Consider the following 129,317-nt stretch of genomic DNA (forward strand, 5'->3'; position numbering starts at 1 on the left):
TCTGGTTCCGAAGAGATTCAGCACGGTCCGGTTCTGTGTGGATTATAGAAAAGTCAATGCAGTGTCTAAATTTGATGCATACCCAATGCTGAATTGATGAATTGCTCAATCGGTTAGGTTCGGCTCGCTTTTATTTGACACTGTATTTGACAAAGAGATATTGGCAGATCCCCTTAACTCCCATGTCCCCTGATAAAAACTGCATTTTACACCATTCGGCTTACACCAATTTGTCACCCTTTCAGTTTGTTTGGGGCCCAGGTTACTTTCAGCAGCTCATGGACAGAAACCTCAGACTGCACGCTGCTTATGCCGCTGCCTATCTAGATGAAATAATTTACAGTAATGATTGGTAGCGGCACCTGCTGCATCTGAGGGCTGTCTTTAAGTCATTGAGATGGGTGGGTTTCACGGCAAACTCTAAGAAGTGTGCAATTGGATGGGTGGATTACAGTATCTGGGCTTCCACTTCGGTCATGGACAGGTGCAGCCCCAAATTGATAAGACCACAGCGATTGCAGCCTGCCCAAGACCTAAGACCAACAAGGACGTAAAATAGTTCCTGGGGCTGGCTGGCTATTACCATAGGTTTGTGCCTAACTATTCTACTGTCATCAGCCCACTGTTTGATCTTACTAAAAACGTGGCACCAGATCCGGTCCAGTGAATTGAGCCGTGTCAGCGGGCGTTCACGTGGGTGAAAGCTGCGCTTTGTGGTGGGCCGTTATAGCTTTCTCCTGACATCTCTCTCACTTTTGTGTTACAGACCTACACATCGGACAGGGGGTTGGGAGCTGTTTTGTCCCAGGAGGTCGAGGGGGAGCATCAGCCAAAAACTCTCATTGAGAGAGTTGAGGTACGGCACCATTGAGAAGGAATGTTTTGCCATCAAGTGGGAGATCCTTACCCTTTGGTATTACCTCCTGGGATGGGCCTTCACCCTCTGTTCTGACCATGCCCCTCTCCAGTGGCTCCATCGCATGAAGGATCCCAATGAGCACATCACCCATTGGTATCTAGCTCTTCAGCTATCTAAGTTCGAGGTGGTCCACAGACCGGGGGTGTAGATGTTGCCTCGGTGCACTAATGAGTACACGTCTATGAGTGTCGATTCGCCCCAATACTAAAGAAATTATTAGTCAAATTATTCTAAGAAATTATAAGTCAAAACATGCAGATAACCTTAGTGGTGAAATGTGGTCATTTTAAAATCAACTACTGAAAGAGTTTTGATTTATTCCTTTAAATATATTTTTAATGCAACCACATTGTATTTTAACATCCTGTCTCTGTGATCACTAAAATGTGTTGATTTGGCCTCTCCACAGAGCTGCTGAGAAGTTACTGAGGAGGGGAGCAAAAAAGGATTAAATGCTCTCAAGAGCAATGCAAATGAGACATTTGATAAGAGGGAAGGGGTGATTTTGACAACGCCCTGTCAGCAGGGTTTGACAGACAACATGGCTGCAAAGGGAGAATTTGCAGATCTAGCATGCTGTTAGTCTTCTGTGTAAGCGTAAATCTGAGGGATCCGATAGAATGAATTTATTATTCCACTAATACTTTGTGAGTTCACACACCAAAAATTTGTCCAAGGTAACATTGTTTTTAAACCTGTTCCTTTGTTTCAAATAATTCTGCTTCAGAACATACATGGAGTATGTGTTATGTCCATCAGTATTCCTCCAGCTTTTGTATATATGAAAATGAGGGATTAGAAATGCACACCCACTTACACAAAAAAATTCTGCTGTAGCCTCCCTATGATGTCACTCTCTCAGCCATTGTCTCCCCCTTTTAAAACAATTTCTGCAAAATATGCTTCTGGAAAAAAAAAAAAAAACACAAAATGCTGACACCTTGAAAACTCATCAGCTGCATTATGATCTTCATTCTAAATCTGGTTCTTTCTTTAAATCTAACATCTTGTAAATTAATATTTAAATTAAAGTGAGTCATTAAAAAATAGAAGGGTGTGGCCAAATTGAGGGCTACAGATGAGATTTCAAAGTAGGTATAGCGCAGACCAGAGATCTCCAAATGGGGGCAGACTCTCCAAACGAGGGTGGAGTAACTCCAGAAGGGGGTGGGTTCAGTCCAAAGGGGGGGTATGACTTTCACTCTCAGTTAGGGAAAGGGTTAGGTAAGGGGGTCCCGCCCCTTTGTGGAGCTCTGCCTACTGCTATAGCCTTCTCAAAGTAGATATAGGTGCAGGCCAAAGATCTCTAAATTCGGCAGGGTCTCCAAAAGAGGGCGTGGTTACTTTAAATGGGGGTTGTGCTAACTTCAAAAGGGGGTGTCACTTCCACTCACGTTTAGGGAAAGGGTTAGGTTAAGGGCTCCCTATATCTTTGCTAGATGTATGGAGCTCCCACAGAATTTTGGAGCTATGCCTGCTGCTATATACTTATATACAAGATTTCCAAATAGACACAGCTGCAGGCCAGAGACCCCCAAATGGAGGCGCACTCTCCAAAAGAGGGCGGTGTAACTCCAGAAGGGGGTGGGGTTAGTCCAAAAGTGGGTTGTGCCAACTCCAAAGGGGGCTTTACTTCCACTCATGATTAAGTTACGGTAAAAGTGTTAGATTAGGGGCTCCATATATCTTTGCTGATGGTTTGCTCCCACCCCTTTTTGGAGCTCTGCCTGCAGCTATATCCTTCTTGAGATCTCTGGCACTCTGCGGTACTAAAGTGAAAACAAAGAGGTGGCCTACAGCAAAGAGTTCAGCAAAAACACCCAGCTGACAGATTGCTACAATATGTAAACACATGATTTTTGACTAAGAGATAGGGGAATTCATTCTCAGCATGGATGTGTCCTCACCCACCATCTTTGGTGGGCCTACTTTACACAGATAATTTGGCAGAGCTCTAAAATATATCAAACAATTATTATCATATGGTAACTTGACAATCCTTGAAAACAAACCCCCATTTATACAATAAAACCTCACACATTCGGTCTGTATCATCAGATCAGTATACAATCCTGGGCAACACCAAGAGGCCCATTAAATACTGGAAATCCAAAGTACTCCCATTAACAGTATATACAATGTATACAGTAATAGACTGAAGGTCCATTTTAAACAAGTAGCAAAGGTCACAATTCTAGTAATACATTAATGTTAAATCCTTAAGTACTAGTTAACCACAAAATTAAAATGGCAGATGCAATTTGCATCCTGGTGCAACAAAGGTAGCTGCTATTTACACCCCTAATTAAATACTAACAGTATATTTGCAACACTATATGTTCATTCATTTATTGAGAGTCCCAAATACGATACACAAACCCCCTACCCCTAAACCCAACCGTAACCTTACATTACAAAAACCATAGTATCACCATGGTATTTTGTAGCAAAATCATAGTAACCACAAAATTAAACATGTTTATATAGACACCATATTACTGTGGTAACACCATTGTTAATCGCATCAAATAAATGATTTAAAAAAAAACATACAACAATATTACAATGGATGTTTAATATTGTTAATGCCTTATGTAATTAACAATCATTATAAATGTTTATTGCTCCACAAGCTCTTTATTAAAGCATTTGTAAAAATTAGTTTAAATGTAATTATTGCCTGTATTAATATTTATCCAAAATAAAGGAATTACCATGTTAATGCTTTTGTTTGTGTTGTGGCTTATTTTTAAAGGATAAAAATAAAACATTAATCCACGAGAATATGAAAATATTAACCCACGAGAACATGGGTTTATATTAGAAGTATATTAGAAATATTAACCCATGAGAACATATGAGATAAAATTAACCCAGCATTCATGTAAAATGAACCACCTTTAAAACGAACATTCAAACTTGCTGGATTGGATTAGCCCAACGTGTGTTCTGTCCCATTTTTAAACAGTGGCTGAGCATAAAACAACCCAATTTAGGTTGTTTTTAACCCAGCATGTTTTAGAGTATGGTTCCTACAATATTACTATTGTAAAACTACCTTTATATTCATTCTTATGTATTATTATAAGTAGCACTTAAAGAAAATATTAAGAGAGGAGACGGATGCAGAAACTAATCCAGGTCAAATGTTGCTCCGGTGTTATGCCCATGCCACTGAAGCGACACTTACAACGATGTTTGTCGTAAATTTCTGTTTCCAGTAGACTATTGGGGTGCAAATAGCCACGCTTTGTGGCGGGTGTTATTTACACAAGGGTGCGAATAGTCACTCCAAAATAAAATTCTGTCATCATTTACACAACCCTTTATTGTTCCAAACCTGAATGACATTATGTTGTCCATGGAACACAAAAGGAGATGTGAGGAAGTGTGTCAGTCTCAGTCACCATTCACTTTCACTGCATCTGTTTTCCATCTGATGAAAGTGAATGACGACAGAGGCTGCACACATGTCCTTTTGTGTTCCACAGAAAAACTTATTAAAAGTCAAATGGGTTTGGAAGAACCTGGGTGACAAAACAATGGCAGAATTTTCATTTAATGGTAAACTACCCCTTTAAGCATTACTATAACAATGGGCTATATACATTTGTTATATAAAACCATATGTATCACTACACGCACTTGCCTTAAAAAGATTGTTTGCACCACAAATGGCATTTAGTAATACTCAAGGGTATAACACTCAATGAGCAAGTGAAGCGGCAGAGATACTGTAAGAGTGGCATAATTCGAGACAAGACTTTATGCGATCACTAAAGTCCCAAAAGGACTTATTATAATTAATCTGGCCAGGGAACAAAAGGCTGTATTGAATAATAAAAAATTAATTTTTTATTAAAATAAAATAGAAGGGAACAGAGTATTAAATTACTAAAAGATTTGCTTGAGGGTTGAGTTACATTGAAATCTGAAGAAACAGACTTTGCTTCGAGACTCTTACTTTATTCAACTGAATACAGATAATGGAAAATGCATTACTTATTTGGAAATGTGAAGCCTAACAAGTGTAGCAGTTTAAGAGCAAAGCAGAAGAAGCACTTGCATAAGTATTTTCTGTTTCACTGAGCAATCTAAAAGCATACGTGTTGTCTGGTAAAACAAAATGTACACAGCTGTTGTGCAAAATATTGCAGTAATGCACTCAAACCACTTAAATCGATGCACTTTTAAATGCCACATCAAATTGATGGTCAAACAAATTATGCTGCTTTTATAGTAATACAAAAAGAGCTAAATGAACAAATATGAACAGACAGACAGAGAAACTTTACAAGCATGTGAATCGAATTCCACACGGTTCCATTTTGCTTTCATAAGGAGAGCCGTCAAGGAAAATCATCATGTAATCAATGAGAGCAAATACTTGATGTTGTGGAAGTGATGCGACTCCCTTTCCAATAGAATGAATGGACTCAAATAGCGTCCAATCAGAAACGAGCTCAGGCGGTATATAAAAACCTCACAAAGCTGCTTATATCTGAACACCATCATCAGTCTTTGTGTGGGTTCTGGTGGCCTTTAAAAAGGATTAATTCCAGTTTCCCCAAAGAAAGACAGTGCAAGGTAGGATTTTTAATCGCATTTATATTTGAAATTAGTAAAACGAGCGTTTACTGTATTTCATTCGAAAAAATATTACACGTCATGACGCTGGCAAATCCATTATAATCTGTAAATGTCATTGACTATCTAATACGTAACATTAACGCATTTATATTCATACTCTATCGGGTATTTACGCTTGGAAGACATGCAATGCGCAGTAAATGCTAACTATACGTATCTAAATGTATTTGAATTATTTAAACATTGGACCCAATATTGATGGCAAAATAGTTATGGCATTAAATGATTATTTGCCGAAAAGACGCGGATACGTACATGACAATGTGTTTATGTCCCAAACATCTGCAACGACCTTGTAGTCATCCTCATTCACCTACAAGGTCTTCGCATATTGTTTTGTAGTACTGCGCATTACGCATTTGAACGCTACAAAGATTAATCCATTATTCTCATCCAGTAGGCTAACTTTTGTGATGCACAAAGCGTTACATAACATGCCAACTCTGCTGGCATTTGAACGCGTATTATAATGAAGCGTCATTTATTGAACGCGCACGAGACATTCCATCATATTTCCAGCCTGCGTGACATTTGACGACGAATATCGACTTCTCTTGAGGACATTTGTCATCTGACCCTGGCCGTTTATTGTAGTTACTGTTCGAAGTTAGTATAAATGCTAAATATGCATTCCTCTGAATGTTTGTTGCAGAAAATACGCTTTAATACCGTTACGTCATAATTAATGCAGCTGAAGGGTTGGCTTTGTCCTTGAACCTGAAACGGATTTGGATGAATTCACATTTAACATAGCCTTGTTTATAATATTTCCACTAGGTAAACGCAATCATGCCTTTCGGTAACACTCACAATCTGCTGAAGATGAACTACTCCGCGGAACAGGAGTACCCCGACCTCAGCCATCACAACAACCACATGGCGAAGGTGCTGACGCTGGAGATGTACGACAATCTTCGGGACAAACAAACGCCCAGCGGATTTACCGTGGATGACGTCATTCAAACCGGGATTGATAATCCAGGTAATAATAAAAATTTTTTTAAAAAAAAGTATTTAATCACTAACTCACTCTCATGCCATCCCAGATGTGTATGACTTCCTTCTGCTGAACACAAACGAAGATTTTTTAGAAGAATATTTCCGCTCTGTAGGTTCAGACAATGCAAGTGAATGGTGACCAAAACATTGATGGTAAAAAAGCACATAAAGGCATCATAAAGTAATCCATATGACTCCAGTGGCTTAATCCATGTCTTCTGGAGTAATTTAATCAGATTGTATGAGAATAGACCAAAATGTTTTTTTATTTTTTTTTACTGTACATTTTGCCATTGTAGTCTCTAGGCACGATCACGATTTCAAGCTTGATTACACTTCCTAGAGCTTGATGTGTACAGAGCTCTAGATGGCATTAGAGATTGAAATCATGATCCATGAAAAAAGGTTGGGGGGGGATAACTTTTGTTGCCTTTTTTAGTTTTTGGAGATTCATAGTTCTTGCTACCATTCAATGCTGCTTGCTCATGCCCGCTACTGTAATCCTGATGGTTGGTGCATTCCATGCACTTTAATAAAGGCTTAATTTGCTCATCTGCATAATGTGTGGAAACCATTCAGATTTGTATATTTTGTAAAGCAAAACAAAGGGCACTTTGTGTCCGGATGAATCTCATGATTACTGGTTGACCAACCATGTGATTAACATGATATCTGGCTATATTAAGATGTTGCCATTGTTAATCTCCTTGCATTTTGAGTCCTCCCGAAAACAATGCCATGCCCAAAAATTTGTAGTTGAAATTGAGATTTATGCCAAGATGTATTAACGTATACTTGTCTTTTGTATTCCAGGGCACCCCTTCATCATGACCGTGGGCTGTGTTGCTGGAGATGAAGAGACATATGAAGTGTTCAAAGAGCTTCTTGACCCTGTTATTGAGGACCGCCATGGTGGATATAAACCCACAGACAAACACAAGACTGACCTGAACCCAGACAACCTCCAGGTACATAGTACCTTTCAGTGTGTTGTATCTAATTGGCATCAACATTTAGGTAGTCTGCTGTTAATTGCTAATGTTTTAATAGGGCGGAGATGACCTTGACCCCAACTACGTTCTGAGCTCCAGAGTGCGAACTGGCAGGAGCATCCGCGGCTTCTGCCTCCCTCCCCACTGCAGCCGTGGAGAGAGACGGGGCATTGAAAACTTGTCTCTTGAAGGTGAGCTAATCTACTGATTTGTTTCCAAAGAATGCACATTTGGTTCACAATCCTCACACAATGATCCATTCAAGATAATGGAAAAGAAACTGATCAGGGATCCAAGCGCCCATTCTGCAGTAATGCAGTTTTGTTTTGATGTCTTGTACAGTATGACCTGGTGTTGTGTAGTCATTAAGTTGCTTTGTGTTAAGTAAGTCTATTCTTTGTGTCTTGCAGCTTTGGGATCCCTTGATGGTGACCTTAAAGGAACGTACTATGCCCTCAAGGACATGACTGAGGAGCAGCAGCAGCAGCTGATTGATGACCACTTCTTGTTTGATAAGCCTGTGTCCCCACTGCTGCTGGCTTCTGGGATGGCTCGTGATTGGCCAGATGCCAGAGGGATCTGGTGAGTGAGTTGTTGGGCTAATCTCTCTTTTATTAAGAATATTTGATCCATTTGGGTGTGTTAACACTTCAACTATATAAAATGGATTAATTTGGTGTAATAAAGTTATAGTTAACCCAAAGTTCTCAATTGTTCTCACCCTCATGCCATCCAAGATCTGTAGGACCGTCTTCTGCAAAAAACAAAACACATTTTTTAAAGGAGGATCTCCGCTCTGTATGTGTTCACAATGCTCAAAAAGCACAAAGGCAGCATGAAATTAATCCTTAAGACTCCAGTGGTTTAATCCATGTTTCCAGAAGTTTTCTAATCAATTTTGGGTGAGAACCGACCAAAATGTAGCACTTTTCCCCCCTTAATACATTTTAACATCAGCAGACTCCTTGGTGATCATGATTTCAAGCTCAATTAGACATCTTGCACTCCGTGCCAGCATCATGCACTAGGAAGTATAATCGAGCTTGGAATCATGATTGTGTCTAGAGACCGCAATGGCAAGATATATAATGAAAAAGGAGTTCCATTTTGGTCCGTTCTCACTCAACTGAAAGGATTGCTTGAAGACATGGATTAAACCACTGGACTTTATGGATTACTTATTATGCTGTTTTTATGTGCTTATTGGACCTTCATTGATTTGGTCACCATTAATTTGCGTTGTATGGACCCACAGAGCTGATATATTCTTTTGCATAAAACAAAGATTATTAAAGGAAAGTCCTACACATCTAGGAAGGCATGAGGGGTGTTAACAGTTTGACCATGTAATGTGGAACTTGCAAAAATAGTAGTGTTTGTATAATTTTTTTTTTTTATATAATGCTTTTAAGGCATAATGACAATAAGACATTCCTGGTCTGGGTGAATGAGGAAGACCATCTTCGTGTCATCTCCATGCAGAAGGGTGGCAATATGAAGGAAGTCTTCAATCGCTTCTGCACAGGCCTCACAAAGGTTGGTTTTGTTGAAACTCGACACTAAATTCAGAACTATCAGTGGCTCCAGTGTCTCATTTTAAATCCTTATGCTTTTGTCTTCCAGATTGAGGCTTTGTTTAAAGAGAAGGGCCATGAGTTCATGTGGAATGAGCACTTGGGCTACATTCTAACTTGCCCCTCCAACCTAGGCACTGGGTTGCGTGGCGGTGTTCATGTCAAACTTCCCAACCTCAGCAAGCACGAGAAGTTCGGCGAGATCCTCAAACGACTGAGGCTCCAAAAGCGTGGAACAGGTAGGTTCATTTTAATTTGTGAATATGCATCTGATCCGCAAGATTTTAATGTACTTATTGGACATGAGTCATGAACTCTTATTAACCTTGCTCTGTTTCTCCAGGTGGAGTAGACACTGCTGCAGTAGGTGGTGTCTTTGACATCTCCAATGCAGACCGTCTAGGCTTCTCTGAGGTCGAGTTGGTTCAGATGGTGGTGGATGGAGTTAAGCTTCTTGTAGATATGGAGAAATGTCTGGAGGCAGGCCAGCCCATTGACGATCTTATGCCTGAGCAGAAGTGAATACTTCATGACTCCTAATTTAACTCCTCCCCTTCCTCCAGTACCAATAATCTTAACTACATCAAGGAATATACTCCACCCAAACAGTAGTGGCACTAAAGTTAGCCGAGTCTTCCATCAGTGTGAAGGATTTTGTATCGCAAACATCCTGCAATGTTGAAGATGGATCTTAACACCTGAAATAAAATCTCTTTGGCCCATGGAAGTTCCTGTGTGCATGTTTTTGCTTGCCTAATGTTCTTGAATGTTTTTTTTTTTTATGCATCTAGTTGGCAAAAAATTTAACCGTTGATTTTAAAGCAAAATGATGACGTGGACTGGCTCTCACAAAATGCTAGGTGTTTTGTGCAGTGTCTTGAGTATCAATTGTGGTGCCTATAACATACTTTAGTAGCTATAAATCCTCTTTGACCTTAAAAGGCTGTTTTATAAAAAGGGAACCATGTCAAATACATTACCGGTATGCTTGTCAGCATCCAAAAAACTAGATAGACTTTGATCCCTGTAAAACTGGAAGCCCTTTTTGGGTAAGTCTGGGCTTTTTGTGCTGAATATCAGCAGTTGCTTTAAGGACAGCGCGATCAAGGTCTTATACTTGGTCTTATTCTCCCCCCTTGTGGTCATGCTAGGTTCTACAGCTAGATTTACTTCACTCTCACAACACTGCCAGCGACATCGCGCGCGACAGCGACTCCATACCATTCATTTTTAATGCGAGCACAGCGACTTCCGGCGACACGAGCTGTCGCGACCGTTGGCGCTAGATGTGGGCGGGTCCAGCGACGCGACAAAGTTGAGAAAAGTTCAACTTTGGAGCGACTAACGGAAGCGACAGCCAATAAGAGAGACGACGAGCTCACGTGATCCTTCTCTCTCTCTCTCAGCTCCTGCAGTAACGGAAAGATGGATGAAAGGCTAATTCTTGCAGTTAGAAATTTCCCAGTGCTCTATGATATGTCTCTTCCCACGTACAAGGACATTTTTAAGAAAAATACTGCGTGGAAAGGTGTATCTGAGATCGCGGGGATTTTATGGACCCAGGCAGACCGCCATTTGCATTTTCGCCGGAGATAAACAGCCGCTATGGCAAACAGCACGCCTTGTTTCTCATTCATGTTTGATATAAAGCATTTTATGTACTGATTCCATTTAGATTTAGTCTTTTCCCTCCAAAATGTTTGTTGTTAGTGGCAAGAAAAGAGATTCGCTGTCAACAGCAATGGAATGACATCCGTGAATGTGATTTATAAACGTTACTAGGCAACCAGTAGTGGGAACACCCACCAGCGACTTCACCGCCAGCCACCAGCGACCTGCAGCGATAAAGTCGCTGGCAGTGTGTATGCAGCTTTACTCCATTTGCTTTTACATTTGAATGACTCTGATTTTGATATCTAATAATACATACCCACAAACGATCAGTTTCACCATGGAGGGAAGAAGGTCAGTAGCAGAGTTGCAAATCGTTTCGAGAATTGTAAGAGCAAGATGCTTTGCTCCACTTTTATTAATTGATTGTGAAAATTGGGCAATGTCAGTATCAGTGTCTTAGTCAGCGAAGCACTTTACAATGATCAACTAATCATGTAAAAAAATTATGCTTACTGTTGTTTAATATCGGGGGGTAGATATGGAAATTAAGAAATGTAGAATTAAAATCAACTTTAATTTCGCATTTCCCAAACCATTTATTTTTTATATTCTATTATTTGTATATCCTCACACATTTAACTAATTTAATATTTTTATGCACATTGTGTATTTATTATTTTTGCAGGTTTTGTCCTCCATATGCTATCATAACATTCTATTAAATTAAATATAATAATAATCTACATAAATACACGGTTGGGAGGCTTAGTTTTAAAATGTATTCCACTATAGATTACAGAAAATATACTGTAAAATGTCATTTGTAAAGCGTTTCGTTAGATTACTCAAGGTCAGTAATGTACTCTAAATACTTTGGATTACTACTTCAGCACTGGTAGATTTTTTTTTCACTTGTTTTGACGATTAAAAACTCCAGTACAGTAAGACCAAATACACGTTAAAAATACATTCTCTGAAAAACCTAAATATCTTATGCAGTGTTGTTTCTAAAACAAGATAAATCAAATTGATCACGTTTTAAGGATTTTTTTCACAAATGTCGAAGGTCTTAGACAGGAAGAAATATGAGCTAACATGCATAATCTTGATAAAAATATGATGAATGTAAAATGGCAAGAAATAGCATTTTAGCTTAGCATAATACGTTCATTTGACAATTGTTCATATGACAATTTACACAAGGTTTATTTCTATATCTGCTGCACCAAACTTCTCTGTCTGCTCGCATGAATTGAAGCATTTCACTACCGTTCAAACTCTCCTCAGATGCATTATATATAAATGTTTCCAACTGAATAGATGAAATCTAAAAAGTAATCTCTTCAGTAATCAAAATTCTCTTAAAAGTAACTATTCTGATTACCAACTATTTAAATTGTAACTAGTGGTATCCAGCTACTATTATTTTGTATTTTAAATATGTAATCCCGTTACAGGTTTTCCATTACTCCCCGACCCTGTATGGGACTATACAGAAAAATATTATTTTACTGATTATTTAGACCATTGTGCCTGACAATGACAAAATATTTTCAATCATTTTGACTTAGGACTAAAAATGGACAAGAAATTAAACTGGATTCAAGTAAGTCTAAACCATTACAGAGAACCGATCTTTCTCCTCTTGAGGTATACTAGCCTTACAGGTCTATGTCACGCTGGAAACTGAATCTTTGTGCTAAATGCAAATCTGTGGCTAACAGAGACAGGTTCAAGCATCACAATTAAATCCCATTTAATTTTGTAATATCTGTGAGCTGCCTGGATTCTGCATAACGGTACACTTTATTTATAGGTGTAATCTTTACACCTTAAAACTATTTAAAGATATTACATCCTTCTTATTTAAGGTGTATTCTTAACAATTTCAAGTCATAAAATGTTTTTAAATAGGAAGATTCAATACATACCTGCCAATAAAGACCTTAATGTGCCTAAAGACAGCTGGAATGACTAAAAATAAATAAAACATCCCCTTTGAAATGCGACGTTAAAATAGATTGCAATAGTTATTTTAAGGGAGATTCAGATGTGTTACACATAATACCACACCTAATCCCAGATGTGTATGACTTTCTTCGGTTGTACACAAAGTTTTTTAGAAGAATATTTCAGCTCTGTAGGTCCATACAATGCAATTGAATGGTGTCTAGGACTTTGAATGTCCATAAAGCACATAAAGGAAGCATAAAAGAAATCCTTACGACTCCAGTGGTTAAATCCGTATCTTCAGAACAGAAGGGATATGATAAGTGTGGGTGAGAAGCAGATCAGGAGTGATTTTTCACTCTAAATCTTTTTTCTTCCTTGTTTTTGGCAATGCACATTCTTTGTGCATTTTTGGATAAACTATCCCTGTAAATAGTTCAAATATAAATGAAAAAGACAGAAATGTACACAGATCGGAGTATAAACAGGGGACATCATTTCTTGCTAGGAGTCATTTGTTTTTATTGTGCACATGTATAGAACACAAGGTGTGAGTTGCTGTATTTCCTCAAGTCCACACGGACAGTTAGTCTAACAGCATTGAGTCAAGCATGTTTATTCACTCATCCTCATCACAGTATTCACAGGGTTAAACTTCACAATAAAGCTCTTTACTGCCTCACTGGCAGAATATACAAATCACTAATGACTAAAAACAGGAGTGGAGTAGAATGGGCTGGCATAATATAAAATAACATTTAAAAAAAGTGTAAAATATAGTAAATACGCTTTCAAGCCCGATCATGGACTGCTAGTGGAGAAAAACTTTGTATTGATATCATTTCAAGGGCTGCACTTTGTCAGACCACTGCTGTCCAGCTAAACAACAAAATGACAAGAATGTGGTGTCAGTCCATGTAGGCTAAATACTGAATGATTTTATAATGATTCTCAGTGGTTTGACACACCAGCTTGTCTTCTCACTATTCAACTCACAATCTCAATCTCTCTTTGCACACTTCACACACTCTCATTTAAAACACTCTTCTGCACACAGAATGCATTCCACACTTCTGTAAATTTAAATCACACTCATAACATATGTAAATTCCTTTCCAAACATACAAACTCAATCACATGCATAGGTCAGACTAATAGTTCTATGCAAACTATGTATATTTTTGTTCTTATCTGGAAAAACATTTATGGATGAGCTATAAAATTAATATGCACACACACTGCAGCAAGTCCATTGTACACCACATCTCTCTCACTCATTCAGTCCATAGCATAGAATTTTCGCCCTGACAATGAGCACTGAAAGACTGCCTGCTCTTGTCCTCTCAGCGAAGCATAATGTGTATGTCATGCCAAAAAAAAACTCAAGCTTACAAACACAAAGGAAATCTCTTGTCAAAGTGGTTAGTGCTTTGATCCCCAATGTGTGATGTACAGCTATGATGCATTTTACAAGTTACAAGAAACCTGGGATGTGGAGTGGAGGGGGATACATTGAGGCCTGGAAGCAGAGAAGATGGGGGCAGACCTAGAAACCTGAGGCTGTTTGTTTGGCCTTATTTGTGTTGATCGGAGAGTGTGTGTTTGTGTGTAGCACAGTTGATTGTGAGGGTTCAGGGTTTAGCAGCTTCACCCCTTCTATAGTCAAAGTGGCACATAGAGGTGACGGGTTGAGGCTCTACACCCCAAGACATCAATCCAGTCAATCACCCAGGAAAGGGGCGTGGCCAAGATGAGGCTTACGCCAGAGATCTCTGACGTGGTTTTATTCTGGGGTACAACTACAGAGAAACAGACAAGCACAGATTTACCATAACTGAGATGTATAACTCAATATAATAACAATATAATCTCTCAATGAATAAGTATACAACAGAACATTAATGTTCTTTCAGTTCCAATAACTATGTTTACATGCACTTTAAAAGTTCAATTTCTGTCAGACCTTTTTCAAGTATCATATAAAAGCTTTAGTTTAACTAAAATTGTACCAGTCCTTTTTTAATAAAGTTAGACTAACAGACATAGAAAATGTAGCTCAGCTTCAACAAGTATGTTTACATGTTAATAGGATCAAAATTGACATGATCTGAAAGTCAGCAGTGGTGCTCTCCTTCAAATATTTGATTAGGCATTGTGTCATGTATACTTTTGTATAAGTGGCTCAGCTATGCAAAAACTCAATGTAGCTTGATTATAAATGTGCATGTAAATTTATTGAATGAAGAAACACTTTAACCCTTTAAGTTCTGAAGGTATTTTTAAATATTATGAGACCCTTAGCCAAAGAAACTTTAGCCCAAAATTTAATTTTTTCCTGTTTAACTGATTTGACATTATATATCTCTGGCTGTAAATACGGTATGTATTATATTTTGTTTCCAATCATGTCTCCTGTAACAGAGTAAAACATTTTTGTTGATACGACAAAGCAATCAAAAGTTATAGCATTACAAAAATAATTTATCCTAGTGTCAAAAAATGTCTCCAAGTGTACAAAAGCCTCTCCAAACAAATAAAACATAATAATTGTACATAATAACTAATTACACAACAATCAGTTAAGGTATACTCTCTCTCCAAAGCATGCATGTTTGAATAACAAGATCTCATTCAGGTCCATTCAGTGTACTTTGAGTCATCATTGAGTCTGCCTCATGTAATTGTCACCATCTCATGCAATTGTGGTCATATGTAATCAGAGTGAACGATCCTCTCTGCCCATATTTGGATGACTTCCACCTCTGGTTGCAGCGATCTGAACCCTAATATGATTGGTGTAGCATTTGATGACTGCGGACAATGTACTACATAATTTCCGATGAAGTAATCTGATACAGGAAAGCTAACGTTTTTTTTAGCCAGATAGCAAATTATGTGGTGCTTGCACATGGTGCTTCGTGTGGATTATCTAATGATCTATGATCCCATTACGTTGTGTGTGGGCTCGTTTTAACAGGAATCCCATCCTCTAATTAATGATATATTTTATGTTCTGTTTATTTTTCATGAAGTTATAAGCAAAAATGTGACACATAAGCAACACCTATTCATGTATATCAAAGACATGTATTTGTTTTTTGTTTCTTAAAACCATGGCAACTTCTAAGGATATTTTCATGCCGAAAACCAGGTTCAAATCGTAGAATGAAAAAAATATTTACGATCCATTTTTACAAAAGATTGAAAAATTACCTTTTAATTATGACTTGTAATTGTATTTGGCTATTATTCACTATATTTTTGTCTGTGAGTAAAACAAATAGGCTGATTGTATTCTACCCTTTAACTCTTTCCCCGCCAGCGTTTTTAAAAAAAAGTTGCCAGCCACCGCCAGGGTTTTTGACGATTTTCGCTAAACTTTAATGGCCCGCAGAATATTTTCTTCCATGAATATATGAAGATGAATATATGAAGATGCTATATATCACAATAAAGATCTGAGCCTCTGCTTTTAGGCAAAAAAAAAAAACAATTTTATTTTATCTTCATTTGTTCTTTTTTTATTGCGACTTGAACAGAGGTTGGTTTTGTCAAAAAACAACATTTCAGACAAAAAGCTGAGAAAAAGGCATGTTTATGTCTGATATTTTGAGCTTCTCAATACTCCACTTCTTCATGTTTGAGACGATCGCAGTCTGTTTCTTTGATCAAAGAGTTGCGTACTCTTTCAAAACATGTGCAGAGGTCTTCCTTACCGTATAACACCTAAAACACGGAAACCCGGAAAATTCCGTGTTTGGCGGGAAAGCGTTTTTTCATAAAACACGGAAAATTCCGTGTTTGGCAGGGAAAGAGTTAAGAGCTTTCCAAGGACAGATGACACATGGCTATTTGACACTTCTGATTTGTCTGCAATGTTCAAATCACTTGTTCAGTTTGGTAGACCTGCAAACTCAGTACAGTTGAAAAAGTTGACATAGCGTTTTATGAATTTGTGAAACAATTTAGTATGAGATACATACAAAAACAGAAGAAATCAGGATGGGGGCAAATACTTTTTAACAGCACAGTATTTTGTTAGTCAAGACTGTCGTTTTTAATAGTTTAATAATTATTTTCTTTCTCCAGTGACTGCCAGTGTGCAAAGCAGTGCTTAAATTGTTAAAATGTTACACCACAAAATGCAATGAAAAAAAAAAGGACTGATATAACTCATGTGTGGACCTACCCCTAGCAGGTTACGTGGCACATAGCCCTCTTTGTCGTTGAGTTTGCTCCACCACCACTCAGTCTCAGTATCGTCTTTCTTGCGAAGGATGGTAATGGCATCACCCTCGTGAAAGGAAAGCTCGTCTTGACTCTGAGCCTCATACTCCCACAGAGCGTACACAACTCCCTTATTCATTACACCCAACTTCTCTTGCACACCTATACACGCACACAGAGAGAGAACTCTTAGTAAGGCTTATAAACTTAAATTTATAATTTTATAAGATGAATAAATGTAAATCCCTTCAACTTTCTAAAAGCTTTATTATTTTCCTAAAAACAATAAAACTGCAGTCCCATATAGGAGAAGAAAGAGGGCACTCTCACCATAGAGGAACTGTGAGCACTGTATGTAGCCCTCCTCCATCTCCTCACATTTGTCTGCTGCTGTCTCCACATCACTGATGGTGGTGGCAAAAATGGCTGCACCTGACTCCACTAACTGCTTACACAGGTGCACACTGTTACAGGAAGCAGCACAATGCAAGGGTGTCCTATAAACACAGAAAGAGACAAACACACCTCAAGTGATTCTGCAACTATTAGGTTGAACTGATCAGTTACTTTCACAGTAGGGTTGCAATGGTATGAGATTTTCACGGTATGATAACAGTCTCAGAAAATATCACGGTATCACGGTATAACACAATTACTATTATCAGTGAAAACAGAAGGGTTATTTTATTTATCTATTTATTTTTGAGCAAACACTTTATTATAATTGAAACTAGAAAAAATAAGAAAGCTAACAAAATAAAAATAGACATGATAAACAAAATCGCTTGTAACTATAACATGTTATATAACTAAAGCATGTTAGCATAGCATGTTAAATTAACTACTAAATGAAAAATAACATCAGCTGTGCGAGCTTTTAAAGTAATGTCCTATGATTATTAACAGTTAATATATACTGTAGACACACGACAGCACAGTCAGACTGCTCCTGCCTGTACCTTGAACTCCGCGCTTATCAACTGGTTTTGCTTCAGGACAGATTTCACATTGAAATCAAGTGTCAACCTGACGTAGATTAAACATAACCTGTATTTAATGTATCCTGGGTTGCATTTCCTTTTATGTTGTATAGTTTTGTTCATGGTTTTCCAGTACAAGGACATGCATCAAGTGACATTATTTTTGTTGTTGATGTCAAAATCTACAGGAAGTTGTCTCTCCCACTTTTAAAAATTGAAGAGCATATTTACTTATATGGGCCCATTATTATCCCGTTTGTTACCTAATATTAAATATTTATACACGTATTACACAGAAGGAAAGGCTCCTCATTACCATGGTTAAGTCAGTGTGCTAGTCTAAAATAATAGTAATAATAATAATAAATGATTGTATTTATGAAAAATCTTGAAACTTTAACTACAACTGCCACTGTTGATATAAAATGAGGTCTAATAGATTCTACCTTTAGATTATTTCATATGAAACTATAAGATTTTGTCAAAATATAAAAGTTACTTTTACTCATGTAAAATCCTGAAACATAACTGAAATTTGTAAAGGTGATGGTGTGTAATTTTAATAGCATAGTGTTGCTCTTTTCCTCCTCTGTGCTGTTTGGCATGTCAGGGCTGCTACTGTTTGAGAGGTTCGAATTGACAAACTCTGTAACACTTTAAACTAGAAAAGTCTCGCTAGAACTGAAATTGGTCACAGTTTTGATGTCTGCGCTCCACAATATCGAGGGAAGCCCAGTTGTTGAACGCGTGCGCCAGAGAGAAGAGCAGATCATTAGCGCGAGCTCTTTACACTCGCGAAAGTGCAGATGATTATCATTAAATCTGCGTCGGCAGTCCGAAATAGTCGATCACTTGGGCGGCCACCGAAATATCTTCAATGGGAGAAGTTACCATGACATTGTTATTTCCCTGCTGTCCATGACCCAGTCCGAATAGACCAGTTGAGAAACACTGCTTTAACTCACACACTCATGTCAGACCCCCTCCCCTCGCTTCTCTCTGACATCTGCAGCGTGTGTGTGTGTGCGCAAGTTGACGAGTCTGACAGACAGTCGAGAAGGAAAGGAGATGCGCACGTGCATGGGAGAATCTCCGTCCTGTTGCATTTTTTTCTCAATACCGTAGATAAGCAAATCTACATGGTATGATAACCGTCAATTTTCAAACCGTGCTATACCGTGAAACCGGTATATCGCTGCAACCCTATTTGACAGTGACTGACAACATGAGTCTCTTTGAATCTCTGACCCAACAAATCTCAATGCCAAAGTCTCCTCACCAGCCATCACTGTCTGCTGCATTTACATTTACACCAAAGTCCAGCAAGAACTTGATAATGTGGTGGTGTCCTGCACACACTGCGTTATGGAGGGGCGTGATGCCCTCATCATTTGCGGTGCTGGGATTGTCAACCTACAGGATGAGAAGAATGAAACAAGTTAAATTGGTTATCAAAAATGGGTCTTGTGAATCTGTGTGGAAGACTATTCTGTTGACTATGTAAGAGGTTTTCTAGCATAAAGTGAAATGAAGTGTGTGCATGTGTCAATATGTATACCTCATAGATTATCCTTTGTACTAGGTCAAACTCTCCCTCTAGTGAGGCATCCAGTAACAGGGCGAGAGGGTTGAACTTCACTCTAAGGCCATGACCTGTCCGCTCTGAGTTTGGCTTCTTCAGGTTAGTGCGTTTGCCCTGTTCAGGAAATGGACCATTAGATCCATGAAACTACAAATTATCACAAATATATGATGACGACTAGGATAGATTGGATAGAACACCCAAAAATGAAAATTTAAACCCTCATGTTTAAAAGCCTAAATGTGAAAATCTCTTGTTTTGGTGCCTGGGTGAATAGCAAGCTGTTACTATGGATATTGACTGTGTCAACTGCTGTTACTATGGACTGTGACTATATTTTTTTATGGAGTCTGTTATTTCTTTGATTCTTTATGGTGGGGTTTACCAGATCATCACTGATCCTCCACCTGGTAGTATAATGGTTAGACAGAGACCTGGAAAGGCCTTCTAGCCACAGTTTCTCACACCCACTGTGAAATTTGGTGGAGGATTGGTGATGATCTGGGGGTGCTTCAGCAAGGCTGGTATCAGGCAGATTTGTCAAGGTTATCCTGGAAGAAAACTTGCTTCCTTCTGCTCTGACAATGTTCCCCATACCACACAGCGAGGTCAATCAAGGTGTTGATGGAGGACCACCAGATCAAGACCCTGTCATGCAGACCTGAACCCCATTGAAAACCTCTGGAATGTGATCAAGAGGAAGACATATGGCCACAAGCCATCAAACAAAGCAGAGCTTGAATTTTGTGGCATGACGTCACCCAACAGCAATGTGAAAGATTGGTAGAGAGCATGTCAAGATGCATGAAAGCTGTGATTGAAAATTTTTGGTTTTGAAAACACATACCTATAAAATAGTAAATCCAGAAAAACTGATAATTTTGCAGTGGTCTCTTAACTTTTTCCATAGCCATCCATCCATCCATCTATATATATATATATATATATATATATATATATATATATATATACGTGTGTGTGTGACCCTAATCTGGTTAAAATATTGGTTTTAAAAAGCTGAATTTGGTTATTACTTATATATATAAAGCAATGCAACAGAGCCAGCTCTCAATCATTTCAAAATAAGAGTTCCTGGTAGTCCCATGTAACAATTATTTTTTATTTCTATTTGTTATTGGGATTTTGGTTGAACAATAAGCTACATCTTTGTATTTATTCATTTTGGACTCACAGTAATGAAAGACTAAGAAACTTTTTAAAACATTCTATAAATCAATTTTAAAAACGATCTGCAGATTAATCGATGATCAACCCTTTCCACCACCTTAATTATCGGTATCTTCAAAATCTACTATCGGCGAACCTCTAGTTTTTAACAGTAAGGTGAAGGGTTTTAATCAGTAGGAGACCTACCATGGGCAGGGAAGAGGGAGAGGTGTCTGCTTCCTCAGGTGTACTGGCCTCAGCTACTGGGCTCGGCAAGGTGTCTGAAGGTTCAGCAAGATTATTGTTACTGTCTTCTGAGGGTTCTGGTGCTGGAGGTGTTAGCATCTCTGCCACTTGCTGCTGGGGATCATTATCATTGGCATCACCTTGCGGGATAATGCCATCAGCACCTCCAGAGGGTAATGCTTGTGTTTCTGAGGGCGGATTCCCATTGTCTGTATCAAAGAGCATTTCACCTCCTGCTACGGAGGGCTGATAGAATGGAGTCACTCCTCCACCTCCACTCACACCTCCCATTCCTCCCTCCATTCCTCCAGCCAGAGTGTTGAAACGCTGATATAGAAGCTTCTGGATGTTGGGCCCATTGGGGCCCTCTGGTTCAGTAATAGAGCCTCGTTTTTTAAGTGGTCGAGGAGCGTTGGCAAGTTTCTTGCGCAAGACCTCCAGATCAGCATCGCTCTGATAGCGCATAGGTGAGTGCACCATGGGTGTGAGCTTAGTAGGACTGAGAGGTCGTGGGATGTGGTCCACATTGGTTGGGGGTGGCTCGGGGACACCTATGGTTAGACCATCAAGATCCAGCTCACCATCCACCATGTCTCCAGGACCCTGCAGGGCAGGGAAGGCTCCAGTGCCTCCAAGGGATAAGGGTGAAGGGGGTGTGGAGCAGGGGGGCAGAACTGGCTTACCGTATACTGCAAAAAGAAAGAATAAAAAAAATTCTCAAATAACACACACAAAAACAAAAATAAAATAAACCACATCTACAAAGTAAACAGATCTCTTTTAAACTGAAAACTGGCTGCAAAAGTAAGCAGTATTTTGTTGAATAATGAAAATAAAGGTAAAGTGCATAATTGTTTTCTGTTAAAATAATCCCATCTTAGCGTAATATGCAGAGACAACTACAAGTAACCCTTTAAATGTTGATTCCCCTGACAAGTTTAAACACTGTGGCACTACCAAAACATTGCGGTTTATTTGACCATCCAGACCAGTAACATTAGCTAAACCAATGGTGTGAGTTTAAAGTGGGACTATTATTATTCAGTCTGGTTTCGAAAGTAAAAATCTAATTGATTGTTTCCATAGACAAATTCATTTTCAACGATAACTTATAAACGTTTTAGACCGACCAAACTTGAGCTCCGAGGTTGCTCATCGATTGTATATCCTTACTTGAAGTCACCCGTCTATATTATTTAAACTTCATTGAAATCATGTTTGACAGCGGAATTTATGGTAAACAAATACATTACCCATGGGGAGAGAAAAACTCCCCAACAGAGAACCACGGCCAATCAAGCCCAAGAAACTTCCTTTGGAGCGACCGCCCACTCATGTGAAGCAATGTGAATGACATAATCGAGTCGGTGTCTCTTCACGCTTAAACTATTTATCTTAAATATATTGTTTCTATACTTATAATAAACAACCTAAAATCAATAGTTTTACATATTCTCATCTATTTTAATTCAATTACATAATTCGCAATGCTTCATTGGATTGTAGTTGTGCCCTATTGAAAGACGGTAAGTACACAGCCTTTTAGCTTTGTTTTTATGTCTGATATTCAAATACCTTTTTGGCTTCAAAATGAAGTTTGTGATGTTGTGATACTTCAGAACTAATTGGTTTGGTTCATGGCTTACAACTCTTTTATAAAGGATTTTCTATGGGAAAAATTTATGGGAAAAAAATTCCAGAACCCAGACAGCTGAATAAGTGGGCAGGAACTATTGCTCTCTATAGCAAACAGTTGAAGTGTTCGGAACACTATTTGTCATTACAGTCATTATTTTTGCAATTCTGCAAATAATGCTAGTGGCACAGAAATAACATACTTCATCTTCAAAAAACTGTTTTGCTTCTGCAGTGTACCTGCTTTGACTGCTGACTTGTTGTTCATAGTGTAACTCTTGGGGGCTGCCTGTTGTAGGTACATGTGGTAAATGGAGCTTGAGTTCATGGTGGCTGGGCCTTTCCTGGGTGACTGTGGTCTAGAGCCCTTATCTGCGATGAACGGCCTCACCGCTACAGCCAGAGGAGGGTCTGGTCTCTCCCCTGGGGGGAAAAAGGGTGGACTGGGCTGGAAAGTGGGGCTGGGGGGAACTGAGATGCGCTGCTGGATCTGCTGAGAGGATGACCCGGAGGGTGCAGGGGGAACACGGGGCCAGGCCGGCAGTGGTGGTGGTGGGTTGTTGGGTAGGCTGGGCACAGGCCGGAGAGGAACGTCTTTGCGGTGATTTAAAGAGCTGGTGGAACCAGAGTTGGCAGATGAGAGCAGGTGGTTGCTGGTATGGGCTCCATATGGGGGAGGCTGGGGCTTACTAGGAGGAGGAGCTGAGCCAGATTTATTGGAGTCCTGAACCTAAAGGAAACATACAGTGGAAAAATGGCAAAAAGCAAAAGGCAAATTAATTACAATAGGCCTTATGCTGAAAAACGAAAAACAAGTCTTACTTACACTCAGTTCAAAGGGATAATTTACGAAAGAATGGTTTACATACCATTTGCTCGTGAATAAGGAGCTATTGTTTTACAATGTAAGCAAAAAGGTTTATGATGGAAAATAAATAGAGAGCAATTTATTTGTGTTTGTGTCACTTAGACATACCTTATCTGAGGGACTGCTGGCAGGTGATGCTGTTTTAATGGTTGTGTCTGCTACAGACTCCTTCCAGTCAGTTGGCTTGACTGATGTGCTGCACTTGTTGAGGGTGGGCCAACTGGCATCATTAGCTAAAGAGGCACAGAGGAAGCATTACCACAAGGTCAGACATGACAGAACACCTCACATGTACAATTTATTAGGGCAGAAAGATTAATTGCATTGCTAATATATTAGATGGAGAGTGCAGAGTTAAATGTATGGTTGAGCTTATAAATGACTGATCAAGATGTCAAGGTAGTTTCTTGAGTTATGAGTCATGAAGTACACTCACTGAGCACTTTATTTGAAACAGCTGTACACCTAATTATTCATGTTATTATCGAATCATGTTAATCCTCAAGTGTCTGCCAAATACATAAATGTAAATGTAATCAGCCAATCGTGTGGGAGCAGTGCAATACATAAAATCATGGAGATATGGGTCAGGCGCTTCAGTTTATGTTCACAACAACTATCAGAATGGGGAAAAATGTGATCTTAGTGATTTCAACAAGCAAAAGCCACACTGGGTTCCACTTCTGTCAGCCAAGAACAGAAAGCTTAGGCTGCAGTGGGCCCAGCCTCACCAAAACTGGACAGTTTAAGACTGGAAAAACGTAGCCAGGTTTCATGAATCTGGATTTCTACCAAGGCACACAGATGGTACGGTCAGAATTTGGTGCCAACAGCATGAATCTATGGACCCAACCTGCCTAGTGTCAACAGTCCAGGCTGGTGGCACTGGTGTAATGGTGTGGGGAATGTTTTCTTGGCACACTTTGGGCCTGTTAATACCAATCAATCATTGCTTGAATTCCACAGTCTATTTCAGTATTGTTGCTGGCCATGTGCATCTCTTAATGGCAACAATTTACCCATCTTCTAATGGCTACGTCCATAATGAAAATGCACCATGTCACAAAGCAAAAATCATCTCAAATTGGTTTAAAAAACATGACAATGTGTTCACTTTTCTTCAGTGGCCTTCCAAGTCACTGGATCTGAATCCAATAGAACACATTTGGTATGTGGTAGAACAGGGAGATTTGCAACATGACTGTGCAGCTGACTGCAGAAACTGCATGATGCAATCATGTCCTCATAGACCAGAATCTCAAAGGATTTTTCCAACATCTTGTGGAATCCATGCCACAAAGAACTGAGAGCAAAGGAAGGCCCTACCCAGTATTATTATAGTGTTCCTAATAAAGTGCTCAGTGTAGATCACTAGCGTAAGTAAATTAAGTTTACTTGGTAGAATAGGGAGTTGGGTTTGATTAATTTACAAAAGCTGAACAGATTTCCTCAAATTTCAATATGTTGCTGCTCTGAAACGTTTTTTCTGAAGACGGGTAAATGCACAATATCATAAATGGCTCAAGAGCTAGACAGCCAAACTATTTAAAACCTCAGGCCAAACAAGTAAAAGTTAAATAAAAAAATACATTAAAAAAGCACAGTTTTAGTTTAGTAAGAGCCACCACTCATCAGACTTTTGTAATAAATTGTAATTCTATCATCTGCAATGAGTGTATATTAAGTGTCACATCAATAGTTAGATTATCTATGTTAGAGAATGAATAAATGGGACCAGCTCAATTCAGTGAGTTTAAATATAATGATAAAGTCCTGCTGAAGAATTTGGACTAATGTATGGACCAGGGACAAGGAGGTCGAGAGCCCAGTGAACCTTATCAGGGTAGTTTCTAATCCCTGCACACACACACACATACATTAACGCTTACTCCACACAATCAACCATCTCCCACAATCTACCTCAATCACATTCTGTTTCTTATTTGTCATTTGCACACACAATCCTATACACACATACTCCAAAATACAGGATCAGCAGCTTTTGACTTATTTTGCACAGCAGTAAAGAGCAACTCAAAGAGGTAGAATTTAACTGGCCAGGTTTAGCTCAAGTAGGGATCTAAAGTATCATTAAAGTATTGCTGCCTGTAAAAACCCTATAATTTTGACTGCTGTCTTAAGCCAAATTCTCTGTGGAATATTGCCCCTCTCTGCTTTTTAAAAGTAGATGATAACTACTTTATCAGAATCCCCCAGAATCCTGCATAGCTCTCCTCCATTTGTAAAATACAAAGGCATTGGAGAGAATTTCATCCAATAGATAAAATGTGTGAAAACATCTATATGGCTGTAACAAATCACAGGGATTCTGTCAGACTGCTTTGATCCTGCTCACTACACTGATTAAGGTTCAGAGGCCGTTCCTCCTGCCCTTAATCAGACACCTTCCCACTCACGAGAGGCGCCGTCCAACCCTGCCGTAGAGCAGGTGACTGGGGGTGGAGCCCCAGGGCTTGGCCGGGGCTCTGAAGGGGCTGGAGCAATCGGGTCCACTATGATGTCTAAATCAGAGACCTTCCATGGTCCGGGAGGCTTTCTCACTCCATCTAATCCCCACCCCCCCACACACAAATATGACAACAGCAAGGTACAGGGACAGCAAAGAGAAAAGAAAGAGACACACACACATATGCACAGCACAGAGCAGAAATAACACAAGAGGTTAGAAGGGAAGAAAAAGAGAAATCAACTTTATAAACAAACAGTAAATAAAGAGAAAACCCACAACAGGAAGTAAGAGGGAAACAAACATTGTCTTTAAAGAAGTAACAAAACACTTAAAGGGAGTTCACCCAAAAATGAAAATTCTCTCATCATTTACTCGCCTGCATGCCATCTAAGATGTGTATGACTTTCTTCTGCGAACACAAAGATTTTCTAAATAATTTTTCAACTTTGTAGGTCCACACAATGCAAGTGAATGGTGAACAAAACGTTGAAGCTCAAGAAATGACATAAAGGCAGCATAAATGAAATCCATATGACTCCAGTGTTTTAATCTTCTGAAGTGATCAGTTTTGGGTGAGAACAGACTAAATTATTTCTCAGCAGTCTCCTTGACAATCATGGATTAAAGGTCTATTACACTTCTTAGTGCCATCTAGCGGTCTGCGCATGCATCATGCACTAGGAAGTGTAATTGAGCTTGAAATCATGACTGTGACAAGAGACTACAATGGCAAGATGTACAATGAAAAAGGAGTTATATTTTAGTTTGTTCTTGTCCAAAATCGATTGGATCACTTCAGAAGCCATGGATTAAACCACTGGAGTCATTTGGATTACTTTTATCCTATATTTAAGTGCCTATTGGACCTTCAAAGTCTTGGTCATCATTCATTTGCATTGTATGGACCTACAGAGCTGAGATATTCTGCTAAAAATCTTTATTTGTGTTCAGCAGAAGAATAGTAGTCATACACATCTGGGATGGCATGAGGTTGAGCAAATTCTGAGAGAATTTACATTTTGGGTGAATTATTCTAAACTTTACTGCTCACAGGTACTGCTGTGGTTGGTCGCTTAACTTGTCAAAGTGGGTGGTTCATGGCCAATATAAACTGCAAAGTGGACCAGACTTTATGCTGATAATTAAAAGTTTGGCTTCGCGAGACCAATGAAGACCTAAAGATAGCATAAAAATGTTGCTACAACACTCCCTCTATTGGGTATAGAGCTATAACAGCAACACTATCTCAAGCTAAATACAGACCATCATTGATCAAAATTAATCAAAGCAGCTTCATATTCCATCCAACGTGGGTAAAGTGTTTTCAAACTGCATTTTCAAACTGATCAACAATGCAAGACAAAGAACGGAATTATAAATGGGCAGGGGTACCATTTATTTGGTACAATGTCTTTTCAAATAAATGTTCCAAATAAATAGAGTTATCATGCAGAAACATCAGTGTTTAAGGACTGACCTGATTTGGACCAGGGGTGGTTGGCTGGGGTGTTGACCCCCAGTGACTGAGGTTTGAGGGGTTCAGGGGGCACTACATAACCCTCCTGTCTCCCTGGCACTGGGACCTGGATGTAGGGTCCCACGGCAGCCACACGGCCGGTATTTCCGGGAGCTGGCTGTGGAGAGGGAGGACCATTTACTCTATTCAGCTGATGGATGGGGAAAAAGGAAAGAGAGGAAAAGGATAATAAAATAAAATATTATGAGCTTAAGATTTATTTTAGCAGAAATGATGATTTGTACCTTTCACTAGGTCCAGATTTAGACTAATATATACCCAATGGAGAATTTGTGTCACATATTTCAATGTTGAGGTGTCGGAGTGATTTCTGACCGAGCTTGCTAAACAATTCAATCTAAAAAGTGTGAGTGAGTGATGCAATCCTGGCCTTACAGGAAGGTTCTCTTTTTGACGTGCCTCAGCTTTTCTCTTGTACAGTCGATCTCGGAGTTCATTAATACGCTTGTCCATCAGTGTCACTTCCATGTTCCTCTTATTCAACAGCTCCTTCTGCTGCTGCAATTTACTGTTCTGCTCCTGATTCAGCTTGTTACGAATCTGACGGGGGGGAAAACACACCCGCAAATTAGCGATTAATGTAATATATAAACAAATTGAACTCACAGCACAGCACTCGGACACAAACAGGAAAGGAACACAGTCTAATTAACGATCATGAACTGTATATGACATATATAACTAAATATTTGACTATGAAATAACAAAAATAGAGAATTGATGTTGTAATCTACAACAAAATGCATCAAACAGCACTATGAAACAGGATGGTTAAGTTTCAGTATAACATTTAAAAAAATATTTTATAATATACCAAATAGTTAGTTCTGGCCCTGAATGCTGATTGGTCAGTATAGCATTCCAGATGTGTTAAAATCCACAATGCAGTAACAGCTATGATGCAAAAAACTGTATCAATGTACAACACCCTTAGCTGATCATTATTTTTGATGCATTGCAAAATTCAGTGAAACATAATGTTGCTTAGTAAATTCAAGTTTCAAAGCAAGTTTATATCCTTAATATTTTTATTATGTAGTATTTTTTTTTTTTATTAGGTTTTATAAAAGTAATTAGGCACTTGAAGCCATGCTATATTGTATTAGGCTATGCGTCATGCCTAATAACACTTTTAAGCCATGACTACATTGACAATATTGCATCGTCTTTTGTACCTTATTGCTTAAAGGATTTGTTCACCCAAAAATGAAAATTCTCTCATGAATTACTTACCTTTAAACCATCCCAGATGTGTATGACTTCTTCCTTCTTCAGTAGAACCAAAGTGAATATTTTTCTAATCACATTTCAACTCTGTTTGTCCATATAATGCAAGTAAACGTTTTACAGTCCAAAAGGCATATTTAGGCAGCAAAAAAGTAATCCACACCACTCCAGTCAATCTATGAATCTATTAATCTATAGATTGGTGTAAGAAACAAATCGATAATTAAATGTTTTATCTTTAAAAGCTGCTTCTGGCCAGCGCTGGATTGCTGTTTGAAATGACCTAACTCTCATGTGGCATTTGTTCCTCTGTTGTAAACAAAGCATGCTTCTGACTTCTCGCGTGAATGCGCCACTGCTCTTACGTCACATGATGCATTGACTGCTGGCAGGAAGCGATTTTTTAAAGTTAATAAAGTTTTAATTAGCGATTTCTTTTTAACCTATCGGTTTGTTTCTGAAGACATTAATAGATTGATTGGAGTCATGTGGATTACTTTTATACTGCCTAAATATGCCTTTTGGGCTGTCAAGCAGCCAGCAGCCTGATGACAACCCTTCAATTGCATCATAAAAATCTTCATTTCAGTTCTGCTGAAGAAGACATAAATATCTGGGATGGTTTAAAGAAAATCATGAGGATTTTCATTTTTGTGTGAACGAACCCTTTAATTAAAAGTAATAAATCAATACAAGTTAAGCTCAATCGACAGCATTAATGGCACACTGTTAATACCACAAAAATAAATTGACTTGCCCAACCTTTTCTTTAAAAACAAAACAAAATTCTGGGTTCCTGTGAGGCACTTACAATAGGGCCAATCCGTAAATGTTAAAAATACTCACTGTTTTAAAAGTATGGCAACAAAAACGTACAAAAAGTGTTAAAATGATTTTAGTGAGATAAAATTGCTTTCCAACATTTCCAGTGTAATGTTATATCCAGTTTTACATCTGCATTGAAATGACGTAATGCTAGAAGAACGGTGATCCTGGTAAGCGATGATTTAAACAACTTAATCGCTGAAATATATAATAATTTTAACTGAAGAGTTAATGTAGGTGCTTTTATAAAATATTTAGCTTCACATTTCTGCCTTTAAACTCTTCAAAAATATGCCCCATTCACTTCCATTGTAAGTGCCTCACTGTAACCTTCGAAATTATTTTCTTTTGTTATCAATATTATGCCAAAAATGCTGTTGATTGAGATTAACTTTTAATTTTAAGGAATATTCCTTAAAATGATGATCTTCTTGTTTTCAGATTATGCGAGTTCAATGTGTGTACCTGCAGTTCCTGGTAGAGTTTGCGAAGCTCCAGCGCAGCGGTTCCAGAAACCTGACCACCGAGAGTTTGCAGGCCATTCAGTTTGCCTCTCCTCAGGTCCTCCAGCTGCTGGCTGAGCTGATCCACCCGCAGCACGGCAGACTGCAGCTCTGTCTGCTTCTCCTGGAACAGCCCGCTTATGTGCTCAATCTCTGCAGCTAACAGACAAGAGCAGAGTTATACACATGCCAACTTGCATGCAAACAGAGACTTACATGAGCGAACATATTTACTCCATCACTATATGATTATTATTTAATGATCAATGAAAATATAATGCATAGCCTAAATGCGATCAAGGCATGAACAGTTAATCATCCTAAATGCGATCACGGCATGAACAGTTAACTGGAGCTTGAAGTTAGAGAGAGGTTTCACACATCATGGTATGAAAAAATCTATTTATCGATCAAGATATTTACTCTTAAAAAAAGACTACATGTGAACACCAGACTTGACTGAAGACTGGACAATCTTACCTGGAGTTGTGCGCGTGTGTGTGCGCGCGCGCGCGCGCGTGTGTGTGTGAGAGAAAGTGACTTATGGTAATGGGCTAATCTGCAAGATCATTACAATTCACAGGCTGTATCAGAACTACTCCTGACCTTATGACATGTGCATTTATGTGTGAGGCTAAGTTCTCACAATCACATACATTAACTCTTTCCCCGCCAAACACGGAATTTTCCGTGTTTTATGAAAAAACGCTTCCCCGCCAAACACGGAATTTTCCGGGTTTCCGTGTTTTAGGTGTTATACGGTAAGGAAGACCTCTGCGCATGTTTTGAAAGAGTACGCAACTCTTTGATCAAAGAAACAGACTGCGATCGTCTCAAACATGAAGAAGTGGAGTATTGAGAAGCTCAAAATATCAGACATAAACATGCCTTTTTTATCAGCTTTTTGTCTGAAATGTTGTTTTTTGACAAAACCTACCTCTGTTCAAGTCGCAATAAAAAAAGAACAAATGAAGATAAAATAAAATGGTTTTTTTTGTGTGCCTAAAAGCAGAGGCTCAGATCTTTATTGTGATATATAGCATCTTCATATATTCATGGAAGAAAATATTCTGCGGGCCATTAAAATTTAGCGAAAATCGTCAAAAACCCTGGCGGTGGCTGGCAACTTTTTTTTTAAAACACTGGCGGGGAAAAGGAATATTCCAGGTTCAATAAAAGTTAAGCTCAATGACAGCATTTGCGGCATAATGTATATTACCAAAAAAAAAGTATTTTGACTGGTCTCTCCTTTTCTTTAAAAAAAAAAACAAAAAAAACAAAGAAAAAATCAAGGATACAATGAGACTTACAATGGAAGATAATGGGGCCAGTTTTTGAGGGTTAAAAAAAGGCAGAAATGTGAAGCTTATAATTTTATAAAAGTACTTAAATTCTTCAGTAATTACTTGTTTATTAATTGAGCTGTAAAGTTGTTTAAATTGTAATTTTTATGGTTTTAGGGTTTATGGCACCATGTCATTAAATAGTAATCAATACCATGTCACGGTAATTAATATTATGCAACAAGTTTATTGTGTTTAACTTGTACTGAACCTGTAATATTCCTTTAAGCAAGCTGGCTTAACACAACAGTGCAAAAGGTCAACCAGCAATTTATCTACTTGCTAAATGCAATCTACCAACTCAGATTAATGCTGTATTTAGAGTTGAAGCTTCTGTGCCACTACCATCACCAAATGTAGCCTGCTGAGTCTCAGGCTAAAGGTCAATGATTAAGCAAGTACATACACAGATTCCCGTTGATGACTTTGCTATAGTCCACTTGGCCCCTCATTGCACGGATCTTCTTGAGTTTGGCTTCCTGACTTTCCACCCTCTCCTTCAGACTCTGCAGTTTCTCAGTCTCAGACACAGCCTGCTGTTGCCTCCGTTCCTGTTGCTTCAGATAGCGCAAGCGTTGCTCCTGCAGAGAGTGTGTGTGTATATATATATATATATATATATATATATATATATATATATATTTATATTACAATGCAAAACTAAGATAAAACTAGGGAAAACAACAAGCTTTAACTGCACAAATAAAAGTGTACATTGAAACACGCAACAACCTTCATAGAAAGGCTTTAATTCCACCGGATTCCCAGATAATCTTACTGGGCTCATGTATGAAGAGTGTAATGCCTGTGTGGTCATTGCTGTTACAGTGGAGCAGGGCCTGTTTAAGCCTGGGGCGGAGTGCATTCAGGATACCACTACAAGATTCTATCATTACATCAGAGCAGCACTTAACAAGACAGACAACCTAATGATTTACTGTCAGTGTCAAGCATGCAGACATGTAAGTTTGCCATCAAGAGCAATAGCTATACTTATGGAAAAAGGGAGTTACAAATGTTGCTTACAGTGCTGATATATTGAGAAAATGGAACTGAATCTACAGCGACATGGTAAAAGCAATCATATTTTACCTGAGTTGAGAGTTTGCAGTCGGAATTGAATGTGATAAAAAAAAAAGACTGGGTACTGCGAAATAACAGTAAGACAACACATCTTTCTATTGCGTTGTCTTGGTTGGCTCCATTAAAAAACAAAAATACGACATAGCTAGTGGAACAAATGACAGCAGCTGGTTATTTTAAGCCAAACAATATGTATATGTGGGAGTTTGACTAACTGAAAAAAAAAAATAGTCTCCACATAGGTTGCATATTCATTGCAATGGGCATTAAATCTCTTAAACTCTCGACCTCCACAATATGAATCAGCTGAAAGACTGTTGCAATCTGCTTTGTTACATCATTGTGAAGCTGCGTTCTTGAACTCCACATGAAAAGTGCTTGCAGACAGAAATGTCTCATTTTTCGTTTTGGTGATAGTTAAAACTTGACATGTGCTTCTGTGGTAATCAAAATGCGGCTTTAAATAAAAAATACTTGATTTCTGTCACAAGTTCCATCCAGGATTCACGATTAAGAAAAATTTATTAGTTAAACTTTTTAAATTAACCACATGCATTAACGTGTTAATTTTGACAGCTCTAGTAATCACTGAATGGTTGCTAATATGACAACATGTAGCAAAAAGCTACACATTTGCAACAGAGTTGTTTGTAATAAATAATATTTTAAATTCAATTAAAAAACTTTAGTATAAATTAAAGGGATAGTTCACCCATTTGCTCACCCTCATGACGTCCCACATTTATATGACTTACTTTCTTCAGCAGAACACATTTGAAGAAAAATAGAAAAATATCTCAGCTCAGTAGGTCCTTATAATGGATATGGATGGTAACACGGTTTGTGATGCTCCAAAAAGCACAGACAATCAGCATTAACACCATCCATATGACTCCAGTGGTTAATTGAATGTCTTGAAGCGATTTGATTGCTTTTGGTGTGAAAAAGAGCTATTATAGTACTTTTTAACTATAAATAATTGCTTTCCGTTAAGCAGCGTTATGCATGTTCACAAGAGGGCTGAGGTCACGTGGTCTCTCCTGTGATGTATTGGCATTGGCATGTTCACACAAGAAGTACTCAGAAGCACTGTTTACAACTGAGTAGGAGGAACGCTGTACAGAGCGAATGGCATAAACAAATTGAAGCAAATTTAAACAAAGATGTCATAAGATTTTGATTTAAGAGGAGAAGAGAAGATACAAGTTTTTGCACATCCATATTTATCTGCTGCAATGAATGGAATGTTGCCATGCCATCGCTGGAAAGACCTCGGGACCTCAGCCCTCTCGTGAACGTGCATACTGCTGCTTACCGCACGTGATAATTTATAGCTATAAAGTACTTCAATATTTATCTTTTTCGCAACCAAAACGATCTTATCGCTTTATTTTTTTTCCATCCGTTTTTTCCCCAATTTGGAATGCCCAATTTCCAATGTGCTCCAAGTCCTCGTGGTGGCGTAGTGACTCGCCTCAATCCGGGTGGTGGAGGACAAATCTCATCTGCCTCAGAGAACTTCAACCCGCGCATCTCATCACATGGCTTGTTGACGCTTTACCGCGGAGACATAGCATGTTTGGAGCCTTCACACCAACCACTGTGGCATCCACACACACAACTCACCATGTGCCATCGGAGAGCTAACCACATAATAGCGATCACGAGGAGGTTACCCCGTGTGACTCTACCTTCCCTAGCAACCGGACCAATTTGGTTGCTTAGGAGACCTGGCTAGAGTCACTCAGCACACCCTGGGATTCGAGCTTGGTTATGAGACATTCATTTAACCACTGGAGTCATATGGGTGATGTTAATGCTGATTGTCTGTGCTTTTTGGAGCATCAAAAATCATGTTACAATCCACATTCATTATAAAGACCTACTGAGTGGAGATACATTTCTATTTTTCTTCAAATGTGTTCTTCTGAAGAAAGGAAGTCACATACATGTGGGATGTCATGAGGGTGAGCAAATGATGAGAGAATTGACATTTTTAGGTGAACTATCCCTTTTAATCGTACAAACAATAATATATTCCCAAAATAGTAAACACTAAATCATGGGGTTTCTTTTTCGTAATTTCTCTCTCAATCTGCAGGAAACACAAACACATCCAATCAATGTCTCTCTGAGTGAAAAAACTAAAAATAGCACATGGTGGACTTTCAATGACTGGAGGCTCAGTGTCATCACAGCACATTGAGTAACAGCAATACAAACAAGCCTGAGATCAGTGCTCTCGTCATACACTAAAAACCTAGAGTGTGAGTGAGACTGATCTTGGAACAGGTGTCTGCAAGCAGATTCCGGATTCCACACTTCATTCCATGTTGAATGAGGAAACAAAGCTATTTAGCTACTGCGAATGAGAAATGCCTGCCACGGCATACAGAGCATGCCAGTGTTGTTTGCTACATAATTGCCGTTGTGACTGTGAGGTTCGGTTTCCCGCCTCAGCCTGCGGTTCCCTTGACTAACATCCCTATAACGGTTAGAACAGACTACTGTAATGACCAATACATGGCACTGAGGAAAACACAGAGATGAGGTCAGTTACTTAAAATATTTAATGACACTATTGTAATTGAACAAGACCAATAAAGAGCTTCAAAACAAAGTCTGAGATTTAGCTGACAAGCTGTTGCATTTTGAGTAATTACACTTAAATATACAAACACTTAAATTGGGCTTAAAATATTAAAACAAAAACTATAAATGATCACTATAAAAAAAAAACAGACAGCCAGAGTAATTCCATATTCTGTCCTATTATCTCTAAGAAAATCTGGTTCTAGCCAAGATAAAGATAAATATATATATATGTGTATATATAAATATATTATATATACATATATATAACATATATAAAAAATGTGGTTCTAGCCAAGATAAAGATATATATATAAAATCTTTTTGCCAATAGTTGGTAAACACCACCATACTGTCAAAATAAATGTTCATAAATGCAACAACAGCAAAATATTTATGCTAAACATCCACAAAAGCAACAAAATCACTGGAACACTCCTTAGAACAGTGTATTATTCATGTTTGTTTCAACAGAACATTTTCACTGCAATATACGCATGAAAAATTTGCCTCTGGTTTACACACAAATAAAGATCAGAAAAAAGATCACATCAAAGGGCACATCTGAGGGTGTTACCTTAGCGACGAGCATCTGTTGCTGGGCCTCAATTTGCTGTTGCTGACGAGTGGCCATCTCTTGCAGCTCAGAGAGAGTGAGCTCCACGTGAGGGTTTCCCACCTACACAAGGAGAAAAAAGAGAGGGAGGGAGAGAGGGGAGAGAGAGAGAGAGAGAGAGAGAGAGAGAGAAAGGAGGGGTAGTTAGACAAAACAAAGAGGGACATATGCGCACAAACAAGGATACAAAATGACAGGTTTGATTCAATGGCCAAATAATTTTTTTTTGCCATTTTTTGTTGATAGACAAAGTAGTAGAGAGACGACCCATGGGAATACAAGGCAAGACTCAAACCCGGGTCTCTTATGAACATCACAGCTCAATGTGTCAGAGTGCTCGCAATTAGAGATGCACTGATCTATCGCTGACTGATAATAATTATATATATTTTTTTTTTAAAAAAGTCAATGATCAGGGCCGAATTATTTCCTGTCAAAAGGTGGCTGAAAAATGCATTAGACAATTAGTTTTCAACTTGTGCTGTGTGTGAAAGATGTCTCTTGTGTGGAATAACTTTGAGTTGGGTGACAATCAATCACAGCAAAAATTAATTTGTAAGCTTTGCACTGTTAGAATTTCACAAGATGGAACTACCACTAAAACTTAACATAACTAATTTGAGTACTCTCCTTCAAGCTCGACACAGCACGGAATATATTTGTTAAAGCAAAAGCACAGGCTAAAAAGGAACAAAATTCATTCAGAACTAAATTGATGTTATTAACAATTTTAAGTGAGTTAAGAGCATTAAAAAAAAATTAAGAAATCTTTAGAATTCTGATAACGTGAGTTAAAAATGTTAATAAAAAATAAAATATATATGCAGATTATAAATTGCAATTAATCACATACAGTATATAACAAATGGCTGAGAAAGACCCTCAAATAATAATAAATAATATATATTGTAAAAACAATAATTCAGATAATTAAAATGCATAACATTATTGTGGCAGACGAGTACAGCATTGATAAGACAATACAAAAAGTGACATTAGGGCAATATATTGTTTACTTCCATATTATTAAAATTAACGTGCCACTGTACACCTGTGTCAGACAGATGCTTTGAGCATCTTACTGTGGTTGCGTCACGTAATAGACACAGCATTTTTATGTTGCCGTGTTAAGTAAAACCTAGTTTGAAATTTAGGGGAAAAAAACGTGATTCCTCCATTTGGAATTGGACTCGGTCCAGCTGTATTGGTACGCAAGAACGCATTCTCATCTTGTGCTGTCAATAGTGTCAAGCAAGCCTGAGTTTGGTTTCTCTGTACAGCTGCACGTTGCCTAAACAGCTGGAGTTTTGCATACTGCCCCCTGCAGAAAGCATGTGGTACTTCAAGCTTGAAATGCTCCAATGGTAAGAATCTTCCATATTATGGTCTGGGGATACGATTAATTTGCTATTTTTTATAGAATTAAATCGCACTGATTTAACGTGTTAAATTGACAGTCCTAGTAATTAACTATCAGTGATTTGAAATAAGGTACCATTAAAATGCAAAACCACTAAACTATTGGTAGAAGCATTGGTATATATTTTTCTAAATTGGATATCAGTATTGGCACAGAATTTTTTATCACTGCATCCCTACTCACAATCACCACAAGGCCACCACTTAATCAAGGCATATAACCCTTAAATATGTGGATATATACCATAGTCTATTCACAGCATCCCAAACTGTCCTGTAACCACAATGGAGGGAGCAACAGGACAACCATTTTTTCAGTGGCAAGAGAACAGATGTTGATTGTCTGAGTAAATTGTCAACCCACTCATACATTTTACTTGAAATTCAACAGTTAGCCTCTTGAACTCATCAGTAGCTGTGTATCACTTGTGTGACTATGCACTTTATTAGGAACACCTGTACACCTACTTATTTATGTGATTATCTAATCAGCCAATGATGTGGCAGCAGTGCAATACATAAAATTACAAATATGGGTCAGGAGCTTCAGTGAATGTTCACATCAACCATCAGATTGGGGGAAAATGTGAGCTTGGACATTTGCTTCACCTCATTAAGGTGATACAGAAAAAAATAGATTGTGAGAAAGAGAGATAGAACTATGTATCTGCAGGGCTTAGAATAGTGAGAGCTGAGTGTGAAATGACCTCAGGCTGAGTAAACACTCACAGCTTAATTATAGCATGAGCGCTAATACTAGACCTGATTTCACGTCTAACTGAAAGGGTTTAAAAGCAAGCCTGTGTGTCTGAGATATATCCCAGAATCCCACAATGTCACTGCATTCTGGGTGATAAGAGCAAGCTGTCTGTCAATGTCGCTGTCGCTAGGGTATCGCCATGGCAGCAAGGCAAATCTGCTGTGTAGCAAAGATTAAAGGCACCAAAATATAGATGGCAATTGCCATTATAGACTGTCATTTAGAGAAATTAAGCATAACTGTGGTCGATTTAAGGCTCACAGTACATGATGTAACACTAAACATAAAATGCAGAGTTATGAAACACACTCACTGAACACTTTATTAGGAACCAGATCTATTGTATCCAGATCCAAATCCAGATTCATCAAAACAGGCTACATTTTTCCAGTCTTCAACTGTCCAGTTTTGGTGAAGCTGTGCCCACTACAGCACTAAGCTTTCTGTTCTTGTCTGACAGAAGTTGAACCCAACGTGGTCTTCTGCTATTGTAGCCCATTTGGCTCAAGGTTCAACATGTTGTGCATTCTGAGATGCTATTCTGCTCACTTCAATTGTACAGAGTGGTTATCGAAGTTATTGTAGCCTTTCTGTCAGCTCGAACCAGTCTGGCCATTTTCCGTTTAACTCTCTGCCTTACAAGGCATTTCTGTTCACAGAACTGCCACTCACTGGAAGTTTTCTGCTTTTGGCACCATTCGGATTAAACTCTAGAGACTGTTGTGCATGAAAATTCCAGGAGATCAACAGTTACTGAAATACTCAAACCAGCCCGTCTGGCACCAACAATCATGCCACTGTTGTAATTACAGAGATCACATTTTTCCCCATTCTGATGGTTGATGTAAATATTAACTGTAAAAATTTGTAATTTTAAGTATTGCACTGCTGCCACATGATTGGCTGATAAGATAATCACATAAATAAGTAGATGTAGAGGTGTTCCTGATAAAGTGCTCAGTGAGTGTATAGTCACACATTTACATTTACATTTATGCATTTGGCAGACACTTTTATCCAAAGCGACTTACAGAGCCCTTGTTACAGGGACAATCCCCCCGGAGCAACCTGGAGTTAAGTGCCTTGCTCAAGGACACAATGGTGGTGGCTGTGGAGATCGAACCAGTAACCTTCTGATTACCAGTTTACCAGTTATGTGCTTTAGACCACTACACCACCACCACTCACACAAGTGATACACAGCAACTGATGATGAAATTTATGAGTGGGTTGACAATTTACTCAAAGACAATCAACATCTGTTCTGTAGTGAGCAGAGATGACTTGACTAAAAAAAAATAAAAAATAAGAACATAATGGGAATGACAGACTAAGCTTCACTCTTATCCTTGTGTTTTTCTTTCTTCTTCTTGAATATCTTATTAGATCATTAATCTGTGGGTTCTGCTGATATACTGAGATAAAGCGTCACTCTAATCCTTGAAGAACACCATTAACAATCTGGTTTGTGCCATTTAAAAGTTCCCCTCGAAATTCAAATATTTTATTGTTTGTGCCAATATAGCAATGATTCCATTTCCTAAAAAGCCACCACCACTCTGCTTTGTGTCTGGGCTGTCCTCAGTGTAACCCATACAAGTGCACTCATCGCAAAGAAGAAAAAAGTTGAAGCTGGGTCAGCCATTAAGGTTATGTAAGGACTAGGGCATCACAGTCATTTCAGTTGGAGTCAAATTAGATCATTTAAATAGGCAATAGTCTGATCTCAAAGATTTTTGCAAGAAGACATTTCATGTCTCCTTACATGTATCGTGGCAGTTCCATGGTGAAATGTCTACTGAGTTGCAATAAAAACAAGTAATATTTTCTCCCAAACAGTTGAAATTAAGGTTAATGCTCTATCGAGTTTTAAATCAACAAAACCTTATAATTAACCATGTCTCTACCAAATATCCTAAACCTCAACCTAACTGGTAGTGTCGTAAAAAGCAAATGTGAGATGAAAAATGCAACTGCTGAAGCATCCATGTCACTTTGTGGTTCTTCTATTACACTTTGTTGACTCCTTTGCATCACAAGTGCAACGCAGTTGAGCTACTGACTGCACTCGAACAAGCTTACAAGCACTACAGAATTGTTTTGAAGTCATAAGATATCATCATGTGAGGAACAGGGCAAAAGAAATGTGTTTAAGAACTTATAATCTGCCATTTTAATCCTGATTTGTTTTAAAGGTAATAAAAGTCTGCAAAAATGGCAAAAATGTTGCTATGAGACCAGGAATATTTTAACTACTCAAGATTACAGAAAAAAATACAATGTAAACAAACATGGCAAAACCGCGGACAATCCACAAACTCTAACACGTATTGTTTGTGAACTTGTGCATATTTTTGTATTTTGAGGATTTAATGTAAAATACAAATTATCTTTTGATCTTTATATTTATGAGAAATGGTTACGGGTTGCCTTATTTGAACAATCTATGAGCTAGACAATCTCTGTCAACACGGTGTCCTTCAGCAAGACACTTACACCAGTTTATTCCAGGGAGACTTTAGCCTTATTCAGACATTTTATGGATGTTTTCCAGACACATGTCTGTAAAGTAATTATTACTGCGGTCTTCTGTATTGTTTACCATTGATTCACAATGGATAAGTGGTGTCCAAGATGGATGTGGCTACAACATTTACTCACTGTTGTCACACGTAACTGAACTATTAAAAAATGTATAATGTGCTGATTATGCAAATCATAAAAGATTACGTGCATGTGTACTTTTCTAATATTAGGGCTAGGGTTCGTCTTACATTTTCTGGCATCTTCTCTTGACCAACATCCACTTCAGAAACTCTGAGAATTTAAGAAACAGCAATATTTAAAGAGCACAAGGGCTGGAAAGTGCAGCTTTACAGGCTTTTTACCAACTTGTCAATTCGCATGGGATAAATATTACCAGGTGATATTTTTACATTACTGACATGACCAATTCACACAAAATTAAAATTACAGAGAAGCCCTGGTAATTAAATTACCCTACGTCCCCCTGTAAAAACTAATCCTGTACAAATATGGATTTTGCCTCTTCCATGATGCATCAATGAAGTGTTCAATGACAATCTATCAGCATCAATACTAACATTAACATGCCTGAGCACACAAATATACATTTGAAAGGTATTTGCGTAATACTTGGAGTGTGGTATTGCCAGGTCACCTACAGCCGTTGGCTAAGTCTATTCTTGCCAAGTTAACACCATGATTCATTTCAGTAATTAATGTTTAGTGTTTTTCCACTGTGTTGTGATGGATTAAAATAGGTCCGTTCACATTTCTTACTCCATCAACACTTCTCACAATTTCTTCTTTCTCTTGATTTAGATTGCTGTTCAGAAACAAGAATCCAAAAGAAAAGTCAGTCAGCAGCCCATTCATCAAAGGTTTAATAAACAGTACATATATAGCTGAGAAGATAAGTTTGCATTCCATTGTCTCATAAATGTTCACCCCCTTTCATAATTTATACAAATATAAGAGATAATTATAATTTTTTTATTTAGTACTGCTCTTCAGATTCTACATTACAGATACACTGCCGTTCAAAAGTTTGAGGTCACTTACTCATTCTTTATTATCATTTTTTCTTCACATTTTAGAATAATAATGAATTCATCAAAACTATGGAATAACAGATAACAGAAATGAAATTATGGGAATTATGTTGTGACAAAAAAAAATCCAAAATCAATAAAACATTTGATATTTTAGGATCTTCAAAGCTGTCACCCTTTGCTTAGAATTTGCAGAAACTTACTCTTGGCATTTTCTCAACCAACTTCTTGAGGTATCACCCTGGGATGCTTATTAAACAGTATTGAAGGGGTTCCAATCTATGCTGTTCACCTATTGGCTGCTTTTCTTTATTATTTTATTATTCAGTGCATCCATTTCAAAAACTTTTTTTATTTTCATTAAAATTGTAGTTTTTTTAATGAAATAAATTAATATGTTGGCACAATTATATTTTTGTCTACAAAACTAATTTCAACCATTTAAGCATACAACAAGATGGGGTCAAGTGACCCTAAACTTTTGAAAGGCAGTGTATTTAAATAATATAGTAAGCATATACAGTGGTAGTGTGTTGTCTTCTTGAGCATCAATGAATGTTTACACCTTGTGCAATAGTTGTGTACAAGTCCCTCAATTGTCCCAAGTGTCAAAAGCTTGATTTTATATATATATATATAAATATAATCACGCTATTCTCTGCGGCATCCATGCATAACTCACCACCCGCCCCACAGAGAGCGAGAACCACAAATTATAGCAACCACGAGGAGGATACCCTGTGTGACTCCGCCCTCCCTAGAAACCGGCTGGAGTTACTCAGCACACCCTGGATCCGAAATTGCGACTTCAGGGATGGTTGTCAGCATCAATAGCTGAGCTACCCAGGCCCCCACAATAAGGGACTTTTAATTATAAAGAAACGCCAAATACAAATGGGACTCTTATTTTGAAATGTCTGCACTCCCAGTTGTGAGCTCACAGATGGCTGAGTCGCTGAGAAAGGAATCGGATTCAAACTGCTAACCTGAGCTCCTGAGTTCAAACCCTCAGTTCTTTACTGGTGCTTCATGAAAAATATCCAGTTCAAAAGAGTAATTTGTTCATGACTACTTCGTGCTGGGTTTGTTGTTGCGTGTAGAGCAGCGAGTTCATCAGAAACAGAATGAGAGAAAAGTGGCGCAAGACACTGGTTGTGTATGTTCAAAAATATATTCAATAACTCACAAGATCATATCTGACGAAACTGCATATGAACGCACACAACCCGACTGTCGCCAGTGGCCACTAAATTTTAAATTATTGTCGCAATCAATTATTTTTGGTTGCATTTGCGAAAAAAACTATATCATTATCAACAGTTGATCTTTAGAGATCACTTGTCATAAATTTCCGATATGGCTTATGATTGTGAAATGCTCTCACAAGCCTGTGCGTGCTTGAAGAAAATACAACAGTGCCACGTTTTCACTCTGAGGGACACAGATATGGGAATCGGAAGGGATTTAACGATTCCGTAATGATTCCAGTAATTCATTAAGTACCTTTTTTATATATATAATTATTTGGAAATGAGAAATTCTACAATTCTTTTGTATTTACTACCATCTACAGTCTGTTACCAAATGATGGTATCATTTCAGATTTCTACAGAACACATATAACAAATCAGAAATAAATGTTATACAATTCTCATAAAAGGTGTGTCTTAGGCTGTAGATTCAAAAGAGCTGGCTTACATTTACATTTATGCATTTGGCAGACGCTTTTATCCAAAGCGACTTACACTGCACTTGTTACAGGGACAATCCCCCGGCATAACCTGGAGTTAAGTGCCTTGCTCAAGGACCCAACAGTGGCATCTTGGTGGTGCTGGGGCTTGAACCCCCAACCTTCTGGTCAGTAACCCTGAGCCTCAACCACTGAGCCACCACCACTGCCCCGTGGGATTGAGATGTACTGGAAACACAACTGATTCCAGTATTCTTTTTAAGAATGGAACCGGTTCTGAACAAGAACCAGTTCTCAGTTCCCAACCCTACATGCAGCGCATGCATTTAAATGGTAAATTATTTGCACTTACATAGTGCTTTTTTAACCCAAGCGGATTTCAAATGCTTTACACTGCGACTCATTTACATACACACACACACACACACACACACTAATGATGGCAGAGCTGCTATGCAAGGCGCTAGCCTGCCATTGGGAGCAACTTGGGGTTCAGTGTCTTGCCAAAGGACACTTCGGCATGTGGAGTCATGTGGGCCAGGAATCGAACGGCTAACCCTGCGATTAGTGGCCAACCCGCTCTACCACCTGAGCCACAGCCATTTTAATTAACATTTATTTAATTCAATCATATTCTTTTGAAGTTTGATAATCACATTAGGTCATATCACGATTCCTATCTTTCCGCTCAAATATTTCAGACCTCTTTAAATAAAAATTAAGACTTTTGTTGTATCATTTAAGATATTTAAGACTTTTTAAGGATCCACAGGAACCCTGATATATATACACACACACGATATATATAAACACACTATATATATATATATATATATATAAGTAAGATCAAATGTGCAAATTAAATATGCATATAACTATACAGAAACCATGCCGCAAACATACCAATCCCAGATGAGCTCTTAAAGGTATTCTGTATTTGTATTTTTCCATATGTAGGGAACCTTTGGCTACCTACACTTGCTTGTTGGTTTCTCCACGTTTAAATTCTCATGAGCAACTGTGTATCATTACATAACTGATTTTGATTTCCAGTACTTACAAAATAATAAGACAAACAAATGTTGAAGAAATATCAAAACGCTTGAACAGGTTATGTAACTGGAAGTGTGCTTCCCAATCAAAATCAGATAGATGTTGCGTTGTGAAATACAAAACCATTTCATTCCACTACTGATGAGTGATGCTCCAAAAAATAAACAAAAAGGATTGTGTCTGGAGTACGAGGCCCAATCAGGTCTGGATAAAACAAATAATTTCAAATCAGCATGAGCTACCGCTTTGAGACTAAAACGGGCTTGCCAGATCCACTAGCAATATTACAATCACTGGCATAGACAATTTGTTGTGCCTCTACTTCAAATTTGTCTCAAGACACCACCGTTCTAATGATCATCAACTTCTACCTCTGTTAGAAGTGCTAATTTATTTTGTTTCAAAAAGTAATTACAGTTTGTTGGGACTTCAATAACAGTTTCTCTTCTCAGTAAATATATTTATGACACAAGTGATATGGTATGGCTCATGCACCCCTGGAACAAACATCAGGCAACAACAACTAGAAAATAGGCATGATACCAACATTTAACAAATGTTTAAACCTTCACAATTTGCCTTAACCTTGTTATAAAAGAGAGACTATGATTTATCAGTGTAACTGAAAGGTCTATGTTATTTTGCACATACATCAAATCAAACGAAGAGCCAAGTTCAACTTCAAAACTTTGCTTTGTAACATTAAGTTAAAGTTCTGGCAACTTTGCTTTATAACACCAAAATGTAACATATCATAGCTCGGCACTTAACTATGTAAGTCTTGCAGGCCCCATCACCACAAGCTCCATGGAAGGGGAATGATTCAAAAAGACCATCTCTATGGCAATGTGGCACAAGGAACGACATAAAACAGGCTGATTTGATTATCAGTTTCTGAGGTGGTTCTGGAAGGGAAAAAGGCCCCACTCTCCACAGTATTCTCTGAAATTAAGTAGAAGGATGTCTCAGCTGCCCTCCAGTCAGACTCCATGATCCTGCATGCCCTTATTTTTTTTATATCCCTCTTAGATGCAGTTGAACAAATATGGCTGTGCATATCTAGGGAACGCTTAAGTGTTATATTGAATAAAGGTGCCCACACAGCAGTGAAATCCGATACTTTTTAAAACAATAATGAGCCCGGAGAGGTAAATAAACCAAAAGATGGCTTTAATTTAAAGAGCATGAACAGGTTAAATAATTCCTACAGCACATCTGATGAGAGAATTCGGGTGAGGGAAAGGGAGTGAGAGGCAGCCTCCTTATTTATCTGAAAAGTACCACCAAGAAGTCAAGACTGAGAGTCTTGTTTACTGCTGCCTTGCCTTATAGAAAAGCAGTAACAAAATGAATGAGGCAGTTCATTCAATACATGACAAAGGAAGCAGGTCATTGGGTAATAACTCAAAAGACTTGTCTCTCTGTTCAGGTTTGTAGCCCAGGGCCATGTTCTAAAGATCATGAGAGAAGAGTGTGTAACAGCTACAGAGGTTTCACTTTCAAGAGCTCTTGAGTGATGGAAGCGTGGGACAATTTCTCTCAACATTTTGCAATGCAACAATTTTCCCCTTAACTCGAACTGCTTTCTCAATACATTTAAAGATGCTGTAAGCAATTTGAGCCATTTTGCTCACTTTTATCATTTTGCAAACTTTGCAAAAAACCACACACCTATCCAGTCTTTACAAACCTCCATGATTTTACTGTAGTAACAGTAACTCTGGTATTTTGAAATATTAATTTTTTTATAGTATTACATTATTTAGCTATTAGCTGTATTATTTTTGTATTATTTTACAGTTGTAGTTAAAGTTTCTTAATGTGTTTAGGCTAAGAATTTCTTTAAAAAATATATTTTTTAGAAAGACTAACTACAGTGACCTAATCACACTAATGAGCAACCATTCATGGTCTTACTTGTGCTTAAGGCATTGCACTGCAAATATAAGGGAAGTATATCAAGGGCTATAAAAAATTAGATGAGCCAGTAAAAACTGTACATCGCTTTGTTTCATACAGATTACATTGCAGGAGAATATTTGTTTTAAATTTGAATTGTTTTATTTAAAGTAGAAATTGTAAGCTTTCTTTAAACATATGTTTCATGTTTGTGTGAGAAGTATTCACAAAGTTTTAGTTCATTTTTGTGACGCGTTTCAGAAATATGCTCGTGGAGACAGAGATGTCTGATAGCTCACCCTTTTTATTTTCTTTATAAAGCACAGGGTTTTGTTGTTATTGTGAGGGTACACAAATAAAAGTAGACCCTTTATAGTCTCTAATGATGTCTTACACTTATCTGTATGCCCAAATTTATTTTATTCCGCTGTAATGATGAAAATATCCAGCAGGACGCGCTGGCCCCAGAGGGTTAAAGTCCAGACTTCCAAGACCTATGGACAAAGCTTTCCTCCTGTGTAATATATGTTTTGTTTAATGCATGTTTGATATTTGGAAATAGGGGATATCTTAAAGCAAACAATGCCAGTCTAAGTTTACTTAAATCATTAAGCATCAGATGAAAGGAAACAGTATCTGTTATGGAGCAGGAAATAAACATTTTCACAGCCCAAACACAGAAAAGAGGTCTACTCATGGGAACAGTCAGGATATTACAAACTATCCCTACAGAAATAAGGTGTTAATTAAATTAAGATAAGCTTGATTTCAAATAGCACAAAAAAAGAATACATGTCAAGGTTAAAGGTGCTTAGATGAAATAATAACTTATATCCAATAAATACAATTAAGAAGTTATGTTATATATTAATTATTTAATAAACCAACTTTTGAGCATGTGGATGACCGTTTACGTCAGCCACCCACCACCCAGGCTATATTAAATACAGGTTTTGTTTGTTTACGTTGTTCAATTGCCACTTGACTTCCAATGTAAAATCTGGGTCCTGAAGCGAAAGTTGAGAACCACTGTCCTAAAAGATGGTAGTCAGTGAAAAAACAAAACAAGCCATTTAACTGATACCCTGACAGAACGGATTAATTAACTAAACCCCTACTTTCTGTAGAAAATTCTCCCAATGCCCCACTTAAATCGATGGAGAAACTCGGTCATTACATACTTCATCTCGGCAAGGCCATGTTCCCAAATATAAGCAGCTTTGGATGCCACATTACATGTTGCCACAGCACATTAGCCAAAGCTGGCAGTGAAATATCAGATAAAGTTAAGCTTGTCTTTTGACAGAAATATGATTTAACTGGTATGCTACACAGCCAAGGAACTTGATAACAAATATAGTAATTCAAATAACATTCCTTCACCACTTTACAGAATGCACCCATGTGGACCGCATACAGCTATGACTCTTGGCATAGAGGAAGCATGTCATAATCCTCTTTACATTTAGACCAGTGCTCATTTATTTATTTTTTTGATTTTGGGGTTTAATATGACATTTCTTGACAGTTTCCATGTGATTCTCACAAGGATGAATGGCTTGTGTTCTAGTATTTTTCACACAAGCCATAGTCACTTTGGACAAAAACATTTTCTGAAACCTGAAATCAAAAAAGGTTGCATGCAAGTTTTCAATACATTGCTTTACTGTTTTGGTGCAAATTAAAAATTAAGTTGAAACTAAGAGAATAAAATATAAAGATATTTTGAGAAGATTTGAAATTCACAAAGGTAACACTTCACAAGATGCAGAAGAAACTGGAACATGTGAAGCCCTGGAGAGACAAGCTGCCCACACACAGAGGAACAGCTTCAACTTTATGAAACTTGATATGCCCACACAGTTCAGCACTTTGGATCTAAAAAATGTGAATGCACGATGGACAAGCATAATAGTATTAGCAGTGACTCTAGCATTATTAGATACCATAGAACGGTCCAAAGCTTTGCCCACTTAATTTAAAATATGGAGGGAGAACAAGACAAAGACTGATGGCTCTTTCCACCCTTTAATGCTTTCCAAGTATAATGAACCACATACTGACTCGACAACAGCTGACTTTGTGGCATTAAAGGCCTGTGAATTATTGGCAATGCATTATTGAATAGCGCATAGGATGCTCCCTTTCGGTACATGGAGAGCAGAGGCAGCCTTACCTCAACTCCCTGTCTTTCTCGCCCTGGAGGTACAATGAATGATCTGCGGAACAAAGTGTGCAGGAATTGAGTGATTAGTAGAAAACAGTAGAGGAAAAGAGCAAGTAGAAGGGAATGAAAATGAAAAAGGAGGGGGTGCACTTAACACGCTCCAATGCAGACTGGCCAAGCTGACCCTCTGTCATGGTGAAAAAGGAGAGGGAAGGAGAACAGACTCTCAGAAAAAGCTAAAGAAAACAGATGGAGTGACAGCAAGAGGAAATGAGAGAAAGGTGGTCACCCACTATTTCATAAGGGGAAAAACATTACCTCCCTTTTACAGGCTGGCAACACATTCATGAGTGTGACTCCGAGTTTGTGTGTGTCAGAGAGAGAAAATCTTCAGAGGGGGTTTTGCTTCGACATAGTCGGAGCAGAGAAAGCCACCCTGCTGTAAAGCCAATGGAATTAAAAGAGCATTGATCCTCTTAAGAGCAGTTATGTCATGAAATTAGTGTAATCCTCAAAATAATAAAGTTGCAACAGGAGAATGAGAATACAACAGAAAGTACCCTCTGTTTTATTAGGTTAGCCTACGAAGACGTTTACTTACACACAATCATACTGCTGACTTAGCACAGTGTTTGTTGGCCAATAACTTCCCTTAAGTCCTGAGTAGAGACATTACAGGGATGGGCTGCCTTAGGATTGTTTAGTGTTTAGAAGCAGACAGACTAAGATGGGGCCTGAGGAAGGAATCCGATTAAACAGCCCAAACAAATTTAGCTGTTGCTGTGAAACAGGCCAAAAGTTTTGTCTTGGCCGTTCTCAAGAGGCTCAGACTGTCCAAATGCCAGGACTGATCTTAGGTGGTCAACAGGATGTTGTCACATTTAAGGACAAAGTGTTTAGCTGTCCGTAGTGCAGGGGCGTGTCCAGAACTATTCAGTCATTCAGATATGAAATGTCTGGCCACTTTCCCACCTGATGTTTTGGGGTGTGTATAACATTGATGTGTGCGTCGTAAGTATTTTTATTTTTTTTAAACATGCGGGGATATCTGCCTCAAACAAAGTTTTTAAAATCTTTAAAAGATACGATGCCACATGCCACAAACCTTGTAAACTTTAGCAGTTCTTTTACAATCTTTTACAGTTACAATTAAAGGGGTCATGACATGGGTTTTTTTATTGTATTATTATGTTCCCTTAGGTGCAATTATAGTATTAATATATTTTTTTTTAAGAAAAACTTTTAAAATCTAGTGATTTATGACCTTTTCCCACCCTGTTTCTCATCCTCTGATTCAAACAGTCTGTTTTGGGGGCGTTTTCCATTTAAGACTTCAGTGTTAACGCCCACTGTTATGATTGGCTAACGTCAGTGCCTATGTATCAATTATTGACGCCCCATCCAGAACAATATGCAAGTAAACTAAGTAAAAACACTGTGATTATTCATAATGAATGAAATTGCGCTTTAAAAAGTAGTTTAAAGTTTAAAATAGATTACTTACAGTTTGCGTCGTCGTTGTTCCCAGAATAGTCGGCACGGACTTATCTTTGAGCAACAGTTTTCTGGCAAAGCCAGCATCATATTGAGATTTGTTCTCAAAACAGTCATCCTTAAAATGTACAGAACAAACGCTTAAGTTAACACTGCCGTGACTGGGACGTCCGCAAAAAATAAACTGCATCCATTTTTCCCTGACGTCTGGATCTTTCGGCAGCTTATTCAGAGGTTTTGTTTGACCACAGCCAGGAACAGCACATCTGTGTGGCATCGTAATTTTCCTGTGCACAAGTAGTCTCTGTCAGAGCTCGCTGTCCATCGACTGAACACTTGTGAGGCGCACGGCGATACTGAAATGAGCGTAGTTGTCTTGCGCTTAAAGCGTAGTTATCTTGTGCTGAAGGCGGTCATATGCAAACGCTGGTACGTCACTTCTAACCGTCACGTCACTTCTAACCATGAATCCAGAACGAGCTGTATTTTGAGCTTGATTAAATAAATGATTCGTTTAGAATGGGGAGGACGTCTTAAAATATTAAACTTGCAGGACGTTTTAATGATACAAAGACCTCTTATATACCAAAAGATCAAGGCAAATTTGGTTTCTCATGTCATGACCCCTTTAAATAAATACACCTATCGTTTTTTTTAATTTGCCAAAAGTTGAGTCTTTTGAGAGCCTGTTATTATTTCCTTTCATTATGCATTCAGTCTTATATCATAGTACGTCTCTTAAGAAAATATGCAAAAAGAAAATAATAATTTGCAGCTCACGTTTTAATATCAAATTAAGCAAGTTGTTTTTAAAGCACTGTTTAATTAATCTAATTGCATTTGGCAGTTCCAATATATGGATAAATTGAGTAGCCTACACAACTAAAATCCATGCACATTCTTTGTGTGTAAGCCTATGATAAGATTAAGAAATATCTTCAATATATTTTTTTATTGTCTCAAAATAAAACAATAGCCTACTTGATAGTATTACATCATGCCACGGAAGCGTCATCTCTCCAACTCCAAAACTGTGTTCATATTAGCAGTGTCCATAACATTAATACAGTTTCAAAAGACATTATATACATGAAAAAAAGAATATACTTACAAAATGTAAAAATTAAATGCTATTTGGAGTCTTCTGTGTTTTGCAGTATTAACATTTAATAACAGTTAATCAATTATTTAGGTAGGTAACATTTAACTATAAACTTTTTTTGAACATTTATACATATCTTATTATTATCAGGGACGTTGAAAAACGCTTCATGCCACACTTGAATGAGACTGTGAACAAAATGGGTCACTCCAGTCAAAAAAGTCTTGGCATGTCACTGCCGTAGATTGCTGCACGTCACAAAAGCATCTACTGAATGTGGATGAATTTATATGATTTTGCAGTCATTCGTGATTACTGGATAAGGCTTTTATATATATAAATCTAATTTTAGAGAGAAGGCACTCAAAAATATAATTGAAAATATGTCCACCCAGAGCACAAAAAAAGCAAAAAAAACAATATAAAAATAAAAAAATTGATTTTCCTCAACTTCGGGCACTTTTAGTACTTTTAAGACGTCAAGAAAAAATCATTCGGATTACACGCACCTGCATATCATTAGTGGCTATTACTAATCAAGGACTACATATATACCCCGCTCGTGCTCTCTCTTGCTCTCTCTCCCTCTCTCATGCGCATTTCTAATTTAAAGGGGGTCAAAATGTCCTTGATATTTAGACATATGAGGTAACTACTATAAAAAACAAATACTGTAAATTTTACTAAATGTAAAGAATTCAAAAATGTCCTCCCCACTCTAAAAAGAGCATTTATATTTGCCACCCTACTGAAACATCTCGTTTTGAAATCTCTGTGTTAATGACGTCACAACACATTGCTCATTTGTATTTACACATCCCACAACATGCCTCATCGCACCCTTGGCCTCGCCCACTAGCATGCATATATCAAATGTCATGACTGTTAGATTATGGTGCCCTGTGTTAACAGTTGTGCTTGAGATGAACATCTAATGTATACAGATGTAACGTGTTGGTGGTGCGTTATGTGTAAACCCTGAAATGTAGTTTTGTAATATTGTCTTCCAATTGAGTTTGCTGAATTTGAGGGGCTGCATGATGTTATCCAATCATAACAGTGGGCGTTTACTTATGGTCTTATGGAGGCGCTTAGGCCAAAGCAGAGCATTTCAGACTGAGGGCCAAAAACAGGGTGAAAACTTATCATATATTTCTAAATTGTGACCGTTTTGGTGCAAAAAAAAACAAACTTTACTAACATTATCATTGGATCTGAGGGAAGATAATACAGTTATAAAAAAAAAAAGCACTCCATGGACCCTTTAACACATTCAGTTTGAGTTAGTGTTAAAGTACTTGCACAGATTATGTAAATAATGTAACAAACCAGATTTAAAATATATGCATTGATTGACTACATTCCTACAATAAAAGAGTAAGAAGTCTTCACTTTCTCTTTCAGATGGCAAATTAATCATCAGTTGCCAAACATTTAATCAAATTAGACACAAGGATCACACGCCAACTAGACAAATGTCATGGCTATAAGAAGTTAACCCTCTTTATTCCACTTAAATACACACATAGAGACAGACATTGAAAATGAGATCCATATGGCTACATGACAAGACAGGCAGACAGGTGTGTTCCTTAACAGTCCCTGCCAGAAAGTAACACCTAACATAAATAAGAGTGTGTGTTAAGCACTAGAGTACCTGGGTGGCAACAGCCTTTCTAATGAGCCCAAACAAAGACCATCTCGAGCCTCAGTGGATGCCAACAACTGCTTGTCGCGCCCCCCCCCCCCCATCTCATTATATACACTGGTGGTCTACAGACATCTTTTTCCCCTAAAGGTGGAATTAGTTCCACTTCCTGGAGCCTGACTTGTCCCCTGTCGAAATTTGGGACAGATGGTGGGAGGAAATGAGCTCAGTGGACTACTCTTTGTAGGAAGCACATCACAAAACTAATAAGTGATGTGAGAATTGCTTATTTGAAAGAAAATGGCAAGTGCATTTCTGTGAATGTGATACATGAAGCAGAGTAATGGCACATGACAGGTCTCACTGCGTTTGGCTCAGGGTTAGAGAAAAGGACTGAATAAAATTTGAATGATTTTAAAGCTTCAGTACTAAGGAGTGTCACTTGACCCATCAAGTACTGCCAGAACTTTGCAGCTGCTACTTTGTATTAAATTAACCAGAAATACATCATAATGTATTGTTATAGCATGTGGAATTGTACACCCCAGGGTGCATTTTGAATAATCACAATGCTGGGATAAGAAAATGTGGCATATTTCGATGAAGATGTGAGATGAACTAACCCCATTCTCGTTGTGCATGTCTGAGCTGCTTCCTCCTCCCCTGCTGGGCTGCCCCTGAGACTGCTGACTCCCTAAGAGGACAGGAATAAAATACATCGAGTCCATTTACCAAAAACACATTCAATTGTGCAATATACACGTCAATGAACACACAAAAAACATATACACATATCACAAGGCCATGAAGGAAAGGTTTAAAGGCCTGTTTGTTATTGCCATGTTACACTGAGAATGGATCTCAAACATTTAGTGGATTATTTCCTCTTTCCCTCCCAGACACAGAGGTCTCAGCTTTATGCCTTTATCCATGGGGACACTTACAAAACCTAATCCTGCCTACATCGATAGGAAAATACCTCATTGGAGCAAGTGCAGAGAAAGAGTGAAAACAAACGAATGATAGGATAAAAAGGAAGACAGAGAGTGAGACCGAGAGAAACTTAGGCAGCATTAAGGCCTGTATTTACTTCTTTTTGTTTCATGATCCTCTTTTAATCACCAGCCAACTCACGATATGCACAGCAATAAACGGCACAATTCAATATATCACTTAAATCACAATATCATGATTCGATTCCGATTCACAAGTAGGGATGCCGCGATTAAAGGGTTTTACTACTAACCGCCATTAAAAATGTCACGGTTAATTTAATCGTAATAATTTAGAATCTATGGTTTAGAACAGTGAAATGCTTTACTTGCACATGGCAAAATATTATATATAATGTATAAATAGATAATATAAAAAAGTTATTCATAAGATTTTGTAAGCCTTGTGCATATGTGGGTACTGGAGCTATTGCTATGGTTACAGACGGTGGCCGCGTGGTGCTTGGCCAAGTGTCGCGGACTAAACATGAACTTTCAATTCAAGTTATAATGGGGCTACCACACACAAACTAAAATATAACAGAGGAATTCGATCTACCAGACTCGTATACAACAAAAAATGATGCTGTTTGGTAGTATTTAAATGACTGACTGAAGACGACAGATGTAAACTATGCAGACAGAAGTCACAGAAAGATATGACAGGATGCTCCACTAGATATCCAACAACAAACTAGTGATTTTAATATTTTTTGCCATGGTGCTTTTAAAGTGATGAATTAAATGATGCTACTTTTTGTAATGTATAAGCGTGCTGACAGTGCGCGGTGCATTGCATGTAGTCATCAGCGAGTAAACTTAGAAAAGTTGCGTCTATCATCCTCCTTTATTTAAAGATTTGCTTCTATACAAATTAACTGCATTAAAAAATAAATTAACATTTTTGTCATTATATAAATTGTCTGCTGTATGCAATGTTTCCATTATTTGTAAGTTGTGGTGGAGAGTATTTGTATAGAGTCTGTTGCCGATTCTGACAGAAAACAGAATGCTTTATTAAACTGTTGCAGAAGAAAAAGCTTTTGGATGCCATGAACTAGGCTACATGTTGCACCATTAATTATGAAAATAATATTTAAAAAAAATAATATGTCTTGAAATTGCAGATTTTATATTGCATATATATATATATATATATATATATATATATATATATATATATATATATATATATATATATACATTAGGGCTGTCTATTTAACATGCTAATTCAGTGCGATTAAGTTTATAAAAAAATAAAGTGTAAAAAAAAAAATGTACGCAATTAATCGCAATGCCCCCTGACCGTAAAAAGTCCTGAGAAATGCAAGCTTGTAGTACCACCTGTTTACTCCAGAGGGCAGTAATTGAAACTTCATCTGTATGGGCAACGCACACTTAATACAGTGAAGAAAACACGTTATGTTCTTGTGTTCAAAACACTTGGAGTTCTAAGTATTAAACTATATTTAACTTGACACAGTGACCTAAAAATTGTATGTTTGCATGTATGACGCAGGTGTACATTGATGGGTCCTTAAACAAGCCCTCGTAATAAATCTTGAACTGATTGACAAATTCACTTGCAAAATGGATTGCCGTGAACTGTATGCCAATGATTGACTTATGTTCAATAATATGGTAGTAAACAATACATTGTATTCTGAAGCCACTTTTTGTATCGTCTTAATTAAAGATAATCTCTTCCACTACAAGATTGATTATCTGAAAAAAAAATATATATATATATATATATATATATATATATATATATATATATATATATATATATATATATATATATATATATACACACACATACACACATACATACGCACACACATATATATATATATACACATCATCCCTTTGCATCAAAATTGCCTCACATGCAAGGAAATTGCTGCAGAGAATATTGCACCTAAAAGAACCATTTACCGGATCATCAAGAACTTCAAGGAGAGGGGAACAACTGCAGTGAAGAAGGCTTCAGGACGTCCCAGAGTGTCCAGCAAGCACCAGGAATGTCTCCTCCTGAGGAGTCGGCTACGGAATTGTGTTACCACCAGTGCAGAGCTTGCTCAATATTGGCAGCAGTTTGGTGTGAGTGCATCTGCACGCACAGTGAGGCAAAGATTTTTGGACAATGGCCAAGTGTCAATGAGGGCAGCAAAGAAGCCACTTCTTCGCAAGAAAAACAAGGACAGACTGAAATTCTGGAGGAAGTACAAGGATTGGACAACAGAAGACTGGTGCATAGATATTTTCTCCGATGAAGCCCCCTTTCGACTGTTTGGGATATCGGGAAAATCAATAGTCCGGAGAAGAAAAGGTGAATGCTACCATGAGTCCTGTGTCGTGCCAGCAGTGAAGCATCTTGAGACCATCCATGTGTGGAGTTGCTTTTCATCCAAGGGAGTGGGCTCTCACAATTCTGCCCCAAAACACTGCCAAGAATAAAGAATGGTATCAAAACATCCTGCAAGAGCAACTTCCCCCAATGATCCAGGAGCAATTTGCTGATGATCCATGTATTTTCCAGCATGATGGAGCACCATGTCACAATCAATTGCATTGATATTTTGGATCCGTGGCCAGGCAACACCACGGATCTTAGTCCCATAGAGAACCTGTGGTCAATAATCAAAAAGGCAAGGTGGACAAAGAGAAGCCCACAAATTGTGATCAAATCAGAGCACTGATAAGTCAAGAATGGATTGCCATCAATCAGGATTTCGCCCAGAAGCTGATATCCAGCATGCCAGAGTTAATTGCAGAGGCTATGAAGAACAAGGGTCAACACAGTAAATATTGACTCATATATTGAATGTTTTTGCAAATAAAAGCCTTTAAAACATATGAAACGCTTATCATTGTTTTCCATTATACCATAGAAACATGTGAAACAATAATCTACAAATACCGAAGCAGCAAACTTTGCAAAACACAAAATTTGTGTCACTGCCAATACTTTTGGCCACGGCTGTACATGGTGCCAATTGCCATGAGACATGACCAAGGTTAAGAAGGCTGAAACACGACCACCACTGAATATATTCACAAGTTGAATTATTCAAGTATGGGCAAAGAAATACATGAAGGCAGATTTTTCAAAGGTTTTATGGACGGATGAATTGAGAGTGACTCTTGATGGACCAGATGGATGGGCCCGTGGCTGGATCACTAATGGACACAGGGCACCACTTCAAGTCAGGTGCCAGCAAGGTGGAGGAGGGGTACTGGTATGGGCTGCTATTATTAAGTTAAGGTAAGCTAAGGTAGTTGGACCTATTCGAGTTGAAGATGGACTGAAACTCAACTCTAAAACCTACTGCCAGTTTCTGAAAAGTACTTTCTTCTTCCTGTACCACTGCTTGAGGTCCTCAGCATTCAAGAAGGCCATGATCTGTATGCAAGAAAATGCTCCATCACATGCATCCAAGTACTCCACTGCTTGGCTAGCCAGCAAGGCCCTCAAAGATGCCCAAACAATGACTTGGCCCCCTTCCTCACCTGAATTACATCTTACTAAGAACTTGTGGGCCCTTCTTAAATGTGAGATTTACATTGAGGGAAGACAATACACCTCTTTGAACAGCATTTGAGAGGCTGTGGTTGCTGCTTCAGCTCCATGGATGGAAGGCTCATGGCAGTTATTGAAAAGAAGGGTGGCTATATTGGTCACAGAATATTTTTGAAAGGCCAGGAATGTTATTTAATTTTCATTTTGTGTACTTATTTGTTGCACCTACTCTAAAAATTGAGTTGTGAGAAATTATTTTTGTAATATAGTTGCCTAATAGTTGTGCACACATATATTCCACTGAGAAAGACAAACTCACATTTTCTTTGTTAAACATTCAGGTTTGAGATTCAATAACATTTTGGATTGACAGAGCATTATGTTTGTTAAACAAAAAAATGTATCCTGAGGAGAAAACAATGTGTGTTTATGTGTATGTTTATATGTATATATATGTGTGTATATATATATATATATCTGTCAGGTTACGGAACACGAGAACGATGCCATTTTAAAACCGTACATGGAATGGTGATTTATTTATTTTTTTGCACATGCAGAAAGGGTATTTAAGCATTTTCATATGTTTCAGTGTGAACAAACCACTTTTGGAAAATGCTTGAAAATAGCAGTGTGAAAAGGGAGCATTTTAAAAATGAAAATGGCATTTTCAAATGTATACAGATTAATGTAGATGTAGTCCGAGTTTGCACTGATCAGCCACAAAATTAAACCACTGACAGGTGAAGTGAATAACATTTATTATCTTGTTACAATGGCACCTGTCAAGGGGTGGGATATATTAGGCAACAAGAGAACAGTTAGTTCTTAAATGTCATGTGTTGGAAGCAGGAAAAATGGGCAACCATAAGGATCAGAGCGACTTCGACAAGGGCTAAATTGTGATGGCTAGACGACTGGGTCAGATCTTCTCCAAAACGGCAGGCCTTGTGGTGTGTTCTCGTGTGCAGTGGTTAGTAACTACCAAAAGTGGTCCAAGGATGGACAACCGGTGAACCAGAGTCAGGGTCATTGGTGCCTAAGTTACACTGATGCATGTGGGGAGTGAATGCTAGCCCGTCTAGTCCAATCCCACAGAAGAGCTAATGCAGCACAAACTGCTGAAAAACGTAATGCTGGCCATGATAGAAAGGTGTCAGAACTGGACCATGGAGCAATGGAAGAGGGTGGCCTGGTCTGATGAATCACGTTTTCTTTTAGATCATGTGGACGGTCAGGTGTGTGTGCATCATTTACATCATTGGGGAAGAGATGGTGGCAGGATGCACCATGGGAAGGCAGGCCGGTGGAGGCAGTGTAATGCTCTGTGTAATGTTCTGCTGGGAAACATTTGGTCCTGGGATTCATGTGGATTTTACTTTGAAACATACCATCTACCCAAATATTGTTGCAGACTATGTACACCCCTTCATGGAAACGGTATTCCCTGATGGCAGTGGCCTCATTCAGCTGGATAATGCGCCCTGCTACACTGCAAATATAGTTCAGGTATGGTTTGAGGAACATGACAGAGTTCAAGGTGTTGTCTTGGCCACCAAATTATATTGAACCTGAATTGTTCAACCAGGATGTGCTTGTATCTTTTTTCAAAAGAACACATATAGAGGCCACTGACATGGGAATCAAAAACATTCCCATCAATGTTAGCCAATGAGAAGAGATTGGTGATGGGCAAGATGTGGCCTGTTGCCAGTCTAGTGAAAGCATTCTCACCCTGATCACTGCTTTCAGTGGGCGAGTCTTCGTGACGAAGGTAGAACTTCACCTCCTGCTTTCTGGGACCCCATTTCTGCAGGTGCTCATACATCATGTGCTCAAAGGGGATGGCTCGCTCTGGACAAGGAAAACAAAGACATTAACGCAATAAAACCTCTCTGATGATAGGTAATTTGTAACAACTTTTAATTAGATTTAATTCGTTGACATTAGTTAATGCATTAAGTATCATAAACTAACAATGAACAATTACTTTTTTCATCAATTATTCATCCTGGTTAATGGTTTTGGTAATGTAGTTCATAATTAATTAATGTTACGATATTCAACTTTTAAAGTTAGAAAATGTATTAGTATACATAGGAAAGAACATTAACCAAGATTAATAAATTCAGAAAAAGTATTGTACTGTATTGTTCTTGTTAATGAATACAACCTTATTGTTAATAGGGCTGCAACTAACGATTATTCGACTATTCAGTGATTATTGCAACGATTAATCATTAGCTCTTAACCGATTATTCAGCTTGTGCCCTGACTTTAATGTGCTTGAAAATTCAGCTTTTAAAAATACCTCTAAATGACATTTAAAGTATTCTTTCCCCCTTTAAATCAGTGAGTTTAATACATACAAATATTCACTCCAAAAAAGTATTTTTGTCTTGCTTACCATTTAAAGTGGTCTAAAATTCTTAAAACCAGATACATTTACTTGAGAAGAAACATAAGATATGTAGACATGCTTCAAAAGAATGTTTCTAAAATATTAGTGTATTTTGTATATAAGTGTATTTTTTCACTTGGTTATACTTCTGCGAGTGCATTTAAGACAAAATACACTCATTTTCATGATCTATTCTCTAAAAGCAAGTCTAAATACCTTATATGCTGCTTCTCGGGTAAATGCTGCTAAAGAAAATAGATGTTGTTTTAAAGGAGTTTTAGATATTTATATTGGAAAACATGCCAAAACAAAAAGAAATCAAAAATTATTTTTTTTGCAGTGTATAATGGGGCAAAGACTTCCTCTCTCACCTTTCTGGTCACTTCAATCACTCTTTAACTCACAAAAAAAAAAAAAAATGTATAGACTGTGTATAGACAATTATATTCACAATAAGAAACGCATAGTGACATATATTATGATTCAATAAATTGCGATCCATCGCATTATGATCTAGCTGCAGCAAGCGTGCACACTCGAGCGTCCCAAAGACACCTTGTGTATCAGCCAGGTGTAGTTTCAATCTCTCCCCCTTACATCGGGCCATATAATTGCCTCATAATTTGCGATCTACAGTACAACCTGAAGCTGTGAAAGTTTAGAGTGCATCTGGACTGTGAGCTGTGTGATTCTTCCTCTCCTCAGTCAGGCGTAAACTGCAGTGCTACTCTCACGTGTCATCATTAGAGTTTAATGTGATCTCATGTTGCGTTAAATGAGATGAAATGACTATTCGATAACGGAAATTTTATGACAATTTTTTGTTGTTGACGTTGTCGATAATGCCGACTAATCGTTTCACAAAATGCTTTGTTTTTCAAGACAAAAAAAGTGAGAAGAGGGTACTGTGTTCACATCAAAAAGAGAGCATCCCTCATGCTGAAGAGTGTTTAATTTCAGAGTAAAACATCTAAAAATAGGAATTATGGGGGAGGCACACCTGAGAGGAGACCTGAGAAACAGACATAAAGGGATCAAAAGAACAAAAGAGTTGAAATTCAATCAAACATGGCCTCCAACCAGAGGAATGTGGTGGGACTGAGTGGGCATATAGAACAGAGAGATGGACAGGAACAAACTTTTTCGACCTGGCTAACAGGTGGAGGGACATCTGGAGTTTGGGAAGCCACCCAAACAAAATATAAGAAGGGATAAAAAAAGAATATAGGGAACGTGCACTGGCTCAGGGATTTTTCAAATGAGAAAGAGTGAGAGCAGATGTATGTGTGCATGTGAGCCAATTTAAACTTCCAGGACACTTTGGCTCATCTAATGTAAACTTCAAAATGTAGGACTTAATTATACTGAGACTACTGACCATCAAAAGCAAAAATTTGGTGAGACAAATAAAAAATCTATAATAGTAACTAGAAACTAACTGTGGTGATGGGGGCATGGCCAAACTATGTCTGTGGAGAAAGATGCAAGCTGTCATTAAAGTACTGAAAAGTATGACAATAAAACTTATGTTGGACTGTTCACCTGGCCCCCGCTTCCTCCTTCAAAGAGAGTTAAAGAACCTTGTCATGGTAGTGCCGAAACCTGGGAAGGAGGAAGTGGGGTCCAGGTGAACAGTCCAACATAAGTTTTATTGTCATACTTTTCAGTACTTTAATGACAGCTTGTGCGCACACACAGCTTTGTGCGTCTCTCTCTCCCCCTCCCGGTGGTCTGGATTGCCCTTATTATCTCTCTCCACTCTCACTGCTAACACAAAACAGCTGTTAGAGGTGATTTCCTACAGATGTTAATCCTTACTGCTCTGTCTCTCTTGGCCACTCTCTCCACAGACGTCACTCGGCCACGCCCCCATCCCTGCAATAATGCTGCACTTTACGTGATCAATCACATGCTGTAAAATAACTGTGATCATCATGGCTTCAATGACAGACAGACACACTATTAGATATTTGAGGATATATAGAGTTTTGAAAGGAAGCACCATCAGAAAAGATAACGTTTCTGGTACAAAGCTGTTGATAGAAAAAACTAACATCAAGGGAAAAAAGCACCCATCTGTCAAAGCAGAAATAACAGTCTGATAGGACTAAGAGAGGTCAAACCTGAAAGTGTTCCATTGCTACCAGATTCTTCAAAATACTGTGTGAGTGTCTTTAACAAAACTGCTAAGGTGGAGAGGTAAGAAAAATTACTGTAATTTCATATACAGATTATTTCACATGAAGGTATTAGTGTTGATACGGAGACCACTGCCATTTTTTTCAAACTTGTAATTTAAAAAGTGCACTTAGTACTATTTCTGAAATATTAAAACTTTTGCATCCACGCTAAAAGGTGTCAATATAAGTCCAAGTCGCAGTTCAACATAAACAAAAAATTGTTGCATGCACCTTTAAAAAAATGAAAGAAAGACTACGAGCAAAAGCCACTGATGTAAATTACTATAAATTCACTTATTTTAAATGAATAGGGACCAGAAGAATGTGGCTAGGAAAGATGTTGCTTAAGAGGGACTCACCATTTCCACGCCACACCTCAGCCAGGTGGCAGCCACTTTCCCCTGGTTCCTTACAGAACTCCACCACATCACGACACGTCGTCTCCGGAGTGATGGGCACCTCCGTCAGGGCCTGCTCCCCATCACTCAAATACACCGTTAAGATCATCTGGGAGAGGAGAGGGGAGAAAAATTTGAATTTTCCATTGTTGAGCTATGTACATACGTGCACAACCACATAGGAGGCAAATGGAAATAAATACATTTTGACTGGGGTCACGTGACGCTACAGAGCTGAGTGGACAGTCCTAAACTTTTCTCTCAATTATTCTAAAACAATGCTGAAAAAACATAACAATCGACATTTTCAACTACGTGATGCTAGCTTTCAATGCTGGGTTATGGATTGCCATTCTAAACTTAAGATCCTTAAAGTTCTCATAAAAGAAATTCAGGAAGGCAACAAAAATTGCTCACAAAAGATAGACTTGAAAACTGCGGATTTACAAACCTCTATCAAGACCTACCACTCCACTATGAGTAGCCTTCTAGGAAGAGTGATGGAGGCCAAAAATCGTATCGGTGACACCAAAGACAAAGTATGTAGGATAGATGTTCATGTGAAACAGATACGACAAGATAACAAACTTTTGAAAAACAAAGCTACAGCAGGCAAAACGACATACGTATAATAGGTCTGAAGGAAGGTAGTGACTCCGTTAAGTTCTTCGCCAAATGGTTACCCAGCGTCTTAGGAGCACAACACTTTCCTGAACCATTGGATATTGAGCGGGCCCCCGAACCTCAAACCAGATGCAGAATCCTTAACTTTGGATAACTTTGATAAAAGTGAAGTCCTATCAATATCTGTATTTAAATGTAATACTTTAAGTAATAGACTTCCTTTCAAACTCTCACCCTCAGATATTAAATACTTCGGTATCAATGTAGATAAGGACTTGAAGCTTTATATGTGCAATCTGCCTAAAATTTGGGAGAAAGTAGGGAATGATCTCAACTGGATTGACCTACCACTCACCCAATTTGGGAGGATAAATGTTATGAAGATGAATATCTTACATTTCTATATATCTTTAAATCCCTCCCAATTCATATACCAGCCTCCTTTTTTCCGCTCTCTCAATGGTATGATCAGAAGCTTCATATGGCGAGGCAAAACCCCCAGAGTTAGCTTAGACAAGTTAGCATTAGACTGACTATAATCAGGGAGGTCTAAAACTACCAAATTTCAAAATGTACTTTTGGGCAGCACATTCTAGATACCTGGCCCAGATATTTGGAAGCAATCCTTAAAATGACTTAAAATAGAAATACTAGAGACAAAGGGAAATTATCCCAGAGACTTGCTATACAACTGGGATGTTAAATCAATCAAAACAATAACTGACAATCCTATGATCATTCATTCTTTCCAGATGTGGGGAAAATACAATAGACATTTGAACAGAAGGAGTTTCTCTCCCCTAAGACACCAATACGGGGCAACAAATTGATTCCAGAAGGTTTTCAGGATAAGCACTTTAAAATCTGGGCTGATAATTGAATTAACCGCTTGGAACAATGTTGTGAGGATGGAGTATTTATGTCTTTTGAATGGTTTAAATCTAGGTACAATTTAATTAATAAAGAATTCTTTGGCTACTTACATTTACATTTATGCATTTGGCAGACGCTTTTATCCAAAGCGACTTACAGAGCCCTTATTACAGGGACAATCCCCCTGGAGCAACCTGGAGTTAAGTGCCTTGCTCAAGGACATAATGGTGGTGGCTGTGGGTCTCGAACCAGCGTCCTTCTGATTACCAGATTACCAGTAATCTGCAAGTATGAGACTTCCTAAGAGTCAAGACTCAGCTGAAGTTTCCTAGTTTCACACAGCTGGAGCAAGTCGAGATATTCTGGAGAAACTTTTATTCGAGCCGACCACTTTACAAGAGAATTTCTAGGATATATAATTGTTTTATGACAAATAACCCACTACCTGAATTAGACAAATCCAAAAACATGGGAAAAGGATCTAGGCATTAGCATAGATGCAGATGTATTCACGTCTTCTTTGAATTCCAGATTAATTCAATTTAATTTTCTTCATCAGCTTTATTTCACACCATCTAGAGTGCATAAATTCAACAAATAATTCTCACCCATTTGCTTCAGATGTGGTATAGATGAAGAAAGCTTTTTACACTCCACCTGGTCCTGCACTATGGTTTATACATTCTGGCAAAAAGTATGCCGCATTATATCTGATAAACATAGAATCGCCTTCACAATGAATCCAGAAATTTGTTTATTTGGTAATTTCATCAATTCCAACCTCAGGCAGAGCCAGACAATACAATTTACAGAAACTTTGTTACTGATTGCCAAGAAGTATATTACACTGAAGTTGAAATCTAACACTGCCATCCCAAAAGGTTTGTGGCTATCAGAATTCAACAGATCGGATTGAATTTTTCCTTGACTAAAGGTTTCACAAGGTAGTGAAAATTGTATTGCGTTAGTACTGTTTTATAACATACTGTTTTATAGCCACCCTGTATAACCCTATAACATCACAAATAAAGTCCAAATCGCAATACCAAGATTTTTCAAAATAATCGCCAATTTGTCAAAATCGTGCAGCCCTAAAATGGACAAATCAGTTGCATCTGGGTCAGGACAAGAATCTTAGTGCATTGAGTGTGTATGGTGGGAGTTAATGCAACTATAAACATTCTCTCTTTTCAATTCCGTTCAGCTGTATTTAGTGCAATAAACATTTTCTGTGTGAATGCCCCCTGAACTTGTCGGTTTTATGTATTGTTCCAGACACCATCATGGCCTTCTGTAGACAAATGCCTGCATGTTGTTCGGTTTGAGGGAACATAAGCCGTCAGTTAAATGTTTAATTCCTCATCTAAGAATATTTAGACCTCAGTGGAAGGATCCCACTCATCTGAAAGAGCACACGGTTGTAGTGCCACAGCTCGAAACACAACTCGAAAATTTTATTCACTTGTCGATTCGTAAACTAAAAGCTATCCTGACCACACAATATCATGCAGTGCATTTTCATTTAAAACCTATTGAATTACAAAATAAGTAACAAACAGGTCCAAGTTCTGTTGTTGCACTGTTGACGGTGGTTCCTAGCCCCCCCAGCTATTACCCACAATGATAGATGGTGCGCTAACAGGGATGAGTCTGGGCCTGTCAGCTTGACAGTGACTGACATGTGGGAATGGCTGGCTAGTGCTGCTCTAAGTGCAGCGTGGCAAAGGAGAGATGGATGGTTGGCTGCAATATAGAGAGATCAAAGAAGACATTGAGAAAGGCAAAGCAAAAGATAAAAAAGAACGGATGAAGCAGAGATCATTACTTCCCAAACACATCTTGGTTGAGAGCAGATGAGGGCATGTTCGTCTACTGACTGCAATATGGCATCGTACTGCCACTTTGCATGAAGCAATGTTGTGATCTCTTACATCCATTTTATTTTACAATTACTCCAAACAGTGTCCTTCTACAATGCTTGACATTAAATGGAAAAATAAATAAATAGTATTTGAGGTGCAGTGGAGAGATTGAAGTCTTTTTCTGATTCTGTCTGACACTGCTTAAATAGTTGCAGTAAAAAGGTTTAAACTTGTCACTGTACAGATTAGCAACTGGAGAGCAGACAACAGATTCATTACACCAACATCATCATAGCAATATCACACAAAAATTGTTACAATGGAGCTTTGCAATATGACCAGTATCACACCATAGTGTGAAATTAACTTTTTTACCCAACAGCAACAGTGTCTGGTGTATACCCAATTTAACCAGATAATTAGATTTTTTTTCCAGCCATACGGTACAATAATGAAGCCTACAGAGTTCCTTGGGTGACACTCATAAAACACACACCTGCATACAAAATATACCTAGGTCAGGAGTAAGCGTGGAGTACCTCAAAGTAGGCCATGTGGGTGTCACTGGTTTAGTCTCCACAAATAACAGTTGGGTGGGTTGATAACCCCTCTCACCCAGCATTAGTGCACAAATATGGCACAATCCCACCTCACGCAAAACTGAGTAAATGTGTAAAGGCAAGGCATTCAGGCAGACCTACAATATTTTTGCTTGCATGGAGGGCAGTCCAAAATACAGGTGTGTGGGTGGATAAAGTGCTATTGCAGTGAAGAAAACCTGTCAAATCCTTTAACACCACACTGATGTTGCTTTTTGCATGGAGTTGAAGGCAACAATTGGATCAAGTCCATTTCAATGGACTTACTGTGGTGCAATACTAGGATTGAAATATTTAGGCCACACTCACAAGGTTTTTTCAGATGGCAAAATGACTGTTTTTTGCTTTATGCAACAATGGATTTTGTGTGGAACAACCAGTCTATGAAATTAGCACCTACCACACACCACTGAGGCGACCTGTAAAGTCTGATTTATACTGTGGAAGAAGCCAAACTTTTCTACTGGATGAACTAAAGCACCCTAGGCGAAAGAAATAGCCGTTAAAACTACGTACATCATTTAAAAATATGTTTGTTGAGGATGATGTCAAGAAAGGCTGTCAACTCTTTGGTGAACAACACATCAGGTAAACTGTCTCTGAGAGACGGGCTTCAAAGTTATCCATTTTACCGACAATAACCACGGTAACACTTTCCACTCTCATTCCCAGGTTGGTGAACCCGCTGCCATGGGTGCGGGCATGGAGACTGAGCCCGTTTGCTGGAGCTGCGGGGAGCCCGGACTAATGACTGGTGATGTAGGTGGGGGACATTGGTCCGGGTCCCCGACGCACCACAGGCCACCCCCGATCGAGCAGGGATGTAACACATGCATACCTGTGAGTATTAAGGGGGTATATACCAGGCCTTGGTGGATTTGGGTTGCAACCAAACCTCCATCGATCAATGCCTGGTTCAAGAGGCTTTGGGTGCTAACCACTAGGTGAAGGTGAGGTTTGTGCATGGTGATTCACGGTTATCCAATAGTAATGCTGCCTATTCAATTCCGGGGACAAAAGGGGATTCCCTACATGGATTTCCCTCTGGAGCAGACATGAGAAGAAACTCTTAGGCATGCCTTCAACCAAGTGAAAATAATTGATGGTCAACATCTTCAGCCAGATATTGCACTCACATATCCGTACTTTTCTATTATAAATGATTGGTTGAATTGAGTGACACAGGACGCTCAGACAAAAAAAAAGACACAACCTAGTTGTTGATTCCGAAGAGCTGTCAGGAAATGCTATTCCAGACGACTCATCATAATCTGATGGCAGGTCACTAAGGGCAGGAAAAGACACTGAACACTGTCTAATGGCCCGTTTCTATTGGTCGGGCGTCAATGTCAGCTGGTGAATCTACCAGCCACCACAAGAACGTCTTTGCGCCCACTTCCTTTGATCAAGGTCCCCTTCGAAAGAATTGCTATGGACCTCGTCGTTGCCAAGAACGTCAGTTCCGGCTGCATAATGGGAGCTCAGCTATGGTAATTTACACAGAGATAAAGTCCTTGTATTACTACCCACATCAACCTCTAAATTACTTGCAAAGTGGCAAGGGCCCTTTGAAGTCACACAAAAAGTCAGCAAAGTCGATTATAAGGTTAACCGAATAGATAGGTGTGTAGCACAGCAAATTTACCACCTAAACCTCTTAAAACCATGGAGGCGGTCCCTGTGCCTGGTTCTGGAGAGGGAGGAGCTCGGGCTGGAGGTGAACTTAAAAGCCAATCGAGGCACCCCAGTCACTTGCAGAGACCACCTCTCACTGTCACATGTCACGGACGTGGCCCGGTTGCAAAGAGAATTCTCTGACGTGTTTTCACCCCTCCCCGGTCGTACAAACCTAATAGAATAGCATATTAAAACAGCCCCAGCAGTAGTGGTATGCAGTCATCCCTATCGGATACCAGAGCACAAAAAAAAAAGTTGTTCAGGAAGAATTCGAGGCCATGCTCGATATGGGGGTAATAGAAGAATACCACAGTGACTGGGCCAGCCCGGTGGTGCTGGTTCAAAGGACGACAGCTCTGTCCAGTTCTGTGTAGATTATAGAAAGATCAATACGGTGTCTAAATTTGACACATATCCAATGCCTCGTATTGACAAACTGCTTGATCGGTTGAGCGCGGCTCATTTTTATTCAACGCCTTATTTGACAAAGGGATATTGGCAGATCCCCTTAACAACAATGTCATGAGAAAATGGACCACACTTGAGTAAATTCAAGTGTGGTCATGTAGAATTCTGTGCTGAATTCAGATGGTTCCACCTCACAGCGCTGCAATGATCAGAGGTGCAAGTTTAAGAGCTCGAGACTGATCTGTTGTGAATATTTGACACTGCTAAACCAGATACTTCAGATGTGTTACTAGACTTCAGAATCAGATGAACCGGGACGGTCGAGGCTACAGGCGCTGGCTCAGGGACGGTCGAGGCTACAGGCGCTGGCTCGCTGACCGTGGCAGGCGTGAGCTGGAGAGCGGAGGCTTTCCTTCTCCTCCTCCTCCGGGCGGAAGAAGTTGGCAGCGCTGGCTCATCGATCCGGGTAGGCAAGGGCTCAGCCTCGACAGCCGGAATCACGAGGGGTGGTTCCTCGGGCGCGAGTTTCCTCAGAACTCCCTCCACGGTTGCTCTCCGGGTACCGGCGCCTCTCTCCACCGGGATGACGGTAACCCGACCCAGTAGATGGTCTTCAGGGCGTCGTCGTCGCGCCCGGTGTGGATGGCGACCGTGGAGAAGAGTCGTGAGTACTCGCGGACGGGAAAATTTGCCCGGGCCAGTTCGAGGAAAACCGCTGCTAGATCCCTTTGGGGGGGTTCGGTCTTTCTGTCACGGTTGTGGGTGAAGTCAGACACAGGACAAGGATCTATCTGCAGCGGCAGTTTATTAAACAAAAGGGGTAATACAAAAACATGAACAAAGGAAAACATCCACGATGGGAAAAAGGTAAACAAAAACACGGAAGGCACACAAGGAGTTAACAGGAACACGGACGGCAGACAAGGAGATAACAGAGGCGAAAACAACGACGGAAAACATGGGCATAAGGCATCTACATTCAACAAAGACCGACAGGGGAAAGGAGAAACAAACAGGGTCAAATACACAAACACAATGAAGACTAAACGAGACCCAGGTGAGAACAATGAAGAGTGCAGGCAGTGAGAGAGGCCAGGAATTGTGGGAATTGTAGTTTATACACAGACAGTGAAACACGGGGCGGACAACAAGGAAAACGTGACATGGAATGTGACGTGCTGAGTGAAACAGAAAACACGGACCGGACCACAAGGAACGTGACATGGAATGTGACGTGTGGTATGTGAAACAGAGAACATAGGGCAGACAACACAGGAACGTGACACATGGTACAAATGCACACCAACCCATATAATGGAGTCTAGGTAAATATTTTAATTCAAACAGGAACTTGATTGATTTGATTAACATGACTGATAAATGTCCCCCATTTGTAGCACTCCAAACACAAATCTGTAAAATGGCAATTGGTGGAACAACAAACAGCAGTGCAATGTCAAATAGGCCTGCCACTGTATAAACACTAACCATAAATTTAGGATTAAAGCCATAAATGAAAATGTAAAACTACCTGAACTTCTGAAAATTAGCAAAATCCCACTGCAAAAACAAAATTCTCTAGGAAACACTATCACAAGTTCAATGGCAATTTGTTAGCATTTAAAAACCTGTCTGTGAAAAAAGTATTTTATTCAGCCTGTCGAAAAATCCACCATGCCTGACAGATAGCATGAGGTTTGTCATTATGTCAAGGTCTCAAGCAATGCAAACAAGAAACAAGAGACAAACAAGCAAGCCAAAACTTTTGCATTCACAGTACACACTCTCACTGTCAAACAGAATGGCAGGTTTATCGGAGCACCGGCAGCAACATTTTCCCAAGTTATACACATAGACAGCACTAGATAAATGTTTCTATTTATATTTACATGCAAGAGAGGCACTAATGGATTTTAGTAAACAAAAGGATCCCTAACAGTGCACTTCTTACATCATGCATGTTCTGAGCATATCTTTCAATTTCTATGATAAAGTAATGTCATTAAGATCAACTCAGGTTTAGTTTTCAAATATACATATATATATATATATATATATATATACAGTGAGGAAAATAAGTATTTGAACACCCTGCTATTTTGCAAGTTCTCCCACTTGGAAATCATGGAGGGGTCTGAAATTGTCATCGTAGGTGCATGTCCACTGTGAGAGACATAATCTAAAAAAAAAAAATCCAGAAATCACAATGTATGATTTTTTAACTATTTATTTGTATGATACAGCTGCAAATAAGTATTTGAACACCTGAGAAAATCAATGTTAATATTTGGTACAGTAGCCTTTGTTTGCAATTACAGAGGTCAAACGTTTCCTGTAGTTTTTCACCAGGTTTGCACACACTGCAGGAGGGATTTTGGCCCACTCCTCCACACAGATCTTCTCTAGATCAGTCAGGTTTCTGGGCTGTTGCTGAGAAACACGGAGTTTGAGATCCCTCCAAAGATTCTCTATTGGGTTTAGGTCTGGAGACTGGCTAGGCCACGCCAGAACCTTGATATGCTTCTTACAGAGCCACTCCTTGGTTATCCTGGCTGTGTGCTTCGTGTCATTGTCATGTTGGAAGCCCCAGCCTCGACCCATCTTCAATGCTCTAACTGAGGGAAGGAGGTTGTTCCCCAAAATCTCGCAATACATGGCCCCTGTCATCCTCTCCTTAATACAGTGCAGTCGCCCTGTCCCATGTGCAGAAAAACACCCCCAAAGCATGATGCTACCACCCCCATGCTTCACAGTAGGGATGGTGTTCTTGGGATGGTACTCATCATTCTTCTTCCTCCAAACACGGTTAGTGGAATTATGACCAAAAAGTTCTATTTTGGTCTCATCTGACCACATGACTTTCTCCCATGACTCCTCTGGATCATCCAAATGGTCATTGGCAAACTTAAGACGGGCCTTGACATGTGCTGGTTTAAGCAGGGGAACCTTCCGTGCCATGCATGATTTCAAACCGTGACGTCTTAGTGTATTACGAACAGTAACCTTGGAAACGGTGGTCCCAGCTCTTTTCAGGTCATTGACCAGCTCCTCCCGTGTAGTTCTGGGCTGATTTCTCACCTTTCTTATGATCATTGAGACCCCACGAGGTGAGATCTTGCATGGAGCCCCAGTCCGAGGGAGATTGACAGTCATGTTTAGCTTCTTCCATATTCTAATGATTGCTCCAACAGTGGACCTTTTTTCACCAAGCTGCTTGGCAATTTCCCCGTAGCCCTTTCCAGCCTTGTGGAGGTGTACAATTTTGTCTCTAGTGTCTTTGGACAGCTCTTTGGTCTTGGCCATGTTAGTAGTTGGATTCTTACTGATTGTATGGGGTGGACAGGTGTCTTTATGCAGCTAACGACCTCAAACAGGTGCATCTAATTTAGGATAATAAATGGAGTGGAGGTGGACATTTTAAAGGCAGACTAACAGGTCTTTGAGGGTCAGAATTCTAGCTGATAGACAGGTGTTCAAATACTTATTTGCAGCTGTATCATACAAATAAATAGTTAAAAAATCATACATTGTGATTTCTGGATTTTTTTTTTAGATTATGTCTCTCACAGTGGACATGCACCTACGACGACAATTTCAGACCCCTCCATGATTTCTAAGTGGGAGAACTTGCAAAATAGCAGGGTGTTCAAATACTTATTTTCCTCACTGTATATATATATATATATATATAAAATGCAGCATGATCATAAAGCCCCCCCAAAAAGTGCACTGTTTCACCCAAAATACATGCATTTAATTGTATTTTAATTGTATTAAAAGTTATTTTAGTGGAGTACCTGTATTAACTGATCTTCAGATGTGTGTGCTTCTCATCAGTGTCACTGCATGTGGGTATTAGATGGTATTAAGTTCTTGTGCATGTATATTTTTTCACTTTTTCAAACTTTCTGAATTGGGTGGTTGTTTGCTTTTAAAGCCACATGTAACTTGGCAAATTTTAACCTATTTTTTTAGCACATTGGTTGATTGGCAGGTGAGTCTGCATAAGTTTGCTGCTGTTCGAATGCATTTAAGCATTGATCGTTAAACTATGAGGCCAATGTGTTCACATGTATTATCAACCACATTTGACGACCTCCGAGTGTGATTGAAGTGGACAAATCTCAAAATGTTGTGGACCCAATTTGCACCTGTCTTTAGCCCCATCCCATTTAAAATGGATCAACGATTAAAACTTAACATCAGGTGTAAATGGGGCATTTACTGCTTTGCCATCGACTATACGAATCAGCAGGCAGAATTTTCACAGCAACGTGAAGACTCTCCACTCCCCACAGTGTTCCAGCGAACATCACTCTGCATATAATAAAAACATATATCATATTTATATTGCATCTCATGAGTGTCTGTCTTTCATATGCTTTATTATGGAGTGGTGGTGGTATAGTGGCTAAAGCACAGGGCTGTTAATCAGAAGGTCCTTGGTTTGAACCCCACGGCCACCACCATTGTGTCCTTGAGCAAGGCACTTAACTCCAGGTTGTTCTGGGGGGATTGTCCCTGTAATAATTGCACTGTAAGTCGCTTTGGATAAAAGCGTCTGCCAAATGCATAAATGTAAATGTATTAAGTTTGATGCGTTTCCTCCTTTCGTCAGAAAATTGCGAAAGCAGCGTTTACAAATAGGTTTTTGCTGATCTATGATGATGTTTCCCTAACCTATGAATTTCCAAACCTGGCTTTTTCCACTTTTCTTTTCGACAAGATTCAGTTGAGACGCCGCAGCAGCTTTGCTTGTCATCATCTTTTACTTGTTGTGAACGTTCGAAACTTTCCGACTCTGCATGGGTACCAGGTAGACCCGGTACTCGGTACCTCCAGAAATTCTGGTATCGTAAATAATTTTTTGTTTGAGTACCGACTTGGTACCGGAGTACTGGTATTTTTGACAACACTATATGGGGATGCTGCTTTCTGGCAAGCTGCACATATACAAGAGTAAAGTGTACACCGCTTATCCCGTATATTTAAACAGGAACCCAGCTTTCTCACAGTAAGCCACTGTGGCAGGGCGGAGGGCGGGGCCGGGTCGTGATCCTACACACCCGGTACCGTATTAGGCTAATCAAGCCTTTGAGAGGGATAAAGGTCGACTGCAGAGTATCATGCGGGAGAGAGAGATAGTTTACGGACATGTCCGTCATGTGTGTGTTTGCCTTTTAAGTTTATCATTAAAACTATCATTTATATTATCAAGCCGGTTCTCGCCTCCTCCTTTCCATTGATCCCTTTACAGACACATTTTCAAATTAACCCACTTTTCTGGTGTCTGAACTGACAGAAAAGTTTGCTCAACAAATGTGATCATCGTGTGTCCACACTCAAGATCACCACCCAGTGCATTCTGTTATAACTGCCAGTTTTTGTTTGTGTGCTCAGGATTTAACATGCATCTCACTGTATATATGGTCAGCAAAGCAAAACTTTGCGAAATTCGAATAGTATATTTACTATTCAAATAAATATTGCAGAAAGAATATTCGGCTACTCGTGCACATCCCTAATATATATAACCCTTGTTATTAATGACACCTGTGGCCAGTAAGTGAACTGCAACCAGCTACCTTTTGCTCGTGCTATTACACACACTCCATAGTAGGGTTGGGCGATGTCCCCTAAATTGGCAGTTGACGATGTTGACAGTAAAACATTGCGATGGACGATGATATCGTCGGTGGGGGTGGGTGGGTGGGTGGATGGGGGTTATATAATTTCATATAATTTTCAAAAATTATTTGAAAAATTATAATTTCGTTATTTTACTAACCCAACTAATGACTCGTCAGCGCTTTATCTGTAGGTTGCACGACACGTGAAGCATTTTTGGTTTTTTAGCTTTCACTTAAGAAGAGTTTTGCACTATTTATTTTAATATATCTCTTTACATAAATACTATTTTCCACTTAAAAACTATAATTTCGTTATTTTACTCACTGATGAGCAAAAGGTCGAGGCAGAAATGACCATGTACATGCAGGAAATGGCCATTGATGGGGAAGAGGACCCGCTGACTTGGTGGAAAACGAACGACAAAAGGTTTCCGTTCATGGCAAGATTAGCACGGAAATATCTGTGCATATGTGCTACCAGTACTCCATCAGAGCGGGTCTTCAGCACAGCGGGTAGTGTAGTTCCTCTAATCCGCAGATTATTAAAACCAGATAAAGTGAATATGTTGGTATTTCTGGCCAGAAACATCGAAATTTAAACATGGTCTATGGTGAAAGATATTAGACTTCTTTACGCATTTTTCGCCATCCGTTGCGGAGCTATTCGATTTTGCATATAATTTTTTAAACGTTCATTTGTGTAGTTCATATGACCACTTTACAATATTTCAGTAACATAATTTATTTTGTAGCCTGTGCTGAAGTTAATTGTGCTGCTAATTATAAGTGAAATGTTAATGCCGAGTTTCGGTCTGAGTGTTGTTCCCGTTTTCTTGTTCTTTATTTGTTGTTCTTCTATGTTTTAATAAATGTGTGTTATTCATATTCACCTTGTTTCTTTCATTTGATTTGACATTATGGATTTATGGCCAAGGAAATTTTTCTTTAAAAGTATTAACCAGACAAAAGTTATTTGACATTCGCTGGTCTGGGTTTATCTTAAACTGCCGCTTCAGTGTACACAAGAGCTATGTGACAATGAGCAAGATTTTCTGAGACACTACAACTACTAATAATTAAGTAATAAAGGCTATTTTCTTGTAGCCTACAACATAAAATATTTTAATCTAAATGTACAGTGTAAGACATGTAAAAAAAAGACAAGAAGCTAACTATGTCAAGATCAATATTTGTGCAGCCTGCCTGACACGGTATTTTCACAGACTAACACGTCACGTCTCTGGCATATACCACGGTATTTAAAATAGCATATATGCATTAGTTATATTCTCAATTTAATTTACAGAGCAATCCCTGCAAAGTTTTTAGGTTAACTATAGACGAGACTAGGATTAGTGAGTCACACTAGCAAGACTCGCAAAAGGGGGCGTGGAATCACGATGGTGGCTCTAAATCGTGATGTTGGTCAGCCATCATCGTCCATCGGCACAACCCTACTCCAAAGTGACGTGAGCAAGCGAGCATCAGCCAAAACAATGATGTAACGTACAAATATACTGAATGTGATCCACCAGCATCATGCTGACAGATGAGGTAACATAATTCAAATTACACAGATATGATTGTTTTACAACAAACTTTGAGACTAAACTAAAAACTACTTATCAGCTAACATTGCATACTGACACACACATACAGCTTACATAACTATACCAGACAGTTTACTGTTGCACTGCACTGTTATGTTGCACTATTGTATGTTTTTTGTGTCATATGTTGCACTAGCATCAAATAACCAGCGTATTTGCTAGCATTTATCCAGTATACTTGGGCCGTGCCCAAGCAGAGTCAGCTTTCATGGAGACAGACCTCACTGCGAGGGCATGAGTCACAATCGCCCTCATTCTGAGGGACAATTCAGCCTGCCATGCCCTCCCACCCGCATCTTATGTGATACCCGAGGGATCACAAGAGGCGGCAAGGCGGGGCCGCGATGTCGAACAGGATGAATTTGAGGAGGACCTCGTGCCAACACATGCCCCGCGAGCAATGCAACAATTCTATGCAGATTCACTCTGCCTAACGAGCTCCGGCCCTCCACAGGAGCGCACGGCCTTATCTTGCCGTCAAGCGACCGCGTCTCCATCTGCCCCAGTCTTCCCTTAATATCATAACGAACTGTCAAAATCCTGGCCCGTGCCCTATTCAGCTCGCCCGCGCAGCGATTACATCCTCTCCAATTTGGATCATGGGAAAGAAAATGGTTATAAAGTTGGCACATTATACACAACTGCTTCCTAATGGTGAGCAGTGCATTATATCATGTATGAACATACAAAAATGGCACTTACAGAAGGCATGTCACCCAGCAGCTCTAGACTGGTTGCCCACTGAATTTAAGCAGGTTTGAGACTGGTCAGTACACAGATGGAAGTCTTTCTAGGGAAACTTATGATATGCAATGGGCTCTTGATTTAAACGATCTAGAAAAATGTGACTAGTTATGATATCATCCCTTTAATGGATACTATTTTGAAGATATTACAGTCAGGAATACTAAGTTGAACCATCCTAACAATTAAAAACTTTTCAAAAGGAACACATTTTATATGGACCATTAAGCTCTAGGCTATATCGAAGCTATACTCAAACCATTAAACTGTGAGAGAGAACCAAGTCCTCCAACATTATCGTCAGCATTCTTCTTGCGTAACTCAGATTTGCAAGAGGTAAGCATCCAGTTGTACTGGCTCCAAATCAGATATATTTATTTCAGTGCTGAAGACCAAAGCTGATTTAACTTGAAATATGCACCACAGGTCAAAAATCCCAGCAGAGCACCACTCCATTAAACATAAAAAACCTACATGACACTGCTCTCTTCATCCTTACCATCATATTCTTTTGAAAAGATGTTACCTCAGAAAACGTGCACTGTTTTCTTTTTCTTTTCTTTTTTTGTAAAGAGTTTGGAGAAGAGGGCATACATAATTCAGATGTCCGAGACAGTCAACTCTTATTAGATTAATGTGAACAATGCAAATGAATGATGACTGCTTCTGCCAGCAAAGATGAGAACATTCAAATGACCAAATCTTTGCAAGCCCCATAACTCCCCTCCCCTACCTTAATATATCCAATCAAATCAAATTCATTACCATAATTCTGAGGCAATTCTATTAAGGGCAAAATGACAAAGCCTGTGATGAACAAAAACCGATGACCATCTTGGCACAGTATGGATGAAATCATACAAGAGATTGGTTACCTTTTGGAACTATGACTACACTATACTTCTATGATTAGATTTATAGACGTCATCAGCAATTCTGGATTAACATTGAAAGTTGCCCATAGGTTGCCACTTCTGAGAAGAAATAAAAACAATTGTCACTCTGTAATTGTCAAACATACAACACCAACACATTTGAACCACTAGCAAAAAGTTAGTCATCCATCCATCATTTCACCTTACTTGAGAGGTACAGTTTAGTGTTAGCACGCCCCCCTTCCATCTTAAAAGCAGGACATCTATTCGTAATCACCTTTGCACACTTAGACACAGTCCTTCTTCTCTTGGCCTCTCTCTTGAGCTGCTGGGCATGTTCCTTTCTCCAGGTTGAATCTCCAGGTTTTACAGACAGGCTGACCAGGCCACGTAAAACAATGGTCACAAACTTCTTCATCTTGCAAGAAAAACTCAAAACAAAGCCATATCTTGAGATTGTCTGATTCAAACACGTAAACACACACTGATCGCAGCAGCAACAGTAGCATGCAAGGGCTCCCTGCGGAGAAAAAGCCTTCAGTAGTCACGCTAGCTGTGTGACTGCTAAGCGCGAGAGAGCTTGAGTTTGAAAAAAGGGAAATCGGAGGAAGACGGGAGGGAGGGTGATTCTCTCATCAGAATTATGAAGTGCGTCACCAGGTCCCCTCCAGAATGAGGCTCCCTCGAGAGAGAATTTCTGACAACAACAGAGGTGGCTGATGGGTGCAAACATTAGTCAATGTTTTGAACTCCGTTTAACATTAACATTACATAGCGTGGACAATTTTTCTGCATCACCTGTTAGAGCTTGAGACATTAAAAATACCCTCCTACCCACCCAGCAACAAAGTCAAGCAAAACAGCTAAAAACATAGTTAATCCCACTGAAGACTAAATTACATGTTAACTTCACAGGTAATTCATTGCCACTGCACTCTCAGCTCATTGTTAGTGCAACTCAATAATACGAAGGAGTATTTATGAAATTTAATTACAGCTTTGCTCAATCCAAGCACATAATTCAGGCTAAATATAAAAGTTTAGGCATGACTAAATTATACTGTCTGAAAAAATAACATTTACTGACCCCAACATAAATACAAATACTTCAAGCCTTTGTCAAATCAGACCAATGGTATATGTTGCACCAACACTGACATTTGGGCATATATTTTACATTTAGGAGTAAATGACTATGCATTAGGGCTGCAACTAACAATTATTTTGATAATCAACTAATCTAATGATTATTAAAACAATTATTCGACTATTCGGTCGATTATTACAACGATTAATCATTAGCTCTTAACTGACTATTCAACTTGTACCTCAACTTAAAAGATTGCATTAAATGTGCTTACTGCTTACTAACAATAAAGAGGACAAAATCACCTTTAAAAAAAAAACTAACTCTAAATGACATTTACGGAATTACAAGAAAAGAAAAACATTTAATTCAGTTAAAAATTCACTGCAAAATGACTGTAATCAAGAGTTTTTGTCTTCTACATTTAAATGATCTAAAATTCCTTAAAACAAGGTCCATTTACTTGAGAAGCAACATATTAGATATTTTGACTTGCTTTAACAGAACTTATCTTGAATATATGTGTATTTTTTTAATTGTTCAAATTTCTGCCAGTGCAGTAAAGAAAAACTTCAATACTTTAAACTCTACTTCCTCCTCACTAATACGTCATAATGGGGCATTACATGGCCATCGGCCAGCCTCTGCATAAACAGATCAACGCCTAATTTACTGCTTAGGCACTGCTTAGGCCCGCCCACCGGTCTTGCGGTTAGAGCGGTGAAATTATTTTTGGAGCAACAGGAGGTTTTTTTGTGTCACGATGGCCACAAAGATGTAAAGACGTTGCAGTGCTAGGTTGGGGGAAGATCTCTTACAATTGCTTCGCAAGGATCCCAACATTAAGAAAGAGTACACTAAATATATGATGAAATATGATTAAATGACGAACGACATTGCGACAAATTCCGGTGAATGTATCCTGTATACGTTTACATGTTGCAGAGTAAGTGTATCCTTTCACAGTTATAAATGTGATAGCACCATGTATTTACACTTTATTTGGTAATGTCGTGCGTTACTCAGCAATTGTAAAACAAGGAAATGTTTCACCATTGGAAAATGCCCCAACTATGTAACAAGATACACAATGTAGTGTCGAGTCTTGGTTTAAACAACAATAAATGTAATATCTATTTGTGTAATATAGGTAAGTAAATTACATTGATTACTTACCACACTGTCACAGACTGCAGTATCTATGGTGTTTGTGGAGTGGGTTAATTCGGGATCGGACTCTAGCTCAGACTTGTATAGATGAATTCCTCTGGATTTAATTTTTTTAACCATAGGAAGTTTTCAAAACAACCCCACATGCTCGTAATGGTGTGGGCATTTACAGTTATCCACATGCAAAGATGTTACCCAATCACAGCAGTGGGCATTTACACTGAAGTTTTCAAGAACATATGCCCCAAAAAATGGAGCGTTTGAATCAGAGGCTCAAAAACTTGATAGAAAATGACCAATTATTCCTAAATTATGACTACTTTTAATGAAAAAAAAAAAAAAAAAAAAAAAAAACACACACTAACTTTATAAGTAGACCTCAAGGAACATTATAATATAAAATAAAAATCCAATTCATGACACCTTTAAATATTAAATATTGTATCCAACATTCTCCAATAACAATTTTTCTTCTGCAGTATAGCTCCTAAAGTAAATGTACGTAGTTTTAAAGTTTTAGATATTATTTTTGGGAAAACGAGCCAAAAAAGACTAATCAAAAGTTTATTTTGTTGCAGTGAATAATGGGCTAAGACTACACACTCTCACCTTTGTTCACTTTGATCCATCTTTAACTCCCTCTAACTCTTTAAATCTCTCTTCTTATTAGAGCTGCTTATCGCCGATTTTCTTCACAATAAGATTCACAGCATAACACAAAGAGGATATTATGATTCAATATGTCGTAAGTCATCAAATTATAATTTAGCAGCAAGGGACAAGCGTCCCCACGGCAGAGTGTGCATCAGCCGGGTGCAGTTTCAATCTCTCCACCTTCATGTGACTCATAGAAGTGGCGCTGACTGCACAGAGAAATACCATTTTCAGAGTTTATGACCCACTTCCTTATTATCCAAACTTTAATAAAGGATGCATTAAAGATATGACACCAGGTTCTTTGCTTTTTAGATGCTCTGACATGCAAGTGTTGCTTAAGTGGAATGCCAGATCCAGCTCTGCTTTATTTCACAATGACAGTGCTATTTACTTATTTTGTATTTTTGCATGATAATTCCCACATACTTTGCGATCTACATCACCTGAATCTGTTTGGAAAGTTTAGAATGCATCTGGACATAGGTTTTCTTCCTCTCCTCAATCAGGCACGAGTCGTGGTGCTCCTCTCGCGTGCCATCATTAGAGCTTCATATGATCTCATGTTACGTTAAATGACATCAAACATGGAGGCCTCAAGCCGGGGAGTTGATTTGGTAGGAGAGTTTTGGGAAATTCAGCGTGAAATGTTGAACATGTTGCAATGCTGAAGAAGGTCATTGCTGACTAGGAGTATCTTGCTGTAATCAGTCCATCGATCACTGCCATGGAAACGAAATTCACTGAGGTAGTTACAAGAGTGGGGGATGTCAAGAAACAGAACGATTATCTGGAGTCATGGGAGAGGAAATTATCTGCCAATCCGCTAGTGACCGAGGTGGATTTGGAGCATGTCTGGGAGAAGTTGGAGGACATGGAGAACCATAGCAGGTGGAATAATGGACAGGCCCCGATCAATTCTGGCCAAACTTCTGAGATCATCCGATAAAGATCTTGTGTTACGTGAGGAGAGGGATAAAGGAAGCCTTTCTTGGAAGAACCACAGCATTTTCTTTTTCCCAGACTTTTGCAATTGCAATTCGACAAGAGAGAATGTGATCAATTCAAGGAATGCAAGAAACTCTTACATAAACAGAAGGTCACTTATGCACTGATGTTCCCAGACAAATTGAGAATAGATGCCAAAGATGGCCGTAAAACTTTTACATGTCCCCCAGCAAGCAATGTCATGGAGTGAGGAAGTTATTTTGTGGTACTCACAATGCAAGTGGACCGACTCACTGAACATTCACTTGACTGTCCAAAGAAACATAGTTTCTTTTTGTGCTAGTTCCACCTAGCGGCTGGAGTTTGTTTTGTGTAATAACACTCCTTCTGGACAGTATTGTGGATTAATCTACATGTTCTTTGTGTTTATTCCGTCAATTGGCTGGAGTTTGTTTTATAGATTATATTCTGTAATTCTGTCTCACAAAATTTGTATAGAAACACCGGACTTCAGCAATCCAATGGAAAAGTTGTCACGGGGGCTCTCATAGTCGTACAGGTTTAGAGGGTATGACGCCAGTTGGCGCTGTTGTGCATAGGGTTAATGTGCACATTTTTCTTTTTTCTGTTTGTTTGGTTCGGAGGGAAATTTGGGGTTCGATTTTTGCACTAATGTTAGAAGCAGCAATAAGAAAGGAAGATGCTTTTCCAGGAGTGTTGGTGGTGGGAGGTATGGTGCATAAGCTTTTGCTTTACGCAGATGATATTTTATTATTCATCTCCGACCCCACTAGATCTATGCCTTGCCTCCACAGAATTATTAATTCCTTTTCTAAATTCTCAGGATACAGTGTCAATTAGAGTCCCCCTCTCTTATATCAAGTAATTTGATAGCATAGCGAAGTCCTTAATTTGGAATGATAAATGTCCTTTGCAGGAGTGGGGTAGATATTTGGCTTTTTGGAGGGTTCTCGGGGAGGGGTTTTTGAGAATATAAACTGGGAAACCTGAAAGCCTTTTGAAGCCCTCTTGAGACTCAAATGTGTAAAAAGCTTGGCTAAATCTTTCAGTAGTTTTTTAAGCAAGTGTATAAGTCAAGGGTGTCAAGTCAGTGACATACATGAAATTATATACAGAGGAAATAACTACTTTCCGGGCAAATCATATTCTAATGTGTACTGCAATTATATGAGCCTATAATCCGCTTTAAGAACCATTGTTCTACAGTATATTAAAAAATTTATATATGATGTCAATCATTCATTCATGTCATTGGCCAAGAACTAGGGAGTGGTGGTGGCATAGTGGGCTAAAGCGCATAACTGTTAATCAGACGGTCCCTGGTTCGATCCCCACAGCCACCACCATTGTGTCCTTGAGCAAGGCACTTAACTTCAGGTTGCTCCGGGGGGGATTGTACATGTAATAAATGCAGTGTAAGTCGCTTTGGATAAAAGCGTCTGCCAAATGCGTAAATGTAACTAGGGATGCACCAATACCACTTTTTCTCTTCTAATCCGATATCGGAAATCTCAGTATTGGCCGATACAATAACGATCCCAATCCAATACCAGTGTTGTTTTTTTGCATAATCAGTTTTGAATATCTTTACATTATTGTGTGAACTAATTGGGAGTACTCTTTAATCTGTAAAGAAACACGAACCTCTAATATTGCTATATAGATGTATAGCTTAAGAAACACTTTATAATTAACTAATATACTGGATAATGTAGCAGCAAATTAACAGAAATTCCAGTATAAGTCATCAGTAGAAAAGCTGTTTTATTTTAAAAGCAAAATTCTCAACTTGTATCTGGACTTTAAAGGATTCAGATCTCTTTTTTGTTAATTTAGTTGTAAGATATCAGATCGTTTTTCATTCACAGTTATTTTTTGAACCCATTCAACTTAAATATTATTATAATTTGTAAACAAATAATAATATATTATAATAGTAATATATCTCAACCATGCACCTTTAACTTTTAAACCCTCACACATTTATTTTTACATAGTGAACTCTCCAGGAAGTCCTGTAAGTTTGTCTGTTTGTAGGCAAGTTCACAGTAGTTTAATTAGCTTCTTATTCAAATTCTGGTAAAATGCACCTCCAGTGCCATTCTAAATGTATATTATAAGTGAACCAAACTATTGAGCATCTACATCTGCCATGTTGTTCGCGAGTAAAGCTCAAAAATGGCGCAAAGCGTGAAGAAAAAAATAGCCGCGTGTGTGTGTAAACAGAGCAGCGCCATTCGCTGATGCACTGGAGCTGCGCGTGCATTTTCTATATTTACTTATTACACAGCCTTGTGAGATTCACAGAGCTAATGCACTTCTTCAAGTGGCTTTGAATAAAATGCTTGTTGCACAGATACCCGATCCGTCTAAAAGCTTCAGTATTGGAGCCGATACAGACCAAGGTATCGGATCGGTGCATCCCTACCAAGAACCACATATTTAGACAAGAAAAGCCATCTAACTGACATGCTAAGCGACTAATCACAGTCAGTTTTGTCATTACAGGGTGTATAGGGCAGGGTTATCAGAGACATATCATACCATAATAAAAGACCGGCATGGGGGAAAAGTATTTATATAATGGTGCGCGAGTCTCCATGAGTGATTGCACGGAAAACAAATGGGAGGATAGCAGAAATTATGTAGAGTCTATGTGCAGTACAGAAAACCTCAATAAAGACCATTTCACAGATATAACTAACAAAGCAGAAAATGCAGCTCTGCTCGAAGATATCCATTTCAGGACCAACACAGTCCTGTGTTGAAAAACCACTTGAATTGACTTGACTTCACTTCACTTTCTGCTACGTGCCTCAAACGAAACTCTGAATATCTTCAAAAGATTTTATGTTACTAACCTGGCAAACTTTCTGTGATTATTTCATCCACAAAAGCACTCTTTGAATCAACATGGAAACTTGAACACATCTAGTCTTCCAGGCAGACTGATAAACGACATGTGTGCATCTACTCATGTGAATTCCGTCAAACCAGCCAATACGATTTGCACCAAATTTTCAGGTTTGTGTGCTATGTGCATCAGAATGTTAGTGCATGGACTGTGGCCGGTCCGTGATCATGCTGTCTGAGACTGACACTAATGTATCAGCATAATGTATGCATAATGTATGAAGACATAAGCCTAACACAGATAAGCCTTACTAATGGAACTCTACCCCTGTCATTGTATTTTAACATTAACTCATGACATCATCCACAGCGAATTTCTAATCTCAGAAACAGTATTCTCAATTAAGAGATATCCCAGATACCAGGTGTTTGATGTTTAATGACATCAATAAAGCAATGCATCATTGAGACTAGAGCCTGACCGATATGAGATTTTTGAAATGATACCGATTTTAGATGGGGAAATTCACTGAAAACAGACCTTTTCTTTGTGGATCGTGAACCTATTTTGCACCGATATGATTATGCAAAGGTAATCAGAAGGCTGCTTTCTAAAACAAATATTTTATACAAATATAAGAATATTTGACATTATTATACATAGTCAACAAATTCTAGAAATAAACACTGAGAAAATAAAGAATAAATTAAAATACAATAAACATCAGTACTGTATGTTTAGTGTCAGTCAATGGCTGATCATATAAAAAAAGAATACACTCAAATAGAATTTATTGCTAAATAAACATCTGTAGTACTATTTAGTATCAGTCAAATGCTGACTATTTTAATACTGCCAGTCAATTAGGGGCAGGTTGTAAAACAAGAAGCACAGCTTCTCTGCATTTACACCTGCTGAGTCAAGAGATAAACAACTGCAGCGGTGTTACACCGTATTCGGCTATACAAGTTCAGGGGAAACTTTCAACAGTCGAAAACCAGACATTTAAATATTACATTTTGTAAATGCAACGACTGGAATTGTTTGGTTGAAGGGGGTACCAAACTGTGAATCCTGAACAAAATGGTTTGGTGAATACATGTTTACACATTAGCTTCCAATCAGCTGACAAGGTATGAAAGTAGCTCCGTGGTTAGCAAGTTAGCTATAAGCTCTTTGACATAGAGAGTAAAATATGGATGTTATTTATTTATTTTACAGCATTGCATCTCACCAACTAGGTAAAAACATAGCATGAAATCAACACTCAACAGTCACAATTCACCACCGCAGCATTGCCTGCGGAGCTGCAAAAAAGATGCTCTGATGCTTACCTTTTAATCTGCTAAATTACTGACTGCACTGACAAACTATAGCTAGCTAACATAGCAAACAGATGTGAAAAACATGAGTGACATTGTTGTCAGGGACAGGTTAATGTTATATTAGTTATATTGAAAAGGGAAATTTATGGGATCATTGTTTATTTTTTTTATTTATCTCCATTTTTCTCCCCAATTTGGAATGCCCAATTCCCAATGCGCTCTAAGTCCTCATGATGGCATAGTGACTCACTACAATCCGTGTGGCAGAGGAGGAATCTCAGTTGCCTTTTCTATGCGGCATCCACGCGCAACTCATCACAAGCCCCACTGAGAGAGAGAACCACATTATAGCGACCACGAGGAGTTGACCCCATGTGACTCTACCATCCCGAGCAACTGCCAATTTGGTTGCTTAGGAGACCTGGCTGGAGTCACTCAGCACGCCCTCGATTCAAACTTGCAACTCCAGGTGTGGTAGTCAGCGTCTTTACTCGCTTAGCTACCCAGGCCCTTAACTTAACGGTCAAGTTCACAAACTAGTTAGCACCTTAACGTGAAGACACCGCTTAACTCCGTCAGCTCAACTCTGTAAACAAATGGAGTCTGAGCGTGCTGTGCTGGACAAACTACTTTGACACCAATTCTAAATCACCCTAAGCATTTAATGCACTATATGTTTCTGAAAAGGAGCCCAGGCACCGCTCATCACCTGGCCAATACCATCCCTACAGTGAAGCATGGTGGTGTCAGCATCATGCTGTGGGGAGGTTTTTCAGTGGCAGGAGACTAGTCAGGATCGAGGGAAAGAATGCAGCAATGTACATTCAATGAGTGCTCTGGACCTCAGACTAGGGTGAAGGTTCCTCTTCCAACAGGACAACGACCCCAAGCACACAGCCAAGATAACAAAGGAGTGGCTATGGGACAACTCTGTGAATGTTCTTGAGTGGCCCAGCCAGAGCCCATACTTGAACCCGATTGAACATCTCTGGAGAGATCTGAAAATGGCTGTGCACCAATGCTCCCCATCCAACCTGATGGAGCTTGAGATGTCCTGCAAAGAAGAATGGGAGAAACTGCCCAAAAATAGGTAAGCCAAGCTTGTAGCATCATACACAAAAAAAACTTGAGGCTGTAATTGGTACCAAAGGTGCTTCAACAAAGTATTGAGCAAAGGCTGTGAATACTTCTGTACATGTGATTTATTTCATTTTTTATTTGTATTAAATCTGTAAAGATTTCAAACAAACTTCTTTAATGTTGTCATTATGGGGTATTGTTTTGGAATAAAGCTGTAACATAACGAAATGTGGAAAGAGTGAAGCGCTGTGAATACTTTCCAGATGCACTGTATAGAAGTTGAGTATATTCTGTTACATATCTCAGGCAGTAATTTTAATTTATACAGCATAAAATGGGTTTCATGTGTGCTTTAAGGTAGCCTTATTCTCTGGAGAATATGCTTTATAAATCATAGACAGTCCATTTAAAAAAAAGTGACTTTTTGAAAGCACAAAAGTGGAGAATGTTCTTGGAGAGGTTTTTGAGTGAATCTCTCTCTCATACAGTAGCTAGCTCTTGTGACAGCCACTATTCATATTTGAGGAGCTCTTCAATTTGAAAGATGGCAGTTAAACAGGAAGCATTAAGGAAAGTTAATTAATTTGTAATGACCTCAGTGGTGGGAAAGGGGGAGAAGAGAGAGACAAAAGAAAATATGACATGAAACATCAACAATAGCTTTTATATATTTGCAGACTGATTGCGTTTTCTTATTTTCAAAGAAAGGCCTTTATAAATGTATTATCAAGCTCTACACTGCATGCAAGGTTCTATATATATATTTATGAAAACCTGAAGTGTAAACTGTCTGGATCTATACTGCCTGGCAAAGTTACCACAAATCACTGCTAACTCACACATGATCACAAATATTCCAACAGTAAGTCGTCCACTATATTGGTTTTACCAATTAATCGTTGCCGATTACTTTTTAGAACTATCTGATATCGGCCAAAAACATTATAAATTAAATAATGTATTTTTATTCCCCTCTGTTCGGCACTGAAGGATAGTTAGAACATCTTGGTTCAAAAGTATAACAGCAGCCTTTAGAGGTGAAATAAAAACAATCATTGAGAACTTGTGGGGATTTACTGCATCTAGATCTGTCATCATTGATATATTCATCCATATTTTTATCATTACTTAGCTGCCTATTTTGCCATTTTGATTAGATTATTAAGTGTTCTAAATTAAAGAAAGGGCATGCAAAACAAATACGACTACTGTGTGTGGAAATGTGCCCTGTCAGCATACAACAACGTTACCTTTATACTGATGTTATTGTAATACGTTGTAGATGATTGTAAGAGTGCATATTTTGTTTCCTGTATGCGTTTGTGTAAACTGGAAGCACAGACATTTAATAATAAGAGTCCCTGGTGTATTTTGGGCTTGTTAATATTTATATAGACCTGTATTAAATGTCATGCTTTTTCCCCGCATTAGATTCACTTTAAGTATGTGCACGAGTAATTGAGTGCTCGTTCTGAACCAGCTAGTTGAGTTTTAAAAACAATACTCGAATATTGCAAATTGATTATTAATTTGCCCTTTTGCCTGCTATGAGTAGCGCTGAATAACCTACCTTCCCTCGGAATCCCCCACCAAATCTCGCAGTTACAATTGTGTGCACTGGGGGGAGGCACTGTGAATGTGTCAGAGGTGTTGGATGAGAGAAAATGATATGATGGTGTCTGTGATTTTGAAAGTAAAGCCAAGTGTAGCACTAGCAATACTTATGAATGTTGATTATTCTTCAATTCTACTCTAATTTATATTAAGTTCCTGTAAGAGTCATGCAAACAAACACTGCATCTGGGATATTATTTAATTTAGACTCTTGCAGCCTCTATGTCTGTGGGCATCACAGTAAAGACTACAAAAACTTTGGAACATTCCATAAGTCAATTTTGAAAACTATTTGCCATTTAATTGGTTATTGGTCTTTTCCACCACCTGTGTTATTGATATGTCAAAATCCACTATCGGTCGACCACGAATTCCAACAGACCAACTTGTAGGCCTTAGACCAAGTAGTCGCTCAGACAACAAATATTGGCAGCAAGTTCAGAGAATAACAGCGGTGTAGCATTCATTTCAGATAACGTGTTCTCAGCTTAAACTTCACTTTTGTTTTTGTTTTAAATAACTCTGGTGATGAATCTTGAAAAACTAGAGCCAAGTGATGGGTAGTGTAGAGAAGGATGAGCTTGCGTCTGCTCCACAGTGCCCCAACAACAGCGTGTTAGCAGCTCACTACTCTGGTCTCCATTGGCTACCTGAGTCACATGCACACAGAGGATGAGATAATGTGAGAGGGGGAATGCTCTCTCGCTGACTGACTCACTGCCACAATGATGGCATTAAAGAGCTGCAGGGCATTCCGCCACGTAGGGGAATTTCAGAATCCTGACAGACCGTTTATGTGCCACTAACGTGAAAGCTCATTGGTTAAAGATGGTTACTCTGTGGGAAGCGCACTGGTTAGTCAAGGCTCAAGAAGTGTCTGGAAATGTAAACATGGTGTTCCAGGCTGAATGTGTGCTCATGTTCCAATAGAATCAGTCAAAACAAGACCTAGACCTTCCACAATCTCAAAGGGTTGTGGACAAGACCAAATTCAGAAAGACTCTCTACACCAGTAGTTTCCCAACCCTGTTCTTGGTGGCCCCCCAACTCTGCATATTTTGATTACCTCCCTTATCTGAAACAACCGGTTCACGTCATGGAGTTCAAATGCCAGCAGCGGCAGTATCTTTTAAGGAAGCTCAATTCCTTTGGAGTTAGTAAGAACTTGCTCACTATGTTCTACAACTCCATTGACAGTGTCATTACATTTTCCATCGTCTGCTGGTTTCATTCTATAAGCCTCCAAAATAGAAATAGTCTGGAGCGCACAGTTAAGGTCTGCTCAAAAATTATTGGACACCCTATTAGGGCTCTTTCTATTATAAGTGAACAGCAAACGCTGAGGTTGGCTGGAAGGATCTTGCGAGACACATCACATGTAATGTTCTCTGTTTTTGAGTGGCTTCCTTCACGGCGACGGCTTCGTTGTCCATGTTGTAGGACACAAAGGAGGAAGGCAACCTTTGTTCCCAAATCGGTGCAGCTTTTAAATTCTCAATCGTCTCTAGCCCTCTTGTTTATTATGTCTTGATTTAATTATTTTTTAATATATGTATATTAGGTATTCATTAATATGTATTTCATGTATACTGTGTTATTTATTTAATGTAGGATGTTATAACGTATAATGGTTACGTTACTCTATGTGGCCTTATTAATTGCCCCTTGGGGACAAATAAAGTGTTTTGAATTGAATTGAATTGAATTGAATAGCAATCTAATTAGTTGAATCAGGTGTGTTTGATTAGGGAGATATCTACAATGTGTGGTGTTGGGGGGCCTCCAGGAACACGGTTGGTAACCACTGCTCTACACCAAATAGTATCAGAACAAATTATTGTTATACACTGCCTGGTAAAAACAAAAGTCAATTTGGATTTAAATAAGCAGATACTTCAGAGCCTATGATTGGATTATTGTTCCAGTGATTAATGTGTTTCAGCTGGCAATAATTATATTAATCCTAATTGATGCAGCGTGTAGATTCTCATTTCTTAAACAACCATGTCGGAAGATGTATCCCGTGGTCATGGAAAAGATGTTACTGTGTTTCAGAAGGGGCAAATTATTGGCCTGCATCAAGCAAAGAAAGAATAGAAGGAGATTGCGGAAATCACTGGATTTGGGTTAAGAATTGTCCAACGCATTATTAAAACCTGAAAGGATAGTGGTGAACAGTCAGCTTTGCAGAAGAAATGTGATCGGAATAAAATCTTGAATGATCGTGATCAAAGGTCACTAAAATGCTTGAAGTTACATTGTAAAAAACAAATAAACGAAAGTAGAACTCACGGCTATGTTTAATAGTGAAAGTAAGAGCATTTCCACATGCAAAATGCAACAAGAACTTACAACAGCTGGGTGACCACAAGAAAGACAATTTTTAGTGAGGCTAATCAGAAAAACAACTTCAATTTGCTAGGGATCATAAAGATTGGATTGTGGAGCAATGGAAAAATGTAATGTGGTCTGATGAGTCCAGATAAACTTATTCCAAAGCAATGGGCGCGTCAGGGTAAGAGGAGAAGTGCATCATGCGAGGCATCCATCATGCATAGTGCCCACTATTCAAGCCTCTGGAGGCAATGTTATGATCTGGGGTTGCTTCAATTGGTCAGGTCTAAGCTCAGCAACATTAGGCAGCAATAAAATGAAGTCAGCTGACTACCTGAATGTACTGAATTAACAGGTTATCCATCAATGGATTTTTTTCTTCCCTGACTGCACTGCCATATTCCAGGATGACAATGCCAGGTTCATCAGGCTCAAATTGTGAAAGAGTGGTTCAGGGAGTATGAGGAATTATTTTCACACATGAATTGGACATCACAGAGTCCTGAACTAAACCCCATTGAAAGTCTTTGGAATGTGCTGGAGAAGACTTTGAGTGGTTTGACTATTCCATCGTCAATACTGATCTCAAAATTATCCAAAGATCCAAAAATGAATGCAACTCTAGACGGAAATAAATGTTGTGACGTTGCACAAGTCGAAACAATGCCATGACGAATACGCAACGTTATCAAAGTTAAAGGCGGTCCAACAAAATATTTTATTATGCAACTTTTTTGGCCAGGCAGTGTAGGAAACTTTCAGAAAGGGCATTTAACTTCCAATCAACTTATAACCAGCTTCAAAAAGTAAAAATAAATAGTTGACCAAGACATCCTATCAAACTATGAGAAATCATGTTTAAGACCCCTGATTCTCTGACTTTTGAATATCAATGATACCTCTGCGATCTTATTTCATCTCATTAGATGGATTGAGCAATCTAGAATCAATTTGGAATCTATTGAATCCATTTCCATTTGGAAGCCTTCAGCAGAGATATTTATCAAAGGATATTAACAGCTGTATCCGATACCCTAAATGAGAATGATGAGATGCAGGACATCCACCATGATCAATGTGCCTTCATTAAAGCAGACACCAACTGTGTGAAACACTGTCCAGATCAGATGTCACAGAAACACCCAATAAATGCTAATCCAGACAAATGTGTGCATACTCACACATGCAGAGAGCCACAAGGTGAGAAGACTGAAGAACCATGGTCCAACAACAGAATGCTGGAAATTCATAGGGAGCAGACCATTGAGATGATACATTACGAATCTCGTAGATGAAGATATCAGACATTGTGGGATTCAGGTTACTTTTTTCCATGGATAAAAAAGGAAGAATTCATGTAGAAAAAAACACTTCACAATTTCCACAGAAATATTATTATATCAACAAGACCAAGCCAACAAGTGTTCATGCTTAAAATAAAGGAATGAAGGGTGATGAGAAAACATCTAAAGAAAAAAAGCGTAAAGACCAAATAAATAAAAAAACATTCTGCAGAGCTGAACAATAAGGAACTTTCCACCTACCAGCCTTGACATCTTAACTTTAATTCCTCCTGCTGGTGATGAGAAAATACAGCTCAGCAGCACTACATATGACCAGAGCAAAGCCTTGCCAAAAGTGTTCTTAATTAACAAAAAAACTACAATTAAAACCTAGGAAAGGAGGATGGGAAAATAATTATTTCGAAATGTACTCTAAAAAAGTTAAAATAAAAAAAGTATAGAATAAGGCGTTGATATAGCTAGAATTCATTTCAGACAGTCACATCTGTCATTGTGCTGCAACAATAACAGGCCATTCAGATTCCTTCCCTTTGAGGACACTCCTATTTACGCTGTTACTCTCCCTTATGACAAACCACACCCATACATATTTTTGAGAAGATCAAAATAAGCACTATTAAGCTACTGACACTCAACAACAACAACACTCTATAAAGGCTATTCTTTCTAAACTTTAAACCAAATGCAACCAGATTCAGATCTGGCCCTACATTATCAAACTCAGAGCATCCATGTGTGTTTGTTGCTGGCCAACTAGGCGGGCCTGCTTATTAATATCCAGTACTAGGCTGATTTATCAGAGCTGCTAAATTTACCCAGGAGGAATTTAGGAGTTATTAACTGGTGTGGCAGGCAAAGGGAATAAACACATCACTTATCTACAATGCCAACTACAATCTGCACACCACTAAAACATTCCATTGAGACCCTGGCACTGGTTCTGAAATGCATCATAGCACTTTTCTATCGAAATGGTTAGGGGGCAGGTTCCTGGGCAGGTGCGAATTCTCAAACTTTTCCGTGAGTTTCCACAGGATTTGATTATGTCAAGGGGCACAGGGCGGGATAAAGTTTCGTCACCAAAGTTTTACAAAAAACAACAGCAATTGTCTGCACCAGGGAGTAGTTAATCACTTTATAACAACAATAAATAACTCAGGAAATGTGGACGAAATGAGCACTCTAATTGCAAAATGGTCTTCTTCGGAGATCTAAGATAAAAACTAGAAAGATCGCAAAGAAAACAAAAGGAATCTATGAGGAGATACAACAACTTATGCACGCTGGTGTTCTGAACTCATTATGTTATTAGATTTGCTTTTGTTAGACTTTGTTATCTTTCCTTAATCTCATTTTATGTTGTGCATTGTTTTGTTCAGTAAGGGGATTTTTGACCAGCTACACACTAAATTAGGAAGAACGCAGCAATCTGTTAAGTAATCCGGTGGGATTCTCAATCCAGATGTAAACATAATATTATATGCTATGGCAAAAATCCAAATATAACAATCTGATACACCAATATTAATAATGATTCCACTGTTACAGTTTATAGAACTTTGCATGTTAAGCCACATTAAAAATTTCATACAAAATCATGTAATTTTGTTACCTGTCAATCTTGCTGAGCAATGTACTAACGTTGGAATGCATTTATCTTTGTTAAAATATGTCCTCAAAAACAGAAAAAAAGCTGTACACAAACATGGTGAAGTGCCATGTTTGTTTATGGGCAGGTGAAATAGTCATGTAAAACTACCATGTAGCCACGTAACCAGTCACGCCACCATTCGGCTTTCAATCAGTGGAAAAGTGTGAACCTGCAGGCACAGGGTCGGCATGAGAACCATAGCAATTTCAGTGAAAAGGGCTATCAGTGACCTAATTTCCAGCACGACAATAGAGCAGGTAAACAGCAGTCAAATAAAAGTGCCACTTTTATATAGGCACCAACAATGTTTGGAAATATTTTATCTATGACCTCTACAGAGGTTTGATGAAATATGCTGAAGTGTGAGCCAGACTCTTCAGATCTACTCAGATGCTGGGCTTAGACATTGCTCTAGTTCTCTTGATACAAATAGCTACTGGGCAGTACATATGTAGGCATTTCCCATCATGCATTTGCATTCCCAGCATGATAGAGTGATCTAGGTCATGGAGGATGTCTCTTGTGATCAAAGTGGCATCTAGGCTCTTCATCGCAGTATTCAGACAAAGAGTCTTGTATCCACTTTATTTTGAAATGCATAAGCAAGCACCGGCTGCATTTCTGACAAATGTGAGAAAGTTCCGCTGGCATTGACAGAGTAAATAACTAGAACGTTATAATACCAGAGTTTGTGATCTGGGCTTATAAACTATCCCACAACCACAGGATGTACAGCAGAATTATGTGCCAATGTCGGATAATTTTCAAATGTCAGCAGCTAGTAAAAGAGTAAGTAAATCATTTACGTGTTGTCGTGTGTTGTTGTATTAAAGAGACAGTAATAAAATATGCTTCTTTCGAGATCATGGCGATACAGACTTTCTTGTCTCCATGTAAACCTCCATTCATATCTACAGTTGAGATCAATTGTAGTGATCTCACAGTTAATTTAAGCAGAGTGGAGAGTTCTCCAAATCAGCTAAATTTGGGAAACAATGCAAATAGGTAACTGAAAACTGAGTTTTCAAACAAAAATGGATTAGTGTGGATGTGGCCTTCATCATTTACCCTAGCAGGCCTTTGCATGCCTGTTTAGCCCCTTACAATTTTGAGAGATCTGGCAAAGATTTACTATGTCAGTGATGTGGAGAAAAAGTACATAAAAACAATAGATTACAGACATGTTGTGTGTAATCTGTGTAGCAGTCTCAGCACTCCACAATTCCTCTGCAGAAACAAACATATGGATAATTCATTTACGTTAGCTAGATTGAGGAGGGGGTGTTGTGTTTACTTTGGTCAGAAGCTGTGGTCAAATGTTCTGGTGTCAAAGCATGGGCCTAAAACGCAATGCAAGACTTTAGCCTCATGCTGAACTCAACCCCACCCTGCTGTGATTTTTATTTATGTTTTTACCTCTTTTGGTTGTTTCCATGGCTGTCAGCCAATTGCAGCACAGGAAGCTTATTGGCTGTAGCTACATTTAAAGAATGCCAATCTCAGCAGAGGGAGAGGAAGCAGGGACTTCATCGTACATTAAACTGAAACTGTTGTCCTTTGTTTGAAAACATTTAAATCTAATCATGCTTTCAATGCTATACAATTTATGCTATTCTTTGTAGGATTCTTCAGTAGATCGAGAACTGTACATGGAAGATCCTTCATTCAAAAAACTAATCTAAAGTGCAGTCGGGTCAGAGAAACATTTTACTGCATTGATAATCTGCAGTCATTCAGTTTCCTGCTAGGCCACAGCAAAACTGGATCATATCCAGATGTAATTAAAGAGCTGGGCTGTCTGATGCTTATAGCACACAAAACTGGAAAACGCTTTCTCAATCAACTCAGTGCAAATATGATTGGCTAGTTCGATGGAACTTCCACTAGTAGGCAACATGGGCAACTATGAATCTGAGTGGACATCCACGACATGTGGAGTCCCACAAGGCTCAATACTTGCACCACTCCTGCTCAACCTGTATATAACCCCACTAGACCAAATTATGAAAAAGAACCAATTTGCATACCATAGCTATGCAGACGATACCCTGATCTATCTAGTCCTATCGCCAAATGACTACAGCCCCATAGACTCTCTGTGCCAGTGCATTGATGAAATTAACTTTTGGATGTGCCAAAACTTGCTTCAGTTAAATAATGACAAGACAGAAGTCATTGTATTTGGCAACAAAGGCGAAATTCCAAAGGTAAATACATACCTTGACTCCAAGGGCCTAAAAACAAAAAAATCAAGAAATCTTGGTGTAATTTTGGAGTCAGACCTTAGTTTCAGTACTCACATCAAAGCAATAACTAAATCAGCCTACTATCACCTAAAAAAATATAGCCAGAATTAGATGTTTTGTATACAGTCAAGACTGTGAGAAAATTGTTCATGCATTAATCACCAGGGTAGACTATTGCAATGGACTCCGAACCGGCCTTTCCAAAAAGACCATTAGCAACCTGCAACTCATTCAGAATGTCTGCCAGGATTCTCACCTGAACCAAAAGAATCTGAGCATATTACTCCAGTCTTCAGGTATTTACACTGGCTTCCAGTTACATTTAGAATTGAATCACTCAATAGCCTCCATTTCAGATGTGCTTGTTGAATATAAAATTAACAGACCTCTCAGATCATTAGGATCAAGTCAGTTAGACATACAGAGGGTTCACTCAAAACAGAACCAGCTTCCAGATGTTAGATGTGCCCCAATAGTAGCCATATTTAAATCCAGACTGAAAACACATCTGCTTAGCAGTGCATTTTCTGACTGTGCTGTACTTTCTTTCATTTTAGTATAACTACAGTTTTTGTTTATCTGTTTAATCAGGGAAGGTTAACAACAGTTACAGATGGTGTTAACAACTTAGTTATCCTCTGCTGTGCCAGGGAAGGTTAACAACAATGAATGTGTGTATCAACAATTTTTGGATATCCCCTGTTTAATCAAGGAACGTTAACAACAGTTATGGATGTTGATAACAATTGAATATTCTTTTTCTTATTATACATTTTTTCAAATGTATTTTATTCTTATTTCATGTTCTTAATTGTTTAGTTTTTTATGTATCTTGTAAAATGTACTTTAAAATTTATATGTAAAGCACTTTCGGATTGTTTATGAAATGTGCTTTATAAATAAACTTGCCTAGTAGAAGCACACAGGATGCTTTAACAGTCCACCTGGAAGCTGAGTTGTGTTCACATGGTTTTGCGTTGATAGAATGAGTGCTTTTGAGGATGAAATAATCACAGAATTTGCCTAAGTTTGCCAGGTTATTGACATCATTTGTTTGAGGCATGTAGCAGAAAGTGAAGTTTACTTGTTTACTTAGTTATGTCTGTGAAATTCTCTGAGACTCTACACCTTTTCTGCTAACCTCCCGTGTGTTTTCTGTGCTTGTGCGCCATTATATGTCTACATATGGACTGCCCAGTAGCTATATGTATCAAGAGAACTAGAGCAATGTCTAAGCCAAGCAACTGAGTAGATCTGAAGAGTCTGGCTCACACTTCAGCATAAATTATTTTTCCGCCACGACTGTCTTTTATTATGTTATGATATCTCCGATAATCCCTCCCATAAACACCCTGTAATGAAAACATCAACTGTGATTGGTCACTTTACATATCAGTTAGATGGCTTTTCCTGTCTAAATGTGTGGTTCTTGGCCAATTCAAGTGGCTACAGGCCCCTATGCTATGCAAGACTGGGGGGCTGCTATTGCCCACCAAAAAATTACATGGAGGTCCCACATCTAGACTAAAGACTCATCTATTTAGACAGGCATACACCTAATTTATACTTCCACCCACAATTAGGCTGCTTTAGTTTAGTCTGTCAGAAATAATGATCATGATTTATAACTCTGCAATAAATTGAATGACACCTATGCTTATATTATTTTATTTGTTTCCCTGTCTAAACCTCGGGACTCCTATCCTGAGGTCACCAGAACTGTCTGGATCCAGCTCCATTCCTTGCTTCCACTGCTACGTGTCGCTGTGTGATGATGACTAAATGCAGCCGGTGCCAGTCAAACATCACTTCAGTCTATTATGATGGACTTCAGAGGATGAACTGATGCCAACTCAAACAAGACATGGGATACTTCATATGCCATTGTCTGAACCTTGGATTTAGGATGGACCACACCGAACCTCATCCAAATTACCGGCCAGGTTGAACTGCGATGCACCTCACTGATCTCTGAATGGATCACCTCGGTCTATTGATGGACCACACTCTTGTAATAGAATACATAGACAATCAATTGCCAACAAAGGCCTTCATCGGCCAATTAACAAGGACAATTGCATCTATGTGAACTTCTGCAGTTAATCCAGGATGGACTTCAAAAGACATTAGTCATTAATTTTACAGCTCATACAAAATCAATGTTTAAACACTGTCCCTTAACACTTAGTTTAATCATTTTAAACCATGACTTGCACTATACATAAGTAATAATGTAATTATAATCATGATGTTAGCCAGAGGGGAACTGGCCCCCCCAGTGAGTCTGGTTTCTCCCAAGGTTATTTTTCTCCCATTAAACAACATCATATGGAGTTTTGTGTTCCTTGCCACAGTCGCCTTCGGCTTGCTCACTGGGGTTATAAATACAATTATTATTTAATTACTTATTTTTAAACATGATTCACAATTGTATTTTATCTAATTACACAATGATGACTCATCAACATTATGGACATTACAGTTTTATCTTCTGTTAATGCCAGATCTTCTGTAAAGCTGCTTTGAAACAATGTGTGTTGTGAAAGGCGCTATACAAATAAAACTGACTTGACTTCTCTAAAGAACGCAGTAAACAGGTCAATGTTGACAGTCAAGGTCAAAAAATCCAATTTTGTTAAGAAATGTAAAAGCTTCAAGTTAAGTGTGCTCAACAAGGTTAATGTTTACCGACACAAAGCTTCCTTTAGCGTTAATGTGTGATCTCAAAGCAACTTACCTGCTGGGTCTTAGAGGTTGTGGAAAATAACGGAGTTAACATTCAGAAATGCTACCTAAAATACAATTCTCACATATCTTTGCATTGCTTAAAATGGATAATACGGCTACAAGGATGTGTATCCGTCAATGTTTTTTATTTATTATTATATCCACAATTAATAAGTAACAACCAATAAGTAAATGTCCATCCCTATATCTGAAACATGAAATTCTGTCAATCATGTTTTAGCATTACTGAAAGACATTAGGCTTAAAAGAAAAAAATATCTTAACTAGCCACAGCGCTACATTATAAAACTAACAGCTTCCGATAGTGCATGGCAAGCTTTTTCCATCATTAGGTCAAAATTAATTCAGATGATAGGCAAGAACTTTGTGGTCCATCATGATGGATTCTGAACCTAGCTGTAAATTGTGAGAACACAGAGCCGATCAAGCAGGTTAATAAAATGTTGTAGCAGTATGTACAATGTCACAAGCTTTAAAATATGGCATCACAATTAAAGAAAAAAGGACCACAAGTGTCTCAGATCGACCACATTTCGTCAGCTTTACCATTGCGGCCAGAAATGAACAGGCCTGTCTGCCGACTGAAACGAGTAGAGAGGATCACCTTTTGCTAGTTACTGCTTTCTTAAATGCAGAATCGTGGTCTTCTCTCCCTCCTAAAGAGACCTGTCTCTGTCCTGTGTCCCCACATGAAAAGGATGGGGAACCGCGTAATCGCAATTGCCCACCACCAAGATGAGTTGCCGCACTCGCACCCCAAATTTGAAAGCACGCATCGTGGACAATGGCCCAAGATTTCAGACCATAATAAACATAATATGAGAAACGTCTCTCAGAGGGCTGATGGCACATTCACTGTTCGTTTACCTAGTCTTTCATGTTTAATTGTAGCAGCAAGTTTAAAGTTAATTGACTAACAGAGATTTAAATAAGATTTTAAAATATTGGAGCAACAGACTTAAAGTTAATTCAGATTTACTGTGAATCAGGATTAAAACTATGGTTACAATGTGACCCTGATTATTTTAAAACAAGGTTTAATGTTTGGTGAAACAGAATTATCAGATAAACTTGATTTAATCTAAATTTAAGATTAATCCAGGTATGTGCAACCCTCCCTTAAAGAGCTAAATGAAAACAGCACAGTTAAAGGGATAGTTCAACAAAACATTTAAATCCTCTCATCATTTACTCACCCTCATGCCATCTGCAGGACACAAAGATTTTTTAGAAGAATATCTTAGCACTGTTGGTCCATACAATACAAGTGAATGGTGGCCAGATCTTTCAAGCTTAAAAAAAAATAAAAAAAATTTTTTTTTTTTTAAAAATCACAGTGGCATCATAAAAGTAATCCATACAAATCAAGTGGTTTAATGTATGTCTTATGAAGCGATGCACTCACTTTGGGTAAGGAAACGATTAATATTTAAATATTTTTTCTATAAATCTCTACTTTCACTTTCAGAATGTGAAAGAGGAGATTTAAAGTAACCTGATACTCGTAGTGACGGATTAATTGACAGCTGCTCACACGGTCGCAAGACAACATGTACATGAATCTGGCGTGGTGAGCTGGAACCTGCTTACATCAGCTGTCACCGCTTATGTCACGAAGTACCGCAACAGCCAATAGGAAAATTCAACTGCAGTAGCCACCGTTCAACCTGAAGAGGGCAGCACTCAGACATTTTTACACCATATATTGTAGAATTAAAACACTTTATACACAAATGTCAAAAAAATTACTTCATTAACTAAAAAAAGTTGGTTTAGGGTTTAGTTACCCTTTAACCACTGGAGTCATTTGGATTACTTTTATGTTGCATTTTGTAGCTTCAAATTTCTGGCCACCATTAATTAGCATTGAAAGGACCATCAGAGCTGAGATATTCTTCGAAAAATCTTCATTTGTGTTCTACAGAAAAAGTCAAACACATCTGAGATAGCATGTGGTTGAGTAAATGATGATACAATTTTCATGTGTGGGTGAACTATCCCTTTAAAACAGCCAAGCATTTGGCACAGATAGTCAATCTTCTTGCACAGTGATATGGCACATTCCCATCCTCAGCCCATTAGAAGCTTTCTGAAAAATGGTCTTATAGATCCTCTGGCAAGGCAGTAAGTGAACATTTGCAGCCCAAAGTGCCTCTCTCAGCAATGAATATATCAAACAAAGACTTTCACACTAATGCCACAAAGTGTTATGCAATGGAGTATGTTGATTGAAAATACTATGACAAATACACGCATTTGTATTTAGGATGTAGTGATGAGAGCTCAAACATTTTAACTACACTGCTATGAGAACTCCCATCACACTCGCCTCACCCTGTAAATCGCAACGATACTCTAACATATCTCTCAATGCATGTAAACAAACTCCAAAATGTGTTTTGAGCCATTGCTGATTCGTTTATAGAAACAAAAAGACAAGGAATACTCACAGGCATCATGTTTGCTTGTGTCAGAGGAACATCTGGTCTTCAGTCGGATTCTCTTTGCCTTTAACAGGATCCTCAACGTCCGACCCGAGATCACAGCCCCTCTGCACATAAAAAAAACAATCACTAGCACGATTATTGTAACAGATGATTGTCCACAACACAGTCAACTGCAGGCCAAACAGGCCACAACCCTCCGCTGTGTCTTATCTGGCAGCGACCACAGTTAAACGCTTTAACGTTCTTAGCATTAATCAGTGTTAGCCGAGTAGGGAAAATGGACAAAATTGGAAGAAGCTCGCCAAACTGGAAAATCAGCTGTGTAGGTGGAAACGGCAGATGTTATACGTTTCTGTACACCCACTGAGCGCTCACTTTCTCCTCTGTTAGTGTCTTATGTTATATACAATCAGAAGATTTAAACCGGTTCATTCAACGTTTGATCTTTAATGACATTTGGTTCAAAGGTTTCCCCTTTCTCTCTAGCATGGGTCTCTCGTCTGCTAGCCACTTAGCACGAATGGATCAGCATCTCGCTAGCCTGCAAATGTTAACATAACGAATAAACAACCGATATTTTAAAACTTAACAAAACACACTCACGTGTCATGTGTAGATGTGTGCCAAAATCCTTTAAAAAACGATACACGAGTGATATTCGTATCCTTGAGGGGAGAAAGCAGACGAGTATCGATTCACTGGCGTGATAGCTAAACTAGTTAGCTTGCTAAGTGAAGCCAGGTAAAACACTCAAATACGTTAAAAGAAATCAGAACGCGCTCACCACTTTAAGATAGTTCTGATGTATATATGAAATCTTTAAAAATGACTATATAGGATCTGCAGAGCTGTTGTTCGCAATCTTGCAGAGGTGAACAACAAGCCGCTCGCGCTGTAATGTTAGTCAATGATGGCAGTCGTGGAATGACAGGAATGTGGAGCATATAGTGACCACTGGATGTGTCTCGTATTTACATTTAGACTGGACTGAAGATAGTCACTAAAAAGCTAGAAAGTACATGTTATTTTAGGACTGACTTTAATTGAAGTTGCAGATGTTCATGTTAACATCTTATTCCGGATGTTAAACTTTTAATAAATTCACACATTTTTATGAGATTTTCTGGACTTTCCAGTTACAAATGTATTTTGGAATGTCATTTTAAATTATAAGTTCAGTTATTTGACGAGGGTTTTTAAAAAAGTTAAATCGGTAGTTGTTGACTTTTAAAGCACCAACTACCGAGCAATAATGTGAACTACATATTTAGAACCACAATTAAGGAGGTAAATGCGCTTATACACACACACACACACACACACACACAATGTTGAGCATGCATTATAACATGGTGTTTCCCCAATCCTTGTCCTGGAATACCCCGAACACTGCACATTTTCTCCCTTATTTGACACCCAATTTAGGTCATGAAGCACTCTACAAAGGAACTAATGAGCTGAAACATACGTTTCAGAAAAACTTCCAAAATGTGTCCTGTTGGGGGTAATTCAGGACCTGTATTGGGAAACACCATTATATATATGGAAGAGTTGCATCAATTATTCAGGAGTTAAGCAATTAAACATACTTTTGGCATGACTTGTTTAATATTTTATTTTCATAAGTTAACAAAGAATCAAGCTTTTTTTCCATGTTTGCTGATATTAGGAATAAAAGAGCTGTGAACCCTTTAAAAATGTATTTCCTGCAAGCCAGAGTGAAAGATTACAAAGCAGTGATTCCATAGGGCGATCCAAATACAATTTTATTGTTTCCATAACACAAAATACAAATATCCAGCTGAACATCTCCTGGGGAAGATTTACAGAGAGGGCATGGGGAATGAAACGATTGCATGGAAGTCCAATCAATGGGCTGGATCTGTGGAAAAATTTAAGTCAGTTTAGTTCTTAACAAATCTGTAATAAAACTTCATTCTACAGTATATTTTAGCAACCTGGTCCATTGCAATTAAATTGTTGGATTGCCTTTACTGTTCTTTTTTCCGTTTTACGGCCACACACACATCAGCACCAAAAATGCTATTAAACTCTGAGATGTAGTTAGTAGGGTTCTTGGTAAAAAAATAAAAAAAAAGTACGGTTTGGTAAGCATTGGCACCGCGGTTCACCTCAAGTTTATTGATGCATCTGGAGCACAAGGGTTTGCGAAGAAAAAGCATCAAATAGACATGGGGTTACAACCTCCGATAATGCATCTGAATGGATCTGTAGATGGATACACGCCAACTTTGTATTACATGGTTCAACATGATGACATCACTGTTCTACAAGCACTGCGTGTAGTTGAAAATGGCAAGTGGAGAAAACAACCCACTGATTGAGAAGCTCCCAACATTATTCAGGTCTCCTGTCTGGAAACATTTTTATTTGCAATTACAACAGCGATGGTCAAAAAATGCGTACAAAACAGGCATTGTTTGCAGGCACCCCTCGACGCGAGTGCCGTATACTGGTAATTACACCGAAATCATCGGGGAAAGATAGCATGAGGCAGAGCCGCAGATGAGCTGAAACTGCACACACACTCAATTTCGTTTTCAAGCAGGCACTCAGTGCTAATTCGGACAGCCTTAAAACAATAACTACAGTGATTGGGGTGTTCATTGCCAACGATATGTTTCCCTACTCCTCTGACGAAGATGTGCGATTTCCATGCATGATTAAAACACTCGAGCCATGTCACATCCCCCCTCATATTAATTTTAATAGCTTCATGTACAGCTTCTGAATACTGAATATAAGTGCAGTAGAGTTTGAAGTGCACTTTATGTCAATGCATGTAGCATAACAGTGCAGGTATTAAGTTAAAATGTTGATTTAGTAATTAGAGAAAATTGTTTTTTTAACTAAAGACCTAACGGAAATTCCTCACGGTTTTACTTAATAAAATTGTAGTAACCATGACTGCTGTTACCATGGTTTTCCTTGCAGAAATCATGGTTTTGGATTAAATTAACCATGGTTTTATAACAGTAATACTATAGTTTCCATGTAGCAACCACGACAGTAACCATGTTGATTTTGTGGTTCCTATGTTTTTACAACAAATACCATAGTTAAACTATGGTTGCTGTAAAACTATTTTTATTAAGTGCAAACCTGTTGAAGTGTTTGTTACCAAATAGAGTTCTTTGGATTTGGCATTAATATACTTTTTTCTGATTTAGGCAAATACTGAACCATACCGAAATGCTACCCTAAAACCATGATATGAGAAACATGAACCGTTGCACCCCTAGTAGTTCGCCATTTTATGTTTGTTATTGCCATATCAGCTACAATGGCTATTTCATTGCAAATACAGGTGGCAATCAAACAATTCATAAATACAACAAACCTTGTAAAAACAATATATACAAAATGAAGACTATTCAATCCAGTACAGTAAATCAATTCTATAAAAGATCCTATAGTTGCAATTTTGACAAAAATTCCAAGAGCTTTCCTGGGCACATCTTACAACACAAGTCTTTCAAGGTTTTTACAGACAAAAGCATTGTCTCATGACATTAAAATTTAGACAGATCAGGAGCACATGCTTCAGAGTCAAAGGGGTGTTACAAGTTAGCTGTTTTATAAATTTACAAATTTCGCTTTTAGGCTGAATTACACTACTGCATTTCTAAAATATGAACATAATATAAAAATACTAGGTATCACGCACTAAACGTCAGGATTACTACGGTAGTCAAGTCGACCCGGTCACGAACTCATACGGAAACACCCCCCCACTTTCTAGGAGACGGATGACAGATGTACACAAACACAGATGTATGGAATGCTGTTGACGGTGCTTCTTCCCTGTTCCCAGTCTCAAAAGAAATTGGTCGAGCGCATTTAGGAGCGGTCTTGGGTAGAAAGATGGAGACTTCGACGCGAGTTGGAGGTGTGTGGTGATTTAATATTTTCTACACTTTGAGCATTTGTTCGCCACCTCCATTTCCTCATGGTCCAGTGTTGTAGCCACACGCGGTTGAATTCGATCAGCTGCTCATCATATGTCTTCAAAGTTGAGTCATGGATCATCACACACTAAGAGATTTCCTCTAGTCAGTTCTAAAATATCATTTATTTTTACATATATCCTCTGACTAAATGGAATAATTTTACCATCTGTCCACTTTTAAACCATTTTTTGACTCCAGAGTAACTGAATAATCTCTGTTTTACGTCAGTGCATCCTAAACTTGTACATGCTCAAACCATTAATCTTACAACTCTTTTCCACACATGGCATCAAACATTACTTTTAAGATAATGTTACAAATTCTCATTCAGATAAATAGCCGGTGCAAAATTTGACGGTATTTTCGAACACGTCATGTTCAAAAGCGATCTCTAAATTGAAAACTGCAGATCATTTTATGGAAAAGGCTGCATGTGTGAAAGCAACTACTGACTTCTTCCTCAATTTGCATTCTGATTCAAAATGTGCCTATGGTTTCAGATATCAATCCAATTTTGAAAATATCACAGTATTAACTTTGAACATTTCCAATTTTTTTCCCCATTTCCAGTAAAATAATACTGAAAATGTTTACAAAATATTAAATACTTACTTGACTCCACAGCTTTCTTCTTTCCTGCAAAACGGCAATGTAACTGTTAATACTTTTTAATTCTTAGAAGCATATGGTATAAAGAATTGGAAGTACTGTTATTTAGTAAAATGACCTAATTAGTTGCCTCACACCAACAAAACTTTCAGTTTCAGAATACGCAGAAGTGTGGGGAAAAAGAACAATGGTTCATGCCATTTTTAATGTACATTGACTATTAAAGAGCTCTTCAACAAACTTGACCTCTCACCTCCATATGAGAGTTTGTAGAACATGAAAGACATGATTCCCACACCAACCCACATCTCTTGGTATGCCTTGGTGTAGTAAGGGGACACCTTGGTCCACCAGCCAGCGAATGCACCACCTGCCATCTAGTGATCAGAACATAAAGATGCATGTACTTTTTCCACTTTAAGGTCTCACAAATATGTTCATGACACAACTGTGCAAATAAGAAGCTTGCTTTGAAAAAGAAGATGATTCTATGTTATAAAAACTGAACTATATTCTATATTTAATAACATGAAACCTGCATTACTTTCAAGGACATTAATCAAACATTGATGGACCAATCAATTCCATATCTCTCAAAGTTAAAGTATTATACTTAGATATTAGGAAATATTATATACGGAGTATGTATGGTAGTATACTGCCATATTTAATTCTCTATTTCACTTGCTGTTAGTAAATGAGTTCAAGCACAATCAGTTTGAAGTGCGGTCACACGAGTCGCGAATATAACAGCTGCTCTTTCACAGTCTAATAAAAGGTATAAAATTTTAGCCCCATTAAGACAGTGAAAAGAATTGCCTCGATGCACGTGTACTATTCAGATATCAAGCTTGCAGTGTATATTGATTCATTTTACGGCACTCAGCGAGGCCTTGTCATAATAGGTCCAATTAGGTAAACAAATATTGGTTCAAATGTTATCGCATCTTCTTAAATTGTTAAAATATTATTCAAAACGTCACAATTGAAATTCATCTGGGTTTGCAGATAAATGTAGCTCACCTCTAGAATATAAGCGCAGAAGGTCACTACTGCTCGACGCTAGCTTGGTCGAGTAGACACAGCGGAAGATCTCGTCAGGGATCCGTTTTGTAGTTAAAAGCCCCAGTTCCAAAATAAAAGTGTGACTGGTCCAATTGGTGTGATATGATTTATGGGAAAGGTCATCTTTCATTTCAAGTCAGATCAGTGCAAGGCTCAATACCTTAATCACAAATATTTTTTTTATTATTATTATTTATTTATTCTTTTTTATCAGCGAATAACACATACAGCTGCATCACAAGTAAAACAGGTCTCACATACATTACATTACACATAGTGACAGTAAGAAAAAATAAATAAATAATAGAATATACAATTTTTGGTATCTCCTCAAACACTACAAAAAGAGACTTGCTATTATTAAATTTGCATTTTTGAATAACAGAGACAGAATAAAATTATAATGAAACCTGGATCATTGGAGACATGATCCTTAACCAAAAAAATGTAATGTCTATAGGATAAAGATATATATATATATATATTATTTTATTATTGTTATTTATTTATTTTTCTTTTTTTTTTTTCTTTTTTTTTTTTGAGGACAACACAATCCTCAACATGCTTTTCAAAAATTCTGGGTATGAGCAAATGAACAATGAAGATATTAGAAGCTTGAAAAAATAAGCTTACAGGGTTCACAGAAGCAAGTAAATACAAGTGATCAGCTTACATATACACAATTACACAATTACAAAAAAAAAATTCAAGTAATAAAGACAATAACAAAATCCAAAGCAGAAAATAATTTTATAAAAGACAGTATTTGGTATTGCTGGTGTAGATTATTGTATTTAATGATCATACACTCCACTCTACAAGAGAAGTACAACAGTATAATGTTTTACACTATTTTGAAACTGCTTTAAATTGGAAGCGTTATGATCATCTCATTATGGACAATCAACAAACTTGTGCTTTAATTCTGAAGTTTGTTTGCCACTTTTAGCCCATGCTAAACGAAAAAGAAAAAGAATAGTTATCTCATTATTTGTACACAAACAGGCAGACAATATTAGTTTGTACCACTGATCTAAAAAGTTTGGAGAGGTATGAAACAGGCTAGGCAAATCATGGGTAAATGCAGAGAGCAGGACTCACTGATGTGCAAAGGCAGTCCTCTGCCCTCAGGCTAATCTCAGCTCTGTGATCCAGAAATATAACTTTCGAAAAAAGACAGTTTAGGCTGGATAACTGGGTTGACTGCTCTGGGTGAATGTGCTTGTATATGTTTGTACCTCCAATTCGCTCATTAGCTGTATATCTTGGAAAGCTACAATACGAAGTAAAAATGTTATTTCAATAGGAAAAAAATGAGCACACATTATTGGTCCATTCCCAAAGAGAAAAATGACCTCCCTTATATAATTAAAATCAGAAGTTTGTTCATCTTTTTGATTAATTACAAAAGATTATGGCTCTTATTCCAAGGTTTAACTTTGCACACTGTTCCACTTTTTAGTCAGTTTCACTGAAACTGGAGAGGGTAATAAGATATTCTCAATGTTGCAAGCGCAGAGTAGATCTGTGTCAGAGAACAAGGGAACTTGCAAAGAGGAGGGACAAACTAAAAGGGATCACATGTTCTTTTCCACAATTAAGTGGTGCTCACAAAGTGGTGCTGTAGGCCTCAAATGTAAAAGGGTGGAAATAGGGCAGGCTCCAATCTCGGTGGATAGAGTAAGGGCAGGCAGCATGCAAGCGTTTATCCACATAACTAGAAATAGTAGGGATCTCCTCTCTTTGTTTTCTGGACTCCTCTGGTGAAGACCGAGAGGCATTTTCAGCCCAGTGATTTTTATTACCACTCTCTATAGGTGGAATGGGAGCAGAAGAAATTGCTGGTGGAGCTGAAGGGAGTGGACGCCTCTGCACTTTGTCTTCCTGTCTCCTCAGGAAGTCCTTAAGAACATGCTTGAAGACACCCACCAGCTCCCAGGGAGAGATGTCATTGTGGGCCAAAAGATCATGAAACCTTCATGGAGCACAATAAAATGTTTAGTTGCATTTCTCAAATAGAAGATGTCTATACTGTAAAATTATTCTGTATTATATCATTATGCATTTGCATGATGAAACAATACTATTACGAACAAGATCGGGAAAGAAATTCCAACCAAATTAGAATTCCAACCCACTTTGTTAATTACTTTGTTAGCTTCCATCTATTTAAATTCTTTGTACACTGTGTAAAAGGATCAAGACTCAAAGATGAGGTAAAATAATCACATTTGTTTGGTTAAAAAGCTTAAGGGATAGTTCACCCAAAAATATGACGTCTATGCAATGCAAGTGAATGGTGACCAGATATTTCTAGCTTCAAAATCACATAAAGTCAGCATAAAAGTAATCCATCTGACTCCAGTGGTTTAATCCATATCTTCTGGAGTAATATGATAGGTGTGGGTGAGAAACAGATCAATGTTTAAGTCCTTTTTACATTCTGAAAGTGAAAGTGGAGATTTATAGTAAAGAAGGATGGAAATTGATATTGCTGTTGTCGTGCCCAATTCCTGTTCATCCTCACTGCAAGTGAACCTGTATTTAATTTAGTCTGGGTCCCATTTTTAATTTGTGTAGTTTTGCTGTTCATGGTTTTTTGAGCATGAGGGCATGCCACTCAACATATCCTTTTTGCACCAGTCTAATTTAACTTGTTTCTACCAAATAGCAGATGAATTTGCGCTAAAATACTGTAGAGTTTGACCTTTGACATAAACAATAAAAGATGAGATGCGTTGTTGTATCATCCCTTTTCAAAGTTTTTTTTTTTTTCAATTATATGCAGTGCTTTCCTATGATTATATCGTTAGTTGAATTTTATTATTTGCACTATTTATATACATGCACATATTCTCTCACCTAGTAAGTACAATGGCAGTGTGTGAGGGTGGGATGCGCCCACAGAGGCGCTCTAGCTGATGACGCTCTGAGGCAGGTATGAGGGCCAGCGGGCTTGGGTATGCTGGGGGGTGACGGTGTGTCAGAATGCCACGGGATTTGCTGTATTGGAACTCCTCCTCTTGAACCTGAACCGCCCTTTTCTCTAGCTGCCAAAGCAGTTCTTGCAGCAGCATTCGACCCGGGCCTGCAGGTGCCATACATCCTTGAGCTGGGACACTTTCTGTGTTGGGCCATTTGGACCAACCGAAGAATGGAATTGCTGGGCTGCAGCGGAGGAGCAATAAGAAAGTGTGAGTTTAAGTGTGGTGGTGGAACCAGTGGATAAAACGTTAGGTGTTTTGTTACATTTAAAGCCTTCATCTTCTTTTTATGGTCATCCTCTGATAATTAAATCTGACTGTTGATAAAGAGCTTAGTCTTCAGTAGACAGTCCTTCACAGTGTATCACATCAAGCCTTGTGGTGTACATTCTGAACTGGCAGCTTAGTTGATTCAGCAGCATACAACTTCTCTATATTCAGCTAATGCAAACTGAATCTACAGGACAGTCATGTTTTTTGTGTGTGTTTTATCTTGTAGTTGTTCAATCTGGCAAAATATAACTTGTAACTTATATCATAACTTAACTTTTCACATAACTACCTATTGTATTCATTTAAAAAACTGATTCATATTGAGAAAGGCGTAGAGAGTATTTTCATTCAACCCTTAAACTTATGGGTGTCTTGCCAAACATTATTACATATTTGGATCTTTAGTGACCCAGCACATATATCTATCACTATTGCCCAGATAGTGTCACATTTTCAAATGAATTTCAAGACAATTAGAAAATAATAGAATAGAATATATATATATATATATATATATATATATATATATATATATATATATATATATATATATATATATATATATAATACTTCCACATTGCTTCTTCATCAAATAACAATGTCAAATATAAATCAAGTCAATCACTGACACATAAATGACACAGAAATAATGTATAATATGTATGTGTGAATGTATATGGAATACTGATAATATACCTATGTCACACAGAAAATCAATGTGATATAGTAGTCATGTGTATGAATATAATACTCATTTGTCTATATATATATATTGTTTATTTATTTATTTATTTATTTATTTGTATAATTTTTTTTGTTGCAATTTTGCCTTTTCTTTTTTTCAGTATTCAGAAGAGAAAAAATAGATGAGGTACAGGTGGTGGAATGAGGTCCTGGGTCACCAAAGACCCGAGGAATGCATTAAAGGGTTAAAAAAGATTGAATTACAACCTAAAAACAAACTATACAAATTGACAGATATGCATAATGCACTTTACATCAATTTATCATAGTTCTAATAGTGCGTAGTACAAGGCACATGACATTTTCAGCCAGATGTATAAACAACCTAAATAAGCTCTGAAAAGTCAATACTGAGTAATAACTGATAACTAACTAATAATTATAACTGATAAAGACAATGACGAGAGGGATAAATGCATTGAATGGAGAGGTAGAAACATTGGAAAAGCTGTGCAAAACTGTTGCAGTTGAAAATAGAAACTGGAGGGCACATGCATTGAGATGATGGATGAGGCAGAATTTGCAGGAGAGCAACATAACCAGTAAAGTATTCAACACAGAGGATAGAATTTTTTTTTTGGTAATAGTGACAAAAAGAGGATGGAAATTAGAATAAAATAGATATTTTACCTTCCAGGTCCATGATGCCTTGACTCCATCGGATGCCCTTGTAAAACGTCAGTTGCATCAGGCTATGCAAATGAAATGAGAAAAGTAAGCCAGAGAGATTCAGAATGGGAGAATACAGAAAAAAGCATAGATGGATAGATAACAGAAGGAAAAAAGTAACCCAAAGAAATGTTGCTATTGCTGTAGAAGAGTACAAGAGAAGCTAATAAATAGTTTTAATAAGAAGAGTAAAAAAGAGAAATGAAAGACAGGCAGAAACAGGGGTTAGGCAAAGATAGGTAGAAAGAACTAATCGTGTGCCAGTGACATGCAGGAATGGAAGTGTATAGATGACAACAGCACCGGGCAAAGTTGAGAAGAAGAATGCGACTCTCTCCCCTGCCCACAGCAAACTGCCATCTGCCTTTATGCTCTGATAAGCCAGCCCACTCTGACTCACTTTACACAGAAACATGCAGCATGAACACACACACACACACACACACACACACACACGCGTTTACATACTACAATTTCAGCTCATACAACAAAAATAGCACACATACTCACATATATTAATGAATTAATATTTAATTAATCTAAAAATATCATGCGGTTTTAACGCATCCTTTTCTTTATCAACATCATCTTCGATGGTCAAGCCATCTTTCAAATAGGACTAACACTGTCACACTCTGACCTCTTCACCATCTTTTTGACTCACAACATTCCTGGGGTACATTAGCCTTGTGTTCCTGTTAATTACAGTAAAATATTTCTTTGAATTTGACAGTCTGTGTAAAATTATCAAATGAAAATGCAGCCTGTGTTAGCATGTAATGTACCCCACTGCCAAGGGGAATTATGTCTGTATATAAGGGAAAGCAATGAGTCTTGAGAGAAAGCAATGAGTCTAGTCTGCTTGAGAGTGTGACGTGCAGATGAATAAACGTGTATTCTTCAGTGGAGGATAACAGTACTGTCATGTTAAATCATGGCATTATCAGACAAAAAAAAAAAAACTTTATTCACAAAAGAGAATAGCAAAACGAACTGACAGTTTCCCATCTCAGAGATATAGCACAAGGCTCTCTTCTGTCTTAAAATCACTTTTACTCAAAAATGATTGATGCACCTTAGTAGTACATATGTTTTTCATTGCAACAGTTGGCCTAATTCATTCAGTACCATGTGAATCTAAATAAGAGGCCACTAATCAAATCAAATAACTTGCATTTCATTGAGTACATTTAGTTTGAACATACTGGGCCCTTAAGTGTGCTTGCACTAAGCGCTATGCTTTAAGTCATATGAGTCACTGGGCATGGCCATGAAGTTTTGGTATTTTCATGCAAGCATGCACTAAGTCTAGGCACAAGTGGGTAAATCGAAATTGCGCAAGGAAAGCGCTAATGGTCTGGGTCAAGTGCAATTTAATTCTGAGGTTCTTCTCTGGCGCCGACTGCATCCTACTATATAGTTCATTTCCTGTCAAGATCCAGTGATATAAACAAAGACAGCACATTTATAAGAAATTTATAGTGTAAACAGACTTTTTGCAATTAATTAAAATAATAGAAATATGGACTTACGTTCTTACACCCTTTTAAATGCATGGAAAATGTGGTTCTCATCAGGATTTGAATTTACGCTCCATTAAATTATAGAACATTTTTATTTTATTAATAATTTTCATCTACTGACACACAAATCATGGCTAGTATTAACAGTGATTGTATCGGCATGGACTTCTGGTCTTCTGATATATTTAAAAAAAAAATTATCTTTCAGCCAATGCTTTAACCACTGAGCCACACTGTTGACAAAGCTATTAGCCTGTTAGCATGCTAGCCAATAATAATGCTAAGATAATGTTTCCATGGACAGCATTGTGCTCAAAGAGCCATAAAAGATAGAATAACCTACAGTTAGCATGCTAACTGATTATCATTCTAAGCTATCATAACGACACATGCAATGGATCCTCAGTTCCCTGAGATGAAGAGAAGGAGGCACTGCAGTGAAACACTTTGGGGAATTCCTTTTCCACTACCTAGTCGAAGCCCTTGTATCGTATGCCAATCTTATGACTGGAGAACAAGAACGCATTGCTTGTATCTCGAAACTCTGAAGTAGTAGTGCGGCCAAGTTTTGCAATGTCTCGTTACCTTCATCTCAGGGAACCGATGTTATATGTGTAACCGGAGACGTTACCTGTCGATTCAGTTCACTCGACATTGCAGTGAAACGCTTTGGAGAATGGAGTCCGCACTACATAGCGACATACCCTTCATAAGATTCACCACGGAATAAACACTTCGAAGAATATACAAGTCACAGGCCCATCAGGTGGTGGCTTATTATAATATGTCTTCAAGTGTGTATGAAAATGAATAACCCCACATGGTGAAAACCAGATAGCAAGTTAATCTTAATCTGAGGATATGAGTATATAATTCTCACAGAATAATTTAACCCCCTCAAAACCAGAGGTAGGGGGGGAGGTTTTATTCTATTGGAAGTGCTTGTGACTTCTAGTGGGAGTAAATTGGATAGCAGCCTACACAGGTGGCTGTATTAAAATAATAAAAAGTAGCCTGCCTATAATAAGGAGCTTGGGTTCACCCACCATAGTAAGCTCTCTAGACAGAGAGGACTCACAAAGCGATGGACGACACACCTAGGTTATAAAACCTGCCATCCTGCCGCAAAGCATATATCTTGTAGGGATACACTGTTTGTCCATGCCCATGAGGAGGCCATACCTCTAGTTGAATGCGCTTTTATGGCAACAGGGCATCTCACACCCTGTGACTCATCAGCGAGGACAATCGCATCAACGATTCGGTGAGAGAGACTTTGTTTGGAAACGGACATGCCTTTTGTGCATCCTCCATAACAAACAAAGTGCTGATCTGACAATCTAAACTGGCGGGTGCACTCCACATACATGTACAATGCCTGCACGGGGCATAATAAATGAGCTAACTGCTCCTCATCCGAATTAGATGTTGGAGAAGAGAAAGCTTTTAGGTGGACTATATGAGCCCTATAGGGTGTGGAATGCACCTTAGGCACATATCATTTTTTGGGTTTGATGGTGGCTTTTGAAAGACCCGAACCGAATTCCAGATGTGAACTGTCAACCTACAGCACCTGTATATCACCAACCTGTTTGATTGAGGCCAGAGCCAACAACAATGCAGTCTTTAGAGAGAGCACACGCAACTCAAATGATTCCAATGATTCGAACTGGGGGTTGTGAGTGCCCTCAGCACCAGATTTAAGTCCCATGTTGGAAAGTAGCTGGGAATGGGGGTTCAAGCAAACTTTATGATCAGATCATGTCTACCTATAGAGGAGCCAGCCTCTGGGGTGTGAAATGCAGAGACGGTCGCTACATAAACTTTAAGCAGTGACGGATACCTGTGACCGATACCTGTGTCCAACCGCAATTGTAAGGATCTCCGTTATGGAGCTCCGGCTGGGGATGCCAAAATCATGCCCAGTGCTTAAGAGAGCAGATGTATCGCTCACAGGAACACTTGCGATACAACATATTTATAATGACGCAATACACACAAGCTTATAAAGAGTGTATTACGTCACTTGAACAGACTATTACATTATATACAGTATATATATATATATATATATATATATATATATATATATATATATATATATATATATATATATATATATCATTTGAATTTTTATTGTTGAGGATAACCCCTTGAGATGAAACATCTCGTTTTGAGGGGTCCTCGAGACAAAAACAAAGATAGTACAATACATATACATTCATTCACAATAAAGCTCTACCTCATCCCGCTTTGCCCTGCCCGCCCAGCCCAACAAAAACTAATTTTAACAAAAAGACATTCAAAGTATACAGGGTTTTCCTTAGGGGCTATAAACTCAGATAATAAATTTGAGGAGACATAAGTGGCTACCCCTCCTCCACGAGTAGCCCTATCAGCTCTATACAAGACATAACCATCCAGTTTAATTTCCTCATCTGATGTGTTATTATTCAACCAGGTCTCAGACAGTGTTATAACACTTGGTTTATTATAGACCAACCAGGCCCTTAAGAGATCAATTTTGTGTGGCAAGCTCCTAATGTTCAGATGAATGACAAATAAGCCTTTACCCATGTTGACTATTCAGGGACATAGAAAAAAGGATTGAAGAGTTGGGGGTTGGTGGTTGGGGGGAGAGAGCGAAAGTGAAAAAGAGCAGCATACACACACACACCCACACACAAACACGCGCGCGCAGGCACACACGCGAACACACACAATCACAAACTGGCTAGGCAAAAACATAACAAAATGCAGATACAGTCTGCTAAGTTTCTCAATAGAATTACATGAAGTGAAAGGTTAATGTTAAGAAAAAATAAAATAAAAACATACAAAATTAAACATTTAAGTCAAGCTGAATCCCAGCCATTAATGGTATAAAATAAAATAATGTATTGGCCGATATCATTACAATATAAACAAATGAGATAAAAATAAAAATAAATATACATTAAAAAAAACCCGGAAACGGCCAAAATTAGGCTAATCGGCCGGAGAGACAGGTAGCTCACTTCAATAAATGTATTGCCTTTCATGCCACAAAATAACATCAACATCAAGATGCACTCAGTTAGTCATATACCTCAAGTTCAATGAGACGAATGAAATCAGTCATTCTGGGAGTGAGCCTCAAGATCCCAAAGGAAAGACTCTGCATCTCCAGGACTTTTAAACAGGACTACTTTGCCCGCTGCGATAATCCTCAGTATGGCAGGATATAGAAGAGAATATTCAAACTTCAGCTCGCGAAGCTTTTTCTTGATGTCATCAAACTGCCGACGTTTATGAACAATGCCAGCGCTGAAATCAGGGAAAATGTGGACGCGGTTGCCTTTATACTTTAGTTCCTTCTTCTCACGTGAAAGACGTAGAATTAGTTGTTTATCCTGAAGGCTGAGGAATTTCACCAGGATTGGCCTTGGGCCAGCTTTCGGCTTATGTGTTTGTAACATAGTGGGGAGAACGGTGGGCTCTCTCGATGACTGAAGGAACTATAAAGTTCTCTTCCCCCAAAAGTAGCTGGATAAGACCTCTCATGAAGCCGATGATGTCCTGGCCCTCCGATTTTTCCGGAACATGCAGAAAGCGCAGGTTGTATCCCCTGCTGCGATTCTCTGCATCCTCAACTTTATCACGCAAGAGTTTTCGCTCACTAATGTTTTGACATGCTTTTGTAGTTCAATTAATTTATCTTCATTTCAGCTTACTCTTTGTTCAAGTTCAGACACATGATCACCAAGCGTGGACAGCGAGCCTTGTATTGTTTGTAAGCCCGATTGGATATTATCCATTTTCGCGTCGAAATGGGAAAACAAATCCAATTTCAGTTGCTGTATAGCATCCCAGATTGATTGATTGGAAATCAGAGTTTGCTCCATAGCGAACTCAAGACACGCTGATCTCTGTTTGAATGATTGGAAACTTTGCAACAGACAAAGGTTCAGTTCGTATTCGATTTGTTGCAAAATAATGAGATTTAGGATTAGGGCATGAAGGCCAAAATCATATAGTTTAGCAGACTACACCTGACGAGCACGTCGCTCACGCAGCCATCTTGGATGTTTTGGATGTTTATATAAGGAAACAGCTCCTGCCTGGATGCTGCGGGAAGAGGGTAAATGTCAGAGAAACTAGAGGGTGCGGGTGAATCTTTTGCTGCAGGCGCTGAGAGTCAGATGAAGAACGTCCTGATGCATCAATGTGTTGTTTCACTGCAATGTAGAGTGAACTGAATCGATCGGGAACCATGCTAAACAGATGATTTTCTTTTTAACTAAAGGTGACGCTGTCTACAAACTACTCGCAGGTACCCGCAGGAAAAGATGTGCATAAACCATACAAATTTCAATTTCAATTCAACAAAGGGTTCAAAAGACAAAATAATCGATATGATTTCAAAGCAGCTCATAATTAAAGAACAGTTAAAAGGTTTTGCTTTATTTCTGCTGCCTATATCTTCCATTGTGCTGTCTTTCAAAATTATGAAATTATGTTGATGATGCATACCTGTTTTCTTTCAAATCAGACAATTTGTTTAAAATCTATATCCCTTTTTTAAAAAATTCAATATGGTGGAAAGCAGCATGGCCGATATACAATTTATTGAGCATAAAAAGCTCAAAGGGATCCACTTGAACAGTGAGATCATTTGTGTAGCAATGACAGAAAGTATGGGTATATTTTTTTTTCTGTAGGTTGGTTTTGTACATTCTGTCATGGTGTTCCACAGCAGAGTAATCTGCTCCAGGTGCTTGAATTTTATAGTCTTCCTGCAAAGTCCACAACAAGAGGGAATACAGACCAAAATGCTCAGGCTCTCGTGATCCAGCCAAGTGATCAGTGGTTTATACCTCAACTGGCTCCTCAATGGTGACCTCAAAAACAAGGGGTGATTCCAGCTCTGAATCTTCAAGCTCTTGTGATCCAGCCAAGTGATCAGCAGTTTATACCCCAACAGACTCCACAATGGCAACCTCAAGGGGTGATATACTGCCTAGGTGTGATAGGCTAGGGGAAAGCATCAACAACCCAATGAGCTAACCTCTGTTTGGAGATGGCTTTCCCTTTCTGCTCTCTGCCAAAGAAGACAAAGAACTGCTCAGAGAATCTAGAGCCCTGCGTGCGGTCCACATGGGTACGCAAAGCACGTACTGGACACAGCAACAAAGAGGCTAGGTCTGCCTCCTTCCGAGTTAGCATCGCTAGCAGGTTCAAGACCTAAACCCTGAAAGGGGGTCATAGGAACCTTGGGCACATAGCCTGGTCGCGGTTTTAGGATTAGGTGAGCATATGCCGGACTGAACTCCATTCAAGTGTTGCTGACAGAGAATGCTTGCAGGTCCCCAACCCTCTTGATGGAAGCGAGCACGATCAGGAGGGCCGTCTTCAAGGAAAGGGCTTTGAGCTCGACTGAATCAAGTGGCTCGAAGGGGGGGGTCACTTAATTCCCGAGAGGGCCACTGAGAGATCCCAGGAGGGGAACAGGTATGGCCGGGAAGGGTTCAACCTCTGGGTGCCTCTTAAGGAACCTGATAATCAAGTTGTGCTTACCAAGCGACTTGCCGTCTACTGCGTCGTAGATGTCTGATCCTCCCTGACCTTGCATAGCATCAGTGCAAGAAGGCTCACTGGGGGAAATGCGTACTTGCGCAGCCCCCGGGGCCAGCTGTGTGCCAGCGCATTTGTGCCGAGAGGGGCCTCTGTTAGGGAGTACCAGAGCGGGCAGTGGGAGTTGTCTTGGGAGGCAAAGAGGTCTATCTGTGCCCTGCCGAAGCAACCCCAAATCAGCTGGACCACCTGGGAGTGGAGACTCCACTCTCCGCTGAGCGAGACCTGCCGCGACAGCGCGTCCGCCATCATGTTGTGGTCGCCAGGGATATGAGTTGCGAGCAGTGACCTGAGTCACGGAAGACTCCAAAGGAGGAGATGGCGGGCGAGTTGTGACATGTGACAGGAGCGTACGTCGCCTTGACGATTTATGTACACTACCGCGACGGTGCTGTCTGAAAGGATCAAGACGTGCTTGCTGTAGGGGGACTCCTGTCCACAGAAAACAGAGTTCAATCCAAGGGTTGAAAGTCTGAATGCAGGAAGGGTTGATAAACACATGGTATGTGCCACGGCACCATGCCCATCTCAGGACTCGAGTCTGAAGCCAGTGCTGGAGCGGTCTTATATGCATCAACCCGAGCAGCACGACCGCGACCGAGGATACCATATGCCCCAGGAGCCTCTGGAACTGTTTGAGAGGAGCCGCTGTGCCTGGCTTGAAGCGAGCCAGGCACATAAGCACTGACTGCCTGCGCTCGGTTGCGAGGCTTGCTGACATTGAGATTGAGTGTAACTCCAAACCAAGAAAAGAGATGCTCTGAACTGGAGAGAGCTTTCTTTTTTTCTTTCTTGACCTGAAGCCCTTAGCGGCTGAGTCCCTGAGTCCCTCTGGGTGCATAATAACTCTCGAGAGTGTGCTAGGAAGAGCCAGTCGTCGAGGTAGTGGTGTATGCGGATGCCCAATTCTGGTAGCGAGGCAAGGCTTTTACTCATGGGGACGCCCACAGCGAGCAGACGGGGGATGGCCTGTGCTACCATGGCGTGGCATGATGTGGGAGATAGCCTGCATCTGTTTCTTCACCGCCGAGAACTGTTGGGCGAAGTCGTCGACAGTGTTGCTGAAGAGACCGAACTGGGAGACGGGGGCGTTAAGGAAGCGTGCTTTGTCAATGTTGCGCATCTCGAACATGTTCAGCCATAGATCCCATTCCTGGACCACAAGGGTGGCCATCGCCCGCTCAAGTGCTTGCGCTGTGACCTTCGTAGCTCTGAGAGCAAGGGCGGTGGCAGAGCGCAGTTCCTGCAGCACGTCAGGATCGTGACTACCCAGGTTCAGATCTTTGAATCCCTTGGCTTGGTGTACTTGCAGGAGAGCCATGGCATGCAAGGCGGAGGCGACCTGTACAGTGGCACTGTAGGCTTTCGCAGTCAGTGACGACGTTGTCCTACAGGCCTTGGAAGGGAGTACCGGACGGTCCCGCCAGGTAGCGGTGTTCTCGGGACACAGGTGGATTGGAACTGCTCTGTCCACCTGAGGGAGCTCCATGTACCCGTGGGCCGCCCCACCGTCCAGGGTAGTGAGAGCGGACGAGCGAGGAGGTCGGTTCCATGAACTTGTCAGCTTGTCGTGCACTTCCGGTAAGAAATGTACAGAGGGGAGGGGGGCATGGCTATGAGTGGCGCCCTGGCCCGCGGAACCGATTGAGTAGCCGTGAGGGGGGGGTGGCGGAGGGAAAGCATAGCGGACATCCGTGCGTCAGGCTCAGACTGGGCGAGCGGACCTGAAGGTGGCAGCCCAGGCGAGTCAGCATCAGACGCCGCTGTGACGCTCTCCGAAGCAGCGGCAAAATCGGCATCCAATTCCGGAGGCTCGATGGAGAATGCCAGCTGGCTGCGAAGCCAGCCGCAATCATCCCGAGATCGGACGGAAGCAAGCAAGCGTACCAGGGGGTGGGTGGTTCGTGGGGTTTTACCTGGCGAAACCGAGCCCGTCATCATCCCCGAATCGCCTTTAATGCCAGCCGGGTCGTCCTCAATCCCGTGGGAAGAAGGAACAACGTGGGGGGGCTCAAGTGGCTTTCTCTCGTGAGAAAAGAAAGCCGCGACAGCAATGTTGCCATGGCTATGTTCTCGCACTAAGAACATAGACCATTCATATAATGCTGCCTGCGTGTCTTCGCAGCCCAGGCACACGACACAGCTTTTATGACCATCAGAAGTGGAGAGAATTTGACCGCATCCAGGAACTACACAGTGGCGGAAGGGCATCTTTAAAAAGACGCGTCCTAAAAAGGACGTTCAACGCTCGCTTGTGTATGTTGCTCTTTTACCAGAAAACAAACTCTTTTAGAGGAAAATTAACTCTTTCAGAGAAGTCAACTCTTTTATAAGAGAAGTGCTGTTGAAGCGCCCAGGGGCAGAGTATGCACAGCGTGCAGAGAGGAGAAAGCCACTGGAATGCTCCGTCAGATACAACAGAAGCTCTCTAATGCAGAGGTGGGTGAAGCAGTCGTGTGTCACACAGCTCGCTGATCACACAACCGTTCGGCTCCGAAAAAAAATCTGTCTGGCATTCGCTCGCCCGCTCCCTTAATACCCGTATGTCATGGGCATGCAAATTCTGTCTGCCAACTTGACATTGGTCTTTTCTCAAGTTCAATTTCAGAGGTACGCGAGGCTCTCAGAAGAGACCCCTTGTGTCACTACAATCGACACAACATCAAGTGAGTGTCAGAAGGGGAACTGTTGGGCTCCAGATGGATCCACATTTTTGCCAGATGGATCCACATTTTTGCCATTTACCAATTCCCGGTCACAGCTTGTGGCACAAGCATGATGATGGGTATTGGTAACTTTTAAACTTGCTTTAATTAGAAAGTAGTGGATGCCAACCGTGTTGGTGTTTGCAGGAGGACAGTGGATATGTGGTGTATGAGAACAGAAAGACAGCATCTTATGGAGTGGGGATTGGACCACTTGGTTCCATCACCAGGGACAGTCATTTTGAGAAAGTGATCTATGCTTTAGCTTAAATGCTAGTCTTTTACATGTGCTACAAGCTCACTGTTTGTTGTCTAGACTTTTCCAATGTAGGTATTCTTCCACTGCTGTTCAAGCTCTGGTTATAGAGGTCAACACTGTTCCTCCACCTCCACCTTTAGCTGCTCCTGGACCCCTCAGAGTGGAGCTTCAATTGGCGAATGGACAATGTGTCACTAAAGGATGTGCTGAAGGTAATGCATTGGTTATCTAGCTTCCTCAAAAGTGAAGCTGTGGTTAATGTTGTTATCCTGTAGAGGATGCAGCGTAAATATTCTACTACAGTGATTCAGATTATCCAGTCACAAAATCCTGCGAGATTCTGAATATGTTGATATGCACATTTTGGAGAGAACTTGTTCTGATGCTGGGATGTTTCTGGGTGACATCAAACCCTGATCCCTTAAGCCTACCTCAGTGATCCCTTAAGCCTACCTCACCTTAGTTAATGGGTGAGCATAACACCAAGCATTTGTTTAGTTGGTCAGTTTTGAGCTAGCCATGACTGTCATTGTGTCTTTTCAGATGCCCTTACCTGCAAAACTGTTACCTGACCACACTGGTTCCAGTGAATGGCAACTCTGGTCTTCAGTTCCCAACTACAATTGCTTCATTGTGAAGTTGTTCACATTTGTGGATCAGTCTCTAGCTCCTCAGCAGGAAACCGTATGACCACTGCCTAACCTTCTCAATGTACTTTTATCCTGAATATTGCATATTCTAATGTAGGCTATGGTTGTTCCTCTTGTTGCTCATGTTTTCATCCACTGTAGTACAGCATAGTGCTATCCCTCTTCCATAGGCTCCTGTGAACAGGGCTTCAACAGGCAAAGTGAGTGCTTCTCTTAAATCAATGGCTTCAGGATTCTGAACTCTAAACCCTATCCTCACACTTCTCATTTATCTTAAAGGAAGGGATGTTCGTGTCAAGACCACTCTTGGTGGGGAAACAGTTGTTTCTAGTGGAGAAGTTACTCTGGTCATGTCTTAAAATGGCTTTTATAATAAACTTCATGAAACCAACCTGAGCCTTACAGTTTGGTGTGACTCTGTTCAACTGTGAAATGAGAGCTGTGTAGGCATGAGCCAATAGCATTCCAGTGTGGCCTGTGAAGGAGCATCTCATTTGTTCAACATATTGAATGAATGTGTACCATGACACTAGACCTACCACTGTAAACTGCCAAACTTTATTATCGGCTCCTCAGTGCAAAAACCTGACTGACAGATGCACGTCCGCTTTATACCTGTATGTCCGGGGGAGGGACATGACAAATTCTGTCTACAATTTCTCATTGGCCTTTTCTCAAATCCAGAGGTACGCAAGGCTCTCAAGAAAGACCCCTTGTGTTACTACAATCGACACAGCTCGTTCCCTCCATCAGGGAACGGAGGTTACAACTGTAACCATGACCTTTCTCAGGAAAATGACAAATTGCACTTTGTGGCACTTAATTCACATATGGTCCATCTCAATCAGCTCCCTAGTTCAATAGTCAAGGCACTGGTCAGGGAGTCAGATATTGTAGGGCTGTGTCAATTGCAAAATCGTTCTAGTTTACTGAAACATTCGTTCCCTAAGAAAACTCACAGTGCACCATAAAAACCAGGGAGCATCATTGCTCACTATGTTCCCTTACTGGAAACGTTGTCATATCTTCATGTCTTTTCTTTAAATGAGACGTTGTTTATAATGTCTTTCCTCCATAATGACAATGGAAGAGAAACAATCTTTAAAATGTTAGAGTTGTTAAAATTAGGTTTAAGATACACTCCTTTATATTTTATGTCTTTATTTAATGTAATTTATCTTTCATAATAACACTGAACGTTTTAATACCTTTAAAGAAAATTAAGGATATTTACATTTTTACAGTGATGGTGCTGATTAATAACAGCTGAGCTTAAATGCACAAGCTCTTTATTGTGTCATAAGGGTCCCAATGTTCAGTGAATGAAAACTCTCGCCAGTGCCCGAATTCATCTTCAAGATATACTGATTCATGACATAGGGAGCTAGGGAGCTGATTGAGGCGCACCCATACAATAATACACCCACAGATTGCATACATACACCCACAGTTAGTGAAAACACGGCCACTTGCATTTAGCGTTAACACCAAAATTGCGCTTAGAATTAGCACTGTCACAAAACTTGGATAATGCGTTGTGCACAGTTGTAGTGCTGCGCTTTGTGGTATGTGCAAGACCTTATTTATGTACATAAACATTTGCGGTCATCTAGCAAAGCTCATGTGAAAACCATTTCTAGTCACAGATTGCAGTTGGTGTCCATATGCTAGCCTCTGGGAATGCTGCAGGCTGCATGGTCTTCTGAGACCCATAATCACAGTCCAGCACCTGGTTCTGGTTGTGGGTCGGATCAGGGCAAATACACCAGTCTGCTGCCCATGCCATCTGCCCTGTGCACATGCCAAAATCCTCTCAAAACGCCCATCTAGATTACATGATTAATTTTCATGCACTCTTATACCATGATACTAAAGTTCAACTGAAAAATAATAAATGCATAAGGATCATTTGCACAAAGCTATTCCAACTTATTTTAAATATTAAAACAAAATATTAAAAGTGCATGCTTTTCTGGATAATATATTTTCCCAGAATTTCCCTAGAATCTCACATTATTCAAATTTAAGTGAATTACTGCAACAAGGTTGCACTGTGAACTTAAGTGGTTGGAGAGATTGTTGTTTACTAAGCAGTCTTGTATAGGCCTAGTCATCCTACATGGTGTATGTAATTTTCCTATTTCTGTTCCTCTTCTTCCAACTCCCAAAATGTGAGGGATGTGTGCATGTCTATAGGCTTACATACCGTATATGTGTTACTTGCAATTCCAACAACAACAATCAATTATTTTCAAAACACTTCATGTCTCATTATTTTGGAGTTTTTTATTTATTACAGAGTCAGACCATTTGAAATAACGTCACCTGATGTCCAATTTTTTCCATCTACTGCCTCATTTTTTATGATTTCCATTGGGTAATAGTCCTCTCAATAATTTTTTTAGTTCCCTTTTGTTTGTCTTGTTTTCCAGGATAAATATTTAAAGAGCTTAAAGCTTAAAATGTAGGTACCCGTTTACTGGCATTGTACAGACCTACAGATCAGATTTTTTTTTCTAAAAACCTTTGTTTGTATTCAGCAAAAGAAAGAAAGTCATACACATCTGGAATGGCATGAGAGAAAGGGTGAACTCCCTTTAATGCCTGGGTAATAAAAACATGTAATGTGTCATCAGTGGCTGTGAAAAGTGAAATTGTATCTTTTCAAACTTTTTTCTGTACTTGCTTCAGATGAGTTTTCAAATGCAAAACTAATTCCGGACATTCATGTTTCACAATCTGAACAATTCCCATCTAATCTTAAGCTATGTACCTTTCATACAAATGGGGAGAAAGAAATCCACTGGAAATGGCACAGGACCTTTCACCACCGCCCTCAATAAAAACACTCCATGTCCTGAGGAGATTCAGGTAGTCATTGCAGTCAATCGCAAGTCGTCAGACAGGGTGAATGTAGCAGCCCTGTCACACATACCCACACAGAAAGAGGCTAATTGTTAATGTCAGTCTGTGTTCTGGGGTGGGTGATGTCATTGCCAATGGCAGGTCGCCTGTACAGGGACAGTGATGGTTTGGGACACGGCTGGTGTGCACACATTGTTACACCAAAGGGCAATGTGCATGCTTACACAAAGATCAGGATTTATTTCTTAGATAAAATATATTTTTATGGCATAATTTGGGGAAAATCATTTAAACTTTGCTGAAAAAGTCCAGCTTAGGCCATGGTCCATGTTGGTTGGTTTATGATTTTTAGTGTTGGTTTGGTGCTGGTCTTACTGGTGGTAAAGTATTTCGTTCAAGAATCATGTAGGATTTCACGTAGTGTGCCCTATACAATAATTGATAGTTGATCTGATTTATTCTTACTCAGTGTTCCTGAAATGTTTGTGCACCCTGAATATTTCTTGTGATTGCAATGAATTTATACACATTTTGCTGAACTTTTCTCCTGCTTTTTGTATTATTGAGTTTGTGAAAGGCACTATGGGAATAAAAATGATTAGTATAATTAGAATAGGCAGTGGTCTTATACTGTTCATACACTGAAAGTGGCAGGAGGTGTACAGTATGCATGCATGAGTGGGAGACAGAGTAACTCCATTAGGCCTGTCTAACTTACTGAAAGCATGTCCTCAGGTGAGCAGAGAGGAATGAGCTTGCATTAAGAGTTTTGTCTCCTCGGTTTTTGTTTTTTTACTTACTAACCATTAAGCTTGACATTCTTCCAAAATCTTCCTCTACCCTTGGCATTTCACCTTGACATTTCTTTTTCTCTGGCCCTTTCAGAACAAAAGTAGAGTAATACTTCAAATAAATGGTTTGAAGCACTGTTTACTTTTTCACCCTGTCATAATATGTATTTGACAAGGTGACATTGGTCAGTTATGCCTGGCAGTTTGTGCTTATGAGGGCACGGTTGACCTTTGCTCAGGTACAGCTGGGCTCCAGACATACAGGCAGGCACCTCAGGGCCATCTGACCCAGAGTGCCTTTCCTGGTGTGGGAAAGGTGAGAGAAAGGTCTTCAGATTTTTCAGACATGGAAGTTTTTATATATATATATATATATATATATATATATATATATATATATATATATATATATATATATATATATATATATATTTATTTTTCTGTTGTAAAATGTTCTATTCGATTTGTTGCTAAATACATTAGCCTCAAAGGCCACATGCAATGTCAGTACAGATGTAAAGTTGACATTTGGTGAATTCTTAAAGCAGGGTGTTGAATGTAATGACAAAGTTCATTTTCAAATGTAAATATTTCGGAAATTACTGTAAGTCCAGATGTTATTTAATATAGCTAAAGGTGATGTATGATTATATGATACTTTCCTGCAAAAGTCACACTTTTTCATCCAGTAAATTATTACAGAAGATACATTTTTGAGAAGTCAATAGTCAAAAAAAGCTATTGAACAATTCCACCGTTGCTGTCCATTAAATAAAATACAGTTAATTGATCGCACATTGACCATTTGTGATAATATGCTCCAACAGCTGAGCATGTTGTCACACTAAATGGGGTGTGTCTTTGGAAAACATGAGTGAGACAGACTGTGACAGTATATTGTCAAAACATAAACTGCCATTAAAGGAATATTCTGGTTTCAATACAAATTAAGCTCCCTCAACAGCATTTGTGGCATAATGTTGATAATAATAATAATACAAATTTAGGTTACAGTGAGGCACTTCACTGTACTATCAGTCAAAGTTTTCAAAATGTGGTTGATTATTACCTGAATGTATTCTAGTGTGGAGTTTCTGCGTTCACTTGCTTACACTAAAGGAATTACAAAATGGATGATCATTTTGATGAGAATTCACAAAAATATTATTATTTAAGAGGATTTCGATGAAGGTGTTTTAAACCAACATATGAAACCACCACAAGAGAAAACACGAGTATTGGCATTTTGTCTGAAAACATTACAGTACCTGATATAGCCATTGTGACAACATCCTTGTGTCACAACTAACCACCGTCTGCCCTATATTCAGTGTTTATTCATTGTTGGACCACATGACCCAAGCCTTACTATCAGAAATGTAATTGTTCAGTTATCTTCTAATTAGTCTGATAATAGCCTCATGGATTTGCTCCCATTCAGACAAGAGCATCAGCACTGATCCCTGATGTTGTTTTTATGTGTTTTGTGTTAGGATGATGATTTCTCTAATTCTACTAGAATTTGTTTTAGTTCAATAAATTTATCTGAGCTTGTTATAGTCCATTGCTAATGAAAACAACATGAACAAGTTTTTTTATATTATCTGAAAGCTTTTTTGTTGTTGTTGAGTTAAAACAACTTAAAACTTTAAAGTCAAATTAACATGCTTTCATCATTACTGTTAGTTAATTGTTGTGTGGTGATGTCCAGAGCTCATCTTTTTACTTTATGTTTGTTTATTGTCACCATTACTGAGGTTTGTGTGTCAAGTGTTGAGGTCTATGTGCATCCTGGTCTTAATATCATAGATTGTACTTTGTACTTCACATGAAGTATACCGATAAAGCACAACAGTGCTAATAACAGGTTTCATTAATTATATTTAATTATTTGAAATAAACTTGTCAAGTCCACATTACTTACATCAAGCGGTTTTATCAATTGTTTGATCTGTTAGACTTCTTATATCTAAACACATATATTTATTTATCAATGTAACAGGTAGAAAAAAAAAATCACACAACTAAGCTTAGTTGAGTCAACCTCAGAAAGTTAACTTTTTTGGGCATAACATTTTTACTTTAAAATCACACTTTTTAAATCTCCTATAATACTTTACAAATAACAAAAAGCACAATTTAAACAGTAACGAAAGGATGTATTTTATTTAACTTTTATTTAATTTAATTTGATTTAATTTAAAATATTCTTAGCATTTTAAATGGGTTCAAATATGAATTTAAATTTATTTTATTTTATCAAGAGTTACCTTCATAGCTACCTCTCACCCTCTGTCTACCGCCAATGCTCTGTCACATGACAAAAATGGTCAGAAAAACGAAGATGGAAAATGATTGACGCCAACATTGATGTGGCATAGAACACAGAACCCCTTTATTTCAGGCCCTTTCTTGGTTTAATGCACATCTCAGTGCATCAGACTAATCAGAACAGAACTGAGAGAGATTTGAGATCTGCATCTGCTGTGATAGAGGTTAGAGACATGTGGGCCAACACTGAATTCATCAGGTCATATTTATAAATGGTTCATGACATGCTTACCAGAACTGATCAAATCGTGTCATTTCCTCTCTTCTCTACATCAAAGAGTTGTGTTGTTTATGTAGGACAGGACACCCATTTTTCTCCAAGAGCACAGAGCAGAGGACCATCTCTCAGCCTTGTTATTGACTGTGAAATGTTAAACATGAGTCTCTATATGGCCTTTTCATGAACACATAGTGGAGTGTTAATTTCCTGTTTATTGATCAAACTCAGCCACTTCCGGCCCTACAGATGCCCAGAGCACCATAGTCCCTGTCAACACATTCCCTATTGTCCCTGCATAACACAATGCTGCCACCACACCCTCAGTTTCTACACAGTATTTAATGTGCGACACTCTTTGAGGTGCAATTCTCTGTGCACCAGGAGAGGGCGAGGTGAACTCGTGGATCTCAACAGAACCGCTCAGTATTGCTTCTGTGAGCTGAAGTCTCTGGGGGTTCTTATGATAAACCCTTATTATCCATCAACTGCTTCAGCCGCTATTGTGCTCACGAGGGAACCATACTGCGACAGACTTGTAACAAAGACTTTTCTCTGCACACAATGACTGACACCTATAATTTCTGTAAAAGGAAAGATCATTTTCATACATTTTCTAATACATTTTATTTAGTTTTCTCACAAATTCCCTTTTAGTGGTGACAACTGTACTGTGGGAGAAACTTAGCGTGTGTTTGTGTTGCAGGCCCCACCCGGTAGCGGAAACATATCCCGCTGTTGTCCAAGTCCGTTCCAACCGTTTCTGGAGTGAAAATCTAGCATTAGGACAATGCACAGGTATACTGGACACAACCAGCACAGCCCACTGACAGATGGCCAGTGTCTTTACTTTCATCTTTGGCAGTATTTTTATATATATATATATATATATATATATATATATATATATATATATATATATATATATATATATATATAGATAGATAGATAGATAGATATACATACATACACACAGTATGTAACAACACAAGCAATACTGACTAAATATCCCTCTTTAAAAAAAAAAAAGAGTCTAGACTGTGTTACTGTTTTTTCTGTCTAGACTGTGTTACAGTTTATATATATATATAAAAACCGAAAAAAATAAATAAATAAAAACAGTATATATATAAAGATTTGTGGGTATTTAGGTAACCTAGAAATGTTCTTAAAATGTGATCTAAAATAAGTTTTATTAAAAAATATTTACTGTAATATTAATGAATTAACCTGACCACATTTGGTAACACCAAAAAAAGTAATTTTTAAGGGTTACATCAGGAAGAAATAGATAATAGTTATGACTTTTTACAATGCAACTACACCAGATCTAAAAACATTAAACCAGTCTCAATTTAAGCCAATGTAGTTTCATGGGAAAATCATGTTTAGGTTAAGTGTTTGGTTAACCCTTATATTCTGTTGAGATTTTCTTCACTTCCTCGTTGCTTGGGTCAGTGTTACCCCCAATGATAATAAGTGTGAAAATTATAATTATAATTATGAAATAAACCTTTTTTTTCCTGCTGTAAATGTTCTTTCTACAAACGTTTCATTAAATTAAGCATTTCAGAAAAGCAACTTAATACAGAAATAACCATATCATTTATTAATTTACACAAAATAATAATAAAAAATGTAGCTGTATATGTTCTATATATCTTATTGAACAAATTATCCCTTTGTTTGAATTTTTAAATAAGACAAAAACAGACATTTTTTCAAACAGAACAAAGCTAGATAACTGTTGTGCTTTCTGTAAT

The 129,317-nt window shown here is 38.7% G+C and overlaps 3 protein-coding genes across 9 annotated transcripts; 1 reads left to right on the forward strand and 2 right to left on the reverse strand.

Moving 5' to 3' along the window:
• The first annotated feature begins 5,375 nt into the window (after positions 1-5,375).
• LOC127622336 (creatine kinase B-type) lies at positions 5,376-9,855 on the forward strand. Its single transcript, XM_052096410.1, has 8 exons — positions 5,376-5,506; positions 6,347-6,551; positions 7,382-7,536; positions 7,619-7,751; positions 7,971-8,142; positions 8,973-9,096; positions 9,184-9,373; positions 9,478-9,855. The coding sequence occupies exons 2-8, from the start codon at positions 6,359-6,361 to the stop codon at positions 9,654-9,656; spliced, it is 1,146 nt and encodes a 381-aa protein (XP_051952370.1). The 5' UTR covers positions 5,376-5,506; positions 6,347-6,358; the 3' UTR covers positions 9,657-9,855.
• Positions 9,856-13,203: 3,348 nt separating this feature from the next.
• Positions 13,204-101,199, reverse strand: LOC127622059 (apoptosis-stimulating of p53 protein 1-like). Of its 7 annotated transcripts, XM_052095979.1 has the most exons (20): positions 101,070-101,163; positions 100,889-100,950; positions 100,289-100,389; positions 61,862-62,009; positions 58,656-58,775; positions 53,030-53,100; positions 35,561-35,662; positions 31,715-31,889; positions 29,928-30,124; positions 27,786-27,950; positions 27,351-27,540; positions 25,821-25,970; positions 23,512-23,636; positions 22,776-23,265; positions 20,862-21,589; positions 19,464-19,601; positions 19,185-19,318; positions 17,256-17,422; positions 16,888-17,087; positions 13,204-14,497 (listed from the first exon to the last, which is right to left on the reverse strand). In XM_052095979.1, the coding sequence occupies exons 3-20, from the start codon at positions 100,295-100,297 to the stop codon at positions 14,456-14,458; spliced, it is 3,351 nt and encodes a 1,116-aa protein (XP_051951939.1). In that variant the 5' UTR covers positions 100,298-100,389; positions 100,889-100,950; positions 101,070-101,163; the 3' UTR covers positions 13,204-14,455. The 7 variants fall into 7 exon arrangements, with proteins under 7 accessions (XP_051951939.1, XP_051951938.1, XP_051951937.1 ...); XM_052095978.1 differs by having other exon boundaries at positions 100,889-101,199; XM_052095977.1 differs by lacking the exons at positions 100,289-100,389; positions 100,889-100,950; positions 101,070-101,163 and adding an exon at positions 91,434-91,684.
• Positions 101,200-106,465: 5,266 nt separating this feature from the next.
• On the reverse strand, positions 106,466-110,932 carry rd3l (RD3 like). The gene is made up of 4 exons (XM_052096473.1): positions 110,904-110,932; positions 110,562-110,623; positions 108,793-109,098; positions 106,466-107,905 (listed from the first exon to the last, which is right to left on the reverse strand). Exons 2-4 carry the CDS (start codon positions 110,588-110,590, stop codon positions 107,539-107,541), a joined length of 702 nt encoding a protein of 233 aa, XP_051952433.1. The 5' UTR covers positions 110,591-110,623; positions 110,904-110,932; the 3' UTR covers positions 106,466-107,538.
• Between the last annotated feature and the right edge of the window lie 18,385 nt (positions 110,933-129,317).

The sequence above is a fragment of the Xyrauchen texanus genome, chromosome 28 (assembly GCF_025860055.1).
Source record: "Xyrauchen texanus isolate HMW12.3.18 chromosome 28, RBS_HiC_50CHRs, whole genome shotgun sequence".
NCBI classification, from domain to species: domain Eukaryota; kingdom Metazoa; phylum Chordata; class Actinopteri; order Cypriniformes; family Catostomidae; genus Xyrauchen; species Xyrauchen texanus.

Coding starts and splice junctions, on each gene's coding strand:
- LOC127622336 (XM_052096410.1), top strand. CDS start 6,359: ATGCCTTTCGGTAACACTCACAATCTGCTGAAGATGAACTACTCCGCG. Junction 7,537..7,618: donor TGAACCCAGACAACCTCCAG/GTACATAGTACC, acceptor ATGTTTTAATAG/GGCGGAGATGACCTTGACCC. Junction 8,143..8,972: donor CCAGATGCCAGAGGGATCTG/GTGAGTGAGTTG, acceptor AATGCTTTTAAG/GCATAATGACAATAAGACAT.
- LOC127622059 (XM_052095974.1), bottom strand. CDS start 77,220: ATGAAGAAGTTTGTGACCATTGTTTTACGTGGCCTGGTCAGCCTGTCT. Junction 35,663..53,029: donor ACATGCACAACGAGAATGGG/GTTAGTTCATCT, acceptor CTCCTTGTGTAG/GTGGGAAACCCTCACGTGGA. Junction 27,541..27,785: donor GTCAAAAAGAGAACCTTCCT/GTAAGGCCAGGA, acceptor CCCATCCATCAG/CTGAATAGAGTAAATGGTCC.
- rd3l (XM_052096473.1), bottom strand. CDS start 110,590: ATGGAGTCAAGGCATCATGGACCTGGAAG. Junction 109,099..110,561: donor AGGCATCATGGACCTGGAAG/GTAAAATATCTA, acceptor CCTCCGCTGCAG/CCCAGCAATTCCATTCTTCG. Junction 107,906..108,792: donor ACTGCCATTGTACTTACTAG/GTGAGAGAATAT, acceptor TGCTCCATGAAG/GTTTCATGATCTTTTGGCCC.